The sequence below is a fragment of the Cotesia glomerata genome, linkage group LG8, assembly GCF_020080835.1.
Source record: "Cotesia glomerata isolate CgM1 linkage group LG8, MPM_Cglom_v2.3, whole genome shotgun sequence".
Classification (NCBI taxonomy): Eukaryota; Metazoa; Arthropoda; class Insecta; order Hymenoptera; family Braconidae; genus Cotesia; species Cotesia glomerata.
Window position 1 is genome coordinate 5,402,844 of NC_058165.1, and position 144,179 is coordinate 5,547,022.

The 144,179-nt window shown below is 26.8% G+C and overlaps 12 protein-coding genes and 1 long non-coding RNA gene across 22 annotated transcripts; 8 read left to right on the top strand and 5 right to left on the bottom strand.

The window, feature by feature from the left end:
* Window positions 1-787: 787 nt before the first annotated feature.
* Window positions 788-11,845, bottom strand: LOC123270880 (exocyst complex component 1). The gene is made up of 5 exons (XM_044737024.1): window positions 11,221-11,845; window positions 3,663-5,309; window positions 1,345-1,490; window positions 1,051-1,245; window positions 788-967 (listed from the first exon to the last, which is right to left on the bottom strand). Exons 1-5 carry the CDS (start codon window positions 11,666-11,668, stop codon window positions 815-817), a joined length of 2,589 nt encoding a protein of 862 aa, XP_044592959.1. The 5' UTR covers window positions 11,669-11,845; the 3' UTR covers window positions 788-814.
* Window positions 11,846-17,035: 5,190 nt separating this feature from the next.
* On the bottom strand, window positions 17,036-31,821 carry LOC123270881 (two pore calcium channel protein 1-like). Of its 3 annotated transcripts, none has more exons than XM_044737025.1 (13): window positions 31,692-31,821; window positions 31,348-31,616; window positions 30,316-30,527; window positions 28,741-28,905; window positions 28,431-28,556; window positions 28,051-28,358; window positions 26,825-27,105; window positions 26,523-26,741; window positions 20,367-20,486; window positions 19,920-20,259; window positions 19,276-19,577; window positions 19,100-19,206; window positions 17,036-17,321 (listed from the first exon to the last, which is right to left on the bottom strand). In XM_044737025.1, the coding sequence occupies exons 2-13, from the start codon at window positions 31,430-31,432 to the stop codon at window positions 17,076-17,078; spliced, it is 2,511 nt and encodes an 836-aa protein (XP_044592960.1). In that variant the 5' UTR covers window positions 31,433-31,616; window positions 31,692-31,821; the 3' UTR covers window positions 17,036-17,075. The 3 variants fall into 3 exon arrangements, with proteins under 3 accessions (XP_044592960.1, XP_044592963.1, XP_044592961.1); XM_044737028.1 differs by having other exon boundaries at window positions 30,316-30,494; window positions 31,692-31,820; XM_044737026.1 differs by having other exon boundaries at window positions 31,688-31,818.
* A 473-nt stretch (window positions 31,822-32,294) lies between these two features.
* LOC123270883 (ER degradation-enhancing alpha-mannosidase-like protein 2) lies at window positions 32,295-37,040 on the top strand. Of its 2 annotated transcripts, none has more exons than XM_044737033.1 (3): window positions 32,295-32,313; window positions 32,630-32,815; window positions 35,066-37,040. In XM_044737033.1, exons 2-3 carry the CDS (start codon window positions 32,813-32,815, stop codon window positions 36,968-36,970), a joined length of 1,908 nt encoding a protein of 635 aa, XP_044592968.1. In that variant the 5' UTR covers window positions 32,295-32,313; window positions 32,630-32,812; the 3' UTR covers window positions 36,971-37,040. The 2 variants fall into 2 exon arrangements, with proteins under 2 accessions (XP_044592968.1, XP_044592967.1); XM_044737032.1 differs by lacking the exon at window positions 32,295-32,313 and adding an exon at window positions 32,425-32,561.
* A 1,405-nt stretch (window positions 37,041-38,445) lies between these two features.
* Window positions 38,446-42,940, top strand: LOC123270886 (transmembrane protein 184C). Its single transcript, XM_044737038.1, has 5 exons — window positions 38,446-38,638; window positions 40,239-40,861; window positions 40,965-41,171; window positions 42,033-42,248; window positions 42,533-42,940. Exons 2-5 carry the CDS (start codon window positions 40,299-40,301, stop codon window positions 42,828-42,830), a joined length of 1,284 nt encoding a protein of 427 aa, XP_044592973.1. The 5' UTR covers window positions 38,446-38,638; window positions 40,239-40,298; the 3' UTR covers window positions 42,831-42,940.
* Window positions 42,941-47,306: 4,366 nt separating this feature from the next.
* On the top strand, window positions 47,307-51,233 carry LOC123270625 (ADP-ribose pyrophosphatase, mitochondrial). Of its 2 annotated transcripts, none has more exons than XM_044736760.1 (3): window positions 47,307-47,348; window positions 48,573-48,863; window positions 50,526-51,233. In XM_044736760.1, the coding sequence occupies exons 2-3, from the start codon at window positions 48,665-48,667 to the stop codon at window positions 51,155-51,157; spliced, it is 831 nt and encodes a 276-aa protein (XP_044592695.1). In that variant the 5' UTR covers window positions 47,307-47,348; window positions 48,573-48,664; the 3' UTR covers window positions 51,158-51,233. The 2 variants fall into 2 exon arrangements, with proteins under 2 accessions (XP_044592695.1, XP_044592694.1); XM_044736759.1 differs by having other exon boundaries at window positions 47,345-47,513.
* Window positions 51,234-52,155: 922 nt separating this feature from the next.
* LOC123270267 lies at window positions 52,156-61,708 on the top strand. The gene is made up of 3 exons (XM_044736251.1): window positions 52,156-52,551; window positions 53,559-53,741; window positions 55,645-61,708. Exons 1-3 carry the CDS (start codon window positions 52,498-52,500, stop codon window positions 61,621-61,623), a joined length of 6,216 nt encoding a protein of 2,071 aa, XP_044592186.1. The 5' UTR covers window positions 52,156-52,497; the 3' UTR covers window positions 61,624-61,708.
* Window positions 61,709-66,163: 4,455 nt separating this feature from the next.
* LOC123270285 lies at window positions 66,164-69,156 on the bottom strand. The gene is made up of 4 exons (XM_044736279.1): window positions 68,905-69,156; window positions 66,689-66,859; window positions 66,483-66,609; window positions 66,164-66,391 (listed from the first exon to the last, which is right to left on the bottom strand). Exons 1-4 carry the CDS (start codon window positions 68,977-68,979, stop codon window positions 66,282-66,284), a joined length of 483 nt encoding a protein of 160 aa, XP_044592214.1. The 5' UTR covers window positions 68,980-69,156; the 3' UTR covers window positions 66,164-66,281.
* Window positions 69,157-76,653: 7,497 nt separating this feature from the next.
* LOC123270551 (transmembrane emp24 domain-containing protein 7-like) lies at window positions 76,654-79,064 on the top strand. Its single transcript, XM_044736661.1, has 3 exons — window positions 76,654-77,002; window positions 78,336-78,581; window positions 78,664-79,064. Exons 1-3 carry the CDS (start codon window positions 76,847-76,849, stop codon window positions 78,889-78,891), a joined length of 630 nt encoding a protein of 209 aa, XP_044592596.1. The 5' UTR covers window positions 76,654-76,846; the 3' UTR covers window positions 78,892-79,064.
* A 77-nt stretch (window positions 79,065-79,141) lies between these two features.
* On the bottom strand, window positions 79,142-84,030 carry LOC123270550 (RING finger protein 121). The gene is made up of 7 exons (XM_044736660.1): window positions 83,874-84,030; window positions 83,568-83,602; window positions 83,321-83,462; window positions 83,102-83,256; window positions 81,343-81,571; window positions 81,046-81,281; window positions 79,142-79,309 (listed from the first exon to the last, which is right to left on the bottom strand). The coding sequence occupies exons 1-7, from the start codon at window positions 83,898-83,900 to the stop codon at window positions 79,189-79,191; spliced, it is 945 nt and encodes a 314-aa protein (XP_044592595.1). The 5' UTR covers window positions 83,901-84,030; the 3' UTR covers window positions 79,142-79,188.
* A 4,892-nt stretch (window positions 84,031-88,922) lies between these two features.
* Window positions 88,923-99,725, top strand: LOC123270585 (nucleoporin NSP1-like). Of its 5 annotated transcripts, none has more exons than XR_006510637.1 (21): window positions 88,923-89,383; window positions 89,679-89,789; window positions 89,875-89,932; window positions 90,026-90,096; window positions 91,478-91,654; window positions 91,975-92,073; window positions 93,057-93,155; window positions 93,242-93,340; window positions 93,474-93,572; window positions 93,756-93,854; window positions 93,970-94,068; window positions 94,142-94,240; window positions 94,323-94,421; window positions 94,656-94,754; window positions 94,823-94,921; window positions 97,188-97,286; window positions 97,368-97,466; window positions 97,701-97,799; window positions 97,871-97,969; window positions 98,041-98,177; window positions 99,266-99,317. XR_006510637.1 is itself a non-coding variant. In XM_044736709.1 (21 exons), the coding sequence occupies exons 2-21, from the start codon at window positions 89,681-89,683 to the stop codon at window positions 99,674-99,676; spliced, it is 2,145 nt and encodes a 714-aa protein (XP_044592644.1). In that variant the 5' UTR covers window positions 88,927-89,383; window positions 89,679-89,680; the 3' UTR covers window positions 99,677-99,725. The 5 variants fall into 5 exon arrangements, 4 of the variants coding, with proteins under 4 accessions (XP_044592645.1, XP_044592647.1, XP_044592648.1 ...); XM_044736709.1 differs by lacking the exon at window positions 98,041-98,177 and adding an exon at window positions 99,593-99,725 and having other exon boundaries at window positions 88,927-89,383; window positions 99,266-99,525; XM_044736710.1 differs by lacking the exons at window positions 97,871-97,969; window positions 98,041-98,177 and adding an exon at window positions 99,593-99,725 and having other exon boundaries at window positions 88,924-89,383; window positions 99,266-99,525.
* Window positions 99,726-100,510: 785 nt separating this feature from the next.
* LOC123270376 (N-acetylglucosamine-6-phosphate deacetylase) lies at window positions 100,511-104,138 on the bottom strand. The gene is made up of 7 exons (XM_044736391.1): window positions 103,854-104,138; window positions 102,669-102,943; window positions 102,481-102,610; window positions 101,722-101,810; window positions 101,509-101,653; window positions 101,249-101,425; window positions 100,511-100,714 (listed from the first exon to the last, which is right to left on the bottom strand). The coding sequence occupies exons 1-7, from the start codon at window positions 104,047-104,049 to the stop codon at window positions 100,539-100,541; spliced, it is 1,188 nt and encodes a 395-aa protein (XP_044592326.1). The 5' UTR covers window positions 104,050-104,138; the 3' UTR covers window positions 100,511-100,538.
* A 3,579-nt stretch (window positions 104,139-107,717) lies between these two features.
* On the top strand, window positions 107,718-117,056 carry LOC123270377 (gamma-tubulin complex component 2-like). 2 transcript variants are annotated; one of them, XM_044736392.1, is made up of 9 exons: window positions 107,718-108,749; window positions 109,361-109,537; window positions 111,314-111,893; window positions 111,973-112,141; window positions 114,020-114,194; window positions 114,676-114,819; window positions 116,103-116,180; window positions 116,579-116,733; window positions 116,826-117,056. In XM_044736392.1, exons 1-9 carry the CDS (start codon window positions 107,796-107,798, stop codon window positions 116,905-116,907), a joined length of 2,514 nt encoding a protein of 837 aa, XP_044592327.1. In that variant the 5' UTR covers window positions 107,718-107,795; the 3' UTR covers window positions 116,908-117,056. The 2 variants fall into 2 exon arrangements, with proteins under 2 accessions (XP_044592327.1, XP_044592328.1); XM_044736393.1 differs by lacking the exon at window positions 116,103-116,180 and having other exon boundaries at window positions 107,719-108,749.
* Window positions 117,057-124,093: 7,037 nt separating this feature from the next.
* LOC123270371 lies at window positions 124,094-143,070 on the top strand. The gene is made up of 3 exons (XR_006510585.1): window positions 124,094-124,296; window positions 139,402-139,406; window positions 143,051-143,070. It is a non-coding gene; the product is annotated as an uncharacterized LOC123270371 (long non-coding RNA).
* The last annotated feature ends 1,109 nt before the right edge of the window (window positions 143,071-144,179 follow it).

Sequence of the window (144,179 nt, forward strand, 5' to 3'; positions counted from 1 at the left end):
GTACCCGATCCAATTCTTGAAGTATGACTAATTTTTCATTATTATTCCTTCACCATAATATTTTATCGGTATGAGGTCTCATACCATCAGAGAAAATCTTAGATGAAAATACAACAATTAAAATTTATTTCGACAATTATTTTTTCCTTTACCGAAAAAGTTACTCTGAGTAAAAAATTATATGTTTACACTTTCTCAAACAAAAATTGTCGAAATAAATTTTAATTATTGTATTAATTTTCACCTAAGATTTTCTCTGATGGTATGAAACCTCATACCGATAAAATATTATGGTGAAGGAATAATAATTAATATTATTATTATTATTGATAAAAATAGATAGTTATTATTATTATTCTAAGCCGAATACTAGCGATCCGAATTCTTGAAGAATGACTAATTTTTGATTATTACTTCTTCACCATAATATTTTATCTGTATGAGGTCTCATACCATCAGAGAAAATTTAGGTGAAATTCACAATTAAAATTCGTTTTTCGACAATTATTGTTAGAGAAAGATGTAATTTTTACTCAGTGTAACTATATATATATATATTTGACTCGAAGATCGGTGTTTATTAATTGATAAAGATAGATAGTTATTATTATTATTCTATATATATTAAATACCGTAAATATTATTATTATTATTATTATTATTATTAATATTATTGTTTTATAGTCTGTTTTATTAAAAAAATTAAAGGTAAGAATTCTTAAAAAAAGTACTTTAAATAAAAATAATTTATTTTTGCATTAATTACAACGCAATTAGTAAAACGAAAAATAAACAACATTTTTACATTAAACTTCTAATGCGATCTCGCAATTTCTGAAAAAAATTCTAATATATTTTGAATAGTAAATTCAAGAGCTATTTGACTGTCCGGGTAACATCGTTGAATCAACTCTTCGATGTAAATATACTGAGCAATAAATTCACCCTGCATTTCACGCCAAACGACCTGTAATAACAGAGTATTATAATTTAAATTTGATAAATAATTATATAATAAATACTTAGTTTATAAATACTTATATGACTTACTTGTAATAAGTTTTCTTCTTCACATAAATGTTTTTCAACTTTTCGATACAAATTTTCTAATCCTTTTTTAACTTCTCGAGCTGGATATTCTTTAACAACTCGACGTAATTCCTGTTTACTAAATGCCATTTGGTAACTTATTTCAGATTCTTTAACTCCAGCACCAACTTTTGCTTGAACGCCTTCAAAGAACAGCTTTAAAAAAAAACAATATAAAATATTTATCTCTTCTTTGAAAAAAAAATTAAAAATTATTAATAAAAATCAATAAATAATTTTACTTAGTGTACATACATTGAGTTTTTCTAAAGGACGACCAAAATATCTAGTAACATATGCTTTCAATGCATCTTGGTATCTTTGCTTAGCACTTTTTCGCTCCTGATCCAAAACCGATATTTTTAATTGTGATAACAAATCATATAAATGATGGAAATTTTCTGTAAAATAAATAATTAATTATTATTCTATATTACTCATTAAGTATTTGGAAAAAACAGACAATTTTTCTCTTCTATAAAGACTTCTTATCACACTTTGATAACACAAAAAATCAGATAAAAAAATTAGCCTGTTTTTTCATAGTATTTGGGTGATTCTCTGTAAGGATGTTTTTTGCAGTCCCAGGCATTTTTTTATTAGAAAAATTGTTATTTTGTTACTAAAAAAAATTTATTACAAAAGTAAAAAAACATTTCTATTTGGAGCATTGAAAACTAAAATGAAATAAATTTTGGTTTTTTTGCTATAAATTCGTAAACCACCGAAATAACAATCCCCTGGGCTGTCCTTTTCCCAAAATTGAAACTTTAAGATTAAATTTTAAGTTATTCGTCCATAATATATAATTTTGTCCATAATGTTTGTAAACTTAATTAATTAACTAACATTCTTCTTCAATAAAAAGTACCGAAAATTAATTTGTTTCAATTTGTTTTCATTTGTTATTAAAAGATAGACAAATATCGAAAAAGCAAAAATTGAATCGGCTGTTTATTTATTATGATTAAGCTGATAGTTTTTTAGCCCTTGTTAATTTTTTTTCTAATAAAATCAAAAATAATTTGGTCGGACAATTTTGTACAGATTTAAGAGGGAACACCACTGTGACGATCGAAAAAATGAGGTGATATTCGGGAATTTTTTTGACAGAGAAAATAAAGGAATTTGGAGATCGGATTTTTTTTATTTTATTAAGGGTACATTAAAGATTATTACCCTAAATTTTTATTAAAAAATATTTAATTATTACAAACACGGAAAAAAGTAAACTGTAATATTCACTCGGATTCCGGTTAATTTTTATAGTTTCAAACAGTAAAGCGGACATCGGGGTGGCAAAAATATAAATATTACAGAACTTAATGTAGAACGTATAAAAGCCACAGTTTATAATTTAATATCCAAAATAAGTGATTAGTAGCTGTCATCATAGTAAATAACGACTCTTTCATCTTAAAAAATTACAGTTTCAAACAGTAAAAATTGCCATTTCAATATATAGTCCATATTATGAGAAGGGGAACTCAGATGAAAGAGAAGGGGGTCTCACTCTGGGAGAATTTAACATTTGAAACAGTAAAAATTATACTTTTAAAATATACATTTTACCAGTCCAAGCAAATCAATAATTACAGTTTGATTTTTAGCGTTGCGTTTAAAATTTACCATTTTACTTTATAAATATTGACGTTGCTTGTATTAGAAATTTACTAACTTTATTTTATACTTTTTACATATCATAAGATCATTTTTTAGGTACGAAATGATAAATATCAAAGTCTGAATTCTTAATTATTATACTTTAACATTTTAGACATTTACATAGCGAATATTACTGTTTGAAATAGTATTTTCTTCCATGTAAAGAGTAGATTGTAACGTTTAAATGGTAAATTTTATAAAGTGAATAGTAAAATCACGATTTTACTGTTTGAAATGGTAATTTTTAGCAGTTGATCATTACTTATTATAAATCGACTGTTATTTATTACAGTTTAATTTTTTCCGTGAAGTTATTAACAATCTCGTAGAGCACTATAAAAAATTTCCCCGTCCATGGTCGGTTCAATAGCTCAAAAACGGATTATCTAAAAATAAAAAACTAAATTGCTTTTTAATCAGTAAGGATGTAGTTATCGTCGCACGTACGGAATTAAAAAAATTTTTATTTTAAAGATTTTTTTTAGCCGGGTTAAAACAAAAAAAAAAACAGTAAGAATACTGAGAAAATTTTCAATCAGTCGCCATTTTTTTTTAAATTAAAATTTTCAAAATTCCCTAGGTGCGACGATAACTACATCTTTACTGATTAAAAAGCAATTTGGGTTTTTATTTTCAGATGATCCGTTTTTGAGTTATCAAACCGTGGAAGGGGGAATTTTTTCTAATGCTCTATAATTAATCTGTAATTAAATATTTTTTAATAAAAATTTAGGATAATAATCTTTAATGTACTCTTAATAAAATAAAAAAAATCCGATCCTCAAATTCCTTTATTTTCCCAGTCAAAAAAATTCCCGAAAATCACCTCTTTTTTTTATCGTCACAGTGGTATTCCCTTTAAGACGTCCTTACAGAGAATCACCCATTTATAAAATAAATAAAAATACCCATTTTAATAACTTCTTGCGGTGTTTTATGATGCTCAGTACTATGAATATTAATAGCTTCAAACATAGTCGCAACTAATTTAGTATAAGATTTTTCCAAGTCAACTTTTCGATCTGAATTTTTGAATATCTTATCAGTAATTCTAGCAAAGGACCCAAAATTAGCAACATAAGGCAATATCCCACACTTATTCCTCCGATTAACTTTAGTGTCTTTTAAAATAGACTGTTGCTGTAGTTGCATAAATTTATCAAAAGATCTTTTAACTTGCACCAAAGCCGATGCAAAAGTCATCGACAAAAATGATCCAGTGTCCTGTGCCGACATAACATGTTGAGACAATCTCACCAGTAGGTACATACACCAGAAGCTATCAATTTTATCCAAAAATGAAATGAAATTATTCAATTCTATTTCTAACGACGGAAAAATAGCACCCATTGTCGCGCGAACTTCTTCATTGACTTGTCGCTCCAATTTTTTGCTAACTGTTGAGGTAACCGATCCAGGACTTACTGCTTCATTGCTTGTATTATCACCCATACCAATGGTCTCTTCATTTTCAGGCTTGGATGGTGAAAGTACAGAATCTAATTGAAAAAAAGTCACACAAAATGCTTGCTCGGCCAAACTAATCGGTTGCAATTGAGACAATACACGATTTAATATCGAGTCTAAAATTACTCCGTCATTTTGTGATGTCCATACTTCATTGCTTAGCAAGCAAATAGGCGCGGGTGTAAATAAATCATCATCTTTTTTTTGTCCACTTTGTTTAGATGAACTTAAGCTAGGCCGTGAATTAATTAAGCATGTTTTAGCTTCTTCAAAAAATATCTTTAAATCCCTTTGATACAATTTGCTCATTGTGTTGGTGTAAACTTTTATCAATTGAGAAAATGTTTTATTGTCTAATGCACGAAGCAATTGCATCAATTCAGTGTAAGGCTCTAATTCACGATGCAATGATGAGTGAGTTGGCAAAACTAAATCTGACGTAGAAGAAATTTCACCGATGTCATTGCCTAAATGAATAAATAAATTATTGAGGTGTCGAGCAACTAAAAGAGAAAATTTAACTTTCAATTTATCTAATCGCCGCTTTTGTTCAGTCACTGCGCTTAATTTATCAAGACCAACGGGCAGTGATACTGAGATTGCCTTCAATACTGCTTGTCCTGCTAAAACTAACTCAGCTCTGCCACCTGGCAACTCTGATTCGTTTATTATTTTTTGATGCTCATTCGATATGTCTAACTGAGTTATTATTGTGTCCAAATGCTCTAATAGTAATCTAGCGTTACGATTTGCGGTGTGAATAGCTTGGTTCTTTTGGCCAACTCGAGCCATTACTTCACGAATTCGTCCCAGAGCTTCATCATACGCTGTAAGTCGGGCTTCGACTACAGAGGCTTCAACTATTGCCGCTTCAATGCCATTCATTAGTTGAATTACTTGAGGCTCTGATGCTAAAACTGATTGGACATTTTCACCGTCTAATATTGACAGATCTTTTGAAAGAGTTTGCATAAATAACTCGGCATTTGATATTGCATAACTGCAGTCTAACATCAATGTTTCGAGGTCTGTTGCTTCTTTATTAGTTATTGGCTGGTAGTCTGATGAGATTACTGGTGTTAATAAATCTAAAAAAATATAAATAATTAATTATACTGAAATTAAAAGTTGTGGGTAGATTTCTTGGATTTTTATGACAAATTATTATGAAAAAATTTTAATTTAAAAATTCTAATAGAAATTTAAAAAAATTACAAGTTAAAATTTTTTATGACATTAAAGTTAAAAGTCACTTGATTTTTTAAACAAAATTATTTTTATAATTTTTTGAAATTTTTACATGTCAAATTATTTTTCTATTTTTTTTTTTGCCATAATTTATTTGTTACAAAAATTCTTAATATTTTTTTTTATAGTTAATTTTTAATAAAAATCAATAAAATTGTCAGATGTCTCATAAATTCAGTATCATCTATATTATTAAGAGAATAAGCGAAATTTTGTCTCCAGGATAGTCATGATAAAATCGATTTTTTAGTGTCATTGTAAAAAGTCTAGACTTGAATTTGTGCCTTTTCAAGGTTTCATATTATTCTCACCGATAGTCGATTTATGATGATAAGTGTTTAGGCTGCATTCGAAAATGTTCTCTCTAGATACATAATTAAGAAATGTATCTTGTGAACTATTGACATTTTTAAAGATATAAGCTCATCCCGATGTTACACTCATCGAGACCTTTCATTTGAGTACCCACATCAATTTTTCATATACTTATATATATTATATACATGTATATATAAAAATATATCAAAATTGATGTGGGTACTCAAATGAAAGCTCTTGATGAGTGTAACATCAGGATGTGCTTACATCTTTAAAAATATCAATAATTAAGAAATGGCCTTGTATCTTGTGAACTATTGACATTTTTAAAGATATAAGCTCACCCCGACATCGACGGTGGCAAATCTCTCCCGGCTTATGCCAAATGTCGGGAGACCAAGGAGCAGCCGCAGACGAGCTCTCATGGGTGTTGCTAACTCGATCATGCTCTACGGAGTAGATATATGGGGAGAAGAGGCACTCAAAGTAGAGAAATATCGGAAGCAACTGGCATCGGTACAACGAAGAGGTGCGCTGAGGATAACCTGCGCCTATCGAACGGTCTCAGAGGCAGCTGTGTTGGTTATCTCGGGTGTAATTCCAATCGACCTGGCGAAGGACCTTTGAAAGACGTGAGAACCCGCGAACGGGAGGAGACCTTTGCGCTCTGGCAAGAGCGCTGGGAAACTGGGGAAACAGGGCGCTGGACGTATAGGTTAATTGGGCAGATCCGTGACTGGGTACTGAGGGACTGTGGGGAGGTAGACTACTATCTTACACAGTTCCTTGCTGGTCATGGACAGTTCAATGCCTACCTACATCGTATGGGGATCCGAAACGATCCCTACTGTGTGTACTGTCCGGAAGTTGCTGACTCTGCTGAGCACACCTTTTTTGACTGCCAACGTTGGTCTGAAATACGGCTGCGTTGGCAGGAAGAAAAAGAAGTACCTCAAAGGCCTGAAGACGTCGTCCCTTGAATGCTGTCGTCGATAAACAACTGGGCGGCAATGACGGGGTATATAAGAGAGGTCCTGCTGGAGAAGAGGAAAGAGGAGGAATAAGAAGAAGCGGAGAAATAAGAAGAAGCGGAGGAATAAGCTGCAGGAGCAGCGTGGAGGGGGCCTGGTACTGCGAAGTAATGCTAACGCGGTCCCGCAGTATCAGGTACAAGAGAAGGGAGGGTTTTAGTGAGTAAAAATCTCACACTACCGGCAACCAACATCACCAACATCTAGCCGGTGTCTTTTGAAGATTTCCCTCCTCTCGCCCCAAAAAAAAAAAAAAGCTCACCCCGACATTACACTTATCGAGACCTTTCATTTGAGTACCTACATTAATTTTTCATATATTTATATATATTATATACTGCCGACAGAAAGTTTCCGGACAAGGTGAAAATTTATTAAAACAATTATTAAAAGTAAATTAAATCAAGTTAAAACAATTTTTATTTTTAAAATATTAAAAGATAACATTCTACGATTAAAACCATCAACATTTTTTATCTCTTTCATTTTATACTGCTACACTTTCTTTTCATTAAAGAAACCACCTCTGACCACCACTAATTTTTTAACTACACGCGGCATTCTTTTTATCAGTTTTTCTAACACACTTTTTGGTATATTATTCCAAGGCGTTTGAAGAGCCTTCCAAAGATCATCCGAAGAAGTGGGATTCAATTTTCTAACTTTCCGATCCAGTTCATCCCACAATAATTCTATTGGATTTAGATCCGGAGACTGTGGGGGCCATTTCATTATTTCTAATTCTCCACTATTTTCTTTATTTTTTAAATAGGAGACAAAGCTTAGATGTGTGCTTTGGGTCATTATCTTGGTGAAACACATACCCACGGCCAATTAGATGCATCCCAGAAGGGTTAGCATGCGTTTTTAATATGTGATGGTAACCATTTCTGTCCAGGGTTCCTTTAATTCTGTAGAGATCCCCTACTCTGGCATATGAAAAACACCCCTACACCATCACAGAACCACCTCCATGTTTTAACAGTTGGAGTTATAGCATCGGGATGCATTTTTTCTGAAGATCCGCGACGAACATAAATTCTTTACTTTTGTCCAAACATTTCGGATTTGGACTCATCAGTCCACAGGACTTGTTTCCAGTTTTTTACTGTCCAATCTTTATGTGCAAGGGCCCATTCTAGTATTTTCTTTCTATTTCCGCGTCGCAAGAGTGGTTTCTTTGTAGAAATTCTCCCATTTAGGCCAGATTTTTGTAAGCGTTCCTTTACTACACTTGCTGATATCTGTTTACCATGACTTTTATTGAACCGCATTTGAATTTCCGGTGCTGTAAGCTTCCTATTCATTTTAGACATGATGATTAGGGACTTATCCTCTGCTTTAGAAGTTACACGGGGCCTCCCACTGCGGTTTCTGTCCTGATTTGAACCAGTCTTTTCAAAACGAGTGATGGCATCTCCGACAGTAGAACGCGGTATTTTTAATTTTTTCGCAATATAACGTATATTAAAACCTTCACTGTGAAGAGCAATAATAGATGCATGTTGTTCTATACTTGTATTAGGGTGCCTTCTCATTTTCTTAAATAAATTAATGAAAAAAAATTAATTATTTTGACTACAAGATTACTGGAAGTAATACCACAAAACAAGGAAATTTAATTACCTTAAAAGTAATATAATTATGTGGAAATAATAAAATCACTACTAAAAATCGAAAAATACAAAAAATAATCCAATTTTTATAAGAAATAGCAAAAAATAATTCACATACGTTCACTTTGTTGCATGCCAAATGCGTACTAAATGTTACGGATGACGATTTTATTTTGTTTTTCACAAACAGTGCGTGGGGGCAGGGAGGAAAGTCGAAGACACGATCGTACACACTTTGTAAACTAACATAGCGTTTTCGTTATATATAAAGTTAACGTGTTTAGGCATCGTTTTTCAATGAAAAAGTAAACAAGAAGCTTGTCCGGAAACTTTCCGTCGGTAGTGTATGTATATATGAAAAATATATCAAAATGCATGTGGGTACTCAAATGAAAACTCGTGATGAGTGTAACATCGGGATGAGCTTATATCTTTAAAAATGTCAATAGTTAAAAAAGTACAGTGCAATTTAACAAAAGTCATCTATATTATTATAAGAGATTCCTATCTATATAGTCATTCATCACGATATCTCGGGAGCTATCAGACCTGGAAACTTGAAGTTTGGTAGGAATATTACTTTTGCTATGTAGAGGTCAGCTAAGAACGGATTTTAAGAAATTCCTCCCCCAACGGGGTTTGCGGGAGCGTTAACAATAAAAAATTCCTGTTTTTAAAATATAGCTCCTATCGACTCCAAATTTAATAGGAATTTTCTATAAGTGATGCAAAAATCATTTATGAACAAATTTTACGATATTTCATTCCACAGGGGATTGCGAGGGTGGTTATTAACAATGAAAATTTTTAAGTTTCACACTGTAGTTCCTACAGACTCCAAATTTGGTAGTAATTTTCTATAGGTGTTCAAAGAGTTGACATAACTTTCAATGATAGATTCTTTTGAGTCCGTATTTGAGCGAATTAGGACGAATTAAAGTGAATTCGATTTTAAAACTCTCAAAGAGTTAATTTATAATTTTCAAAGTAAGATGCACTGATAGAAGGATTTGTTTATAGTTAAAAATATTTGTTAATATTTAACAAATCATTTATTAGAGACCACTTTTTAGTCCTTAACAAATATTTCTTAGTATTTAAAAAGATTTATTAATATTTAATAAATGAATATCTGATTTATTAAATACAAACAAATCATTTTAAATACTAAGAAATATTTGTTTGATACTAAAAAATGGCCTCTAATAAATGATTTGTTAACTATTAACAAATATTTTTTTAATACAAATAAATCCTTCTATCAGTGTGTTTCTGTGCCTAAATTTGAGGGAATTTGGGCAAATTTATGTGAATCAGGTTTTAAAACTCTCAAGGCGATCATTCATAATTTTCAATTTGTGCGAATTACGGCGAACTCCGATAAATTAGATCTTTGTGACTGTGTGTCTGAATTTGTGCGAATTACGGCGAATTCTGATGAATTAGATCTTTTTGTCTATGTGTCTGAATTTGAGCGAATTTGGGCAACTTTGTGTGAATCAGGTTTTAAAACTCTCAAAGCGATCATTTATAATTTTCAATTTGTGCGAATTGCGGCGAATTCCGGAGAATTAGATCTTTTTGTCTGTGTGTCTGAATTTGAGCGAATTACGGCGAATTAGTATGAATCAGGTTTTAAAACGTTCAAAGAGTTCATTTATAATTTTCAACGTTAGATCTCTCTGTGCCTGAATTTGAGCGAATTTGGGCGAATTAGCGGGAATCAGGTTTTAAAACTCTCAAAGAGAGTTCTTCTGTGTCCGTATTTTGAGCGAATTAGGATGTATTAGGCTTTAAAACATTCAAAGAATTCATTTGTCACGATTATTTTTTTACGGGTGTGCGAATAGTGTTCGAATCGAATAGCAAATTCGAATCGAATATTTAAATAGTTGGAATATTCACACACTCCTACTTTTTTTTCTAAGCCTAATATTTTCACCGTAATATCAAAACTTAAAACCATTAATTTTGAAATAAAAAAATTAAATTAAAAATAATCTATACTAATATCATAACGAGGAAAAATTTGATTGTTTGTTTGTTTACATTGAATAGTCTCCAAAACTACTAAACTGATTAAAAAATTTTTTTTGCCGTTGGGAAGCTACACTATCCCCGGGCGATATGGGCTATATTACATCATAATTAATTTAAACATTTCTGTTAAATACCCGTGCGAAACTGATTTTTATTTTGTTTCAGAAATTTTTTATGAAAATTATTTTTATTCTGAGTAATTTTTTTTTTCTGAAATTATAATTATAAATATTATTATTATTATTATTATTATTGTAGTAATAATTTTTATTATAATTATAATTATAATTATTATTTTTATAATTATAAATAACAGAAAATTTTTTACTAGAATCGTAAATTTACAAGCATGTATGACAAACACACATTACAAGCTTGTAAAGAAGGACCTTCTTATGGGGCGACCTGCTAGTTATTTAATAAAGCAAAATTTTATTTATTTATAGTCCACAAGTCACGGCAGTCACATAGTGACTGCAAGGCTGCTAGTAAATAATTATTATTTTTAATGAAAATTAAATTAGCCGAAATCGGAAAATTTTTATGATTTTTTTATTGAAAAAAATTTTTTTAAAAATTTGACATGAAGAAAATTTGAAAAACTTTAAGTGCAATTTTTAAAAAATATTTTTTTACTTATAATTTTTATTGATTTAAAAAAATCAAAAATTGTCAAATGTTTGCTAATTTTAATATTATTTATTTTTAATTACTTAAAATTTATAATAATAAAAAAAATATTTAACCTGGAGTCAATGTGATGCTGTCACTTTCAGTAAGATTCGTTGGATCAATCAACCATTCTTTAGATATATTTTTAAATTCTGGCCTTTGAGACAAGCTACATGAAAAAGTGTATAAATTACTAATAAAAGTCCGGCATTCTTGTGATGTAGCAACAGTCCACCGATAAATTTTATCAATATGTAACTCAATATCCATGGAATCTGTTTTTATTCCATCAACAACTTGGACGTCAGTGAGTAACCAGGACTGTTTTTTTTTAAATACATTTTTATCATTTTTTTTTATTTGATAAATCATTAATGTTTCTGGTACATCTATTGTTGTTACTAAACATAAAAAACTTGTCTTCTTTTTTTTATATGATTTACTAACAAAACAAACACTCAACAATTTTTCATCACTTGGAGTAAATATTTCACGTTGTAACGTATGACGTATTGCAGCCATTTTTTATTATTAATTTTTTAATAAATAGATATTTTAGATAAATGAAAAAACTTCTAAAATTTTTAACTTATTTACATATAAACATTTGAATAATAACTAATAATAAAAACTAGGGTGTTTATTATTTTATTATTTCGTCTGACATCATTTGACATTGCAGCCGTGACACCAACCAAAACACCGACGCACTGAACAGACAAATAGTACCCGTGTTGCGGGATATAATCTAGGTATCCTGTATGTCAGCTGATGATACAACAGAAAAAAATTCAAATTAAAAAAAATTAAGCTTAGTAAGGAATAATATAACAAACTAATTAAAATAATCAATTTAAGCTCACTCTAAACTTTCAACTGTATCATTGGGAGATTTGCGTAGCTTATCTTCTCAGCTGAAAATCAATATATGATGCAAATTTATATTTGCACAGAAAGAAAAATTTCTTGATTGGAGAACAAAATTCTTGGCTCAAGAAAATTTTCGGGTGCCTCAAGGAAGACCGAAGTTATGTTGGCCGATGTAAAAATTTTCCTTTAAATTCTATTTTTGGTGGGTCATTTTTTCTTAATTAAAATTATCATAAGTACTTGATACAATAAATTTTTATATTTGATCAAAATTTTTAGATACTTTAGGGAAGCAGCGCCACTTACTTCAGCTGAGAAAAAAATTTTCTCACCTTGAGAAAATTTTTCTCGAGAATATTTGATACCCATTTTATATTATTTTAGCGTGCAATTATACATATTGAATGAAAAAAAATGATTCGATATTATTTGATCTTTCCATTTTACATGCTAATCAATAAAAATATTAATGAAAATTTACTTATATCTTGATATTTAATTTTTTGGAGCAAAAGAGAAATTTTCTCAAGACAAGAAAATTTACTTCTATCAAGAACTAAATTTATTGGAGCTCGAGGCTGAATTTTCTCATAACAACAATATTATATTGACTTAAATAAATTTTCTTTGATCAATATACGTATTTCTTAAAGCAAGAGAATTAATTTTGTTGGAATAAGAGAAATTTCTTGTGTCAAAAAAAAATTTTTTTTGCTCAAAAAAATAATTAAGAAGAAAAATATTTTCTTGGCTCAAGTGAATCTTTTTTTCTGTGCACAGAAAGAAAAATTTCTTGATTGGAGAACAAAATTCTTGGCTCAAGAAAATTTTCGGGTGCCTCAAGGAAGACCGAAGTTATGTCGGCCGAAGTAAAAACTTATTTTTAAATTCTATTTTTGATGGAAGTCATTTTTTCTTAATTAAAATTATCACAAGTACTTGATACAATAAATTTTTATATTTGATCAAAATTTTTAGATACTTTAGGGAAGCAGCGCCACTTACTTCAGCTGAGAAAAAAATTTTCTCACCTTGAGAAAATTTTTCTCTTGAATATTTGATACTCATTTTATATTATTTTAGCGTGCAATTATACATATTGAATGAAAAAAAATGATTCGATATTATTCGATCTTTCCATTTGACATGTTAATCAATAAAAATATTAATGAAAATTTACTTCTATCTTTATATTTAATTTTTTGGAGCAAGAGAGAAATTTTCTCAAGACAAGAAAATTTACTTCTATCAAGAACTAAATTTATTGGAGCTCGAGGCTGAATTTTCTCATAACAACAATATTTTATTGACTTAAATAAATTTTCTTGGATCAATATACTTATCTCTTAAAGCAAGAGAATTAATTTTGTTGGAATAAGAGAAATTTCTTGTGTCAAAAAAAATTTTTTTCCGCTCAAAAAAATAATTAGGAAGAAAAATATTTTCTTGGCTCAGGTGAACCTTTTTTTTCTGTGTGAAATCAAAATAATTGCATTGGAGAATTTACATAGCGCAAATTTCCAGCCAATAAATTACTATACAATAATTTCTACATCTCTCAACCCTTGTCTTATTCAATTAACTACGCCTGGAAATTTGCGTAACGCAAATGCTCCAGCAAAATTATTTTAAACTCAAAACAAACTATTTACTCTAATTTATAAATAAATTGGGAAATTTGCGCTACGCAAATTCCCAGTCAAGAAAGTGTAGTGGAATGATTGCTAAGCTTCTCAACTCTATTCTTAGTCAATTAATTACTCCAGAAAATTTGCGCCGCGCGACTAAAAATTAGGAAGTTTTTTCCCATAGTATTAAGATTTATTGAATTTCTCATCCATGTACAGATAGTGTCCATTAATTCATAGTATTATTCTCTTATGATCAGGCAACTATTTTTTAATGTCATTAGGAATTTGACCACTTGATATTTTAAACTTATTGTAAACTTTTTTGGTAGCTCCTTCCATTGGAATGGCTTTCCGCTCTAATCTTAATTTATTTATTTATTTATTTCTTTATTGATAAAAACCTAACAGCCTTTTAAGGCCAATAATAAGGTTACAATAAGACACAGTAGGTTTAAACCTGAATGGCGCATGTAACCAAAGATACATAAGTATAAGATAATGTTTTACATTCTGTAAATATTATGTTATATAATAATATAATATTAAATATAAATGATATATTGTTATGGTAATATTAGCGTAAGTATCCCATGAACTATTTACAGGATATAAGGATGTTATAATCATATATACATATATACAGCTTACCAGTAATGTTCAATAAATGTATTACATTCTATAATTTATTATATTATATATGACTAAGTATGACTGAGGTAGATAATTATTAGACATATAGATTAATAAGAGTTTAACCGTTTAGGAACTAGGAAATTTGCTGACCTAAGTAAGAAATATTGTTAAGAAACATATATTGCAATATTATTAATAACACCGTTAATTTTTTGAACTTTGAATTTTTTTTCTTTTTAATTTTCTCCCGGCATCGCCAAATAAACCTACATGTGTATAGTTTTCGAGCCAAAATTTTCAGATTTAAAAAATTTATAATTAATATCTTATAATTTAAAGAATGTACTGATTGTTGTATAATGTCGATAGGCGTCAAATGAATAAATAAATAAATAAATATTCCCAGTTACTATAATGCGTAGCTAAAAAATCAAAAGCGCAACGTTTAAATGAATCATGACAGAATGCGCTCAAGAATGCATTTCTTAGTGAGTATTTATGCAGTAAACATGGGTCTTCCTGTTGAAAAACGGAAGATTTATGCATCCAATCAATTAAACATTTTCATAGGTTGCGAGTATGCCGGTACTCAGGCACTTTCATCCGTGGAGCGTGCCAAGAGACACTCCATTATTTTTTAAACTGCAAAAGATGATAGTTAAGTAGTGAACGGATTAATTTGTTTGAGATGTATTAATTTGTGTTGTTTATCAAAAAAGTAAATGAAAATTGAATTAGCCGACATCTGAAAATTTTTAGAATTTTTTTTTTATACTATAATATTTTTATGATGCTAAAGTTAGCTGACCATTGTCAATTTTTTTATAATTTTACAATAAATCAGTTACAATAAAAAAAAGTGATTCTAAAAATTTCCATTAATAATTAATTTTAATTTTCACAAGTGCAAATACATAGTGACTAATATACAAAATTTATATCGTACTAATGAGATTAGGCTTGACATTGCAAAATGTCTTTTATTTATGGTACAATAAAACATTGATATGTTTTCTGAAGAGTAAAATGCTAAGTTTATTCATTTAAATGGTTTTTTTTTATAATTGTTTTCATTACAAATATATTATTTTTTTCATTATGATCTATAAAATTTCAATAAATTAATTATTTATTAAATATATAAATGAGTGTCGAGTTCAATATTCCGATTTGGTAATTCGTGTTTTAACTTAGTTACTAATCATTTTTATACACATTCAACAATTTTAAATAAATATAAATATAACACAAAAAAAAACGAAAAACAAATAATAGTAATAAAAAATTTTTGGTAACAGTAAATTGCTTATTATTGTACTAAATAAATTCAATAAATTTTTACGTATGCAGTCAAACTAAAAAAAAAATTGATATAAAAAGTTGTTCCTTTTTCTTTAATTACTTATCAAAGGATCCCAATTGCTACCGATGACGAATAAAATAATCAGATAATACACTGAGAGAAAAAATGTATTTTTAAAAAAATGGGCATTTTTGTAATTAGAAATTAATTTATTATAAATTTTAAACAATTTCATTTCTTATCAGGAGAAAAATTTTCTCACAGTAACTTTCTTGTTGAAAAAAAGTTTTTTTTTTTGTTTTCAATTTTTATTTCTTCAGCTGAGAAATAAAATTGTTCAAAATTAAAAAAAAAAATTCATTTCTTATTACAACATCTTTTTCAAAAGATATTTTTTCTCTCAGCATACTTCAATTTATATTATCGATCGAAAAATTGAATGACCTTAATGTGAAATTTTTTGAGAATTTTTCTATTCAAAGTACGATAATTTCTTCAGTTTTATGGAATGTTAACATCTTAACATTTAAGAGTAATACTCATATTTTTTGACTAGATATAATTATAAAAATTTCACATAAAACAATAAGTCGATATCAAAGCACTCCTAAATTCATATTATTTCATTAAAATTATTATAAAATAAAAATTATAATAATAATAATTGTACATCACACTCACAATTTTCCTGAAAAACAAGCACCCCTAGAATGATCGCTTCATTTTTTGTTAAAAAAAAAAAATTTAATTATTATTATTATAATTTTTATTTTATAATAATTTAAATGAAATAATATGAATTTTTCATAACTTTAAAATTTTTTCAGGTCTATTTTTTCCAGGATTCATTCTTATCATACTAACCAAAAATAATTTTTCTAAAATATATATAGTACTTTTAATTTTGCACGCCTCATAGCGTAAAATATTTGAGGTAGTGCAATAATCTCAGCTTTTAAAGGTCAAACAATTTTACTTATATTGTAGTTATCTTAATTTTATGTCACTTATCGGCACAATCAGATCTCCCGAAGTATTAATTAATCTAAATAAAAATAAATTATTTGTTCTAATATGCCTACTTTAATAAAACATTAATATTAATTAACTAAAAATAATTTAATATAATCCCACAAGCAGCACTATATAAAATTATATTGAAATTAGCAATAATTTAATTAAAAACTAGCAAATTATATAGAAATAAAAAGAATATTATAGTTAAATATATTCATATATAAATATTAATTTCATAAAGCAAGACTATTAAAAAAATTTTTTTACCCATAATCTACGTTTAAAATATTTAAAATAAAAATATTTTGTCTTTAACAATTGAGTATGTTAATTATTCAAAAAAGATCCCTACTACTCTTAATCTATTGCTTTAGAAAAATTTTTAAATACTCAAAATGCAAAATATTATTCTTTCATATTTTAAACTTAGATTCCTTCTCTCAGACTTAAAATACTAAAAACTTGTATAAATAAATTACATTGGACTCGTAGTAAGTCCATTACGATGTTGTAAAGAATTATGTCTACTATCAATTATTTGTCCTACATCCATATTAGAATCTTCGACTCGGATTTCATCAAAGCTACTTGATAAAAGTGGTTCACTTGATTTTTCGTCGACTTTAGCTTCAGCAACCCATTCTTGAATTTCAAGAGTGTACATTCTTCGTTGAAGTACTTCACGCGTACGAGGCCGAGATCCAATATAGTTTGTGGTATTCTAGTTAAATAAATTATTAGTTTAAATTTAATTAATTAATTGACTAAAATTTAGTATAATAAGGTAAAAACCCCCATGATTGATACTATGAGTGATCATGAATATTCGGATTTTTTCATCGTGTTTCAAATCAATATTGTCAACTTTTTTTTATAGGACACTTTAATCATTGTTTTTACTTATATAATTTAATTAATTAACTTTAATAGCAATAAATTTAATAATTATTATATCAACTTAAAACCAACAGGTCGGACGTATGTATTATTGACAGCGCAAAAAATTCAAAAAGCCGATTATTGACATACCATTGACCTTATTATTGACAGGTCTTTTATTACAGTTAAATTTATATTAACAATAATAATCATTTTTTCTAACTAATTCAAAACTATCAACAATTTTATTATTTTAAAATTCGTTTATTAAGACCTAGCTTTTCTATATTTTTTACCAGGTTTTTTTTAGCAATTTTTTCTAGTCTCAAATACTTTGATTCTTATAAGAAGCGGCATGATGGCCGAGCGGACTAAGTCATTATCCCGTTAGTTCGTTCGTGCATCTTGTCGTCAGGCGAGGGTTCGAGCCCCGACGGTTGTTCGAATAGTTCCAACACCAACCGTCGAAGATCGCTCCGGTAGCCGACTGTACTGGCATGGGTTTTCTCTGTGGTTTCCCCATCGCCACTATTCCAACAGCCGATAGAAAGAGGTGAGGAATAGGGTAAATACAGAAAGCACAAGTCGGTCCACAGCCGCATTGAGAATAGAGTTATGTGCAAAATTTTATATGTCGATTATAAAAAAGCGAAGAACATGTTGATAATAAAAAGTGGATAATATGTTGATTATAAAAAGAGTTGAACGCAAAAGAAACAAGTGTTAGTTAAAGGGGCGAAAGCCAGGTATAACATTATGAATTTTATATGATAACAAAAGAGGCACTTGAATGGTATTACTGTGGTAATAGCAAAAATGTGGAGAATATGGGTTACAGTCTTGTAAAAACCAAAATAGGTATACAAGTAAAAACGATATAATAATAATAATACTTTGATTCTTATAAAATCACATGACAGTATGTAAGCATTAATACGATGATATGTATGTTGAGGGGGTAAGATTACTTTACATTATGGTCTATGTCGTTAGTTGACGCAAGTTAATTTTTGTGTCCCCATCATTGACATCCGCTATTTTAAAATTAATTTTAACTCGATAAAGTATAAATAAATGATTGTATGTTTATTTAGACTATAAATAATCTAACATAATTTTAAACAATGCAATTACATAAAAAAAAACATTGAGAAATCTGGATTTGAAAATAAGGTCTTTTTTAACAATATTGTTAAGAAATTACAAACGTATAAGCAGTTTTGGCTTACTTGAAAAAATGAAATTTTTTTGCAGTAAATAGTTTATACCTTGGAATAAAATTTTACTATTTTTTAATTTTAAAAATATGTAAAATTGCTATGAATTATCAACAATTATTATTATTAACAGATTTTAATAATGAAATAATAAAATTAAATAGGGTATCAATGATAGGGACTTTTACCTTATATAACATTTCTAAAATTTTTTAATAATTTTTGGAACAAAAAATTTGTTTTTTTTATTTAAATATTCTTATGAGAAAGATTTTTATATTAAAGAAGCAAATTTTGCCGTATCAGTTATTGTAATTATTTTTAGACCTTGATTTGAAAAAATAAAATTTTTTTTCTCTATGCAATAAATTCAGTGAAAAAAATATTAATTTTAAATACTTACATTTACTATAAGAGAAGATCTTAATTTTTCCAAAATGTGAAAGTCCTGAATAATTGTTTGTAATTCATCCCATTTCAATTCAACTTCTTCATGCAACATTTTCTCCTCTTTAAAAAGTAAAAATAATTATAAATAATTTTTTTTATATTTTAAATAATAATAAAGATTATACTAACCATCTCGTTTAGACGTTGATTTTTTATACTGTATTCGAAATCTAAATGCTTCCAAAAAACTTGAAACAACAATCGTTAATACTATCATTGTGACTAAATAAAAAGTCATAAAATAAAATCGAGTATAAAATCCAACTATTACTGCATAAGCATTCATTAAAATGAACCAATTATTGACGACTGTTAATTCAAATAACGTCATTTCACTTGCCATTAAATTATCGAATGTATTTAAATAATAATAACCTAAAGTAGTACTTCCATTTGCTGAGTATTTGTAAAAATCTTCAACTGTTGTATTTCTGAAGATAAATAATAATTATTCGCCATTAGTAATATATTAAATTGAGAAAAAAATTTTATTTTTAAAGAAATTAAAAATATTTTAATAAGGAGTTAATTTGTTAAAAATTTTAAACAATTTTATTTATTAGCTGAAGAAATAAAAATATTTTTTCACAGTAACTTTCTTGTTAAAAAAAAAAATTTTTTTTCCAATTTAGAAATTTTTTTTTTTTTCAAAAAAAAAATTTCTATTAATTAATAAGAAATTAATTTCTTATTACATTGCTAATTTTTTTCAAAATAAATTTTTTTTTTAAGTCTATCTTAGAAGAATAATTATTTTAAATATTAATACTTACATACAACAATTTCGCATATCATAACCAGCAAACATTTCCATTCCAATAATTGCAAAGAAGTAATACAAAATAAGCATTACAATTGCCGTAGAACACATCAGTGGTGAAAGTATAACTAATGTACCAAAAACATCACGATAACGTTTTTTTATTTTAAACAACCGTAGAAGACGAAGTGGTCGGAATATTACGAGGAACATTGCATTTGGAAATAATGATAAGCCACAAGCAGCTATTAATGGCATTACTGATGCTCCTAAATCGAAAAGATTCCACCCTGAACTGAGATATCGACGGATTCCCAATCCAAGAACTTTAGTCATTGCTTCAGTTACAAACACTGCATCAATTTTAATAATGTAAAAATTCATTAAAATTTAATTTTAAAACATGATTGCGTATTTTTTAGTAGTTATTTATTATATTACGTTATATAATAATACTTACAACCGGCAAAAGCAAGTGTGTCCCAATCAGCAGCAAATTTATGAGCCGCTACTACTTGGTTGGGCGATGATTCCAAAAGTCTACAACCCATGGCTACTCCATTTAAAATTATAGAAGCATCTGTAGTAAAATTTCCAAAATAAAATAATTAATATTTGAATAATTACTTAATAAAATATCGAAAGTCACTAACTTCAAACATTTTTTATAAAAATATGAATACCGCTCGTTTATGTTATTTTTGATAAAAAATATTTATGTCATCAATTAATGACTCTCAGTTTTTTAAAATAATCCTAAGAAAAGTACGATTGATATTTAATAAAACGTTCGCTTGAACGTCGGTCAGCATAGGGTTTGTATGTAAAATATACAAATTTTAAATGCTCATATTTCAAAATTTAGTGCCGCAAGGACTATTTAAAAAAAATTTCTGCGTATAGAAGATACTTATGAGGATAATTATTCGAAATTTCAAAAAAATTTTAAGAAAACGATTTTTTCTCGGAACGTCCTTAATATCCTTAATGGATTTTCAGCCAGATTAATTATGGGAATTTCCGTACTCATTTTTAAAGACCGAGTTAATATTTATGATAATTACTGTGAATTATCTAAAATGATAATTTGATTAGAGCGCATAAGAATTTATTTTGCAACCTACGTAATTATTGTCGGAAAGTATAATACTGGTAAAAAATATTTATTAAAAATTTTCAATTTTTCAAACTTAAATTTTTTTATTAAATTCCATTTTTGTTTCAAATTTTAATTTTTCTTCAAAATTTAACTTTCTTCTATAAATTTGATTAATTTTCTTATAATGAATATCTAAAAAATTCCTCCAAAAAAATTAATACACCAAACTCTAGTTAATTGATTAAAAATTACTTATATTTGTTCACTCCAGTACTCTGAGAGATAAAAATAAAAATTTTTTACCCAACCAAAAAATAGTATATTGTGTGACTAGGGATGAAACAAAACGATTTCAGAACAGAGTGAAGTTGCACACATTATATTTTTCATATAAGTTGCATTAAAAATGCTAGTTTCAATGTCTGGAGCCAACCAGAACTAGATAGTTTCAGACGAATAGCGAAAATACCATTTTATTATAAAACTTATAATAAAATAGAAAGTAATGGTTTATTTTTTATCAAACATTATTCGTAAATTGAATAGTTTTCTTTTGTCATTCTTATTTATGCTTAGTAACAGAATTATAATATGTCAGTACAGTTAACGGTTAAAATGATAATTATAAAGGTATAAAATAAACAAACAATTGATAGGATTGAAAATAAAGCTGCAACTTCATCTCGCGGGCAGAAAATCGTCATTTTTTAATGCAGGTTATATGAAAAAGATGTGAATTCTTGAAAAAAAAATTGGCCTTGATTGAAGTAGCTATAACTTTTTCAAAATTCAACTTAGAAAAAAAAAAAAAAAAAAAAAAAAAACAGTGAATGTCGACTTGGGGTGATTTTTTACCGTGAAACTTTTTTATGGAGGATAATTTTATCTTCAACAACTTGTTTTAAGATTGTTATAAAAAAACTAAAGTAACGTTCAATAGTAATTTTTAAAGAGGAGTTTAACTCATAGATAAAAAAAAATTTTTAAGATATTAATTAATAAATTATAAGAAATTTATCACATTCAAGTAGTAGGAGGGACACACTAATAACGATCTGGTAACAACGCTTTTTAATCACCCCCGAAATGAGTATGAAGATTGCATGCGCTAAAATTAAAAAAAATAAGTTATAAGGTAAAAGCCCCAATAGATGATCACGTACCAGTATATGATCACTCCATGTATTTGTATATCTATATTCACAAATATAGGTATACAAATACATGGAGTGATCATATATTGGGGCTTTTACCTTATACGTTTTTAATTATGAAATTAATTATTGTCATTCATTTTTTTATCAATGTGGGGGTCGTATCTCTCACCCACTTTGTTAGACTTAAACAATTAAATTATTTCATTTAATTTTAATTTTAGAATTATAATTATTATTGTTTCAGCATTAATTATTATTGTTATTATATAACTATTTTAATTATTTTTTGTTATAAGAAACTCAGCATTCAACATTATTATATGTATTAATGTTGCAATGTTTCAACAGAAAATGTTTGTTACACATCACCATAAATTATTTTAGACTATTACCTAAATAGTAATGAAATATTTCGGCAAATGATGAGATACACAATACAATATAACTCAAAGATTAAGAAATTTTTAAAAGCTTGACTGTCAGAAGCTTAAGAGTTTTTTCTAGAAGTAATTAAGGGATTAGGGGCCCTTGGCGCCTGGCTAATAACCCGGACCCATGACTAATTATTCTCTATCTCTATCTCTCACAATTTCCGCATCCAAAATACTCCGACCGATAATTTTTGCATACCTTCAGAGTCTATACCTATAAAATTTGAATTACTCAAACGAGACATTTTTATGATAGCGTGTGTATTTCTTCAGACTGACCCGCATCTTCCTGAAGGTCGACAAATCTCCATGAGTAGACAATTTTAAAACAGTGAGTGTCGTATTTATCACAGTTATTAGCTACTCATGGAGGTTTGTGAACTATTTTTTAAAGTGAATTATTTTTTCAATTTTGTTTAAAATGATGCTTATAAAGATTTTCCTTTTATTGATTTCTTTATTTGCAGATGTCAAAATTTTGATTTTTCTATTTTACCATAAAATTTTCAACCGTCACGAATCGATGACGCGCACTGTATATGTGAATAAAAAACTTAAAATATTTACAAACTCAATTTATGTTAATTAATACTTTAGCACTCTCGTTATGAGATTTTCTCTCACCCAACAACATCTAACTTCTGAAGCGACGTTGTAATGCAAGTGAGATACTAAAATTCTCAATAGTTCTGAATAGTAAGGGTCTGAGTAGGTTTAAATCGTCGGCGAGTGCTCGCTCGCTTTTCTAAAAAATGAAAATAACTGTTTCTTTTTAATTATTTTTAAATACATGCATAAAATTGAAAAATGTGGACGGGGGGAGGGGTTAAAAAGTCCTGAAATTCGTGTGACGTAATTTATGGATGGCCCCTAAGCTATATTCTCTTAATGTAAATAATCATTTATGAATATTTATGACACTATTAAACGGGATATTTTTTGGCATCATATATATAAGATAAAAATCAAAGTAAAATTTTCAGACTTTTTTTTCATACCTAGCTACTAAAATGTTATTATCATGTCACAAAAGATTATTATTATATTATTTTTGACAATGAATTCAAAGAGTCATTGTTTCCTTCTCGGATCTTAATAAATCCGGGTGTAGTAAACTCATCCTAAAAATCAAAAATTTCCGATCTTCTTTAAAACTATCTGTATTTTATTCTCTTCATGACAACGAGTAAGAAAACGATGTTAGAAACAGTCGTTTAATTTTAATATCTGATTTAAGATCAGTTATATTCAACTTCTTCGGTTTTCTTCACTTAAAATCTCATTAGGAGTTTCTGGAAACTTATTAAGAAAAAATAAATTAATCTTTAGGTGTCATTTAATGATTTAGCACAATTCTCTAAATATGACCTGGCTAAGGATTTTTCATACTATGGACTTCTCACTTCTATTTCCTCCAACCCTACAAAAGTAGAAGAACCAATGGCAAGCGCTGGTAGACTGAAAGAAGGGGAAAGACCCTTTAAAATTTTTCGAAGAAGGGAGCAAAAAAAGGTTACCTTCTGAATTACTTCAAGAACTCAAATCATTCTTACGGCAGAATTGGAAGTGCAAAAATCTTTAAATTCAAGACCAATCTTTCGTAAAGTACAATTGTGTATTATTCGATTTCTCAAGTACAAAAATGGCAGTGAACAGTTGTGATTTAGAAATGATCAAGAAGTCAGTGAAATCCGGAGATTTGAGTGTTAACTCAATATTTTCTTGGGGTCAGTACAACAAAGTAACTCTCCTTCAGTTCGCAATCTTTAATTCAGACGACGAACTCATTGACTTGTTATTGGAAAATCACGTTGATTTGAACATCAGCACTCTCTTTTTGGGGACGGCGCTCCACGTGGCGATAAACCAAAAGAAGCTTGACGTCGTGAAGAAATTAGTATCTTCCGGAGCTGACATCAACATAATGCCAAGCTGTGATGTAATTCTTCCACCACTTCACGAATCCATTCGAAATAATACCAATGACATCGCCGAGTTTCTTGTCAAGTCAGGAGCCGACGTAAACTTAGTGCCTTACAAATGCAAAATACAAGTGGGATTCTGCAGCTGGTCTCCTTTAAACTTGGCAATTATATTGATGAATATTCCTATGATAGAATTGCTATTGAAGCACCACGCCATCATCGATGAAGGATCCAACCAACTACGCTCTTCTCTACAATTGGCTGTATTAGACATCAGCGATATTAAGATTCTCCGAATTCTGGAGAAGTTTGGAGCGAAAATAGAGATAATCAAGGACGGGGAATACACTTTGGAGTTCAATGAAGTTGTGAAACAAGATGAAGTAGAAATTTTTAAGCTTTTTGTCAAAAAGTATCCCAATTTCTTGGACATTTCTAATTTGCACGGTGTTACCATAGCTTATCAAGTTGTTGTGTTAGGCGGTAAAAATATTTTACGATATTTACTCGACTGTGGGATAAGTGTTAATGTGGTTGACAAGAATAATTCCAGTTTGCTTGATGTCGCCATGGAAATAAATATTCTCCAGACTCTTAATCATGAAAGAGCAAATCAGAGTTTGGAAATAATAAAAATTATCGAGGGTCACATTATTAAGTTATCCGCAGCCGGTTTATATGTCAACAAGAGGAATTCAAAAGCTGTAAATAGTGAGCATTTTAAATCGTCCCGTGAAAAGTGCGAAGAGGAAATAAATGAATTGAAAACCAGAAAAATCAGCGACACAAATTTTAATTATTTCGATTTAGTAGTTAAAAATGTACACAGATTAGCTGTAGGATTAAGATATTCAGACTTTTGTTTTATCGAAGACGTAATATTAACTGAATTCGAAGTGTATGGTAGCATTATAATTGAAACAATGAAAAGAGCGGTTCAAAGAAAAGAGCTGCTGAAAAATGCAGCAGAATTGTACAATATTTTTTATATGCATTTACCAGATTTAGTTATTAGAAATATTTTTAATTATTTGAACGACGAAGATTTAAAATTATTGAGCCAATAATTGTATGCATGTATGAATTAATGTAAATAATATTTTTAATTTATAACCATAATCTAGATTAAATATTTTTAGTGTAAATAATAAAATATTTTAGTTATTTAAAGGTAATTGATTTGATTTTTTATTCGTATATTTATCCCTACAACTTAGAGAATTTTTGTCTATCATTAAAAAATTTTTGTATAGTATACAATGAAATTTTTTGTTCTGATTAAAAAAATTCAACTGTTAACATTTATCTTAAAGTCTGATATAAAATTTAACCATATTCAAAATTTTTTTTATAGTTATTTCTAATCACTTTTTGATCCCTTAATTTCTAAAATATTTAATCATTTGATTTATTGACTCATAAAATTTCCAAGCTATCAATTTAACTAAAACCTTTGATACTCTATTGTAAAAGAAAAAAAAATTTTTTTTCCTAAACAATATTTATTATTGTAAGAAGAAGACTGGAATACTATAGCACCTGCACATTGAAAGTTAAGAAGAATTATTACATATATGAAAGGTAAGTGCGAATTTTATTAAATTTTAAGTCTTTGTGCTAGTCAAAAAGTTAGTAAAATTTTAAGTCGAGATTTAAAAACGCAATTTTATGATACATCCAGCGATGCGGAGAAAAAATTTCAGGCCATTAAAACTAATTAATATTGAGCTAATTCTCTTCCATAAAAAATAATAAATAGAATCAAATTGAAATTTAATACACACACATACACCGCACAGACACCATCGCGAGAATAGTCAGGAAAGCTTTCTACGACCACAAAACGTCGAAATCTGATGAAAACTAAATTTTCGAAAAACGGGGTAAAACTGATAATTTCCCGATTTTCGAAAATTTTTAATTTTTTTAGTGGGAAGTTAAAACCAATCAATTTTTACTTTCTTAAAAAAAAAATTCTCATATTATTAATTAAAGAAAACTTACAGACAAAAGTTTCAAAATAAGGCCATCTGATTGCTATGTGAGCTCCATTGCAAAGCATTTGCAAAGGAGGCCAAGCCGTATGATACCAAGGTATTCCCGAGTATTGTGGTTCCCATTCTAATGTTGTTACATCATAAACCATAAGGAATTCTTCACAACTTAATGCACCACTATTAGAAGAATTCAAATGGCGAAACATCAAAATGATATCTAGCGTACCTAAAAATCAAACATGTATTAGAAAAATTTTTTCTCTTAGCGTGTAGTTAATTATCAAATTAATAATATCCTTTATAATATACTTTTTTTAGGAGCATAATAGCGCATTAATCCCTCAAATTGTTTAAATTTCATTTGATCAGGATTTTGTTTGGAAACAAGAAGTTTAAATGCATGTTGACATGCTCGTCGTTTGTGCAGAAATAATTTTTTAAATTTATCTCGCTCGGCAGACGTAAACGTTTCATTGACAACAGCTAACATGAGATTCATCATGACGTAGAGCATCATTGATAAATAAGATACAAAATATATCGCATACCACTTGCTTTTAGAAAATGAAGGCATCATTACATCTGGAAAACTGTAAAAAAGAAAAATTGTGTAGCAACACATATAATGTTTTGTTAAACCAAGACTACACTAAGAGAAAAAATGTCTTTTTAAAAAAATTGACATTGTTATGACAAGAAATTAATTTTTTAAAAATTTTAAACAATTTCTTGTTGAAAAAAAGTTTTATAGATTTGAGAAAAAATAATTTTGGATAAATATTCGCAAATTGTCTATCTAAAATTTTTTTTTCCAAATCAAAAAATTTTTCTTTAGTTATTTTCTTGTTAAAAAATAATTTTGGATGAAAATTCGCAAGTTGACTGTTTAAAATGTTTTTTCCAAAAATTGAAAAATTTTTTTTCAACAAGAAAGTTATTGTAAAAAAAATTTTTGGTAATTATTTACATTAACATTTTCAAGATTTTTTTTATTCTGCTTGTTTTTACGTCGCATTTATGATAAAAAATGTGAAAGAAGAAAATAAAGATTTCGATAGCTTTTTTGTCTTCAAAAGTTGAAAAAAATTTTAGCTCTTATGTTTTTGGATAAAATTTTTATTTTATCTTTTTTTGATGTTTTTGATATATATTTTCTTTTAAAGTATATAAAAAAAACGAATAATTAAAAAAAAAAATGAATATCACAATTTTCTAAAAATTTTATAAATTTTTTTGAAAATTTGTTAAAATTGTGATAATCAACTTTTTTTTTTTTTTAATTGTTCATTTTTTTATGTATTTAAAAAAAAAAATATTTATATATCAATAAAATCAAATAGAAATTTCGTTCAAAAAAATGAAAATTAAAATGGTTGACCCCACTTGTAAATATTTGCCAAATTTTTATTTCTTCAGCTAAGAAATAGAATTTTTAAAAATTTTTAACAAATTAATTTTTTATTACAGCTTTGTTAATTTTTTTCAAAAGAGTTTTTACTCTCAGTGTAATATTATGATATCAATATATCACTTACTTAGCCGTTGTCAACAGAACAAAAAGACTAACAAAACTGTCTTGTAATGTTGCAAAATTGCGATTTGTTTCAGAAAACATAAAGTAACCCAGTACCATATAAACAATGATAAAAAATAACAAAAGACCAAGCATATCTAAAATTGGCGGTAGGGTTTGCAAAATTTGTCGAATAAATCTTCGTACTCCACCACAATATTTGGTATCAACTAAGAAAATTGGTCTTAATGCTCTAGTCACTCTAAAATGGGATGATTGTCGAATAACAACAATTACCGCTTCCAAAAACATTATTGCTAATGTAACACACTGAAAATAAAAGTTATCAATTACTTTTTTGTGAGTAAGTCTAAATAAAAGTTTTTATAAAGTTTAAAAAACCTTCAGCATAGTTCGCTTGTGTTTTAAAATAGTGCCCCAACCAATCCATCTTAATTTCAATGCTAACTCCACGCCAATTGTTAATAATGCCAATAGTTCAATAGAACCGTGTAGCCAAACTGGCAACTGAAATAAATTATTTTATTATTATTAGTACATTTGAAATGTTAGAAAGAATTAATCTTTTGAACAATGAGAGTTTTTAAAGTTTTTCTGATAATTTATCGAATATTAGTAATAAATAAAAAAAGCTCATTTTTTCATAAGTTTTCATTATTTATAAAATTAATTGCTAATATAAATTAATTACTTGAAAAATTGATACCGCTGGTTCTTCAACAAAAGCAAGAGCTAGTAGTAGTAAAGAAGTAAAAAGATCAAGGCCATAATACCAATTGTTATGAACTAAAAGATATGCTGGTAAATCTTCTGGATGTCGAGGATGAGAATCAAATTTTTCATTATTTTGTCCTTCCTAAAAATATATAATTACAATTAAATCAATGCCAACATTTTCTTATCTATATTATTAAAAGAATAAGAAAAATTTTGTTTCCAGAATAGTCATATGATAAAATCGATACGATATTACACTCATCGAGATCTTTGAGTTGAGTACCCACATCAATTTTTCATATATTTATATATATTATATATATGTTTATATGAAAAATATATCGAAAATACATGTGGGTACTCAAATGAAAGCTCTTGATGAGTGTAACATCGGGATGAGCTTATATCTTTAAAAACGTCAATATTTAAGAAAGTACAGTGCAAGTTAACAAAAGTCATTGTTTAATAAAGCAAAATTTTGATTATTTATAGTTCACAAGTCACGGAAGTTACATAGTAACTGTAAGATTGCTAGTATTACATATCTCTGCTTATTGTTATTCAAAACTGCTTCAATAAATTAACGTGAAAAAATTTATTGTCACCAAAAAATATATAAAATCGAAGGCATAATTTCAAGACAAGACCTTTCTGATAATACCAAATCTAACTATAAAAATTAATTTTAAAATATACGCTCATCGCAATATGAAATAATATTTAACATATTTAAAGACATTTAAATTTAAAAAAACAAAACGAACAAACAGATTTTATCTAGTGTTAAATTCCAATCTATTTATATTTACTCTAGTAAATTTATTAGAATAAATTAACTACTTATCGCTTACGACCGTATGAAACCTTGAAAAGACAAAAATTTAGGTCAAAATTTTTTTTAAAAATACTAATTTAAATAAGGTAAAAGCCCCAATAGATAATCACGTACCAGTATATGATCACTCTATGTATTTGTATATCTATATTCATAAATATAGGTATACAAATACATGGAGTGATCATATACTGGTACATGATCAATATGATCATCTATTGGGGCTTTTACATTAAAACAAAAAAAAAACCTATTTTATTATAAGAGATAAAATTTTTCTTATACTCGTAATTACATAGAATTTGGTAAATATTTACAAGTGGGGTCAATCATTTTAATATTCATTTTTTTGAAAGAAATTTCGAAAAAAAGGTAGTTATCACAATTTTAACAAACTTTCAAAAAAATTTATAAATTTTTTAGAAAATTGTGATATTCAACTTTTTTTTTTTAATTGTTCATTTTTTTATGTACTTTTCAAAAAAAAATATATCAAAAAAAGATAAAGTAGAAATTATATCCAAAAACATGAAAGCCAAAATTTTTTCCAACTTTTGAAGGCAAAAAAGCTATCAAAAAAGCAGAATCAGAAAACAAATTTTGAAAATGTTAATTTTTCACCTAGTTATGGCCCAAAATGGGGTTGATCCCACTTTTAAATAATTACCTAAAATTTATATATTATTTACAATATAAATATAAATCTAAAACTACCTCTAAAAATATCGCAGCTTCATGATAATTCATTTCCCAATGTATGTCAGGATCATTGATGGTTTGCTTTGCAAAGACAGTACTTTCAGCGAGATCATCAATTTCAATATCTCTTGGAGTTGCTTGATATGAGTCCGGTATCGTGTCATTTTCGTGAGTGGAAGCTTTCGGTTGATAGTCTGAAGAAGTGCAAGACAATATAGATCCATACTCTAAAAAAATTAAAGAGGGCCGGAAGAGTTTTGAAATAATTAAGAAGAAATAGAGATAATGATGTGACTTTCTGCTGCTGTATCATAAATTTAATAAAATCTCATTTAAAATAAATTATACCGTCTATTTTTAAATATTTAAGGTATGCTAGAGAATTATTAGTAAATTAAATACAAAAAAATCCAAAATGTTTGTATGATACAAAAAATATATGACAATTTTTAAAAATTTAATTGTTATAAAAAACACTAAAAATTTTACAAAATAAATTAATGCCATTTTTTTGAAAATATCTTCTTAAATGATACTGAAGTTGACAGACATTAGAAATTTTTTAGCAATGAAAATATTATGAAAAAAAATTTAATAAAAAAATTCCACATTTGAAAATTAAAAAAAAAAATTCTGGGTGAAAATTTTTAGAAGCATTTTTTTATTGTTATTGATTTATTATAAAAATTAAAAAAATTGACAGCTGTCAGTTAACTTCAGTATCATCTTCTTCTCAATTATTTTTTAGATAAAGCTTAAGAACTGTCAAGCTAATTTCATTGTCATATTTTAAATTTAAAATAATTGACTGTCAATTATAATAATTGTTGACAAGTAAATAAAGTCTACAAAAGATTGAGAATCATGTTGACATTTATATATATTTATTATTACTCAGAAAATTTAAGATGATATAACTTTAAAATGATTGATAAATGAAACTAGAGTGTCTACTGTAGATTAATAAAAAAAAAAAGTAAATAAATAAAATTAATAGATTGAATGTATGAAAAAATGGATCTAAATAAGAACAAAAATATTACTTACTAGGACTAGTCCTAAAGTTTTCCTGTACATCATCATCAAATCGTTGATATTGACTAGAAAATCTGGAGTCGTCTGATGAATTCATTTGACAAAATCCTCTTGTAAATTAGCAATAAATAATACCGTTGAAGACATTCACGAGACAAGCATTGTTGACTATTCCTTTTATTTTTTGTCGGCACAGTTACTATCAGTTATAATGAATTTTATGTTGTTCGCATTTATATATTTATATTCTACATACATCACTATTCATATGTGTATGTTACCTATAAAATAACGTGGAATGTTTAATTATTAACTTTGTATCATGTACACACATAAATTTACTTATACGCACTTACTGTCTTACTGTTTATGTAAACAGGGATCGTCCACAAAAATACGGAGTTGTTTTCCTGTCAAAGTTCGTGCGCTTCAGTCTTGAAAATTTATTCATAAAAAAACTAATTGGTTACGTTCGCTGTTTTCTTCCATGAAAATTATATGATACTGAAGTCAGCTGACATGTGATTATTTATAGGATTTTTTTTCAATAGATAAATTATTATAAAAAGAATTTTGTAAGAAATGTGTCAAAAAATTATTGCTGTGTTTTTTTTAAATATTTTTTTAGCAGAAATTTATTTGTTCTAAAATTTTTAAAATGACAGATGTCAGCTGACTTCAGTTTTATAAAACTCTTTTCTTTTCAATTTAGTAGAGGCGCATGCGCACTGTAGTTTTTTAACAAAATGTTCTTGCGCGCACAAACACAACCATTTACCGTTTTCGCAAGTGTTTTTTTTATCAAACATTTATTTACAATTAAATTTTTTTAAGTAATTGACCATGGAAGAATTTAATATATTTATTTAAGCAATTAAAATCGTTTTTTTTTAATGTCAAGTGTAAAAGATCAAAATTTATACGCATGCGCTATTTTAATTCGATCATAAGCATGGCTGCGTTTGTTTTTTTTTGTAGGTATTGGAGCACCAAATTTTTATACTAGCTCTGCTAGAAAATAGTTTTTAAAATATTTAATTATTAAAAAAAAAAATTAGTAAATTCTAATAAGATGTAATTAAAAAAAAAAAAAAACAATACTGAAAATTAAAAATTGTATAATAGACATAAATTAGTCAAATCAAGTCTTAAGTTCTATTATTGTTTTTTTTTTTTTTTTTTTTTTTTTTTATATAAATAATATATATGTTTCACATTCACGTGGAGTAAGTTATTTTTTAATTTATTTATTAAATGTCATATATTATACTTAATATACTCATATTTTTTATAGGTTAAAATTAATGGATAATCTAAGGTTGTCTTGTTCATTAAATAAACTGTCATAGAAATTTTAATTATGACGTGGTACTTCCCGATAAAATACAAGTTGTAACGGCAAGGAAATGGAGTGATATTGAAATTTTTTATAAAATAAATATTTACACAAAACATGCTGTTGAATTAATATTACTAAATGGTAAGTAAAAAATTATTTCCATAATTATTGGTAGTAGGGTCCACAAAAGACATTTAAAAATTTGTTTTTTGAAAAATTATACATTTTTTATTTTTTCATAAAAGTAATTTAAAAAAAAAAATAATTTTTAAGAGGTCAATTATTTTTTTTACTTTTAGAAAACAAAAAAACGCTGTAAAATAAAATAATTGAAAAAAATTTTTAAATGTCAATTTTTGGATATCTTACTATCAAAAATAAATTGAATTTCACTTCTAAACATTTATAACACTGAAATTGAGAGACATTTGATAATTTTTAAAATTTTTTTAACGAATAAATTATCGCAAAAAAAATTTCTTTTTAAATTCAATTTTTAGAAGGGTGACCGTCTGTTTTTTCTCATGCAAAAAATTCTCAGCAATAATTTCTTGTTCAATATTTTCTTAAAGACTTTATTTGAATCGTTTATTTGAGAAACCCCATAAGTCAAAAATACTAAATTTTTCAAGAGAAGCAAATAACATTTTTTTTGGTTAAATTTGCATTAACATCATGAACCAATGACGAATAATAATAATGTTAGTATCCCTAAAAAATATTCGAGCATGACAAAATTTTATTGTTAATTACTACTATTCACAACAATGATATGAAGTTCATTGACTTATGGGGTTTCTCACCAAAACGAACAAAATAGTAATTAAATTACTATTAAATCATTAATTTGTCAATTTTTCTCCGTCAATCATTTATTATATTTATCAAATAGTACAAAATATGTATTGGAACTACAATTAACGAAAATTATAATAAATCATCTATTTTTAAATTCAAATTAGTGAACTGAGAGTCAACAATAAAACAACATTTTAATTTATCACAATCCAACTTTATAAAACTAAAATTGCAAAAATTATTGAAATCAAAGGATTTAACAGTAAATATAATGTATTTTTATTTGGTTATCATTAATTTCAGAATTTAAATCAGTTAGGGTAAGTGTGGGTATTACTGCAGTTTTTTTCGTAAGTCTCACTTCGAAAACATTTTTATAAAATTTTCTCAACATAATAATAACTTTTTTTTTTAAACAAAATTTTGACTCATTATTAACCCAAAATAAAATCAACAATGAGAGAAACAAATATTTTCGTTAAATAATAACCATTTAAAAAGAAGTCTAAATGCATGTATTACTGCAGGTCTTAAATACGTTCTAAAATTTTTTTTATAATTTTTAAATTTACAATAAAATTTTTTTTAATTTCCGAAAATCATAAACAATCATATCGGTTACTTGGATTTTTCAATTTTTTTATTTTGTATCTTTTTGTAAAGAAAAAAAAAAAATTTTTTTTCCTAATAGTCTTATGAACGTGGACTTGGCGCAATTTTTTTTACAGTGAAACTGTTTTTGTTCGGATTAAGTCTACTATCATTATCAACACATAAATTAGTAAATAAACAACGTGAATTTTTAAAAATTATTAATTTATCCAAACGCGTCGAATGGTTCAATTGACCCCCCGCTCGGGGGCAATTGAACCACTGCTTGGGGTCAATTGAACCAATAATATTTAAAACTCAAACCCGAACTTTTAATAAATAATATATTAATTGTTACTTGCTAATATTACTGTTGCACATTTTTAATGCACAGATATTATATTAAATAAATTAAAAATCAAATTAAAAATAATTTTCATCATAAATTCTGTTCATCAAATTGTTAGGTTATTTCCCTGAGTATTTTTCACGTACAGTCAAGATGCGCGCGTATGTCCCATGCTTCTCCGTATGGTTCAATCGTCCCCGGGACTGCTGGTTCAATTGACCCCATATAATTTTATAAAAATTAATAGTAAATAATAAATAAATAAATAAACTATTATATCACTATGAACAAAGTTGAGGATTATAAAGTATAAGTATATACAACTACTACAATTCAAATTTTATCAATTAATTCAAAAATTGAAATATTATTAAACAATTTGTCACCAGCCGAAAAAACAGTTTACATGCCTATAAATAAGAAAATCTCAATTTTTCAAAATTTATTAATCGCAATGATTTCAAATTTTGATCATATCCGAGTTTAACATATTAGAATCTAATTCTAAGAGTATGAAGCGTTTTTTCAATTTTTTCGATTTTTTAAGTCGAGTGGTTCAATTGACCCCCTTCTCCCCTATCTCTAATTTAAGTCTCATAAACACATACCATTTCTCTTCACACTACTAAAAAAAATTATTATTTATTTTCTAGAAAATGTTGTTTCCTCGAATTTTAATTCTCTTAACGAGTGTATCCTTAATCGAAAGCAAAAGAAAATACCAAAAAGAAGATTTAGCATCATTAAAAGAAGAAGTCCGCTCTATGTTTGACTACGCTTACTCAAGTTACCTAAACTACGCGTATCCTTATGACGAACTTCGATCCCTTAGCTGTGATGGTTACGACACTTGGGGAAGTTTCTCCCTGACTTTAATAGACGCCTTGGACACCCTAGCAGTAATAGGAAACTTCAGTGAGTTCCGTCGCATCGCCAACATCATCAGCACAAGAAACAATTTTGAAGCCAACATAAACGTTTCTGTCTTTGAAACAAACATAAGAGTAGTCGGTGGGCTCTTGAGTGCTCACTTACTGATAAAAAAGGCTGGAATGACCCTACCACCCGGTTGGCCGTGCAACGGGCCATTATTACGTCTCGCCGAAGACATGGCGAAGAGATTAATCGTAGCTTTTGACACGCCAACCGGGATGCCTTACGGTACAGTAAATTTAAAATACGGCGTTCCAAGTGGAGAAACTACCATAACATGTACTGCTGGAATCGGTACATTTTTACTTGAATTCAGTACACTGTCAAGACTAACTGGTGATCCTCTGTACGAAGAAGTGGCAATGAATGCCGTTAAAGCGCTGCGTTATTACAGGTCAAAAATAGGCCTTGTTGGTAATCACATTGACATTCTAACCGGTCAGTGGACAGCTCGAGACTCAGGTATAGGAGCAGGAGTTGATTCTTACTTTGAATATCTAGCCAAAGGGACACTTTTGCTCCAAAATCCTGTATTAGCAGAAATATTCCATGATTACAGAGCAGCGATTGAAAAATACATTCGCAGAGAAGATTGGCATCTTTGGGTATCAATGACTGAAGGGCATGTTACTCTTCCGGTTTTTCAATCTTTAGACGCTTATTGGCCCGGAGTATTAAGTCTCTTTGGAGAAACAAATGATGCTATGAAATCAATTCATAATTACCATCAAGTTTGGAAGCAGTTTGGTTTCACACCGGAGTTTTATAATATTGCTCAAGCTGAAGCTGGGACTAATCGAGAAAGCTATCCGCTACGTCCAGAACTTATTGAGTCAGTGATGTATCTTTATAGAGCTACCAAAGATCCTTACTTAATTCAGGTTGGCGTTGATATTCTTAAAAGTTTGCAACACAGTGCAAGAACCAAGTGTGGCTATGCAACTATTAATGATGTAAGAGATCATAAAAAGTCTGATCGGATGGAATCTTTTTTCTTGGCTGAAACTACCAAGTATTTGTATCTTCTATTTGATCCGGATAATTTTATACATGCGAATGGACAAACTGGGGAAATTGTTAAAACTCAGTGGACTGAGTGTGTTGTTGGAGCTGGTGGGTATATTTTTAATACCGAAGCTCATCCTATTGATCCTGGAGCGCTGGCTTGTTGCAAACCTTTTAAAAGTTTCTTCTCGAAAAAATCTAATTTGGAAAAACTTACTGATTATCGGGCTAAAGTTAAGAAGGTTAAAATTAAAAATGCGACGCGTGAAGAAAGTTTGAAGGGAATTTATAAAAATGAAAATTTTAATGAAAGTAATAATGACAAAGAAAAAAGTAAAAATTATTCTAGTTTTGGAAAAGCTGTTGTTACTAATATTAATATTGTTTCGGGGGATGGAAATGGTGAAAATAGTAAAATTCAGTCAGAAGATTCTAATTCGAAAATTAGTCCTGATGAAGACTCGAAAAAAAATGATTTTATTGCGCAGTCGTTACTTGAAAGAATTAGAAGTAATAATATGTACGCTGTTAATTCTACGTATGGAGAAGACTATCAGTTTTTGTCGTGTCAAGCTCAACCTTTTCTCCAGCGGATATCAATCATTGGGGAATTTTTTTAGAAGAATTTTAAATCTAAGAATTTTAGATATAAGAATGGAGAAATATAAAAATATATTATTTTTAAATAATTAAAATAAATTGTTTTTTTGGGTGAAAAATAATTTGTTTGATATTCTACTTAAACTTATTAAACATACCAAGATTTGTAAAATAATATTTAAAAAGCTAAAAAAGCATATTGTTAATTAATAAATATAACTTTTTTAAGGTACAAATTTAATGTGCAATAAAGTAAGATTTATGTAAAATACAGAGTGACTGATTTAGTGTAAGGTAAAAGACCCAATAGATGATCACGTACCAGTATATGATCACTCCATGTATTTGTATATCTATATTCATAAATATAGGTATACAAATACATGGAGTGATCATATACTGGTACATGATCATCTATTGGGGCTTTTACCTTATAATAAAATAAAATATGGTTGAATTAATTTAAATACTATTTTTTATGATACTGAAATTAGTAGACGTAAAATTTTTTTTTTTTATTTTTTTAATTAATTAAGTTAAAAATAAGAAAATATTCAAAAAAAAAATTTTTTTTCAAATTTTCTGCACGTAGATTTACAAAAAATTTTAACAATTGTGAGTTATTTTATTGTCATTTTTAAAAAATTACACCTTTTATTTATTTATTTATTGCAAAAGAATGCCGATCGACAATATACATTAATAGTAACAATAATATATTTTAATTAAGTGATGTTTGAATTTAATATAAATATAAATAATGAAAATGATTTATCATCTATTATTCTGAAAAAAATCAGTTTAGCTTACAAAAAAAAATTTTTTTTTTAAATTATGATATTAAAGTTAGCAGTTACTTGACCATTTTTTTATTTTTTTTTTTAACAAACAAATTTGTTCCAAAAAATTATTAAAAAAAATTGCATTTTTGTTTTTTTTTTTTTTTTTTTTTAATTTTTACATGTCAATTTTTTTTATAATTTTATGACATTAAAGTTAGCTGTCACTTGACCAATTTTTTATTTTATTTAACAATTAAATTAATTCTAAAGAATTATTTTTAAAAATTGCATTTTTAATTTTTTAAAATTTCTAAATGTCAATTTTTTTTCTTATTTTTTTTGCCATAATTTATTTGTTAACAAAAGTTCCAAAAATTATTAAATATCTGCTAGATTAATTTTCATTATAATTTTTTTTTGTCATAATTTATCTGTTAAAAAAATTCTTAAAATTATTAAAAATCTTCTAAATTAATTTTCATTAATTATTTTTATTTCTGAATTTTTTTGCATTTTGCGATAATATAATTTTTGATAAAATTTTTCAAATTTAAATTTTATTTCCGCAAAAATGGCGCCAAAATGACTGACATCACTAATTTGACTTTTCTTCGACAGATGTCATGATTCAGTTGGCTAGTTTCCAATGCCAATATAACCATTTTATTGTTATTGCTAAAACTTTGTGATACACTTGACACTCATAATTTTATTAATTGTATAATTGTATTAGTAATGAATGTTATGTTGATTTTTTAGTTACATTTAAATGTATTAATTTAATTCTTTGAATATTTATTTTTATTTAATTATTCATTTATCTGCTTGTTATAGTGTCGTGAAATGTTTTCTTTACGTGATAAATAAAGTAATGTCATCAGAGTAGTATTTTTTGTTTTTTGACAGGTAAATCGAATACTTTTTAATTATATAGCAAAAATATTCTAATTAATTTCATAACTTCTTGTAATTATCTTGTTTATGAGTTGTTGCTACATTTTTTGGAAGCAAGGTCCACAATTTTTTAACTTATCAAAATATTTAAAATTTTTTTGTGAACAACTTTTTTCTTTGTTGAGTTTATTAAAAAAAGTTTAATAAAAAAAAATTTTCTATTTTTCTATAAAAAATTAAATTAGAAAAATCAGAAAATAAAAATTTTTTATATCAAAACTTAAAACTAATTAAAAAATCAATTTTTGACACTTCTGACAATTTGTATTATAAATGCGTCGTACAATTATTGTGAAAAAATTTTATTAAAAAAATTACAATACTAAAGTTAGTCGACGTTTTTAATTTTTTTTTTCATTTATTAAATTGGAACAAAAAAATATTTTTTTTAAATTTCACTTTAAAGTTATTCAAGTTTTTTTTCTTATTTTTTTTAATCAAAAAAATTATAAAAATTTTTAGATGTCGGTTAACTTAATTTTCATAAAAAATTCCATATGTAGAATTTAAAAAAAATTACAAGTGAAAATATTTTAAGGAGGTTCGAGCGAATCTTATGTAAAAAATAATTTCCAACTTTGAGCTTTGAAATTAAGTATACGTATAAATAAATACGTCATTTATCTAATCCCAAAATTTAAAAAAGATTCACCGTTTAGTTACTTAGATATTAAATTTTAAAAATTACATATTTTATCTCCTTATACACGGGCTCTTATGGCGGACAAACTTTTGTCGAGACTTTAATTATTTATTTCAATATTAACCTCCCAACTTTAACGGATAAAAAACTATACACAAGAAACTTGGATTATTGCAAAATATAAAAACAATTTAATAATAATACATTACCGATATAATTTTTGAAATATTTAAAGTTAAATTTTATGTTTGTAACTCGTTTATCGTCAGCTGTTTATTCGAATAAAGATTTGACAACATCGCGTCAACAGCTGAGAAAAAAGGAAAGGATAGAAATATAGTTACAGAGAGAGAATTGTTTAACTCACACACTTATCCACGTCTCTGTTATAAGTATAATCAAGCGCGCAATTGCCAAATCTGTTTATTTATTCCGGCAAGTAATAAATACGAAAGTAATTTTATTACTTTACTTTATTAAATAAGTAAAAATCATTAATTATTAAATTTAAATTATTTTAAATTAAAATAAAGAATTTTGACGAATATTGGGAAGACTAAAATTAAAAAAAAATTTTAACATTATTTTGACTCATTAGTTACGCTCGAACTTCCTTAAAAATACTTTTTTTCAATTATTTATTTTTAATAAATTTAAAAAAATTTTTAGATGTCTGCTGATTTCAGTATCATATTTTTTGACATTTTATCACCGGAAAAAGAATGGACCTTACTTCCAAACAATTATCTTAAAAAATAAATATTTCAATTTTATTAATAAATTTGGAATGTAAAAAAAAATGCAGGCTCATTTTGCTTTTCATTGAAATTTTTTTAACTACAATAATAATAAAATATTGATTTATATATTGTATATTATTATCTAATAATTGACTTTTTATCATTCTAGGATAGTATGTCATTGAAGAAATGATATGACATTATACAAAAATACTTTTTCAACAATAAAATGGCGAATATTTGTAGAAAATGGCGAATATGGATATTGCCATTATTAACTAGTCTTTATGCCTTATTAATATGTATCCTAGTGCCAATATTATTGAGAAATTCAATAAGAAATGGGTTAAAAAAACAAGATCAAGGTGCTTTGGTCGGTGGCGGATTTGTGCTACTGTCATTACCAATAGCATTTTATGAGATAATACAACATATGATTCATTACACGCAACCGAAACTCCAAAAGTATATAATCCGAATATTATGGATGGTACCAATTTACGCAGTAAATGCTTGGCTGGGATTAATTTATCCCGAAGGCAGTATTTACGTAGATAGTTTACGTGAATGTTATGAAGCTTATGTTATTTATAATTTTATGATGTACTTGTTGGCTTATCTCGATTCTGACCATCAATTGGAACGTCGGTTAGAAATGTCTCCTCAAGTGAAGCACATGTTTCCCTTTTGCTGTCTATCCGATTGGCGAATGGGAAAAGAATTTGTACATATGTGCAAACATGGAATTCTTCAGTATACAGTAGTCAGACCCTTATCAACAGCTATTTCTTTGTAAGCCATTTAAATATTATTTATGATTAATTAAATATGATTTTTTATCATTATTATACTTTAATAATTAATATGTATTTTATAATTTTTTTTTTTTTTTCAGTATTTGTGCATTAAACAATGTCTACGGTGAGGGAGAATTTCGTGGAGATATTGCATTTCCTTATATGATTGCGCTAAATAATTTATCCCAATTTATAGCAATGTACTGTTTAGTTTTATTCTATCGGGCTAATTCAGAAAGCTTGAAGCCAATGGAACCTATTGGAAAATTTTTGTGTATCAAAGCTGTAGTATTTTTTTCATTTTTGTAAGTATATTTTGCTGTATACTATACTGATTGTTTAGTTTTACAATCTTCTTGTTTTTCGGTCAAATAATTTAAACTTTGAGCAATATTTTTTTTTTTTTAATTTTATCATAATTTTTTTTTTTTAACTTTATTAAAATTAAAATTAAAATTAGCAAACACGACATTTTTTTTTTATTTTCTTAAAAAATAAACTAAGTATAAAATATTATTTCTAAAAAATTACACTTATAATTTTTTAGATTCTAAATAGGAAATTAAAAAAAAAAATTTTCTTTCCTATAAATTATTTATTAAAAAATTTATCAAAATTACCGAAAAATTTTTAATTTCTAATTTTTTTTTTTAAGTTTTAAAATTAAAAAAAAATGTAGCCTAATTTTTCGTTGAGTTTTCAAGCATTGGTTTTTAGAAATAATGCTAGTTATTATTATATACTTCAATTTTTTTTTTTTTTAATAACAATAATTACACAGAATAAATAATTAATATTGTTTAAAACAGGAAATATTAGAAAGTTTTTGAATTAATGCTAAATTTTTTATAATTTATTTTGGTAAAAAAAATTTCTTTTTCATTCTGTTCTACGAAAATTATAATTCATAAATTTTTTATAAATTTATACCAAATCTTTTGATCATATACAATTTTTTTTAAGTTGTTCAGTTGGAAAATTTCAATAAAAAGCAAAACAAATATGAATTTTAAAAATTTTCAAACTAAAAAATATAAAAAACGTATCCATAAATTTTTCTAATTTATTAATTTATCCGTCATAATGAAGAACAAAATGATTAAAATTAAACACATAAAAAATATTCTAAATTTATTAATTTTCAAAATTTATTTTTCTTTTTACAGTCAAGGCGTGTTGATTGCAATGTTGGTATACTTCGATGTAATATCAACCATTTTTGATACTGATAATACCGATGATATTCGTCATATATCTTCAAAACTTCAAGACTTTCTTATATGTATTGAAATGTTTTTAGCAGCAGTTGCGCATCATTTTAGCTTTAGTCATAAACCATACGTTAATCTTGCACAAAGTCAAGCTTGGTGGGATGCATTCAGGTAATTGATTAATTTTATTTAATGATACTAAAATTAGCCGACGTTCAAAAATTTTTGATTTTTTTTATTAATTAAATTAGAATTTACAAAAATATTTAAACAAAATTGCAAGTATGGTTTTTAAAATTTTCTACATGTAAAATCTTTTCTTTTCATTTTTTTAAAATAATTTTTCAATAATATAAATTACAAAAATTTTTAGGTGTCAGCTAATTTAATTTTAATTTTTATTTAAATAATTATCGCAATATAATTACTAATAAGTTGTTATTTTTAAATAATAGAGCAATGTGGGATATATCAGATGTACATAATGACATTAAAGAACATTTAGGAGTTGTCGGATTATCATTAAGTCGGAGAATTCGTGGTCGTAATAACTATCAAGAAACTTGGGGAAGTGCTACTGAACGTACCTCACTTTTACCAGATCAAATTCAAGTTATACCAGGCTCTAAAAATTTGCCAAGTTGTTCAGTAACTGAATATGACCCAAGTTATTTGAATGAAAATTCAAATAAACCTAACGATGATATTACAGACGCTGGTCATGCAGGACATGTTAATTTTATCGATACGTAGCGATGTTTTTTATCGAATTTAATTTATATCATATGAAGCATTTTCCAACAAATACTTTCATCACAAAAATTTTATTTTTTTTTTCTAGCTAATAATTTTATTTTTTAAATCATTAATCAAAAGAAATAAATTTTATTTATTTTACTTTCAAACAAGTAGAAAAATTTATTAAAGACATTGAATTTAATTAAATAATTTTAAAGAATTCAAAAAAATATCAGATATTTAAAAATAAAATTTTTTTCTTTAACATCACTAATGTTAAAAAATTAAAAGCAATATTCTTATTATTTTATTTTATACTACTTCTCTTATTATAAGTACTGAAAGATAAATATTTAGTTGTTTAAATCCGGTAATTTGATATCTGTCCAAGATGCTTCATAAACATAATAATAATAATAATAATAATAATAATGTGTAAAACAATGATGGATTGACCTCAACTGGCTGATTGCGTGTATTATATATATCAGGATATAATAATTATATAAATATTTATCATTGTACTTTATTTTTTGATAACTTTAAATTTAATTTATCAATTTAAATAAGATAATATTGTAGGTTACGTGCGTTAATATCCCCGGACAAAACTCTTAAAAATTCTTAAAAATATAAAAATTCATGAATAATAATTTGAAAATTAATCTCAACATTATTTTTTTAGTGTGTTTATTCAAAATTAAACTAACAAAAACGCGGGGATATTCTGTCCGGGGATATTAACGCGTGTCAGAAATATTGTAATATATAAAATAAAACTTGATATACTAATAATAATTTACCAAAGTATGTATAAATAATAAAATTATTAATATAAACTATTTATATATAAAATAAAACAAAATTAATATTTAATTTGTCTTTTTTTTTCTATATTTTATGATTATAAGTATTCTTATAAGTTGATTTTACGATATTAATATTGTAATTACGATTAATTGCTTAGTTTTATTCAATATTGCTCTTTTGTTAAATAATCTATTTCTTCATTAAAAATTACTGAAATTGTAATACTCTTTTGATGCTTTAATTTGATAATAAAATTTCACAAGTTTTCAATTACTTGATAAATTTTTTGGGAAGATATTATTGGATGAGATTTATAGAAGAAATAATTAAAACATAAGGTATAATAAAAATTAATTTATTTAATTAAGTATCAAGATTACATTAACAATGTTACTTAAAAATCTGTTTGATTAAAAGTACGCTCATTAATGATACTAAAATTAGTAGATATTGAAAATTAAAATTTTTTTTTTTTAATTGAATTAATTAACGACAATCGTTTTTATACAGTGAAATTAAAATAGATATACGTACAAGAGAGAAGTAATAAGTTTGTAATAATGCAGATAATAATAATGGGAGAAATTACTGAGTTTATGATGATAAGTAAAAGTTGTAATAGAGATAACATGATATTCAGAAATTATTTAATTTATTTTGCGGCTTCGAGTTTAATGTTGGAAGGAGTCGGAGATCCATTGAAAAAGTCATCTTGGTGAAGTTTATTAACAGTTGTGGAAATTCTGTTGCAAGGACTATTGATAACGTAGTTTTTGTTAGTTGGTAGTTTTCAAGAGACGATTTTGTCTTAAATCACGCTTGTTCTCGATAAACTCATAACTACTGGTGATGTCTGGGGTGTCAATTAGTCCTGTGAAGAGTTTAAAAAAGATGCAGCCAGTAAATTGTCTTCGCTTCTCGTAGCTGCTAAAGTGGAATTGTTTTCTCGCTACATCAGGAGATGTATAATCTTCAGATTTTTTGGCGATTAAGTAGGCTAGGTTTTTTAACGAATTGATTTTTGTTTAAAAATTAAAAACAAAAATTCTACTTATCAAAATTATAAAATGAAAAAAAACTTCAAGTGCAATTTTTTATAAATATTATATTAATACTAATTTATTTTTTTAATAAAACCAAAAAATCGCTAATGTCTGCTAATTTTAGGATAATTGCTTATTTCCTTATTAAATATGATGATTTCATAAATAAAATAGAGAAAAAATTTATTTTGAAAAAAAAAAAATTAGAAAAACGGTTGACCCTGAAGGCCATCCCTGCAACTTCCCGCTAATTCCATACTTAGGCGCTTAAAATTGCACCAATGACGTTTTTGAGCTCTTCGAGCTCAAAAATACAATTTATGGGTTATTTTGAGCTCTCCGAGCTCAAAGAGATTGCTTTTCTATGCTTTAAAGCACTTCGAGCTCAAAAGTCTGATAGAGATTTGATAAGACACTATTTTTTGAATTTTTAAACCGCAATAACTTTTGAATGAATAAACCGATTTTTACGCAGTTAGAAGCATTCGACGCAGTTTTTCAAGCCTCACAAAGAATCTTAAATTTTGAATTGATCGCGCTAGAAATTTTGGAGTTATTCCGAAAAAACACTTTTTTCGGTTTTCTTTCGTTCACGATATCTCTCGAACTAATCAACCGATTTTGACCGGACTGGTAGCGATCGACGTGGTTTTTTGAGGTTAAGAGCTGATTAATTTTTGGAATTGAACCTTTAAGCCGTTTAAAAGTTATTCCAAAAAAACCACATTTGAAAAAAATTTTTTTATCAGTTTTTTTAAAATTTATCAAAATCTATTGATCTGAATCGGTCCAAATAGTTTTCAAAATCTAAGTTTGGTTAAGCCCTTTCGAATGGCACCAACCGCGATGAAATCGGTCAAGCCGTTCAAAAGTTATAAGCGGTTCACATACTTTCACACACACACACACACACACATACATACAGACACCGTGACAACTTCGCGGGGATAGTCAGAGAAGCTTCCTGTGACCTTCAAACGTCGAGATCTGATGAAAACTCGATTTTTGCAAAACGGGGTGAAAACAATAACTTCCCGATTTTTGAAAATCTTCGATTTTTTTAGCGGGAAGTTAAAAATGAGCATTGTAATGAAAAATTAATTAGTTAAAAATTTTTATAATTATATTTCTTAGCTGAAGAAATAAAAATTTTTCTTACACTTACTTTTTTATAAAAAAAAAGTTTTATAGATTTAAAAAAAAATTGTTCATTTCAGTTTATAAGAAATCATAAGTATATATATATAAAATAATTATCAATCAAGATATGTAGGAAGGTCTATCATAGACCATTCATATGCTGTCATCTCAGAATATTCTTCTTCATCATCAAATTTACATTCATCTTCACAATAATCTATTTTTGAATAGTATCCACCGCATTGATGACATAGGTAAGTACTTTCTGGTTGTGCTAATGAAAAATTACAAAGTTTACAATTGTACTCTCCCTGTGCGTTTTGATGTCCACAAAATTCACACAGCGGGTGTGTTGTAATATCCGGCAAGAGTTCAAAATCCATACCCAAAACTCGTTGCATATATTCTTCACTTTCATCACTAGGATAATTTTGATAGTATCTATCATCAAACAATTCCCACAACTGCTTGACCACTTTGAAAGGTAGCGGCATTTTCTCGTAGAATTTTCTTTGAGCTTCTTTTTTATGTATCCAATAGTAAATTTTACCAGGATGCAGTAAATTTTTAATTAAACAGTTGAACAAAGCATCAGCACACAGTGATGTTAATTTTAAAGGATTCTTCAGTCGTGGCTTCTCATACAGATGAAGGTCAAAATTTTCTTTGTCGTCAAAAACTATCGCCATTTTTTACCGGCACAGCTGATCTTTACTATCATATTCTAATTTAGCACATATTTATTTTTAATAATTTTTTTAACAAATAAATTATGGCAAAAAAATTATTGAAAAAAATTGATGTAGAAATTAAAAAAAAAAATAGAAAATGCAATTTTTTGAAAATAATTTCTTGTGTGGGAGTACTTTTCCACTCTCGAAAATTTTGCGTCAACCACCGTACTCTTTGGCCATAAAAATCCCCTCCCCGGCATTAAAGGGGCTTATGACGTCACGGGACCCCAAGAACAACGCTAAGTGTTAGCAAAGGCTAACACCCTCAAGAGTCAAGGGGCACAAGGCAGATTTTCCTCAGCCTCTGAGATACACGCGTCTACGGTTTAGGACACTTATCCTATTTTCCTTTACTTTACGTATCGCACTATTGTAATCGCGGAGTACTATCCTGACATTTATATTTATACACGAACTTAATCCATTGTATCGTTTTACTGATAACTATATTCTACGGGATTGATTAACTATTGTGAAACTTAATTAACTTCATTCGAATATTGTAAAGGGTATAGTTATAACCTGAATAAATTATTAAACTAAAGAAATAGACTACTACACTTGGAACTAACTTGTTTGTTAACAAAAAATTGAAAAATGGTCATTCACTCTTTCACGACCATTAAAATTAAAATAACTGCGGTCCCTGTTATTTACAAGAATATTTCCAAGAATGTCTCTCTCCCCCCTTCTTTTATTCCGACACTTTTTTAACTGCGCGCGTGATCGATTAAATATGCCTAGCGGCTGAAGAAATAACTAAAAAAGTTACTTGTCAGATTGTGTAGCTGAGTGAGATAAAGTGGGTATATATGTAAAAACCAGTATAGGACTTTGTTTGAAAATTTAATTTAGTATTACAAAAAAAGATTAAATAGTTTATTTTCAGTTTTTTAAATTAAAAAATAAACAATAATTAAATTATTGAATAAATTGCTATTTAATGTTGACAAGCAATTTAGCACATTTAGGTTAGTTATTGATTTCAATTGATATATGTTGATGTTAGGTTGGTGCAAAAAAATCGACTGATGATTTTTTATGATACTGAAATTGGCAGAAATCTGACAATTTTATTGATTTTTAATGACATTAAAGTCACTTGACCATTTTTTAATTTTTTTTTAGCAAACCAATTTGTTCAAAAAAATTGCATTTTTTAATTTTTTTAGATTTCTACATGTGAACTTTTTTATATAACTGAAGTTAGCCAACGTTTTTAATTTTTTTGTAATAATTAAATTAAAACAAAACAATATTTTTTTAAAATTGCACTTACAGTTTTTCAAGTTTTTTACAAATGAGATTTTTTTATAATATTTTTTTCAGTAAAAAAAAATTCTAAAAATTTTTAGATGTCGGCTAATTTAATTTTCATATTTTTTTTCTTAATTTTTTTGTAATAATTAAGTTGTCACCAAAATTCTTAAAATTATTAAATATCTGCTGAATCAATTTTCATTGATTTTTATTAATAATTAATTATACATTTTTTTTTAATTTCCACTTTTAATTTTTTTTTTATAATTTTTAGCTGTGGAATTTTTTAATATTAATTTAGTTGTCAAGAAAATCCAAAAAATTGACAGATGTCTGTTTATACTTCACAATCATTAAAAATTTCAATAAAAATTTTTTTATTGGTCACTCAAAATTTTTAAAGCTTTAAAAAATTGTAATAGATTAAATTTAGCTTTTAATAATTTTTTATTCGTCACTTAATTTTTTTTTTTAATTAAAAATTATTTAAATTATGTAAATTTTTGAAATTTCCAATCAAAATTCTTATTTTTACAAGTCAATCAAATTTTTTTTCACCTTTCAAAAATTTATTAATTAAAATACTGTAGTAATACATGTTTTTCTTAAATCTATTTCAAGCCCCCCTAAAATTTTTTTATTAAGTTGATTTTTGGAAAGGACTAAAAATTTTAATTGAAGACAAAAAAAAAAACTCTGTTTTTTTGCACCATTCTAATCCTTGTATTTAATAAAACATGTATTAGTTTTTATTATATTTTTTTTTTCAGTGGTTGATAAAGTCACAATAAATTAGCAATGATATATTTGATTGGCTAAAATTTCCAACTACCTAGTAACTTAAACCTAAATCTCACAAAAAATGATTCATTTTAAGTGCAGACAAGAATATTATCCATTTAGTAAAATAAAAAGATTCATTATTCCGGATGAAAAAGTACCATGGCATGTAAAATTTCCAGAGTACAATCCTCCTTATTACAATGATCCAAACAAAAGTTTTTTTGTGGATAAAAATATTGAAGATCAATCTTTTAAACCTGCCTGGAATGCAATGGATGGTACGTAAAATAATTAACATTAAATTAGCCGTCATCGATATTATTATTAGAATAAGAAAAATTTTGTCTCCAGGATAGTCATGTGATAAAATCGGTTTTTTTTAGTGAAATTTAGTGTCATTACAAAGGTCTTGACTTGAATTTGTGCTTTTTCAAGGTTTCATATCATTCTCACCGATAGTCAATTTATTATGATAAATATTTGAGTTGCATTCGAAAATGCTCTATCTCTAGATACATAATTAAGAAATGAGCTTGTATCTTGTGAACTATTGACATTTTTAAAGATATAAGCTCATCCCGATGTTACACTTATCAAGACCTTTCATTTAAGTACCCACATCAATTTTTCATATATTTATATATATTATATATGTATCCATGAAAAATATATCAAAATGCATGTGGGTACTCAAATGAAAGCTCTTGATGAGTGTAACATAGGGATGAGCTTATATCTTTAAAAACGTCAATAGTTAAGAAATTACCTACTATCTTGTGAACTATTGACATTTTTGAAGATATAAGCTCATCCCGACATTACACTCATCGAGACGTTTCATTAGAGTACCCACATCAATTTTTCATATATTTGTATATATTATTTGTATGTATATATGAAAAATATATCAAAATGCATGTGAGTGCTCAAATGAAAGCTCTTGATGAATGTGACATCGGGATGAGCTTATATCTTTAAAAACGTTAATATTTAAGAAGGGTTTACATTTTTTCTCTCTCTCGCCCTCTATTGGACAAACGAAAGTATCTCTGTCATACTTGTACAACTTATGGAATCTTAAAACGCATTTTATGCATAAATAAATGAAAATTTTCTAAAAAAGCGCTTCGCTCTTCGATAAATAATTAAATTATTTATCGAAGAGCGAAGCGTTTTTTTCAAAATTTTATCTCATTCATGAACAAAACTCGTTTGAAAATCAACTATCAACCGCTCTTAAAAAAATACAGTGCAATTTAACAAAAGTCATTTTTCAACAAAGCAAAATTTTATTTATTTATTTATAGTTTACAAGTCACGGCAGTCACATAATGACTGCAAGGTTGCTAGTAATTAATAAAAATAGTATATTGTGTGACTAGAGATGAAACAAAACGATTTCAGAACAGAGTGAAGTTGCACACATTATATTTTTCATATAAGTTGCATTAAAAATGTTAGTTTCAATGTCTGGAGCCAACCAGAACTAGATAGTTTCAGATGAATAGCGAAAATACCATTTTATTATAAAACATAATAAAATAGAAAGTAATAGTTTATTTTTTATTAAACATTATTCGTAAATTGAATAGTTTTCTTTTGTCATTCTTATTTATGCTTAGTAACAGAATTATAATATGTCAGTACAGTTAACGGTTAGAATGACAATTATAAAGGTATAAAATAAACAAACAATTAATAGGATTGAAAATAAAGCTGCCACTTCATCTCGCGGGCAGAAAATCGTCATTTTCTGTCCGCCGGGAAGAAATGATTGATTTCTGCCCGGCAACAGTCGCATTGGTCTGAAATTGTCTAGTTTCGGTTGGCTCAACAGGTATTGAAACTCGCATTTTCAATGCAGGTTATATGAATAAATAATTTTATAAAATATTCTTGTTTTAAATATAAATAAAATAATAATCACGCTTTCATTACAGGACATATCAACAGGAAAAGTTTTATGAAACCATACACAATTGAAGATGGCCATCCACTGAACCCAATCGGCCGTACTGGCATCAAAGGTAGAGGCTTATTACGGCACTGGGGACCTAATCATGCTGCGGATCCAATAATTACCCGCTGGAAGAGAGATAGCTTAGGAAATATTATAAAACATGAACTAAGCAAAAAGTCTATTTTGCAATTTGTCGGGATCGAAAGAAGAGATTCAGGACAATGGGCCATACCTGGAGGCATGGTAGATGCAAATGAACTTGTCTCGGCTACTTTGAAAAGAGAATTCATGGAAGAAGCCGTGAATGCATTGGAAAAAACTCCGGAAGAAATTAAAACATTCCAAAGTTCAATTGATAAATTATTTAGCAGTGGGTTTAAAATTTACGAAGGATATGTTGATGATCCACGAAACACTGATAACTCTTGGTTAGAAACTAGTGCTTGTAATTTTCATGATGAAGATAGTAGTATTGTTGGTAATATTCCGTTTGAAGCAGGTGATGATGCTGCTAATGTTAGGTGGATCGATATGGACAAAGATTTAGATTTATATGCTAGCCACTCACAATTTATTGAGTTAGTTTCTCAGAAGCATAATGCGCATTGGTAATTAATTAGTTTGTGTAGATGTTATTTTATATTGTCTTTTCTAAACATTAATAAAAAAATTAATTAATTAATATTAATTGTAGATTTTTTTCAAGAGTATTTTTAAATGTTGTAATTTTAAAGGATTTTTTTTTTTTGTATTTAAGAATAAAAAATTGATAAATCTCAGGGAATTTATGCAAACAACAGTATTAAAATTAATAAGGAATGAAAAAAATTTATCAAATTTTATTGTTCTTTTTTAGGTATTCAAAAGAAATTTGATGTTTTAATTAGCAAAATATGTCTCTACATTTGTTTGAAAGTTATTTTTTTTCGACATTTTTAGATAGCAATAATCAAAATAAAAATATTGAATTAAATTTAGGATAAAACAGAAATAAAAAAAAAAATTTCATAGAAAAAATTCAGTAAATAAAAATGGATGTGTCTATTCATCCGTCAACCGTATGAATAAATTTAATTTATTTTTCCAGTTGAATTTATTTTTCAATCTGAATTTAAGAGCTAATCGTCCAAACATATTTAATTTAAAAAAATATATATATCCGGAAGAATAATCATATATTATTCATCCGTATATCCGTATGAATAGTCACTGCGAATAAATTATGACAAAAAGAAATAGAAAAAAAAATTGTCATGAAGAAATTAAAAAAAATTAAAAATACATTTTTTCTGAAATAGTTTTTTAGAACAAATTTAAAAAAAAAAAAAAAGTTAAAAAATGGTCAAGTGACTGCTAACTTTCATGTCTTAAAATTTTTAAATATCGGCTAATTTAATTAAAATTTTTTTTTTAATAACAATTTATATAATTGTTATAAAATTATAAAAAAATTTTGGATACCTGCCAACTTCAGTGTGATATTTTTTATAGCTAAAAAATAATATAAATTTTTATCCCGACAAGGTAATGTGTAAGCATCGAGCAGTATAAAGTAATTGAGTGAAGAGTGAACTATATACGCGCTATGCGTCGGCGTGAAAGGTGGGTACGACAGTACGACGGACTTGAAAATACATAGATAACAGTCCCATACAAACTGAGCAAGGCGATACGAGATTTTAAGTAAAAGTCTCTTCATAGCGCACAGCAGGAGATCCGCCCCTGACTGAAGAGGAGCTCCCCTTCTTAAATCTTTATTTTCATAAAATCAACTAAACTAAAACTAACCAGACCCAGTGCTAGTGAATCACGTCAAGTCGTATTTGGTGTTGGTTGTATTTTGTCATACTTTGTCTCAACCGTATGTCATTCATTTGATTTCTTATCAAATATTTTTGACATTATGCAGTGAAAAAGATATCAAGTTTGTGCTAAGACTATTTAACAATGTCATGGAGTCAATAAAAAAATTAAATCAACAGAAATGCGGTGTACAAAGTTCTGAGGTAAGTCATTCTTTTTAATTACAAAAACGTACTCATGTAATTAAAGTTAATTCATGAGGTACATGCAGTAATTTTTATTCATTATAATTTACTTATTTTTAGTGAAATTTTAATCAAAAATAAGTAAATGTCCAAAAAAAAATTTTGCGTTTTTGCGCATAGCACTCAGAAACTAGTCGTATTACTGCCACACCAATCTCGTATAGATATTGATTTTCTCGGCTACAACTTTCTTTGCGCTCTATACCTAGCAAATTTAATATATATATTTATATAAAGATTTAAGAAAAAATAAGTAATACTGAAATTAATTACATTAAAATTATCAGTCATTTTTTTAATTTTATTTAATAAATAAATTTTTACCAGAAAATTATTTGTAAAAAATTGCATTTTTTATTTTTCAAAAATTTTTATGTCAATTTTTTTTTATATAATTTAGTAATACTAAAGTTAGCAAACTTTTGACAATTTTTAATTTTTTTTAATCAATAAAAATTGTAAGTAAAAAAATGTTTTTCAAAAATTGCACTTAAAATTTTCTACATGTCAAATTTTTTCTTGTAATTTTTTTAATAATAATTTTTTTTACATTAAAAAAATTTTTGAAATTTTTAAATATCTGGTTAATTAATTTTTATCTGAAGTTAGTGAATCTGATAATTTTTTTATGATACTGAAATTAACAGAAATCTGATAATTTTATTGATTTTTAATAATAATAATTATAAAAAAAAATATACACTTGTAATTTTTTTTTATAGATGTGGAATTTTTTTATAAAAAATTTTTTATCATAATTTAGTTGTTATAAAAATCTAAAAAACCGACAGATGTCTTTTAGTTTCAATAAATAAAATAAAAAAAAAATCACATGTAAAAATGAAAAAAATTCATAAATTTAATTTTTTAAAAATATTAGTTATTAGTTAAAATAAAATTTAAAAATAATAAATAATTAAATACATAAAACATAAAAAATTACATATATATTAATTTAATTTCAGCTTTACGCTAGAACAAATAAATGTTACGATGAAGACAGAAGCATTGAGGAAGATACTGAAGCTAATATATCCGCTGATGGTTATGGATTATCACCGCCATGTGAATGGCCTATCAAACGAAATACATGGATACATCAGCGAATAGGATTTTCTGACCAACATAGTATACCCAGAAGTCACAATGTAATCATTAAAAATTAATCATAATTATAATTATTTATTAATTCTGAAAAAAACAAAGGGATTAAAAATGATTTCTTGAATGTTTAACGCACTTAGAGATATTATTTAAAATGATTTGATTTGAATATTATATAAGTATTCATTTTGCATTGCAGTAATCATTTCAAGTCTCTTTTTTTTTATAAGAATCAATTCTTCAGTTTAATCAGAAAAAATGACGCAAAAAAACTAGACATTTTTTTTAATTTTATAAAAAAATTTAATCATTTTTTTTTCAGCATCCGATTTTTTTTTTATAAAACTTAAGTCAAAACAAAATTCTAAAAATTACACGATTATTTTTTATTTCAGTATCATGTTAATCTATTATGATTTATAAATCTTCTTGAAATATTAGCTCAATAAAATATTTTAAGAGTACTCACTTAAAAAGTTTTTCAACAAAAAGTAAATATTAAAAAAAAAAAAAAAAGTAATAGAATAACAAAAAAAAATTTTTCAAAGCAATTTTATAATTTTTTTAAAATCATAAAATTTTTTTTTTAAATTACAAACTTGCTTAAAAAAATTTATTTATAATATTTCTTTAATCCGGTCTAGATTCTTATATAATTAATTGAAATCATGATATTGTAGACCAAATAATGTTATGTTTTTTATTAAATTTATTTCAACATGCGACGTTACTTCAGTTTTATTCTAACATTATCAGACACCTATGTGTTTACAAACAAATAAAAATCATTAAAAGTTTTACATGATGAATTAAAATTACTCAATACTTATACCAAAAAATTAATAAATACCTTCAAATCTTACAATAGAAAAAACACATAGTACCTAATACAAAAATTGTTGCGCATGACATTTTCTATGTATAAAAATTAGAATCAATAATAAATAAACTAATCATCCATTTAAATATAATCAAAAACCCTCGTCGCACGTTGAAATAAATGTAATAAAAAACGATAATTATTTACAAGTGGGGTCAACCCCATTTTGGGCCATAACTAGGTGAAAAATTAACATTTTCAAATTTTTTTTTTTGATTCTGCTTGTTTTTACGGCGCATTTATGATAAAAAATGTCGTGACAGAAAAAAATAAAGATTTTGATAGCTTTTTTGCCTTCAAAAGTTGGAAAAAATTTTGGCTCATGTTTGGTGACACGACAAAATCTCTATAAAATCTAATTTTAAATTATAATATTATTATCCCTGATAATTGTGATGGTCTATTTCGTATAAATATACACAAAAACCATGATAAAAGGGAACAATGAGATTTTAAAGCGTATTTTGTCGGGGAGATTTTGTCGTGGAACCCTCATGTTTTTGAATAAAATTTATATTTAATCTTTTTTTGATGTTTTTGATATATTTTTTTTTCGAAAAGTATGACATGTCAATTTTTAAGTTAACAAAAATATAATTGTTTTGATTTATAATTGAAAAAACTTACAGAAACCAATTACTGTATTATTGAATAATTATAATATTCGCATGTTATTCATAATAAATTTACGGATTTTGTATTACAACGATTCGAAAAGACGGTTCAAATGGTCCCATTTTTATAAGTGTTCAAGTACTGGGTACTTTACCTTAATCAATTTTTTTTTTTTCAAATTGTTTATTTTTTTATGTATTTTTTGAAAAAAAATATATTAATAAAATAAAATAGAAATTTCGTTTAAAAAAATGAAAATTAAAATGGTTGACCCCACTTATAAATATTTACCTGAAAATCATAACATTATTTGGTCTACAATATTTCAATTAATTAAATTTAATTACAGTAAACTAGCATATTTTCATATTAATCTAAAAAAAAACCAGTTCTTTTGCGCCACCCATTATTGATTAATAAAATCCAATATTAACTTATCAATTAATCTCCAGGAAATGTCAAGTACAATAAACTCTCTTCGAAGTAGCAGCTCAAAAGACCTTCAAGGCCACAAGCGCCTAGGCGCAAAAGTCGACGTAGTCTACAGCCTTCTAGGAATGCTGGGCAGCACAGAAGGCCGTGATGACATGAGTTCAACTCTTCTCGCCATGAGCAATTCAATCGACAGCTGCCTCGTGATGCGTCAATCCGGATGCCTACCCCTTTTAATCCAACTGATCCACACTCCTGGCCAGGATCAAGAAATCCGTGAGCGAGCTTCTCGAGCCTTACACAACGTGGTCCTCGCTAGAAGCGACGAAAAAATAGGCAGACGTGAAATCCGAGTCCTGCGACTCCTTGAGCAAGTTCGCGATTACTGTCAAATGCTGAGAACTTGTCTCGAAACCGAGCGACCTCCAGACGACCTTGAAAGACACCCAGGTCCTACGATAGCAGCATTGATGAAGCTGTCCTTCGATGAAGCTCACCGCCACGCAATGTGCCAACTCGGTGGCTTGCATGCCGTCGCAGAGCTAATCGAGATGGACCACGCTGCCCATGGAACTGATTCGGATGATCAAAGCTGCATAACTCTCCGCAGATACGCTGGGATGGCTCTGACTAATTTAACTTTCGGCGACGGGAACAACAAAGCACTCTTGTGCTCTTTTAAAGAATTTATGAAAGCATTAGTGTCCCAGCTCTGCAGCTTAAGCGATGACTTAAGACAAGTTACAGCCAGTGTCTTAAGGAATTTATCATGGCGAGCTGATAGCAACAGCAAGCAAATCCTCAGAGAAGTCGGAGCTGTTACTGGACTGATGAAAGCTTCAATGGAAGGAAGAAAAGAGTCAACGTTAAAGTCAATCCTTTCAGCTCTCTGGAACTTGTCTGCCCACTGCAGCACCAACAAGGTCGATATTTGCGCTGTAGAAGGTGCTCTGGCATTCCTTGTGGACATGCTCAGCTACAAAGCACCTTCCAAGACTCTTTCGATTGTTGAAAACGCTGGAGGAATTTTAAGGAACGTATCAAGTCACATTGCTGTTAGAGATGACTACCGGGCTATTATAAGAGAACGCGGTTGCTTGCAAGTTCTGCTAAGGCAATTACGATCACCGAGCTTGACTGTGGTCAGCAATGCCTGTGGAGCACTCTGGAATCTCTCAGCAAGGTGTCCCTATGATCAAAGACTCCTCTGGGACCTTGGAGCTGTGCCAATGTTGAGAAGTCTTGTACACTCAAAGCACAAAATGATCTCCATGGGATCTTCTGCTGCGCTGAAAAATCTTCTCAGTGCCAGACCTTGTGGCAGCAATCTAGTGCATCTTGACTCTACAGCTCGAGGTCTGGGCTTGCCGTCTCTTCCTTCGTTAGTCGCGAGAAGACAACGAGCTCTAGAGCAAGAAATTGATCAGAATCTTTCAGAGACTTGCGATAATATTGAACCCAGCAGCTCTCCTACTAATAAAGATGAAAAATTTTCTTTTAAAGTTGAAAGTAATTTTATTGATGTCACTTGTTTGACTCGGACTTATCATAAAAATCATGCTGAAGTTTCTATTGGTAATCAAGTACCCAGAAGTGAAAGTAAAGAATCTGTTAGGTCAATTACTAGCACACATTCTGATACTGTTTTTGAAAAAGCTCACAGGCATATTGATTTACCGGATTTTAATAAAAAAAATCAATCATCTTCTTTACATTCTACGATAAATCCTCATAATCAAGATGTTTTTGAACTTAATAAAACTCTGTTGGAAAAAAAAAATAGTTTGAGGTTTAAAAATTCATTTGGTGAAAAATTTACTGAAGATAATTTAAATACTATTACATCTACTATATCATGGGCTACTGCAGCTAGTCAAGAATCTTCTTTGTTAAGATCACCTATTGAAAATAAATTATCTCCAACAGATTCTGTTAAATCTTCTATTTCTCCGACGGATACTTCTAAATTTAATGAAACTGGATTTATTAAACCGCTTTTATCACCAGTTTCTAATGATAAAAATCTTTTTGGTGATTATGCAGAGACTGATTTGGACGAGCCGACAAATTATAGCTTAAGATACGCTGAGCGTAATTCAGATGATGAAAAATTGGCCACTGAATATTTTGCAGGAAGCGAACAGGATGATACTGTAAAGACTTATTACACTGAAGGGACTCCTCGTGGTACTTCATTGAATTCATCACAGTCGGATTTGCAGTATGATAAAATGAAACTGCCTGACAGACTTCCGGTGAGTAAAAATAAAAATGAATATTTATTTCGGAGTTCTTTAAAAAAGCCCGAAGCAAGTATTTTTGCTGGTATTTCTTCCAGTGATAATTTTAATAAATTGGGTGAAGTTAAATCATACAAAGCTTCAAAACAAAGAATTTATCCTTATATAGAAAAGGTTAATTGTACCGAGCAGGTAAATGTTACTAAAAATTGCAATATAATTGACAATGAACCGAAAATAATTAATGATAGGCAATTAAAAGAACGTGAATTAAAAGTAACTAAACAAAATGTTGAATCAGAAAGCTTAACTGGTTCTATTGCAAGTGATGGAGATGATGATGATGATGATGATGATTTATTGGCGGCGTGTATTCATATTGGTATGCAAAATAACAGACATGGACAATCAATAAGAAGAAATAGCTTGGAGAAGACATTGCAGAGAGATAATAATTTAATTCGCTATCAGACAACTTCTGCTTTGGATCAAGTTGAAAGTTCTGATGATAAATCAGATAATTTTAGTAAAATAAGTTTTTCTAATACTGATGTTTGCAAAGAATCAAACACATGTTCATTGGAAGAAAATTTTTATCACTCTTTTAATAGTTCTAAATCAGATATTCTTCTTAATGATTCTAAGAAAAAAGAAGAAGACTCGGAAGAAATGATTAAAGATCAATCGGCAAATGAAGTTTCATCTACGTCTTACAAAACTTTAACTCAGATAGAAGTAAATACTCAAAAATTTAATAAATACTTCAAAGAAGAAAACAATCAGCACTTATTTAAAGATCAAGATGAAGAATATAGAAGACAACGTGATCCAGATGCAATGATAGCGTCTTTAGATCGTTTAACAGCGACTCTTGTTCAGCAAACAGAAGCTATAAGAGAAAAAGATTTAATTGTGATGAAACAAAGCAATCAAAGTGACACATGGAATGAAGAGTCACCCAATGAATTATCATTTCCTACTATAAGTATAAGTATTCCATTAGTTGGATCGTATGACAGTGATTGTGTCCAAGAAGATTGTCCAACTCAGCTTGAAACACTTGCTGAAAACACTGAAATTGAACAAAGCATGACAACGTCCAGGATAATTGAATTGGAAGCTTTTAAATTAGCTGAAGTGGTGAGTAATCAATTTAATGATAATGAACTGACTTACGATATTGATGATGTAAAACCTCCATCAGTAATGGACAGTTTTGTTTCTTTAACTTCGAGTTATTTAGCGACTGAAAGTCTTAATTGTAATTCAACGTCGCTTCCTCCAACATTGTTCAATTCACGAGTTCCGGATAGAAAAAAATCTCTTCCTATTGGAGTTGTTGCTAAACGCGCTCTAGGCCAAGAGTATAATCATACTGGAAGTTTGGAAAGTCTTTTGAATAATTGTAGCATTAAAAATGTTTCACAATTAGAGAATATTAAGCCTCCGTCTATAATGGACGAGTTGCTAGACAGCGGAGAGATGGACAATAGTATTATAAGCGTAGCTAGTATTATGTCCGAGGCAGTTGATGTTAAGAATCAAGACTCTAGTCTTATGAATAAATTTATTTTAGAAAAAAAATACTCGGGAAATAATGCAACTAATAGTCTCAGTGAGTTTCTTGATAATATAAATCCTCCTTCTTTGTTTAATGAAATTACTGATATTGATGACACGACTTTGGATGCTAATACTGACACTATGTGCAGTGATACTCTTTGCAATGAATATCAAATTATTCCGGATGAATTTGAATCGGAGCAGTTGAATAATAAATTAGAGGATGGTAATGATACTGATGAAGCTGCTACTCCTATTTCTACTGAGTACAGTTGCAGTAGCACTGAATCAACACCTAAAAGACAAGTTAAAAATATATTAACGCCAAAGCAAAAGAGACAATTAGCTAAAGAAAGGTATAAAACTTATACTATTGCTCCAGAGTCGATTAAAAAAGATCTAAGTAAGTCTAGACTTACTCCTAGACAACGACGACAAGATGATCCAACGAGATTTCAAACTCAAGTTGTCGGTAATTTACCGACAGAGATTCCCGCTTCTTGTTCTTCTGGGATTCCCATGTTTAAGAATATTGACGGTTCTAGAACTTATAAAAAAAATAAAGCAAGTAAAGAGTGTCAAGGGACGGAAAAAAATTCAAATATTCCTCAGTTATTAAATAAACCAAATAAAGTTGATAATTATCAAGCTACTGATGCTATTGAAGCTATTGAAAATTTTGATATTAAAGGAAGAAATATTGTGAGTAATTTAAATGGCAAACAAAATAACGAAGCTGTTGAAGAAGATGATGATTTGAATGAAGAATATACTGTGAATGATTTAGAAATAAATGAATTTGATCATAATAAAAATGAACTTTCTCCGACAGAAGAAATATTAAAAAAGCCAAGAATTGTTAAGCCGAGAGATAATAGTGGAAATTCAGAAGAAAAATCAGAACCGGTAAGTCCAAAAGGAATTAGAGGAAGAAGAAAGGCTTTGTATTCGAGTCCTAATACAAGGAAGACTACTCCGCAATCTTCGCCGGTAAAACAGATCAATATCAGTGGAATAGGTCGTAGTAATACTTCTCCGATAGTTAGAGCCACTAGAGCTACAACTCTTCGGAAGAATACATCCACGCCGGATAATAATCAATTGAAATTGGGCGCTTTGCAGAAAGTAACTAAAACAATTACGTTGAATAAAAAAAGTTCTATTCCTCAGAGAAAAAGTAGTGGGAGTTATAAGCGTCATAGCACGCCGTCAGAATCTACAGTCGGTAAGAAAGATCAAGAAGAAATTCCTAAAACTCTGGAGAGACAAGGAACGTTCACTAAAGATGAACCTGAAATGGAAAATGCACCGACTGTTGCGATTGCTTCGCCCTCTAAATCTAAAATTGCGAAGCCTACGAGAAATTTATCGTCTTCTAATATTAAGAGTAAAGCTGTTGGGAAGAATAGTCAGTACAAAGTAACTCAAGGTGTTACGGAGAAAATTGGATCTCCTAAAATTCCAATTAAGCGATTTTCAGGGACGGAATTTAAAAATCCAATTGAGAGTACTTATTCGAATGTACTAAACATTAAAAAGCCTGTTAATAGTGAGCAAAGGGTGAGTTATAATGCTAATATAGCTTCTCAAAATTCACCTGAAATTTCGGATAAAAAATTGGTTAAAGAAACGGCTAGTAAAATTGCTAATTTATGGAAGAAAGTTGAAAAGTCTCAAAATAAACAACAAAAACCTGACTCACGTCAATGGATTACAGCGTCTAATTCTACTGATACTGAAAAAATAATAAATAATTTATCTACTCAAAGATTGTTTAGAAGTTCTACTTTTGAAGGAATGCCAAAAGATAAACCAGATAATTTTAAAAGTAAAATAAGAAAACCTTCGATACATGCTAGTGAGACACAAGAGCCAATTTATAGAAATTCATTGGATTTAACTGGTGTTAATACTATTTCAGAAGTATCCAGTAAAATTCCGCTTAAATTTACGGATACTAAAATCAATGAAAAAATAACTCCAGTTGTTCTTAGAAAAAAAGATAATTCGGGAAATACTGATCCAGCTAAAAGATTATCGAGACTTGGCTCTTTTATAACTGTTGATTCAACAGAAACTCAAATTCCGGTTTATCTTGAGAAGACTATTCATACGTTACCTTCTTCAGTTGATTCACCGGTTGAGTCAACTCTAGGTTCGAATAGTAAAATTCAAGAACAAAAAACTACAACGTGAATGAAGATGTAAAGAATTATTTTAATTTGACTAGTCGTTTATATTTTTGCCTAAGATAATTTATAGTTTAAAAAAAAAATTATTATTTTTAAAAGAAGAAATTGGTTTTTCATTTTTTTTAAATTAATTGCTACTTTATATGTATATAATTATTATTATATGCTGCTTTTTGAAATAATTTTTATTTTAAATTATTTTTAAGAAGAAATATTGATATTATTATTTATTTTTCATTGTAAATAATTATCTTGGATACTAAAAATTTGGAAAAATTCTTTTTATATGTAATGGATGTTAAATATACATTTTAGCGCATATTAATAATGATATAAATATTTATTTGCGAAGAAAAAAAATTTTTGCCCATTTTTCATTTATTTCTATTACTTTTTTAAGACTGACAAGAGATTTTACGGAAATAGTGTAACCAGTATAAAATAATATGTAAACCATTATAGCGGAATGTTAGGTACATTTTCAATATTGCTTAATTGAAGAAATCGTAGAAATTAATTATTTCTAGTCTATTATTAAATTTAATTAAAGTTTTCTATTTTGACTCTGCTGGTATTTAAAATTACAGAAATTAGAAGAAGAAAATTAAAATTATAACTTCTTAAGTTATTTATACTAATACTAAATTTAATATTTATGTAACTCAGGTATATCAACAAATAAACCCAATTAAATAATTTTGTTTCTTCGAAATTCATTTTGTACCGATGTTTATAAAGTATTTATTTTTGTTACTATTGTTTATATATACGCTTACTTTTTTTAATCAGCAATTATTTTGCTCGTGGTCATCTTCCTTGATTTGCATTTATGTATAGTTTTTTTAATTTAGTCATGTAAATGATATTACCTTTTTTAGATGTATGATGGTGATTTTTGAAATAATAAAACTTTTGCTCATAAATTTTATAGACAAGTTTATTTTAATTATTTTTTTTTTCAAGTAATTAAATTATATAAAATTTAAGCTCGAATTATTTTTAATCATAAAAAATTTTTTATTTTACTTATCCACACGGAAAGAACAAGATGACACTAAATATCATCTCAGATTTTACTCAGTGATATCTGTGGTGAAAAAGAATTTCAGATAGTAGCTAAAAAAAACCCGTGTAAAAATCATTTATCATGATGAGGTTCATTATGAATCTCATATTTTAACACAAATATGAGATTATGAGATTCATATAAAAGCCATATTACTTAATATACATTTGATACCCGTAATAAGTAAAATATTTATGTGAACAAATTTTTTTTTTACTAGATTATAAAATTTTTATTTTTCTTGTTGGAGAAAGAAAATTTCTAGTAATTTGATTATGAAATCATTATGATATTAACATGAATTCATAATAAAGTGATGGTCATATCTGCATAAAATCATAATGATATCATAGTGATATTGCTAGCTTTTTTAAATAGTGATATAAAATTATTGAGTCAAAAATATATACAGGAAATAATGCAAATTAATTAAATTAAAGAAATTTTTAGGAGGATTTAAATTGTTTTTAAAATAAAAAATTATAAAATATAATATAACTACATTTTCTGACTCATGTCAGCTCGGTAAACTGAGTCAGAAAATAGCTAAATTTTTTAAAAGTTACACCATGAAAACGGCTGCAATAGTTAAATTTTTATGAAATCTACTAAAAAACGGATGAGCTTTACCCACATTATGGTAAAGTTTTTTGTTAAAATTGAATTTTTAGCCATATATCAAATTAATATAAGTTTAAAAATTTTACAAATTCATTGTACAAATTGTTACCCGTAAATTTTATTTTATTAATAACAAATTTACATTTGATAAATTATCCAATCTCAATAATATTAAAAATACTATATTGCATTATAAAACAAATGTAAAAATATTATTACAACTTGGAATTATTTGAATCCAGTGAAACTCATGAATATATTTTTGCTTGAACAGTAAAAAATTTGTATGCTAAATATTTTACACTTTTTTGTGTTGATTTAACAAAATAAATTTTATTTATTTATTTATTTATTTATTCAATTTAAATGCCAAGGCGAAAGCCAAATGGCAAAATTAATACATAGAGTAACATAAGTATTTGTAAATCTATAAACATTGTCGATATCAATATCAATATCAATATTCTGCATTATAGCTAATAAGTGATAGTATAAATATAAAATATAATAATAAAAGATGGAAAATCGTATAAAGGTGATATGAAAAAGATGATATTAAAATATGATAAGATAACATGTAAGATGACATGTAAAACACTCATTAATTAGAGTAATAAATTTTGTATATATATCTCAGTTTAAATTATAAATTAAGTAAACTATTTGCAGTCAATGGTTCTTAGGTTCTTTGGTCTCCCTGAGCTCAAGATCGTAGAAGAAATCGAACACTCCAGATTTAAATGCCTCAATGCTAAGTGAGTTTATGACTTCGAGTGGTATTTCACGCCAAAGATGTATTGATGAGATTAATAAATAATAGTTTAAAAAAACTAAAAACACGCTTTTTATAGAAAACCAAACTAAAAAATAGAAAATAAATTTAAATTAAGAATAGTGTTAAAAATTTCAATAAATATAAATTAATAATAGTGTAAATAAAAAAAATGTATTTTATTTTAAAAAGCGTGGGTGCATGGTGTCAATAGTTATAAATATTTTATTGACAGATATGAGTAGAGTGATTATCATTTTGATAATATCTTAAAAAGCACCCCACGCTTTTTTTAAAATAAAATACATTTTTTTTTTATTTACACTATTATTAATTTATATTTATTGAAATTTTTAACACTATTCTTAATTTAAATTTATTTTCTATTTTTTAGTTTGGTTTTCTATAAAAAGCGTGTTTTTAGTTTTTTTAAACTATTATTTATTTTTTTCTTTTTAGTTTGGTTTATTTATAAAAGCGTGATTTTTTAGTTTTTTTAAACTATTATTTGTTGATTATCAAAAATATTCAGGCGCGCAAATTACCCACGGAGAGTTACATACTGACATACTGACATACTGACATACAAGTGAAGCTAATAAAAAATAATTATTTATAAATATTATAAATACGGGGAATCAGAGTTCGATTTCGGAGAGCGAGCCTGAGAAACGGCTACCAGAACCAAGAAAGGCCGCAGGCGCGCAGATTACCCACGGAGAGTTACTGACATACTGACAAACTGACATACAAGTGAAGCTAATATAAAGCGTGTAAAAAAGAGTGTTCATATACTGTTGTTGAATACTTTGGAATACTGGGTTGCAGTCAACTAGTCAGACTAACAACATTCCGAATTAATAAATTACTAGAACTTAGAAAGTAAATATTAAATGTAATTTAAAATAATTAATTTTACAAATTTTAAAATTCCGAAAAATATAATCTTAAATAAAGAAAAATCTAAAGCTATATTAATAGAATCTTTCAAAGTTACAAAGTCTCAATAAATTAAAAAACATAACAACGAAAATTTATACGCCAAAAAGAATGAACAGACGATCACTCATTTAGCCGAAAAATGTAAATAATTTTATATTTAGATTAGAAATTTTTTTTAATTAATTTTAAATTAATTAATTTTTGAAAATTAATTTTATTTTAATTTACAAGCATGTATGGAAAACACTCAAATTTCATGATTGTAAAGGTGGACCATCTAAAAAAAATTTCCAATTTTTTGGATGAGTAATTTTCGGCCGAATCATTATTCGGATAGGTGAGTATTCGGATGAATATACGTCTGAACAACCCTTTTTCGAAATCAAATTAATTGTAACTCTTGAGGAATATAAGATTTATATTTACTTTTATTCGATAACCCGGTGTTTTATAATTTACAAAATTGTTTTTCGGCTGTTATTCTATTTAAGCTAATGTATTTTATAAACTTTGAATGTAGCGGAATTTTAAATTTTCTAGAGTCTTAATAATTTGGAATGTTGTCGATCTGACTAGTTGACCGCAACCCGGAATACTGAACAAAATATTGTTGTATTTTGAAGCCAACCTATCCGAACGTCTTATGTCTTGTGATTCCTCAATAAAAAGACTCCTTAGGAAATTTGGTTCACCAGAACTGAATAGTTTATAGAGAAAACAAGCTAAGAGATACAGTCTTTTCGATTTGATTGAGAGCCATTTTAGAGAGCGACGATGAGGAGTAATATGATCATCACGCTTCAGATTGAAAATGAACCTGATGCCGTTGTTCATCAAGCGCTGTAATTTATAGTCCAGTCTTTTAGAGTTATCTATCAAAACCAAAGAGCAATAGTCAATTATTGGCATAATTAAGGCCATTATTAGTAATTTGCGATTTGCAGTGGATAATATGTTCTTCCTATGTTTGAGGTTGTTAAGTGTACCATAGACCTTACGTGAGGTATGAGCCACATGAATATCCCATGAGAGATTGTTTGTTATATGCACCCCAAGATGCTTTGTTGAGTTAACATATGGAATTACATTTCCATAAATGTTATCAACTTAGCAATGTTATTTTGTATTTTTTATACCACGGTATTAAAAATTCTTATTTATCATCTGTTCTATTTTGAATAACATATACATTTTTTTAAATTTCCAAAAATTTGAATATTCTTCAAATGATATTGAGTCTCGTACATCTTTAGTAGTTAAGTTAATTAAAGGCCATTCTTTTGAAACCTTCTGGACATTGATATAACTCACTGTTTGCATTTATACAAGCCATAAGCTTTTTTACTGATTCTTTTGAGGTACGATGACTTTCTGCAAAAAAATATTTTATTATTTATAATATATCAATTACAAAACACGTGTAGAATTTTCTTCAATATTAATTTACAATAATAGTTTTTACTTATCGGAAAACAGCTGCCGAAATTTATTATAAATTCTAGTACTGGAGAATTTGCTGGCCATATTGCTATACCCGCTGGGTCGAAACCCAAAAGAGAAGGCAAGTCCATGGAATTATCAGATTTTATCTGATTAATTAAAAAAATATCTATTGCTAATTAAGATTTCAACCAATTTAAAGATTAGTTATTATTCTAAATAGCTTACCGCTCCAGTGAATTGATAAAGACATGTTTTATTGTGATAAAATTCTTCTTCCATTATTTTGCTCATGTTATTAAAATGAAAATTGCTTTCACCTTTTATCAAATTCAGCTCATTTTGCAATAGCTCCATTGGATCTGGACAATTTTCTTCCTTCATTTTAATAACTGGTGACTAGAATATAAAATAAAGAGTGGTGAATTAATAAGTTAAAGAATTCAAGTCTTGAATTAAATTTTTTACAGTAATTGGATAAAGTATTTAATTCTATACTTTTTTAATTAAAATTTACGGTAAATTTTCGGGAATGCAACTAAAAATTATAAAAAATTTTCTAACTCAAATTCTGTAATTAAAATTACCGAACATACCAATAGACTAGACCCTTCGTTTTTTGGTTTTTTTTTTTTTTGATAAATGAAAGGGGAGTCAAAATTACAAAACGAAAAATTTATATAAAAACATCACTATAATTTTTTGATAATGCGCCAGCTTGATTTTTTTCTCAAAAATAATTTTGATTCAAATGATAAAAAGGTTTATTAACAGTTAATAAATTTATTTCTTCAGAAAGAATTTATTTATTAATTAAATATGAAATATTTTTTGGAAATAAAAGTCCATTCACTATAACGATTAAATAATCTTTACAGTTAAAAAAAAAAAAATGGTGATTATTTAATGAAAAATTTATTGACTTTTAATAAAGATTTGTTAGATATTTAATGTTAAAAAATTATTTTTTTACAATTACAATAACGTTTCTTTGATGATACTAAATCCTTTTAGGATTGTTTTTCCCTTAAAATATTTTCAAGATATGAAGAGATATTCAATTTTGCTGAAAAATCTCTTGAAATAACTTTTTTGAATGTACTTTTACGTTTTTTTTTTGTTTTTTTTTCTATGATAAAACTTGAATGTTTAGTAAAAAAAAAAAAAATAAATTTTATAAGCTTCAATAAATGCGCGTTATTTTAATTAAAGTTTTATTTTTTAAATTTTACGCCAGAGGTAGACACAAGTGCTTTTAAATAACGAGTTCCTGTTTTATTTGAAGAGTTAACATCCCTCGCGGTTTTTGAAATGCCGTAAAGATTCGGTATTTATACGATATAAATGCTGGATTTTTACCGTAATACTTCAGTTATTTTAGCCAGTTTTTTTGTCGAATTATTACGAAAAAATTACGAAATAAATTCAAAATATTTACGGCATTACAATAGAAAAATTACGGTATATTAACAGCATTTAAACCGTAAATGTACCGCATATTTACTGTATATCTGCGGCACTATTGCAGCAAAAAACCGGAAAAGAAGATCCCTACTTTCTATTACCGGCAAAATACCAAAAATATGCTGCTTTACTACTATTTTTCAATAGCTTAAAATTTTTTTTTTATAGTATAAATTATCATGAATAATTTTTAAGAGGCTGATAAATTAATTTCTCTGTTATTACTATTATTATCATTTATTTTAGTCCAGACCAAAAAGCATTATATCTTTAATTATATCAGTATAAACGCGGTAAAATTACCGCGTTTAAAAAAATATATAAATATATATTAATAATGAATAATAAATATAAAAAATATATATATAAATACTATAGTATGAACATTTTATTATTCTGAGAATAATTTAGTAATAAATTATTATAGCTGCTTAAAAAATATACTTGAGATTCTAATCAAAAATAATATTAATAGTAATTATTATTAGTACTATTAAATTAATTAAAGCAATTGAAGGTCATTATTATATTGATTTATATTTTTTTCAAATAGCGTGATTTTCTTATCTTACAGTCATCGATAATTATTATTATTCGTTTAAATCGATCAGAGTATTATTGAATCCGAATAAAAACAGTTTCACTGTAAAAAATCGCGCCAAGTCCACGTTCATAAGACTATTAAGAAAAAAGAAATTTTTTTTTCTTTACAAAAAGATATAAAATCAAAATACTAAAAAATCCAAGTAACCGATATGATTGTATATGATTTTCGGAAATTAAAAAAAATTTTTTTGTAAATTTAAAAATTAAAGAAATGATTTTGGAACGTATTTAGTGTGCGTGGTTGCAAAATATTTTACTTGTTATGAAATTCGTAAAATCTATCTACTAAGACTGAAAAAAAATTTGACATACACAATGACGCACACAAAGTACGTTCCAAAATTATTATAATTGATTTAAAAAAAGATACTCACCGCGATAATAATAATAAAAATAGAAAAAAGAATATTCACAAAAAATAGTGAACACATGATTCCGTTTTTCGACATTGCAACTTTTTTACAGGCGTACTTAGATAAATTTTATAAATTTAAAAAATGATTTATTTTCGATTTCTCATCCAAGATCACTTGTAGTTTTTCAACACAAAAAATTCAACTGTGTTCATTGACGCATGTCCGTTTTATATAGACGTAGAAGCAACAATGTGTATCATTTTTGTACAAACTACATACTCGAAACAAGAAAGAAGGGGAAAATGATAGATATACAGCTATTCCAAGTAAAATATTACTTCAACTGATGCAATACATTTGAAAATATTAAGTTATAATTATTATAATTAAATAAAAAAATTTTTATGTTTAATTCTAATGAAAATCTGAGAAAAAATTCTTTAAAAAATTAAGATCTAATATCCCTAGCGGTATCGACGACTCAGAGTAAACTCGGAGTTTACGCGGAGTTACTATGGAGTATACTCCCTCTTGGAGTTTAATCGGGGTATAAGCGGAGTTTACGCGGAGTTTTAGAGGTGTGTGCAAGGAGTATTGTGTGCAGTTACGACACGGAGTCACAAAAGTGTATTATTGGAGTTTTCGAGAAGTTTTAGACGAGTTTTTTCGGAGTCGCTATGGAGTTTTCCTCGCGTTTTTGTCGAATATTTTCGGAGTTACAGTGGAGTTTTTTTTGGCGTTTTCGTCGAGTTTTTGTTGAGTATTTTCGGAGTTGCTAGGGAGTTTTTGTCGAGTTTTTTTCAATGTTTTGCGGAGCTTTATAAGAGTTTCGCTGGTGTTTTTTCGGAGTTTTGGTAGTGTTATTGTGGAGTTTACTCGCAATTAATAATACTTCACGGCATGAAAATTAATTTTAATTTCACAAAGATGACTATAAATAAATCATTTTTCAATTACGGTGTACTTTTTATTAATTAATTTTTGGGAGGTAATGGCTAGTGAGTGAGCGAATAGAAATATTAGTGGAAGATATGACCCCCACAAATTTATTTATTTACAAGTTGAAATATATTTATCTACATAGAATATGTTATTTAATAAATATTATGAAGTTTATAAGTAAAATATATGATATATAAAAAAAATGACATCATAATGAAATTGTCAAAAGTTTACAGTTGTTACACTGAATCAATATTATCATAACTAAAATTAGAATATTATCAATACATAAATCGATTCAAAACTTTTTCGGTTTCCGTAAGATAGACAGTGTTGTTTATTACTTGGTGAGTCTTATTATGTGACTAAATAGTTAATACTGATAATGTCTAAGATAGCTTGACCGATTGAGCCCTTGGCTAGAAATCAAATAGTCCGGGTTCGAGTCCCGGTCTGTACGAATTATTTTTTTCGGTTTTTCATTCATTATCCATGAAAAACTCCGATGAAACTCGCAAAATACTCTTGGAAAGCTCCACAATAGCTCGGTAAAGACGCTGACTAAACTCGACAGAAAACCCGTAAAAACACTGATAAAACTCGAGGAAAACTTCATGAGAACACCAGCAAAATTCCAACCAAACTCCGTAAAGATCTCAATTAAACACCTATTAACCACTATCGTCTTTATGTGTCACAACTGCACACAATACTCCGAGTTTACTCCCCATATGCGCTGACTATACTCCGTCGTTATGCTGAGTTTCGGACGAGTTTCTTCAGAGTTTTATCGGTGGCACCGAAACCGCTAGGGATAGCTTACCGATAAAAGAAGCAATTACATTATAAAATACTTGAGGAAAATTGAAAGAAGAAATTTTGTATCTATAACTTAGTTTTTTTTTAAATATTAATTAATACAATAGTATATTACACACCTAGGGAAGTAAAGTAAGAAATGTCTCAGATCACATGTAATTGTTGTCCGAGGCGAAGCCGAGGTCAACAAACATGTGATCTGAGACATTTCTTATTTACTTCCCGTGGAGTGTATACTATTTTTTTGTCCGACGAAGGCGGAAAGCGGCAACTTTGTTTAGCGCAGCGGGACGAAAGTTGTCACTTTCCGCCCGGAGGGCAAAAAATTTTATTTACATAATATTTTTATAAATGTGTATGGAAAATAAACAATGAATATTAAAGTGCATCATTATCATATATATTAGTTTTACGTTTCGGCAAATTTTAAATATATTTTGAATTTTATAAATTAAAATTTAAATTGATTAATTATTACTCGAGGCTCGAGGTATTTCGTAACGGAAATACCTCAAGATAAGAGATTTCTCAAACGTCAACGCAGCTCAGTAGACTAAAAAGTCTATGTTGTGGAATTTGGACTGCATTGATGTTCTCATGGGGCAACCTGAGATGCAACGTTGATAAAAATTTATTATTATAAACTTATTGCAATAATTACTTAACATGCATTCTATCTCCAGACTTCTTCTGGAGCAGTCAGTCCGAGGACTTAGCAGAGGAGCAATCTCGAGGCTTATTCATCTAATCCAAAATCAGTGGGTTAGAAAAGCCGATTGCCAGATTTCTGAACGACAATTTTAAGAGAACACTACAGAAAGTCAAAGGGAAGATCATGATGATGACAATGCAGACATTGATCTGCAGAAAGCCATGTCGAATCAAGACATCGAAGATCTATTTGATGAGCACTGATACAAAGATTTCTTAGCATTTAAGAAGATTTCTTTGTATTTAAGAAATCATTTTTTAAGGTATTACCCTCGCGACTTCCGTCGTCAAAAGTTTATGCCAGAGTGTACGGTACACATACCGGATAGCCATTATTGACAAGCCTAAAACTTTTTGCTGTTTATGAAGTTATTTCAGCCAATCACGAAGGAGATACTGATCGTTTGAAAAGTCTGGCAACACTGCGTGAGCGTTAAGATATTTTATAGTGGTTATACTGTAGTGTTTTGGACTGGCTGTAGACTTACCTCTGTTTTGATACATGCGTTTATTTATTTATTTACATACATTGAAAGATTAATATATATTATTATATTAAAATTGTTAACTTTTTGAATTTTTAATAAATATAAAAAAAATTAAAATTAATTCAGCCGACATTTAAAAATTTTTAGAATTTTTTTTTATTGAAAAAATGATTACAAAAAAATAAAAAAGAAATTTCACTTGAAAAAAACTTCAAAAACTGTAAATGCAATATAAAAAAATTTTTTTTTTCTAATTTAATTATTAAAAAAAAGTCAAAAAATTAAAAATGTTGGCTAACTTTAGTATCATAAAAAAATACTTATTTTCATAAAATAATCATAGTTTTTTTTTTCAAATAAATAAAATTAATAACTATAATATTACACCTAACGTAAATTAAACTTTTCAAATTTGTCAGCGCATGCGCGTCTCATACTTCTTTCGCGGCTAACAAAACTTGCGCTGTTGCCACAGCTTTATTAACGTATCCCCTCCTCAGTTAAAGTCTGGTAAATTTTTCATTACTTATTAATAAATATCTCTGAAACTGTGTGGTAATTATCAATGAATTTTTTTTTTTAAATTGTTTAGTTGTTAGTTAACGTTACTCTAGTTTTTTAAAAAGATCCTAAGAAAAGTTTCTAAGATATAAAAATGTTTGTAGGTAAATTTTTCGATATCCCGTATACCGTAATGTATAAGAGCGTTCAAAACTCAAACTTTAAAATTAAATATCTCGGAAACTAGATGGTAAAAAATTCTCAAATTACGCCAATCGACGCAGAATTATATGAAAATTAATCTACCAAAATTAAAAAAAAATCCTAAGAAAACGACTTTGGCGAGGGTACTACCTTAATTTAAACATCATTTCTTAGTATTTAACCGTCCGGTCAATGACCAAACTTTCACCATTCGTTCAATAACCGGGTACCCGGGTACCCGCATATAATGTGTCAGGTAGAAAAGTTATTAGTCAGCTAGCTACGTGGCATGTGAAATAACTATGGAGTCTATACACAGTTTATAGTCTCCATAGAAGGTTCTCAAACATTCAGATACTTGAGATTCATCGCCCTTTCGGCCCAAACAATAAAGAAAAGGGATCAGTGTTACGTCCTGGGACGACACAAACGTAATCGACTGCTTGTTTTTGCGGTCAGACAACTAAATGCCTTTACCCTGGGAGTGGCAGTCACACTTATTGACAGATCTCTTTGATTTAGAAACTTATTGACTAATTAACGCTAAAGGGATGACCATCAGAACCGGTTGGAAAAAGGAAAGGAGGAGAAAATGAAATATTAAAGAAAGAAATTAATAATTTACGTACGATTTAAGTAATATTAAATAGGTGTTTTTATTTATAACTGGTACACTCAGGATGTTGTTACAGAACACTTCTCTACTGGGCTGTTACGATTAGAATTGGTCAGTGAACAATTGCGTCAAGTTGGATTTTAGGTCGTCTTCGTTGTTGAAGGTGATGTCGCAGCGAACTTGGCGTTGATTCGTCTAGAGGGTGGAGATGTTGAAACTGGAGGGTCCTCCGAAGTTGAGTGCACGAAACACTAAGTTGATTGTCAACCTCAATGCTCGGGTTGATGAGTGATGGAGTTTAATTCGATATCAACACTGTTGTTTTTAATTTTGATTTTCGACATCGATGCTTGATTTCGGTGGAAATAAGTAGATGTTGATTAGAAATTGAAATTTGGTTGATTGGAATCTTATTCAAGACAAAAGAGTTCCCGAAATTGAATTTTTACTGTGTGTACTGTACTACACTCGCTGAGAGCTTCCTCGTAGTTTAAAAGTTCCCGACGCACTGACTGGTGGCAGTCCGATGCTTGCATTTTATAACACTGCAAAGGGATGGACTTGATGATAGTGTGTTCCCCAGGTTACATACTTTAGACTGGTGTAGAGGTACCACCCCTGCGAATTCTAAGAATTCTGTAGTTGTGTCCGTCTTGTTCGTGGAAGACCTTTAACACAATAGGTCTGTTCGACATTCTCACCGTTAATACACACTGAATGACGGAAATTGATTGGTCAGTCCTCATTAGGGTGGTAAACTCAACGTTTGCGCTCTTCTTTTTACTGGAGTTCTGATCTTATCTCGCGCATGTGAATACCTGGTGACATGTCGCACCCTTAACCTTAGAGTGAAGCTTCTTCCTTTGTTTTCTGTTCTCCTATACTTGACAGTTACACAAATGTCGTTTCGACCTATGTCCATTCCTTTTTCAGCACTCCTTTAATCAATACCAAGTCCTCTTCTTCTTTTACTTTCTTAAATCCTTCTAATCCAATTGTCTTGCAGTAGGAATATTTTTAATTACTTATTAAATTGAGCAAAATTTCTAACCGTAACAATGGATGTGTAGTAAAACACTAATTTTATTAATGTTTTCAAATGTTACTTTTTTAATAAAATATAATATTTTATAAATTTGCATTTTATTGTACCTTCTACCTTATTTTACTAGTTTTATTTCTTAAAATTAAAAAAATTTATAAAAGTTTAATTAAAAAAAAACAATTCATTTAGAATCGGCTATATAAAAGAATCGATTCTTGAAATTGAATAATTGATTCTGAAAATCAAAATTTCTGAAGAAAGAATTGGAATCGAGAATCGATACTTAAGCTTATGTTTCCATCCCTAAGCAACGCCAAAAGATGTTGATCTTCGAAATTCTTAAAATGGCAATCATAAATTGCCCACATCAGTAAGCGCAGATCTTGAAGATAGTCTCCCATAGGGGGCTGCATTCGCGCGAACCATGAAGAGTGGTCTTCCTTCTCCACTCGCTACAAAATCATAGCGCCAGAGCGGCTGGTATTACCTGGCAGTGTGGAGCCTTCGAACTCAGATCAATCCGTAACATTCGATACCTCCTCTACGCGACCGAAAATTCTTTTTTTGCTCGACGGGCAGAAAGCGTCAACTTTCGGCCCGCTGCGCTAAACGAAGTTGCCCCTTTCTGCCTTCGTCGAGCAAAAAAATAGTATACACTCCACGGGAAGTAAATAAGAAAGCCTCAGATCACATGTTTGTCAACCTCGGCTTCGCCTCGGCCGACAATTACATATGATCTGAGACATTTCTTACTTTACTTCCCTAGGTGTGTAATATACTATTTTTTGCTCGACGGGCAGAAAGCGTCAACTTTCGGCCCGCTGCGCTAAACTAAGTTGCCGCTTTCCGCCTTCGTCGGACAAAAAAATAGTATACACTCCACGGGAAGTAAATAAGAAAGCCTCAGATCACATGTTTGTTGACCTCGGCTTCGCCTCGGCCAACAATTACATGTGATCTGAGACATTTCTTACTTTACTTCCCTAGGTGTGTAATATACTATTTCAATTTATTTTTCTTTTTCAATTATTTTTTTTTGTTAATAATTTATTTAAAAAATCCAAAAATAAAAATTGAAAATATTTAATTATTATTTTTAATTTAATTGTTATTTTAAAAATATTCTATTAGAAATTTTTAAAAATTTCGAGTGCGAATTCTTGGAAAAATTTTTATTCATTATAAAATAAAAAATATCTTAGATAATTTTTATGAATAATATATTTGACGTAATAATAAAATTTCTTACTGTGAATCTTCGTTGTCTGGCGGGGTATCACTTTTCTTCTTTGGTCGACCCCAAGCACAACTCTAAATACTATCTTCATGTGCATTTTCGGTTTTTATAAGCTAGTGAATACTAGAATAAATATAAAATATTAAATTTCATCGTATTTCACGCAAATTGTAGACAATAGATAGAACTTTAAAAAGAAAAATTAATTCTTATGAGATAAAATAACATGAAGATAAAATTAGCAAACATTTGACAATTTTTCATAATTTTTTTTATTAAAAAAATAATTACAAAAAAAAATTCTATGTGAGGAAAATTTAAAAAACTATACGTGCAATTTTTTAAAAATATTTTTTTATTTCTTCTGCTCTCCATATCGTTAATCTAAATATACAAGCGCATATAAAGTATGACATTAAAGTTAGCAGCCACTTGAAAATTTTTCTTTAAATTTAAATTGAATTTAAATTCACTTTAAATTTAATTTAACAAAAAAAATTATTTAAAAAAAATTACATTTTGTATTATTCAAAATTTTTTCATCAATTTTTTTTGCCGTAATTGATTCATTCTAAAATTCTTAAAATTAATTAATTTTAAAAATTAATTTTAAAAAAAATTATTTCTGAAAAATTACATTTTTTATTTTTTAAAATTTCTTCGTCAATTTTTTTACCATAATTGACGCATTTTAAAATTCTTAAAATTAATTAATTTTAAAAATTAATTAAAAAAAAAAATTGTCTAAAAAATTACATTTTTTATTTTTTTAAATTTCTTCGTCAATTTTTTTTAGCCATAATTGATTCATTCCAAAATTCTTAAAATTAATTAATTTATGCTAAATTAATTTTCATATGGAAAAAATGACGTACATACATACGCTTGACGCTTGAGCTACTCCAAAAAATGAATGCGCCTTAAGTTGTAAGTAGTGGCTCTCCCTAGCGTTGAAAAAAAAATACAATAACAACAAAAATCATTTTTATTTATATAAATAAAATGAGAAATGAAAAAACTTTTATCCACTTCTTCTTAAATTAAATAATTTATATTTTTAATTTAAATAAAAAGAATCTTTAAATAAAAATTGTGATAGAAAATGACACCCAGTGTTTGGAACTACATCATTGGCTAATCGATCTGACATGTATTTTAAACGCAAAATATAGATTTATGTTTACGTATGTATTGTGATATCCGGCCACGTTAGAAGTATAGCTGATAATAATTCAATGTAAACGTTGACACTTTGGTGATAATTTTGAAAGGTGTAGCTAAGTCATTTTGTACATTAGCTAATAAGATTACAATTTAATTATCAAATAATAATTTATAGATTATTATTAATTATTAATGTGTTATTGATTTAAACTTTATCTCCACATTATGCAACAATGAATCTTTCTAAGAGGTTAATTTTTGTCACTTCATTTCTATCATTTATTTTATTTGCGGGCAGTGTAGAATTAACATTTGAATTGCCAGACAATGCCAAAGAATGTTTTTATCAGGAGATAGAAAAAAACACGTCAGCTACTCTTGAATTTCAAGTATGTATATTGTTTTATTTTTTTTTTATACTAACTGTTAATTTTTTGGAAATGGAGTCCACAATATTTTAATGTCCAAAAATTAGATTAATTATAAAAATTAAGTTAGCCAATATCTACAAATTTTTAGTTTTTTTTTTTTTAATGGAAAAATTGTAACAAACAATTAAAAAAAATTTTCATTTGTAAAAACTTTGAAAAATCTGTAAGCACAACTTTTAAAAAATATTTTTTAGTTCTAATTAATAAATAAAAAAAAATTAAAAACGTCGGCTAACTTTAGTATTATTAAATAATTATATGCAATTTTTTTTTTTATTAAAATATATCAAAATTAAAATTTAAAAAATTAAAACTGTCAATTTTTTATTTTTTATTTTTATGACACAAAAATTTTTAAGAAAATTAATTTAACAGATATTTCAAAATTTTTATAAATTTTTTTAAGAAATTAATTATGGCAAAAAAATTTACATTTAGAAATTGAAAAAAAATTAAAAATAATTTTTTGGAGCATATTTGTTAAATGAAATTAAAAAAATGATCAAGTGTTAATTTTAATGTCATAAATTTTTTTAATATTAAACAAAAGCTTTAAAATTAATTAAAAAATTTATATATGATTTTTTTAATAGTTGCGACCAATCGCAATAATAAAAAAATTATATTTAAAAAATTGCATTTTTTTACTTTTTTAAATTTTTACATATCAATTTTTTTTTTGCTATAATTGATTTGTTACAAAAATTCTAAAAAATTAATGACATTAAAGTTAGCAGTCACTAGAGAATTTTTAGATTTTTTTTTAACAAACAAATTTATTTAAAAAAAATTAATTTTAAAAATAGCATTTTTTATTTTTTAGAATTTCTACATTTCAATTTATTTTTTCTAATTTTTTTGCCATAATTTATTTAAAAAAAAATTCTAAAAATTATTAAATATCTGCTAAATTTATTTTTATAACAAATTAAAAAATCATGAAAATTAATTGAGAATATGTTTGATAATTTTAAGAATTTTATAACAAAGAAATTATGACAAAAAAAATTGACATGTAGAAATTTAAAAAAATAAAAAATGCAATTTTTTTAAAATTTGTTTTTGGGACAATTTTTTTTGTTCAGTAAAATTAAAAAATTGTTAAGTGACTGTTAACTTTAATTTCATAAAAAATCTGCTAAATAAATTTTCATCCATGAATGCGCCGTAAAAAAAAAAAAGATTTTTATTTTCTGATATTGAAAAAAAATAATGTCCTCTATTTTTCAATAATCAAAACTTAAAATTTTTTTACTTCTTTAAAATAATTATTTAAAAAATAATATTTCAGGTAGTAACTGGTGGTCAATATGACATCGATGTAACACTAGAAGCACCGAATAAAGAAATAATTTATCGTCAAGTAAAAACCCAATTTGACTCTCACACATTTACTGCTCAAATGACAGGAGAATATAAAACATGTTTCAGTAATGAATTTTCAACATTTTCTCATAAGTTAGTCTACATGGATTTCCAAGTTGGAGACGAGTTTGCTGTTCCTGGATTGGAAGAGCACGTTACAGTAATGACTCAGGTACAACCAAATCTACTTATGAAAAATAATATTAAAAATTCAATTAAAATTTCTTTTTACAATTATTGAATTGTAATTTCAGATGGAATCTTCGGCTCAAGAGGTACACAAAAACTTAGTCCGTATTGTCGACTTCCAAACTTCTCATAGATTAAGAGAAGCTCAAGGGCGTAAACGAGCTGAAGATTTAAACGAAAGAGTTTTGTGGTGGTCCATTATGGAAACAATTGCCATATTAGTTACAACTGTTGGACAAGTTTTAGTGCTTAAAAATTTCTTCACCGATCGAAAACCTTATCAACGATTGTAAAATTCTGTTCTAACAAATTCGAGTAAAAGAAATTAAATTTCTGAACATAGGTTTTTAAATTATCTTTTTTACATTATGTAATAGATAAATCCTTAATTTTCATTAATATTTACTAAAGTGACTTATCCAAATGTAATTATGTAAGTTCTTCAATAAATTTCTCATTTAAATTATTACCTCGATATTTTTAGCGAGAATTTTATATGATACGACAATATAAAAATTACTATGGTATGTTTTCATTTTTTTAAATTTATTTATTAGATTTGGTTTTATTCACAATTAGCTTTACACTGCCTATTCAAGGCCAAATGCCCAATTTATACCTTGAACTAGAAATAAAATTAATGGTTGCCAAGCTACTAACCATCTGATCCAATCCAATAATTGTCCGTAAAGTACATGTGGCCTTTCCCATCTGTATTATAGATTTATATTTTTAAGGTCAACAAAGTTTGTTTGTAAAATTTAAATAGTCAACTTTTTATGACAACTGAAAAAATTATTTTATGTTAAATTCTGTTAATATTGCACAGAGAGAAAAAAAATTTATTTTTAAAAAAATGTAATAAGAAATTTGTTAAAAATTTTATTTCTTAGTTGAAGAAAAATTTTTTTACAGTAACTTTCTTGGTGAAAAAAATTTTATTTGATTAAGAATAAAAAAAAATTTAGAAAACTTGTGAATTTTTATCAAAAAATTATTTTTTTTACTTTAATCTATAAAACTTTTTTTTTTTTAATAAAAAAACTAGCAACCTTGCAGTCACTATGTGGCTGCCATGACCTATGAACTATAAATAAATAAAATTTTGCTTTATTTAATAATGACTTGTGTTAAATTGTACTGTACTTTCTTAACTAATGACGTTTTTAAAGATATAAGCTCATCCCAATGTTACACTCATCAAGAGCTTTCATTTAAGTACTCACATGCATTTTGATATATTTTTCATATATACATATATATAATATATATAAATATATAAAATATATGAAAAATTGATGTGGGTACTCAAATGAAAGGTCTCGATGAGTGTAATGGCGGGGTGAGCTTATATCTTTGAAAATGTAAATAGTTCACAGGATATTTGTTAAATTGCACTGTACTTTTTTAACTATTGACGTTTTTAAAGATATAAGCTCATCTCAATGTTACACTCGTTAAGAGCTTTCATTTGAGTACCCACATGCATTTTCATATATTTTTCATATATACATATACATAATATATATAAATATATGAAAAATTAATGTGGGTACTCAAATGAAAGGTCTCGATGAGTGTAATGTCGAGGTGAGCTTATACCTTTAAAAATGTCAATAGTTCACAAGATACAAGGTCATTTCTTAATTATGTATCTACAGATAGAGCATTTTCGACTGCAGCTTAAATACTTATCATAAATTTACTATCGGTGAGAATGATATGAAACTTTGAAAAGGCACAAATTTAAATCAACACCTTTGCAATGATACTAAATTTGACTAAAAAAATCGATTTTATCATATGATTATCCTGGAGATAAAATTTTTCTTATTTTTTCTTATTCTTTTGATAATATAGATTACTGTAAAAAAATTTTTTTTCTTCAGCTAAGAAATAAAATTTTTAATAAATTAATTTCTTGTTACAATGCCAATTTTTTTTAAAATAAATTTTTTCACTCGGTGAATTTTTTTTTTCGCTTCTGAAAATTTTGTTAAAAATGTTAAAAAAATTCCTTGAAAATTTGACCCTTTAATATCATTAAATGAAATTTTTATGAAAATTAAATTTGCCGACATCTGAAAACTTTTATTGAAAAAAATTTGACGCAGAAAATTTTTAAAATTCTACTTGCAATGTTTTAAAAATTTTTCACTACTTATAATTTTTATTGATTCAGAAAATCAAAAATTTTCAAATGTCTGCTAATTTTAGTATCATAAATTTTTTCATACTACCAAAAAGTTAACGATCTATATCTCGAAAAATATCAATCTTAGTTATTTTGATTAAAGGGTTTCTTTTGTAAGAAATTAAATTTCTTACAAGTCTACAATTAATTTTTTTTTTCGGTAAATTCAATCACTTATGAAATAACGTCAAAAAAAAAAAAGAATTCATAAACTGATAGTAAAAAAATTTATATATATACAAAAAAAGGATACGGATTACAAAACATCTTCTTGAGATCAACTTTCTCCTTGCAGTAAGGACAGGTTTGTTTTTTTCCAATGATACACCATCCTCTAATGCAGAACTCATGAAAAATATGTTCACAACTTAACTTGTAACTGTTTTCGATAACTCCTTCCTCAAATTCAGGAACTAAAATTTTATTACCACAAACAGCACAGACATTAGGGTCTAATGTCCTTGTAGGCATGCTGCCTGGTACATAATACTGAAAATTAATATTATTATTATTTTTGTAAAAATATGAAAAAAAATATGAAAAAACTTACTCCTATATGAGCTGCCATTTTATCTGTACATATTTCAGCTATATCACGGCCTAATACTCCAAAATAAAGTCCATAAAATAAAAATAATAATCCACAGTCCATCCAAATTGATGGCTTAACATCAAAAACTAAATTTAATCCAAAAAATGTTGCTAGTGCAATTATGTAACCTATTATTCCAAGAACGTAACTCAGCCTGTATATAAAGTAGAACCATTTATAAACTAATCTGTAAAAAAAAAAAAAAATTGTATCATATATGGGTTTATTTTTTGAAGTATAATTGAAAAAAAATTCAATGTAATTAAAGAAAGGTACACTGAGAAAAAAAATTTATTTTGAAAAAAATAAGCAATATGTTTGAATAAAAAAATTAATTTGTTGAAAATTTTTATTTCTTAGTTGAAGAAATAAAAATTTTTCTCACAATAACTTTTTTATTGAAAAGTTTTCTAGATTTGGGAAAAAAAAAATTTTAGATTAAAATTCGCAAGTTGTCTATTTAATATAATTTAAAAAAAAAAAAAAATTTTTTTTCAACAAGAAAATTATTGCGAAAAAAATTTGGTAAATATTTACAAGTAGGATCAACCATTTTAATTTTCATTTTTTTGAACGAAATTTCTATTTAATTTTATTGACATATTTTTTTTGAAAAATATATACAAAAAATGAATAATTTAAAAAAAAAAAAAAGTTTATCACAATTTTAACAAATTTTCAAAAAAATTTATGAATTTTTTTCGAAAATTGTGATATTCAACTTTTTTTTTTAAATTGTTCGTATTTTATGAACTTTAAAAAAAAAATATCATAAAAAGATAAAATAGAAATTTTATTCAAAAACATGAGAGCCAAAATTTTTTCCAACTTTTGAAGGCAAAAAAGCTATCGAAATCTTAATTTTTTTCCTTTTACATTTTTTATTATAAATTCGCCGTAAAAATAAGCAGAATAAAGAAAAATGTTAATTTTTCATTTAGATATGGCAAAAAATAGCATGAACCCCACATGTACATACACGAAAAGAACAAGATGCCACTGGATATCATTCCAGATTATACTCAGTGATATCTGTAGTGATAAAAAAAATTTTAGATAGTAGTTAGAAAAATCTAGATTATACTGCATGATATCTGGATTATACTCATTGTAATCCTGGATTATACTAGCTATCTGAAATTTTTTTTTCACTCAGTATAATCTGGGATGATATCCAGTGTCATCTTGTTCTTTCCGTGTAATTACAAAAATTTTAGATTAAAATTCGCAAGTTGTTTATCTAAAATAATTTTTTTCAAAAAAAAAAATTTTTTTTCAACAAGAAAATTATTGTGAAAAAAATTTTCATTTGCTCAGCTAAGAAATAAAATTTTTAATGACATTAAAATTAGCAGTCACCTGTTCATTTTTTAACAAACAAATTTGTTCCAAAAAATTATTTAAAAAAAATTGGATTTTTATTTTTTTTTTAATTTCTCCATGTCAGTTTTATTTTTCTAATTTTTTTGCCATATTTTATTTATTAAAAAAATTATAAAATATCTGCTAAATTAATTTTCATAAATTTTTAACAAAGTAATTTCTTGTCCATTTTTAAAAATAAATTTTTTCTTTCAGTGTAGCCTCAGCGATTTAAAATTATTATAAACTTTTTAACCATAAAATTGTTAGAAATGAATTTCAATCTTTAATAAAAGCATTAAAAAATTAAAAATGACAAAAGCAGTATTAGATAAAAATAAAAACTGTACAATACCTAGGTGTCGTTCCTCGAATGGGTTTTTGTAAAGCTTTTCTAACTATTAATGCTGTTATGCATGAAAATAACAACCATGAAAATATAAATCTCCACCAATAGTTTCTCAAACACATTCCAAAAGGTATTAACCAAACCGCTATAAGTGTAACTAACTGTAAACATTGTTATTATTTAAATGAGTTGGTTATTATGATTATAAATTTAATTGACTATTACCTGATAAGATTTGAAGTATCTTTTTTTCCATTCTACTAACAGCACTTGGACTACTATCAATGTTATAAATAATATAAGTAACATTTCGGCGTGCATTGATTCATGTCCTTCATGTTTTTGATGCAATTTTATGTGATCGGCTCTAGAATTTAAAAATATTATTTTTGTCAGTTGTAAAAATTTATTAATTTGAAAAATATGTCATTTTTTGCTAAATGTCAAAAACTCATAAATTTTTTTTAATTACCTTCTCCGTTCTTCTGGAGTCATATCCACTTCACTCTGAAAAATTAAGAAAATTATAGCAAAAAAAAAATTGACAAAAATTTTAAAAAAATAAAAAATGCAATTTTTTAAAAATAATTTTTCGGAATAAATTTTTTTATTTGAGAAAAAATTTGTTTAAAAAAAGTTTAATGTCATAAAATTATTTTGACATATTTTAGATTATTTTATAAACAATTTTATAAATAATAAAAGGTTATGTAGCCGGACACTAAATTAAATGAAAATTATTACAATTAACTGAGAAAAATAAATATGTATTAATTACCTTATTTGGCATTATATGTAAATCCATTATTGCCTATTAATACTATAGTTTAAATGCTGATAAATTAATTATATGTTTTAACTTAAATTACCAAGTAATAAATAATTAAAACATCTGTCTCTTGGTTGAGACAAAGTTTGTAAATATTATGGTTCTTTTCTATACCGTACAGTAGAAACACTTGAACAGTTCGTCCCTATTCCAATAGCGCCCGGGACCCGCCATTTTCAAAATAGAATTTTACAACTTTTTAATATTTTTTAAAAAATTACACTTGGAATTTTTTTATAATTTTAGATGATGAAAATTAATTTAATAATTTTTAGAATTATTTTAACAAATAAATTATGGCAAAAATAATTGACATGTAGAAATTTTTATAAATAAAAAATGCAATTTTTCAAAAATTGTTTTTTTGGAAGAATTTTTTTTATTGACTAAAATTAAAAGATATTTAAGTGAGTGCTACCTTTAATGTCATTAAAAATTAAGTTAGCCGAAATTTAAAAATTTTTAGTTTTTTTATTAAAACAATTATAAAAAAAATTTTTTAAAAATTTCATTTGTAAAAAACTTGAAAAACTATAAGTGCAATTTAAAAAAAAAATATTTTTTAGTTCTAATTTAATAAATTAAAAAAATCATAAACGTTGAAGAACTTTAGTATTATTAAAATTAGTCAAATTTTTTGTGAAATAATTTGTCAGAAAAATCTCTAAAAAAAATTTTTGATTATTTTTATTAATTAAACTAGAATTAAAAAAATATTTTTAAAAAATTGCACGCATAGTTTTTAAAATTTTCTACATTTGAAATTTTTCCTTTTAATTTTGTTTTAATAATGTTTCAATAATATAAATTACAAAAATTTTCATATGTCGGCTAATTTAATTTTCATAATTATAATTTATGAAGAAGGAAAATTTCCAAGCAATAACAATCTTTCTTACAGTTTTCTTCTTAATTAAACAATATACTTAGTCCAATAAACAAAGCTAAGTACTGTATCTAATAATATGACTTGAAGTTTATTACCGTCAAAAATACTAGTCTTCAAGTAATGAATAATTAAAAGATACAGGCCATTGCCTTAGAAATCAATAATTTAATAATCATTTAAAGCTAAGTTCTAATTTAATTATTAAAAAAAAAAAATCAAAAAATTAATAATGTCGACTAACTTTAGTGTCATTTTTAGATGTAGAATTTTTTTATTAAAATTTATTCATAATAATAGCAACTAAAAAAATTTTTTCAAATTGTTTATTTTTAAAACATATTTTAAAATTAGTAAAATTAAAGCGCGTTATAAATTTTGCTCTTTATAAAACCATACATGGAAGTTTTTCATATAATACCCCGTGTAAAAAAAAATTGTCCCAAAAATTTCCCAAGCGTGGGACATCCAAACGTGACACAATTTGGGACACTTTTGGGACAATTTTGGGACATCTCAAAAAAAAATTAAAAATTTTAAAATAGTGCGTTTAAGTAATTTTTCGTCGATTTTAGGTATTTTTTTGAAGATTTTCAGAAGACTTCACAATTTCATGACAATTTTACTACAATTTTAAACGGTTTTTAAATGATTTTGAAGAAGATAATTTATTTTTGCACAGCTGTAGATTTGTCTAGAAATTAATGGATGAAACATTTATTGAACATTTTTGGGACAATTTTAGGACATTTTGGAACATTTTTAAATATTTTTAGGACAATTTTGAACGTTTTTCAAATAATTAAAAAAAACAATTTATTTTTTGCACGGTTGTAGATTTGTCCTAAAATTAATAGATGAAAAATTTTAGGACATTTTGGGACAACTTGAGGACATTTTGGGACAACTTTTAGGACATTTTTGGGACAATTTTAGGACATTTTGGGACAATTCTGTAATGTTTCTACAACAAACTTTGAACATTTTTAGAACTATTTCACGACACTTTTGACCGATTTCAAGAAAGATAATTTATTTTTGCACGCTTGTAGATTTGTACTAAAATTAATAGATGAAAAATTTTAGGACATTTTTGGGACAACTTTAGGACATTTTTGGGACAATTTTAGGACATTTTTGGGACAATTTAAAAATAATTTTGTAGAAACATTACAGAATTGTCCCAAAAATGTCCTAAAAATGTCCCAAAAATGTCCTAAAATTTTTCATCTATTAATTTTAGGACAAATCTACAAGCGTGCAAAAATAAATTGTTTTTTTTTAATTATTTGAAAAACGTTCAAAATTGTCCTAAAAATACTTAAAAAATGTTCCGAAAATGTCCTAAAATTGTCCCGAAAATGTCCTAAAAATGTCCTAAATTTGTCCCAAAAATGTCCTAAAATTTTTCATCTATTAATTTTAGTATAAATCTACAAGCGTGCAAAAATAAATTATCTTTCTTGAAATCGGTCAAAAGTGTCGTGAAATAGTTCTAAAAATGTTCAAAGTTTGTTGTAGAAACATTACAGAACTGTCCCAAAAATGTCCTAAAATTTTCCCAAAAATGTCCTAAAGTTGTCCCAAAAATGTCCTCAAGTTGTCCCAAAAATGTCCTAAAATTTTTCATCTATTAATTTTAGGACAAATCTACAACCGTGCAAAAATAAATTGTTTTTTTTTTTTTAATTATTTGAAAAACGTTCAAAATTGTCCTAAAAATATTAAAAAAATGTTCCAAAAATGTTCAATAATTGTTTCATCCATTAATTTCTAGACAAATCTACAGCTGTGCAAAAATAAATTATCTTCTTCAAAATCATTTAAAAACCGTTTAAAATTGTAGTAAAATTGTCATGAAATTGTGAAGTCTTCTGAAAATCTTCAAAAAAATACCTGAAATCGACGAAAAATTACTTAAACACACTATTTAAAAATTTTTAATTTTTTTTAAGATGTCCCAAAATTGTCCCAAATTGTGTCACGTTTGGATGTCCCACGCTTGGGACAATTTTTTTTTACATGGGACACCCTTCGCACTTTTCTTTCTCCCCTCTCTATTATAATCAGACTAATAACGAGATTCGAGTAAGAAAAAATAAAATTTTATTCTTCCATTTCTTCTTTTCTGACCGCGTCGATGAAATAGATTTTGGTAAAAACGGCCATCCATAATTCAGAAACAATCCTGAAAAATAATTTACTAATCAACAAAAATAGTTATATTACAGCATTTATTTTTTGATTCTGGTTAAAAAAATTTTTATTATTAAAATCAAAAAAGACTTATCGATTACCTCACTTTTTGACCGAACTTAGTCATTGTTTTTACGCCTTGAGAATATAATTAAATAAAATGACGGTAAGTCTGGTATACCAAAATAGGTGTTTAAAAAAAGTCAGATCATGTGTGGGTAGTTAATCCTACGTTTAAGAACACGACAATTATGTCATCTCGATAACAATCACGGTCAAACCAGTTTCCTATTATGGTTTATTCTTCGATCAATTTTAAATCACAATTATTTATATTATATTATTAACTGTAATATACGCAATTACGATGAAAATTAAGTTAATCGACATCTAAAAATTTTTATATTTTTTTTTAATGGAAAAAAATTATTACAAAAAAATAAAGAAAAATTTTCATTTGTAAAAAAACTTAAAAAGCTATGTGCAATTTTTTAAAAATATTTTTTAGTTTTAGTTTAATAAATTAAAAAATTAAAATGAAATGAATATTTTTTGCCAATTTATTTAAAACTTTGCAAACTTTTTCGGAAGTAGTATTTTCAAGTAAACCTACCTAGGTAGATGAAAAAAAGATGATTGAGAAACGCTAACCTTGCCTTGAAACTATGTTTCAAGACTCAATGTCAGCTTTAGTGGAGCCTTGATATTACTTTGCTTTATCTGATTATTAAATTATTAATCTTTAAGGCAATGGCCTGTATCGTTTAATTATTCATTACTTGAAGACGAATATTTTTGACGGTAATAAATGTCAATGTCATGTCTTTAGATACAGTACTTAGCTTGTTTATTGAACCATTTTTTAAGTAAGAAGAAAACTATAAAAAAGATTGTTGTTGCTTGGAAATTTTTCTACTTCATAAATGATAATTTCAATAACCCTTTTTTAGAGATCGTTCCGAAAAATTATTTCCCAAAAAATTTGATAAATTTTAATATATTACTAAAATTAATGGAAATTAAATTAGCTGACATTTGAAAATTTTTGTAATTTATTCTATTTAAAAATAAAAAGAAAAAATTTCACAAATAGAAAAGTTTAAAAATTGCACGCATGATTTTTAAAATTTTCTACCTGTGAAATTTTTTTAGAATAATTTTTCAATAAAATAAATTAAAAAAATTTTCCGAAGTTGGTTAATTTAATTTTCATATTTCAATTATATTAAAGTTAGCCGAAGATTTTTTTTTGATTTTTTTAATTTATTAAATTAGAACTAAAAAAATTTTTTTAAAAATTCCACTTATAGTTTGTTAAGTTTTTTACAAATGTAATTTTTTATTGATAATTTTTTCAATAAAAAAAGTTCTAAAAATTTTAGATGTCGACTAACTTAATATTCACTAAATGTTAAGTTAAAAGTTTTTTACAACGTTAAAATAAAATTTAAAAAAACTTTTATATCTAATAACAATATTTAGAACGCGGTGGCATGCCAGCAAAATTCATTGTAATGTGCGTATATATATTTAAATACATACTAATCTACATTAATCATCAAGGAAAATTGTAAATTTAATTTAGACGTAAATCGCTCATTAGTATATTGAGTGGCAACCGATCGAGTAATATGATGTCGGACGAGAACGATACAAATTAAGAAATGAATGTTCAAATAAAGGAAGAAAAGTGTTAAATTATGTGAAAATTCGTCGTTTTAAAATTTACACCTCAAAAATTTCGGAAATTTCTTTCATAAGCATAAAATAATGTTCTTCTCACAACGCACATGAGTAAAAATAAATTTAAAACAAGAAAATAATTCTAATAACTTTATTTTCTTGATTTGAGTAGAAAAATTCTTAAAATAAGAAATTCTTCTTGGTTTAAATAAATTTTACTTAATTCAAGAATTTTTCGTCTTGATTTAAGTTAATTTTTTTTTATAGCGCATAAATACATATTTTTGGTGGGGACACCCACAATTCCTAAAAAAACTGTGAAAAAAAAAATATATTTATCATCCGTAATTTAAAATCTTAAATTTTGTCGCGGTACTGCGCATGTATTTCTCAAATATCATCCCATAGGTAGAGGAAAAAGCGCGCATGCGGATAAAATTGACTTGTCTAAAGTAAGGCTCGCCAGATTTAAGAACATTTGTTGGATTTGTTGCAAGACTATTCAATCCAAGGATTGTGTTTCCTGTGAGTGTTATTTTCACATCAAAAAATTATCTTCGAAGTTTTTTGTGAGTTTAATTAAAATTTACATAGATTTCTTTTATTTATAAATAAATTATAAATAATATTGAAATCTTGTGGTATAACTAATAATTATAAAAAGTATTGTTAATCTTCATCAGATAATTAAAAGGTAAGTTTAAGTTTCACTTAAATTTTATTTAATTCAAATTAAAAAAAATATTTTTAATAAAAAACAATTTTTTTAATTAAAATTTCATTAATTTAATTTCAATAAATTTTAATTTTAAAAATTAATGCTAAAATTTTGGACAAAAAAAAATTTTTTATGAGTACTAAGTTAATTATTGCAACTTTTTTTTTTAATTGCATTTTTGTATGATTATTTTTATTAATTAATTGAAGTAATTCATTTTTTAATTCATTGAAGTCAATAATTTTAAAAATAATTAAGATTATTTATCTAGAAATGGGTGGCTTAGTACAACGACAATGGTCTCCAACAAAAAGACGAGGGCCGATCAGTGCTGAATTTCGAAGTCCCGGACCGGCATGTGTTTCTCTTCCCACACTCATAGGTTGTTTAAATAATAAAAATAATTCGCGATAAATTCCAAGATTGGAATAAAAATTTATTTATCAATATTTTTTTTTTTTTTCCAGGTAAAACTGTCCCCGATTCGAAACGAGGTCGAGCTCCAGCGTTTTCATTTGGTAGCCGGTAATTTGCTGCAAGCTATATTAAAGATGACATTTTAGTGTTTTTTTTTTTTTTATTTAGTAACAAGTGATTTATTTATTTTTATTTTTTCAGACATTCACTAAAAAATGAAAGTCCAGGCCCCGGACCAGGACAATATAATGTATCTGGCTTGAGCGCAAAAGGTAAATTTTTTTTTACAAAAATTTCGGATAAAAATTTAGACACTCAATCTAACAAATATTAGGAATTTTTTTAATAATTTTATAGCAATTAAATTATTATGAAAAAAAAATAAATAAAAAATTTCAAATATGAAAAATTAAAAAAAAAAATTTAGAAGCATTTTTTTTTTTTTTTTTATAAAGATTGAAAAATTAACAATTGACAGCTAAATTTAGTATCATTGAAAATAATTCAATTATTATTTATAAAGATATTGTTCTTTGACATTGAGATTCGAGTATATCGATCAAACTAACTAGAACGCGGTATAATAATGTATATTTATTATCTATATAGATAAAAAAAAAGTTTATTTTTTATGAATATATATTGAGTGTTATTGGGCTTTAGTATCAGTAAAATTTAATAATTTAATAATTTATTATATTATTTATTTAAATGCTTTGATTAGTTGATATTTATAATCATTAAAAGCTATAAAAAAATAAGCGAGTCATCAGTAGTTGTCTATATATGACACCATCTGACCTTGGTAATGAGAAAAACGGTCATGAAAATGTTAATCGGATTTTAATTGAAATCTTAAGTCATTTTACATACGTATTGTTTTATTTATCATTTGTTATTGAAATGTTTCATTGAATTTTAATTTATTACAGGTATAATATCATTTTTTTTGAAGTAAATTACTGAGAATTTTATACTGCAATTGTTTTAATTTAAAACTTAAAAATTATTGGAGTACTTAATAATAATAACATATTAGTTACAAAAATTTAAATTAAAAAAAATCTTTTGTAGTTTTAAAAATCTAATTTTTAAATTTACGCTTAAAAATTTAATTAAATATCCAATTTTAGTGTAATTATAAAAAAAATTCCGAATTTTGACTATAAAACTCTTAGATAATTCAGTTTGATTTAATTTGATACAATTGCGAGTTCTGTACGATGATTTTACGTAGAATTGTTGTCGGTCAAAGCAAAAAAGTCCTTTTTAACTTATTAGGGATAAAATTTTATTCAATTTTGAAATATATCTATATATTTTATACATATACTGAATAATAAAAATTTTATTTTTAACTCAGATTAAAAAACTAGCGCTTAAAAAATAAATGATTAAAATCTAACAAATATTCTCTAAAATTTTTTTAAAAATGAAATCCTAAAAATTTTAAAGCTCTGCAAACATTAAATAATCGATTAAAATAATGATTTTTATGATAAAATATTTTTTTAAACTAAAAATTAGATGCATATTTTTTTTTTTATTAAAAAAATTAATTCAATTTTTGTTTCTATTCTAAAGAAAATTTGTTATTTTCCCAATTGTAACTGATTAAAATAATTTTATAATTTTTTGATTAATTATTTTCAGGAAAAAATACTGCTCCAGCATTGTCGCTACATGGCCGTAATAAAGTAGACAAAATAGAATCCACCCCAGCTCCAGGAGACTACGACCCTCAAAAAGCAGAAAGTATAATCCTAGATAGTTCTCCAAAATATTCTTTTGGAGTAAAAGTACAAGTTGATAAAGTTAACTCGACGCCTGGTGAGTTATTAATTATCTTATTTAAATATTACTGAAAAAATCAAGCTTCAATTGCATTATTTCTTCTTTAATGCTGCCACAATCTCATCTGCAATTAGCGAATAGAAATAAATTTTTATTTCCAAAAAGTTATTTTGGCTCAAGAAAAGTGCGCGCATTTCACAATTCCCAACAAAAAAAAAATTACGGATCATATTTTTGATATTTCGCTTCATATTTTAAATCAGGGGTAAAATTCAGGATACTTTTTAAGTTTTACAATATTATAATTTCTTCTTGTTTATTTACACTAAGCTTATTGCTTTTTTTTTTTTACACAGCACCTGGAACATACTACCCCGAAAAAGTAAATTTCGATAAAGCACCTGAATATAGTTTCGGCTCAAAAACATCTATTGAAAGTCGAAATGATACACCAGGTATTGTAGTAAAATTCGTTATCTTATAAAAAATATTTATTGCACGCCTCATAAGCGAAGCGTTGAGGTAGTGCTCTACTCCCGACATGTAAAAAAGGAGTTTTCTAGAAACTAAAATTGATTTTTTTTTTACTTATATCGCACTTACAGGATAATATGAGTGCACTTATATCAAGTCAAATAATCTGTCAGGCACATAAAATATATTTCAATAACAATTATTTTTTTTAACATAGTAAGTAATAACATTAAAAATAATCTTTCCTGGACGTCCGTGTATCTGTGTTTATGGATCCGTGTATGTGCCAGGGAAATTGCTCGAAAAAATAATCCTACCGGAATAATTTTTTTTTTTATCATCTAAAGTAACACACTAAGGACTTTCTTAATTAATATGACCGTTCATTTCACTGTCGTTTAATTATTATTTATAAAAAACTAAGATACGACTGTGTATTTGTATATCTATAAATACATTTTATTATAGTATTTTTTTTCTTCACCTTAGAATTATTGCGCCACTAAACCATAGCAGAGTTTTCTGTTTTTTTATTATTTTGTTTTTTGTATTTTATTTCAATCAATTTTATTGTGGAAAATGAAATTATGAGGTGTGCATTTTTGGATTTTCCAAAATTTTTGATATTTCGCTTCAAATTTGACTTCGATTTTAAATTAGGGGAAAATTCTGGGTATTTATTAAAATTTACACACAATATTATAATTTATTATTTTATTTACAAGAATATTAAGTTAACCGACATCTACAAATTTTTATAAATTTTTTTATTAAAAAAATTATTACATAAAAATATGAAAAAAAATTTCATCTGTACAAAATTTGAAAAATTACACGTGCTATTTTTAAACAATATTTTTTAGTTCTAATTAAATGATTAAAAAAAATCAAAAAATTAAAAACGTCTGCTAACTTCTGTATTATTTTATTTACACTAAGTTTATTACTTTTTTTTTTTACACAGCACCTGGAACATACTACCCCGAAAAAGTAAATTTCGATAAAGCACCTGAATATAGTTTCGGCTCAAAAACATCCATTGAAAGTCGAAATGATACACCAGGTACTGTAGTACTTCTTTATCTCATTAAAAATACTTATAATTTATTTTCTATTACTATAAATTTTAAATTCTCTATTTTTCTTCAGCACCTGGGACGTATTACCCTGAAAACGTGAATTTAAGTAAAACATCAGAATTTAGCTTTGGCACTAAAACAATTGTTAGAAATCGAAATGATACACCGGGTAATTTATTAAAATATCTTAATATCTTAATTATAAATTATAAATCTAATTAATCTTAATTAATCAAAAATTATAATTTTTTGTTCTTTATTTTCTTTGTTAAATTATTATCTAAATTTGCTCATTTATACAGCGCCTGGAACGTATTATCCTGAGAATGTTAATTTAGATAAAACACCAGCGTATACTTTTGGGTCAAAAACACCCATTGAAAATCGTAATGATACACCAGGTATTTTTTTTTGTTTTTTCGGGTGATCATATATAATCCACAGTAAAAAATTTTGTGTTAAAAATTTTTATGTTAAATATTTAATACTTTTTTTGCGTAAATTTTAACAAAAGTGTTAAATATTTAAGAAATTTTTTTTGTATAAATTTATTATTATTTTTCACGATTTTTTTTTATATGTAGCTCCAGGATTTTACTCTCCAGAAAAAGTAAATTTAGATAAATCATCAGAATTCAGTTTTGGATTAAAAACACATATTGTAAATCGAAATGATACACCAGGTATTTTATTATTTTTTTTTTTAAGGAAAAATTTCTTCGCTGATTGAAGAAATAATTTTAAAATATAAAATTGTGTTGTTTTTTATTTCTCATTATCAAATTTTTAATTATACAGCACCTGGGACGTACTACCCTGAAAAAGTAAATTTAGATAAAACACCAGCGTATACTTTTGGGTCAAAAACACCCATTGAAAATCATAACGACACACCAGGTATTTTTTTTTATTTTTTCTGTAATTAAATGAGATTAATTTATTTATTTTTTTTTTACGTTTTTTTGTAAAGCACCTGGAACATATTATCCGGAAAACGTTAATTTAGATAAATCCTCAGAATTTAGCTTTGGTTTAAGAACAGCTATTAAAAATCAAAATGATACACCGGGTAATTTATGAAAATATCATATACAAAAATACATTTTTTAAAATTTTTTATTAATATAGAAATAAAATTTTTATTTATACAGCACCTGGGACGTACTTTCCTGAGAAAGTAATTCTAGACAGCACACCGGCATATTCATTCGGCGCAAAAACTTCTATTGAAAAGTGTAACGATACTCCGGGTAATTTATTATGAAAATATAATTCTGAATTAAAAATATTTTTTTAATTTTTAACAATTAAATTACACTAAAGAAAATTTAGCAAAAAAATTTCCCATGTAGAAAAAAAAAATTTTAAAACCAAATTTTTTAAAATATTTTTTTTTTTAAATATTTGATTCGTTAAAAAAATTTTAAGAATTAAGTTAGATGTCTGGTAATTTTTTTTCCAAAATTAAATTTTTTTTAATGTAGCACCTGGAGCGTACTTTCCTGAGAAAGTAAATCTAGATAAAACACCAGCGTATGCATTTGGCGTTAAAACATTTATTGAAAATCGTAACGATACGCCAGGTATTTTTTTTTATTTTTTCTGTAATTAAATGAGATTAATTTATTTTTTTTTACGTTTTTTTGTAAAGCACCTGGGACATATTACCCGGAAAATGTGAATTTAGATAAATCATCAGAATTTAGTTTTGGTTTAAGGACAACAATTAAAAATCAAAATGATACACCGGGTAATCTATCAAAATATTTTATGCATGGGGCATTCCATAGTGACTGGTGGGACATTTGACTCTGGAATTCCATCAATTATAAGCTATAATTATGGGACTGAAACTTATACTATAGTAAAATTTATCTTATAATACAGAAGAATAACTAATTAACAACATCCCTTTGTCAAAAACCTAAACCTCGATTACTTTTTAAGTTTCTCGTAATTATCATTTGACTGAGTGTGACTGGTGGGACTAAGAAAAATCCTTCTCTCTCTCCGCGGTATACTTAAAGTCCAATTTCAGTTCGACCATTAAACTTTTAAAAAATACTTCCCTCTCAATACAAAATTTATCTTACAAACATTCAATATTATGAAGAATTAGACTGATTACCTATATAGAAACAATTAAAAAAATTTGTTTTTATTGTGACTGGTGGGACAGGCATTTGCGACTGGTGGGACAAGTACAAAATGTCTACATCAAGTTGTTTATTAAAAAGACTTTTATACTATTTCAACCTTAGAAACATTATTTTTTATATATTTAACTACAAATTATTTAGGATAATTAAAAAAAAACTAATTAAAAAACACAAATAAAGGATTTAGCATGCTGACAACACGATCTTGATAAATTTAGGTGTTAATTAATAACGAACATTAAAAAATTTGTTCTTAAAACTATTAAAACAACATTTGACTCGGATACAAGTTAGTACGGCTGAAAAGTTATATACTAGGTGTAACGTCCACGTTTTCAAAAATTATAAAAATAAATAATTTATTTGTCCCCGGCTCGAAATTTGCTCGCCGGAGTCCAGGGTCATAAACGGGGATTACATTATCAATAACAAAATATAAACAAAACACTTCATTTTAAATAAATCAAAGAAAAAGGAAAACCTCTTTATTGGCCTGATCATGTTAATAAACGATATAAACAAATTAAACAATATAAACAATATATTAGAACACTCTTTTCACACATATTCGCGGTTCAAAATCACGAACTAACTTTCAAGAGCTGGTTCCCCGCTTCCCCAGGAGACTAGCCGTCACTCCTGGGCCCAAACCTCTACCCCGAGAGCGAATGGAGAGTGTCCTCTTCGCCCCCACCTACACGGCTTATGATCACCTACCGTACCTCAGCTGAAGGCTTCGGCACGGGGAGAAGCACTTTCATCCGGTCGGTTCATGATACTTACCTGGGCCTTGGTCAGACTCCAGGTAGAGTATCATCCTCTGGAATTACTTGGTGAAGAGTATTCGCCCGAGTAATTCTCCCGAGAAAGAATTGCTTGCTTTATCGAGCCAAATTTTGGCGTTTATCATTTTTCCTCCAACTCTCTTGTAACGAACCGGAAGGGTCGTTTTAGACACCTGTCCGGTGCCCTCGAACTAGCATTCAAAAATAATTATTTATTATTTTAGTCGTAATTTCTTTCATTTTTTATCCATTCGTTTCGCCAAATTCTAAGTTTTTATTTTCGAAACTCAATTCTTTATTATTTTAATTGTAATTTCCTTCATTCTCTATCCATTCGTTTCGTCAAATTCACAATTCTTTATTATTTTAATTGTAATTTCCTTCATTCTCTATCCATTCGTTTCGTCAAATTCACAATTCTTTATTATTTTAATCGCAATTTCTTTCATTATATATCCATTCGTTGATTTTCCATACTAAATTGTCCTCGGGACTTATAAAATCTTCGCTTACCTAAATTATTTCTTACAAAATAATAATCGTCATTTCTTTCATTTTATATCCATTCATCGCTTTCCCATACTAAATCTTGTTCGGAACTTAGAATAATTTTCCCAGTCTTTTAATTTCTTTTACAATTAATTCGCTCGGCTTCGTAATAATTTCTCACACGCTTAATTTCTTAATTTTAATCATACCTTCAGTAACAATAATATAAAATTATTAACTAAATAAATACAATAATTAAATAATAATCGCCGCACTAATAACAATAATTGTTTCTATTAATTTTTAAGTAATTAATAAAAAATAAACTAAAATACTTAAATACAAAAAGTAAAATTTGGGTCATATAGGAGAGAAAAATCGATTTTCTTATTGATTAAAAAAATTTTTCTTTACAAATCCGTAAAATATAAACTTTTAATAATATATTAGGACTAAATTAGAATGAGTTAGAGAAATTTAAAAATTTTAATCATTTTCCCGTTTCGCATGGAATGCCCCTCATACAAAAATACAATTTTTTTCTTTTTTTGTTAATATATAAATAAAATTTTCATTTATACAGCACCAGGTGCGTACTTTCCTGAGAAAGTAAATCTAGATAAAACACCAGCGTATACATTTGGCGCTAAAACATTTATTGAAAATCGTAATGATACACCAGGTATTTTTTTTTATTTATTTTTAAGCAATTATGTGAAATTTTATTAATCACTTTTTTACGTTTTTTTTTTTTTTTCTGTAGCACCTGGAACATATTACCCAGAAAAAGTAAATTTAGATAAAACATCTGAATTCAGTTTTGGCTTAAAAACAATTGTTAGGAATCATAACGACACACCGGGTAATTTATCAAAATTTCACATAAAAATTATCTGTTTTTTTTTATGATACAAAATATAACAAAAAAAATTTTTTTGACTTTCATAACAATTAAATTTATTATTAAAAAAATCCACATTTAAAAATTAAATTGAAAAATTCTGCGAATTTTTTAAAATATTTTTTTTATCATAATTTGTTATAAAAATTGAAAAAAATTTTCAGATTTTAATATCAGAAATTTGTATTTATACAGCACCTGGAACATACTCTCCTGAGAAAGTGAATTTAGATAAAACACCAGCGTATACTTTTGGCTCAAAAACACCCATTGAAAATCATAATGATACACCAGGTATTTTTTTTATTTTTATTTTGTACATTTTTTACATCCGATCTATTTTTTAAAATTATTTCTTCGCACAGCTCCTGGATTTTACTCCCCGGAAAACGTGAATTTGGAAAAGTCACTAAAATTTAGCTTCGGCTTAAAATTATCACCCGAAAATGGAAATAATTTTCCAGGTATTTTATTTTAATGCTAAAATTAAAAAAAAAAAATTTGGATTTTTTTAAAATTTGAAAATAACTTTTAGGAATTTTAATGACTTGATATCATACACTATCAAGATTGTTGAAGAAATCGTCTTTAATGACTAATGCTTTTCATCTTTGAAACATAATAATATTTATCATGAAAAAGCACAAGCAACATCTGTGACTAACTATGATTGTAATTATTAATTATAGTAATAATATTGCTTTACTAACAAATGATCAATAATATAAAAATATATAATTTTTAAATAATAAGATGATATAAAAAAAATTTATGATTTTTTTTAGAGTAATTTTCTTTGCATGCAATTAAAGAAAAATTTTAATTAATCAATTTTAAGCACCGTGCTTTATAATAAAGATAAAAAATACAAAGAAGATATATTTCTACTTTGTATTTTTTTTTACGCATGACTGTAAGTGTCTCTTATCTTCACTTACATAATTTCATAGTAATTCATGCTTGGCTAATAATTTTAACTTGCATTTTCTTCTTTCATAGTGATCTTCAGTAAATAAAATTTAAAAAAATTTTGAAATTAAAGTTAGCAGTCTTGGTCATTTTTTAATTTTTTTTGAACAATTAAATTTATTTTTAAAAAAATTGCATTTTTAGTTTTTTTTTTTAATTTCGACGTCGATTTTTTGCCATAATTTATTTATTAACAAAACTCTAAAAATTATGAAATATCTGCTAAATTAATTTTCATAAAATTTTGACATTAAAGATCGCAGTCTTAGCCATTTTTTAATTTTTTTTAACAAATAAATTTGTTTTGAAAAATTATTTAAAAAAAATTGCATTTTTAATTTTTTAAAATTTCTTCATGTCAATTTTTTTTGCCATAATTTATTTGTTAAAAAAATTATTAAATATCTGCTAAATTTTTATTTTTTTTTTTTTAATTTGTTTAAAGTCGCATAAACTCGTTTTATTTTTTGGGCTGAGCAAAATATAATACATTTAAATATTGAAAATATTCATTGGTGTACGCCGGACTCGAACCCGGTCCAATGCTTTGGTAAGCAAGGGTCGGATCCGATAGGGCTACTGCGTGCTATATTCTGCTAAATTAATTTTTATTAAAAAATTCGATTTTTTTTTAATTTGTTTATGTAACGTCGCTTTAACCATTTGGTCAAAAATGAGATTGTGGAAGCTTAACAAAGTAAATTAGCTTTTTTTTATTGAGCAAAAATTTTTTTGTAATTTAATATAATAAATATTCAATACTGAAGATGATTGATATTTTTTATGAGCAGCTCCGAATGTTTACACCATACCTTCAGCATTCGGCGCTACTAAAGAAGGCAATAAAAAAACTGCACCAGCATACTCGATTGCTAGCCGGCAAAAGACATTCACCGATGACCGTATTTTAGTCCCTGGGCCTGGAACTTATGAATCTATTGATACCGATATTGTGAGAAATAAAAGTGCAGCTTATAGTATAAGCAGCCGATATTCGCTACCTACCGATCAGATGAAAGTTCCAGCTCCTGGAGTTTATTGTCCTGAAAAAGTATGAGTTAAATATAGTAAAATACATTTTTTAAAATTTTTTCTAAATTTTTTTCTTGCCTTTTCAGGTTCTATTGAATTTGCCACCGGCTCATACTTTCGGTATAAAACATTCTCCGTATATTTGTAATCTCAAAGATGCAGTTTATTGAGAGATTCTTCCTTTGAATATTTTTAACTGTTAATGTTAAGTACACTGAGGAAAAATTTATTTAAAAAAAATATAAGCAATTTTGTGATAAAAAAATGAATTTGTTTTAAAATTTAATTTTTTAATTTATTTGATTTTGAAAAAAATAATTTTAGATAAACAACTTGCAAATTTTCATCCAATTTTTTTTTTTATTTTTTTAAATCTATAAAACTTTTTTTCAATAAGAAAGTATAAGAAAAATTTTTATTTCTTTAGCTAATAAATATAATTATAAAAAATTTTATTCTTGTAGTAACTTTTTTGGTTGAAAAAAATTTTTCTAGATTTGGGAAAAAAAAACTTTTTTTAATTCGCAAGTTATGTAATTAAAAAAACTTTTTTTTTTCTTAAATTTACTGTGGAAAAAATTTTTATTTCTTCAACTAAAAAATGAAATTGTTTTAAATTTACAAAAAAATTAATTTTTATCATATTTTTTTTTTAAATAAATTTTTTTTTCTTAGTGTATTAATATTTAATACTTAAATTACCATTTTAAAAAACTAATTACAATATTGTTGTATTCCATTTCATTATTAAATAATTCTTCGATTTATAACATATTAATTTTTGTTAAAAACATGTTCATTGTTTAAAATAAAGTTATTTTATATGTTTAGTTCGTTGAAATTATTTAAAAATTATACATTTTTAATATATATAAAATATTTATTTTTTAAAATCGAAACACATTTGTAATTCTAAAAAGTTTATACTAAAATTAAAAATAGGTTTTAAATTTGATTATAAGAAAATATAAATTCTTAAAAAACATATAAATGCACCCATTTGATTTCATTTAATTAAAAATATTAAATATTTTATTTTGTGTAAACACATTCACCAGCAATCCAAGTAGAAACGAGATCTAAATTATCGTTTAGCAATAAAAAATCTGCATCAGCTCCAAAGTTGAGTGTCCCTTTTTGTGAATGGATTTCAAGCGCTCGTGCTGGGTGTAAAGTTGCAGCCTCCAGAGCATTTACTATTGAGCAACCTATGAGAAAATTACTATTACTTAAATATGTAAAATTTTTCATAAAGAAGCTATCGATCGATAAAATAGTCAAGTATTTAAAATTTTATTTAAATCTGAAAATTTTTATTAAAAAAAAATATTTTATTAGTCAATTTCTGAAAGTATGACTATTTAAAATAAAGAATTTTTTTTTTAACTTATAAATTTTTTTCGGTTATAAAAAATTAATTTATTGAAAATTTTAAACAATTTTATTTTTTAGCTGAAGAAACAAAAATTTTTTTCACGATAATTTTTCTTGCTAAAAAAAATTCTTCTAGATTTGAAAAAATAATTTTAGATATACAATTTGCGAATTTTTGTCTAAAAAAATTTTTTTCCAAATCTAAAAAAATTTTTTTCAACAAGAAAGTTACTGTAAAAAAAAATTCGTAATTCTTCATTTAAGAAATAAAATTGTTTAAAATTTTAAATAAAGTAATTTTTTATAACATTTTATTAAATATATTTTTTTTTCCGCGCATGAGTAATGTAAAATTATGAAAAAATTACCTGTAGCTTCTTTGAAAAATTTAACACATTCCGTCATAGGTGCAATACTTCCACACAAAGTATTCGTATTGGCTATATAAGCTTGATTAGATTTTATTTCTATTTCAAGTTGACCAAGTTGATGCAAGCCTTCTTGCAATCCAAGAGCAGAAATAGCGTCAGTGACAAGTATAAGACCTGCCAAGAGTAATTAATTATAAATTTATCTTCTATAAAAAAAAAATACTTGAGCTTCAAAAAAATTTCAATGAAGATAATACCTTCTGGATGGGTTCTATGAGCAATACGAAGTGCCGCCGGATGAGTATGAACTCCGTCGGCAATAATACCAAAGTAAACCTTTTTCGACGGTGGAATTTGGTCAGATGTTAAAAGACCTACCAGGCCTGGATCTCTATGATGGAACTATTAAATAATAATAATTACCACTTGTGACTGATAGTAAGAAAAAAAAAATTAGATAATAAAATTACCGGCAGCATTGCATTGAAAAGGTGTGTTATTAATGACGCTCCATTTTTTACTGCGTTTTCTCCTTGATTTAGGTTCGCCACCGAATGACCTAAAAATAAATAATAATAAAATAAATAATTAAATTACACATTCAATAATGATGAAAATTAAATGAGCCAACATTTAAAAATTTTTAGAATTTTTTTTATTGAAAAAATTATTATAAAAAAATTTCATTTGTAAAAAACTATCAGCGCAATTTTATAAAAAAATATTTTTTAGTTCTAATTTAATAAATTAAAAATAATCAAAAATTTTGGCTTTAGTATTATTAAAATTGCGTAATTTATTATAAATTTTTATAATTTATTTTATTGAAAATTATTTTTAAAAAATTAAAAGAAAAAATTTCACATGTAAAAAATTTTAAAAATTATACGGGCAATTTTTTAAAATCATTTTTTTAGTTCTAATTTAATTAATAAAAGAAAAATAAAAAATTTATAAACGTCGGCTAATTTTAGTATCATCAAATAATGACATTGAAATTTGCAGACACTTTACAGAAAATTTTTTAATTTTTTTTTTCCAATAATAAATTAGATCTAAAAAATTATTAAAAAAAAAATTGCATTTATAATTTTTTAGGGTCTAAAAATGGAATTTTTTAAATAAATTTTTATGGCTATAATTTTATTAGTTAGAAAATTTCTTAAAATTATTAGAAGTCTCTCAATTTCAGTATCATATTAAATATTATTTTTTGATTTTTTTTTTACCTAAAGACACCTTTATATTTCTGTCGCATAATGCTTTGATAATTTCCGAAGAATTCTCGAGTTCAGGTGCTAGTGTTAGGTAACAAACATTCTCAAGACTTCCATAAACGTCGACAATTGATTGGAATCCCTGAAAAGAAATTAAAAATTAATTTACAAAGTTCATTTAATTTATTAAAGCTACCTACTTTATTCAATTGTTTTATGTATATTTCTTGGTGTGCACCTTTTTTTGTCGGACTAATAAATGGACCTTCAACATGTACACCCAGAACAGTAGCACCATGTGCACCACCAGGAGATTTTTTTATCTTCGGCAATATTTTGTGGTAAGTTTCAGGAGAAGATGTAACTAAAGTCGGACAGAATGATGTCACACCATGGGCTAATAATTGTTTAGCGACTTTAGTGATCCCATCTTCGACATTGTCAACGTTGTATGAAAAGTCAATGCCAAAGCCTCCTGTACAGTAATAGAAGGCAATTAGTTAATTATTGTAACAAATTAGATATGAAGAAAAAAAATAGACGTTTTTAATAAAAATTAATTTAGCAGATATTTTATAATTTTAAGAATTTTTTAACAGTAAATTATGGCAAAAAAATAAAAAAAGAATTGACATCTTAAAATTTTAAATAATTAAAAATTCAATTTTTTAAAAATAATTTTTTGGAATAAATTTGTTTGTTAAAAAAATTAAAAAATAGTCGAGTGATTGCTAACTGTAATGTCATACACTTTTTATGATACTGACATTAACAGAGATCTATCAATTTTTTGGATTTTTATAACTAAATTAAAAAATTTTTTAGCAATTAAATTACATTAAAAAACTATTTACAAAAATTTTCACTAATAATAATTATTTTTTCAATTTTTGCATGTGGAGTTTTTATAAACTTTTTTTTTTATAATATTTTATTGCTATAAAATTATGAAAAAATTTCTAATAAATTATTATAAAAAATCTGAATTAAAAAATTCGACATCTAGATATTGAAAAAAATTACGAATGCAAATTTTAAAAAAATATTTTTTTTTTGTAATTAATTAAAAAAAAAAAATGTCATCTGATTCAGAAAGATGATTTGAAATGTTTTTCTTTATGTTAATAGTATATCTATATAGTATTCAAATCAGATACTTTTAAATTATTTCAAATCATCCTAAATCGTTTCAAATTAGATTTCTTAATCAAGGATGTCTACATAATTTTTGATTTTGCTTGATATATTAAATTAGAATTAAAAAATATTTTTTTTTTAAATTACTCAGTTTTTAAAAAATTTTTACAATTAAAAATTTTTATTAATAAAAATAATTATAAAAATTTTCAAATGTCAGCTAACTTAATTTTCAAGATTAATTTTACCATTTATTTGGATTTCAATATATCCTGGAGAAATAATAGCATTATGACAGTCGATACTTTTATCAGCTTTAACTTTTTCATCGAAGAACAATCTTTCTGGATCAACAATTATTCCGTTGCGCACCCACAAATTATCATTTATTAACTTTCCATTTCTTAGTAATCGACAATTAAAGAATTGTTGTAAGTTATACATTTTAAAAACTAAAAAAATATATTTTAATGGAGCTAAATTTTGTTTTCTGCATCTGCAATAATAGTAGATGTAATTTATAACAATGTAAGTATTGTCAATAAATAAAATAAAAATTATCATTAAAATATAATGAACAACTTTATTGACAGTTTTGAGATAAATATTTATTTGTAAATGTACATGCATACATGTATATATTATCTATGTATATCTCTATATATATATATATATATATATATATATATGTACATGTAGTGTAAGTATGTTTTTTTCGTGATTAAAATGAATTATATGTATCTGGGGCATTAATTTTCAATTGTTTTAGATAACGTGAATTTTAAAAAAAGTGTAAATAAACACTGTATAAAACAATACTTATAAATAATTAAAAAAATTCCATAATAAAATTGAGATTAAATGTATGTGAAACCAATCTATTCGTGATGTGATTGGTTGAAAATATTTATTCTCATTCTGATTGGTTGAAAGTGAATATAATATACATAAACTACACATAAATATATCATGACCATAAATATGAGGCGCGCGCTTGCGCGCGCAAATTTGAATTCTAGTTAAAAAAAATGGAGCATAATAAAAAAATTATAGAAAAAGAATGTTTGTAAAAATAAACAAAATAAACATCTGTCAAATTAATAAACACACTCCATCTAGTGTAAAAAATTGGGGTCATCTGAGTGATCCGAACGGAAATGTAGCCAATGTAAGAATTGTAAAGGAATTAAAAAAATAAGTAGTTATTTAATTTGAAATTATTTATTTTTCTTTGTAAAATAATTTTATTTTTTTATTATATAAAATAGTAAAATCAGACTGTTTGGAAGATTACAGGATATAGTTTATTTTCATTTAAGGTAGTTAGGTCCAAAAAGTAAAAATTCAAGAAATCTCCCAGACTCCGTATAGAAGTAGTTAAATACATAATACATACGCTGTTAAAATTTAGAGATGATTTACCACGTCAAACCGAAGATAATTGCAATTGAAAATGACATTTTTACACAGGCGGTATGGGACAAGAGAGAGAAAACCGCGAAGTTTTATTATTTTTGTATTGAAGAAATTTTAAGAATTTCACGAAAAACTAATATTACTTAGATTAATACATGTATAATTACCCTACAAAATTCTGGAATTCTCTACCACATAGTTTTTGAGAAATCATTGATAAACTAGTAAAGTAAACGAATAAAGTCATGCGTGGAAGTAAGTGAGCAATAGCCCGTAAGAGAGGCAATTTTAATAATTTTTCTTATTTAAAAAATTATTTTAATAAAATTCCACCTATAAGTAAAAACTTTGAAAAATTCTGAAAAAAATTTTTTTAAATTTTCATTTGAAAAAAAAATTAAAAACTGTTAAAAGTTTGCTGATTTTATTATTAGAAAATAAATTAAAGAAAGAAAAAATTTTATTCTAAGGTAAAAGCCCCAATTATTGACGGGGGTCTAAATATTGACACCCTAAATTATTTTTAAATATATTAAATTATCTGTAATAAGAATAACGATCAAATAAATTTTTATTAAATTCTAATTAATTAAAAAATTGAAAAAAATCACATTCAGTTCAAAATATTAAATATTAATTATTAAAAAAAAATGAAGTTAGCATCAGTTCATCAAATCAGCTTACGAGCGTCTATTTTCTTAACAACTTTGGTTAGAAAAGCATTTTTTTTAACTGCCGAGTTTAAATTAATTTTTTCATGTAATTTTATGATCTATTTTTTTTTTAATTAACAATATATGAAATATTTATAAAATTAAATAATCGAAATTAATTGTATGCTTTATGATATTTAAATAATGGGAGTCAATAACTAGTTCATAATTTTTATGGTGAATCCCATATTGACAGCCAGTCAACAGCGCTATGACGCCTTTTTTTTTAAGTATAAAATACGTTATATACGCGATTATATTCAAGCCCTCGCGGTTTTTAAAATACCGTAAATTTTCGGTATTAATGCGTTTACCATAAATTAACCGTTATAATTCTGAAATAATACGGTATTTCTGTGGTTATTTTGGCCAGTTTTTTTACTATAGTTATACAGCATTTCTACCGTACTTTTGCTGCAAAGTTCAGAAATAATACCATAAAATTACCGTAAAACTATAGAACTTTTACCGTAAACAATTTATGTATTAACTATAATATTACTATAATTTTACAATAATAAAATGGTATTTCTACGGTAAAAATACCAAAGATATACTGCAATTTTACCGCGTTTATACTGATATAACTAACGATATAATGCTTTCTACCATAAGATGGACGGTTGTGTTCATACTCGGTGAGTCTTATTAGGTGACTGAGTAAAAAGATACGGATAGTGTTTCTGATAGCTCAACTGGTAGAGCCTTCGAGGCGTAACTAGATGATCCGGGTTCGAATCCCGGTTTGGACTAAAAAAAATGATAATAATAATAAAATCAGAGAAATTAATTTATCAACCTCTTAAAAATCAATCATGATAATTTATAATATTATAAAAAAAAATTTTAAGCTATTGAAAAATAGTAGTAAAGCAGCATATTTTTGGTATTTTGCCGGTAATAGAAAGTAGGGATCTTCTTTTCCGGTTTTTTGCTGCAATAGTGCCGCAGATATACAGTAAATATGCGGTACATTTACGGTTTAAATGCTGTAAATATACCGTAATTTTTCTATTTTATTGCCGTAAATATTCTGAATTTATTTCGTAGTTTTTTCGTAATAACTCGACAAAAAAACTGGCTAAAATAACTGAAGTATTACGGTAAAAATACAGCATTTATATCGTATAAATACCGAATCTTTACGGTATTTCCAAAACCGTGAGGGAGGCTTTTAACTGTCAAATAACTCGGCGTGTTTTAGTGTTAAATAAGTTTTTAAATAAATTGTTATATTTTTCATAATAATTATTCATTCATAGAAATTATTATTAATTAACTTTAATAATATTGATTACTTTATATCAAGTTTTGATAAATAACAATATAACCAAATGATTCGACGCATGTGCAGTAGGGGCGTCAATAATTGGGGTTACGGTACGTCAATAATTAGATCAATCAGTTTTTTAACCCGTCAATAATTGGTGTATCCAGATCATATATTTAATTATTTAAAATTAATTAGTAAATATCACTGATTATCATTTTAAAAAAAGAAATTGATTAGTTAAAACATTACTGAAGAAATTACCACAAACAAAATTCATCGATATATATTTATATTTGATTGTTTAAAAAAAATAAAATCATAACTTTGTCTCTTATAGCGTCAATAATTGGGGCTTTTACCTTACCTCATTACTGAAATTATTTTTTAATAAAATAAAAAATAATTTTTTTAATTATACTAATTAAGGGCCAGTTTTTCAACCCCGGGTTTAAGTATTTTATCATTGTGAATATATCTATATATAATATAGATATATAGATATAATCACAATGATAAAATACTTAAACCCGGGGTTGAAAAACTGGCCTTAAAGAAATTTTAAATATTTAAAATTAACGCTTAAAAACCAGTAGTGTCACCTGGATGCGAATAAAAATATCACAATAGTTTGCTTGTCAAAAGAGTAAAAAAGGTGCTTCAAGGCGAACGCATATGCGAAAAATACGTTTCAAGAATGTTTACAAAAATTTAAGGTTAATAAAATGATAAAACTTGATTTATATACATAAATTTTAATTAAGAAATAATTTAAATGTTATAAATATAAAATGAGTGAATTCAAGCTACATACTTTGATAAGTGATTTAATTACAACATTAGACTCTTCGCATCTTCCAGAGAAATTTATTGAAAAAATTCAAACAAATGTCATCACAGAAAACATACCGTCTAAAAATTCGGTATGTCATTTAGAAAAAAACTCAACTGACAGCGAGTTGTTTAGAAAAAAATACAATGAATTAAAAGCTAAAAAAATTGACGGGCTAGGACCGTTCATTCAAGTATTGCACCACATATCAACAGACAAGTCAGTAAAAGATTATCTAGGGAAAAAAAAGGTAAAAAGTAATTTAAAAGCTCCAACTTCATCCACAATCACCAATGATGATTTATCAACAATCCACAAAAATATATTAAGAGCAGCGAGTGAGCGTGACAAACAATCATCAAAAAAACTCCACGGACTAAATCGAGGTGCTGAAGGATCGGTGGTTAAATATAATCACTGGTGTTTCGAACGACCTAAAATAACATGGGATTATTACTCGGATACTAAATTAACTCCATATCAAAAGGTAGTACCTGTTGTCTCTCAAGAATCTATTTTAATTTGGGATTTATTGAGCTGTCTCAAGGGAATTGACGGTAATTATATTGTATCAGAATCGTTAAACGATTCTAATGATAAGCGCACATTTATTATTTCAACTGATGTCAGTATTCCGTACAAACAATTGGTATTGCAAATTTTACCTCTTGCTTCTTATTATTCGACTGCTATAAGATTTGTAGAAGATAAAATTTTGCCCAACGATGGTCAAGTTAATCATGCTCTCAGAAGTGCGATTAATTATTTACTCAAGGATTACTTGCTGTTTGTTGTTCAGTTGGAAATGGAACATTTGAGGAGTAAATTAAATTTACAAAATTTGTGGTTTTATATTCAACCGATTATGGCTACTATGTCTATACTTGCACAAATAACAACAATTATTTCTAAGGTATTTTATTTTATTTTTAATTTTTATTTTATGATACTAAAATTAACAGACATCTAAAAATTTTTGCAATTTTTACAACCCTTTATTATGAAAAAAAATAATTAAAAAAATTCGCACATACAATTTTTATGAAAATTAAATTAGCCATTTGAAAATTTTTAGAATTTTTTTATTGAAAAAAATTAATAAGAAAAGAAATTAACATGTAAAAAAATTTAAGTGCAATTTTTTAAAAATATTTTTTTTCTTATAATTTTTATTCAATTAATCTAAAATTGTCAAATGTCTGCTTAATTTTAGTATCAAATAATTTTTTTAAATTTCTACATGTGAATTTTTTTATTAAAATTTTTCTATAATAATTTAATTAGATTAATTTATTTAACATTGTACAACAGTAAGAACTGATTTTTACAATTTTTTCATTACAGTATTTTATATTAATCTATATCTTAATAAATACTTAAAGCTCTGGTTCTAACACCACTTTTACTTAAATATTTCATATTGTCGTTAATATCACTTTTCATAATAATTTAATTATTATAAAAATTTTAAAAATTATTAGATGTCTGGTCTTAATTTTTATATTTATATTTTTTTTTTAACAGGCACGAGCTAAAGGTGGAAAAGTACTAAGCTTGCTTTATGAGAAAATTAGTAATATGAGTGGAGAAGCTAAATGTAAAGAGCTTTGCGTATTTTTAATTGAATCAGCAAGTATTCCTTACATGCGGATGTTGGAAAAATGGGTCTACAAAGGCGTCATATGTGATCCATACCAAGAGGTAAATTTTTTAAAATAGTAATTATCAACCTGTTACTGTGTTACTGCCGAGATTTACGGATTATGAATAAGAAAATTTTGGCTCAATGATTTTTTGATATTTATAATCACACTAATAGTTTGGGTACTTTTTAAATAAATTTTAAAAATAATAGTGCTATCACAGGATCAATTACAAATAATTTAATGGACAAATGTGACGCAATAAATTTGAAGAACCAACAAACTATTAAAAACTCTTCCAAAAACTTAACATAAAAAATTGATTACTAAAAAATATATAAAACCAAAAGGCACTAATTCTTATCAAGATCTTTCTGATGATACCAAATTAAACTATAAAAATTCCTTTAAAAATAACAATATGCTCGTCACAAAATTTTCCTTACTCTCTCAATTATTTAAATCATAAATGACTATCGCTGAAAAAATATCAAACCCAATTTACGATAAAGATATACCCGTTAAAAAATTTTTCTTAGTCTCTTAATTCTATAAATTAATTTTTTACATACAATCACATTGAGATGTACTAAACGAAATAAATAAATAAACAAATTTTGTGTATCGCGAAATTCTAATCTATTTATAACTACTTTTAAAACTTATCATAATAAATGAACTATTTTAGACAAGCATATGAAACATTGAAAAAGCATTAATTCAAGTCTCGACCTTTCCAATGATACTAAATTTAATTTAAATAATTCATTTTATCATATAAATACGCAGAAGACAAAATTTTCTTCATTCTCTTACTTATATAGATAATAATTTATTTTACTTATTAAGGTAGATGTCGTGGTTAAGGCATACCGTCAGAAAATTATAAATTTTTATATACTCATTAAAAACATGATGATGTAATTACCCTTAAAATTTGAAGTCAGTTGACCACCTATAACTCGAGATAAATTCTCTTTATATCTTTGAAAATATCTATAATTAAGAAATTACACTGTATCTCGTCACCTAATGATATTTTTAAAGATATAAGCTCATCCTGATGTTACCCTTATCGAGACCTTTCATTTGAATACCCACATAAATTTTTTATATATTTTATATATTTCACAAATATCAGAAGTATCATGTATATAAAATATATAAAAAATGCATGTGAGTACTCAAATAAAAGGTCTTGATGAGGGTAACATCAGGATGAGATTATATCTTTAAAAATATTAATAATTGAAGGACATTTCGATACAATCATAATTATATATATACTATTAATAATTATTAAGGACATGATGATACAATCACCCTAAAAATTTGAAATCGATTGACCATCTATAACCCGAGATGAATTCAATTAAAAATTGGATATTTAACATTGATTGCATACGCTCTCTGCAGTTCTGTACCAGTTTCTTAGTTATAAAAAAAAACTAACTGTCAGAAACTTTAAAAAAGCTGACAGTCTTTTAATGTATTTATTGTGAATTTAAAAAAAAATAAAAAAAAATTTTTGACTGTCTAATTATTTATAAATCACGGATTAAAGTTCAACAATCTATGATAAATTATATATCTACGAAGTCGGACAGAAACAATTGTATGGGTTGCGTCTCCACGGGTACAGTTTTACGTAAAAATGATGGATTACTTAGCGACAAGCTCATATACTTTTGCATTGCGGATAATCTCTAATTTTTTGACAATATTATACCATGACAACTATCTTAAAAAAATTTTTTTCTTAATCTTATTAGCACTTTAGAAACATAGTCAAATTTTTATAATAAATTACTAAAATTTAATTATTGTTTTTCAGTTTTTTGTCGAAGACAATGAATTAATCCAACGCGAAGAGTTACCTATGGATTATTCAGCTGATTATTGGGAAAAACGATACACCATGAAATCAGAAAGAATCCCTAATTTTCTAAACCAACATGCTCATACAATTTTACGAACTGGAAAGTATTTCAATGTTATCCGTCAATGTGGGAAAATGATCAAGTGGATAAAACAAGAACCACTTATTTATCATTACAGAGATCAAAAGTTGATATTTACTATCGACCAAGCCTACAACGAAGCAGCACGTACTTTATTAGAAGTATTGATTCACGAAAATGATTTGATGGGCCGATTAAAAAGCGTTAAAAATTATTTCTTACTCTCGCAAGGAGATTTTGTTGTACAGTTTTTGAATTTATGTGAAAATGAATTAAGTAAAAATATGTATGATATTGTCATCCATCGTTTGGCTTCGTTGCTAGAGGTTGCATTGAGAACATCGACTGCTGATCTAGATCCTTATAAAGATGATCTTAAGCCAGAACTGTTACCTTATGATTTACAGTTTCAAATGTTTCGGATTTTATCAATTCAAACGAGTGATGAAAAAGGTATTGAGGAAAAAAATTAATTTTTTTTTCTATTTTAAAAAACTTATTTAATTTTTTTTTTTTTTTTTTTTTTTTTTAGAGTTTGCATTCCAGGCAGGAAAAAAATTAGATGGTATTGAAGCATTCGCATTCAATTATGAGGTAAAATGGCCAGTGTCTTTGGTGATTAATAGAAAAGCTATAGCATGCTATCAAATGTTGTTTCGTCATTTATTTAATTGTAAACATATTGAAAGACTTTTATGCAGGTAATTGTTTATATTTATTTGATAATAAGATAAAAGTTGATATGATATTTATTAATTTTAATTTTGAATTTAATTTTAATTTTAATTTCAATTTCAGCTTTAATATTAATTTTAAGATTAATTTTAAGGGGGAACACCACTGTGACGATCGAAAAAAAGAGGTGATTTTCGGGAATTTTTTTGACAAGGAAAATAAAGAAATTTGGGGATCGGATTTGTTTATTTTATTAAGGGTACATTAAAGATTATTACCCTAAATTTCTATTAAAAAATATTCAATTATTACAAAGTTATTAACAATCTCGTAGAGCACTAGAAAAAATTTCCCCCTCCACGGTCGGTTAGATAACTCAAAAACGGATCATCTGAAAATATAAACCCAAATTGCTTTTTAATCAGTAATGATGTAGTTATCGTCGCATGTACGGAATTTTGAAAATTTTAATTTAAAAAAAAATGGCGACCGATTGAAAATTTTTTCACTATTCTTACTGTTTTATTTTTGTTTTAACCCGGCTAAAAAAATCTTTAAAATAAAAATTTTTCAAATTCCGTACGTGCGACGATAACTACATCCTTACTGATTAAAAAGCAATTTAGGTTTTTATTTTTAGATGATCTGTTTTTGAGTTATCGAACCGACCGTGGAGGGGGAAATTTTCTTCAGTGCTCGACGAGATTGTTAATAACTTTGTAATAATTAAATATTTTTTAATAAAAATTTAGGGTAATAATTTTTAATGTACCCTTGATAAAATAAAAAAAACCCGATTCCCAAATTCTTTTATTTTCCCTGTCAAAAAAATTCCCGAAAATCACCTCTTTTTTTCGATCTTTACAGTGGTGTTCCCCCTTAATTAAGGTAAAAGCCCCTATTATTGACAGGGTCCCCACTATTGACATCCTATTTAATTTTATTATTTCATTATTAAAATCTATTAATAATCACAATGTTGATATTTCATGACAATTTTACATATTTTTAAAATTAAAAAATAGTAAAATTTAATTCCAAGGTATAAACTATTTACCGCAAAAAAATTTCATTTTTTCAAGTAGGCTAAAACTGCTTATACGTCTGTAATTTCTTAACAATATTGTTAAAAAAGACCTTATTTTCAAATCCAGATTTCTCAATGTTTTTTTTTATGTAATTGCATTATTTAAAATTATTTTAGATTATTTATAGTCTAAATAACCGTATAATCATTTACTTATACTTTATCGAGTTAAAGTTAATTTTAAAATAGCTGATGTCAATGATGGGGACACAAAAATTAACTTGCGTCTACTAACGACGTAGGCCATAATGTAAGGTAACTTAACTCCCTCAACATACATATCAACGTATTAATGTTTACATATTGTCATGTGATTTTATAAGAATCAAAGTATTTGAGATAAGAAAAAATTGCTAAAAAAAAACCTGGTAAAAAATATAGAAAAGCTAGGTCTTCAACGAATTTTAAAATAATAAAAATTATTGATAGTTTTGCATTAGTTAGTAAAAATAATTACTGTTAATATAAATTTAACTGTAATAAAAGACCTGTCAATAATAAGGTCAATGGTATGTCAATAATCGGCTGTTTGAATTTTTTGCGCTGTCAATAATACATAAATTCGACCTATTGGTTATAAGTTGATATAATAATTAATAAATTTATTGCTATTAAAGTTAATTAAGTAAATTATATAAGTAAAAACAATGATTAAGGTGTCCTATAAAAAAAAAGTTGACAATATTGATTTGAAACACGATAAAAAAATTCAAATATTCATGATCACTCTTATAGTGTCATTAATGGGGGTTTTTACCTTATATTGTAAAATTGCCGAGTGGCGTTTAAATAAATAAGTAAAAATTTTAATTTTCAGAGTGTGGATTAGTAATAAAATAGCTAAAACATTTACTCACACTGCAGCGATGGCTTATCGTCAAGCATTTTCATTAAGGCACCGTATGTTGGATTGTATTCAACATTTAGAATACTATATGATGGTCGAAGTTATTGAACCAAATTGGCAAACATTTATCAATAAAATGAGTAAAGTAAGTATAAAATATTTAACTAACTTTAACACTTATTCCTTGCTGAAATAAATTGATGACTAGGTCACAAAAAATTATGTTCAAGGATAAAAAATTATTCTTGAGAGATTAAATTTTTTTTTTTTTAAATTATAAATAATACTTGATTTAAAATACTTATATTGTCATATTTTAATAAATCGATAGTAAAAAATCGTGACTAAAATGACATAAATACTCTGTACAACTCTGATGTAAATTTTTTATGTTAAAGTCAGGTTGTACACTGATGACTTTTATTTAATGTGATATCAATAATACTGTAATTTATATATTATGTCGATTGCATGTAAAGATGAATTTTTATATCATAAGATCATAAGCAAGATCAATTTTACCTCAAACTTATATAAAATGTCGTGACAGTCTTATGACTTATGTATGACTTCATATTAAGGTCATGTGTATACAAAGTAATTTTATTTGTAAATGAAATTTTCAGGTGACCAATATTGATGATGTTTTGACCGTTCATCAAGATTTACAAGATAGTTATTTGAAGGAATGTATGTTAACTGATCCTGAGTTGTTGTCATCTATCACAGGAATATGTAACATTTGCCTCCAATTTTGCAACTTTATTGAGGTAGTTAATTAATTTTTGGAATACTTTTTAAGTAATATTTATTTATTACGGTGGATTAAAAAATATGATTTTTTCATATTGATGATAAAAAATAGGTTGCGAAGCATTTAAAAATATTTACATCGAAATATAAATAAATGAATAAATATGAGTACATAAATATTTCACAAATATCATATATATAAAATATATGAAAAATTCATGTGGGTGCTCAAATGAAAAGTCTCGATGAGAGTAAAATTAGAATGCGCTAATATCTTTAAAAATATCAATAATTAAGAAATTACCTCGTATCTTGTCACCTAATGATAATATTGAAGATTTAAGCTCGTCCTGATGTTACACTCATCGAGACCTTTCGTTTGAATGCCCACATTAATTTTTTTACATATTTTATATATTTCACAAATATCAGAAACATCATATAATATATATTAAATATATAAAAAAAGCATGTGGGTACTCAAATTAAAGGTCTCGATAAGAGTAACATCAGGGCGAGCTTAAATCTTTAAAATTATCATTAGGTGACGAGATACAGTGTAATTTCTTAATTATTGATACTTTTAAAGATATAAACTCATTCTTATGTAACCCTCATCAAGACCTTTCATTTGAGTAACAACTTGAATTTTTTATATATTTTATATATTTCACAAATATCAGAAATATCATGTATATAAAATATATAAAAAATTCATGTGAGTACTCAAATTAGAGGTCTCGATGAGAGTAACATCAGGATGAACTTATATCTTTAGAAACATCAATAATTAAGAAATTACACTGTATCTCGTCACCTAATGATAATATTAAAGATTTAAGTTCATTCTGATGTTACACTCATCGAGACCTTTCATTTGAATACCCACATGAATTTTTTATATATTTTATATATTTCACAAATATCAGAAATATAATATATATAAAATATACAAAAAATTGATGTGGGTACTCAAATGAAAGGTCTTGATGAGGATGACATCAGGATGAGCTTATATCTTTAAAAATATCAATAATTAAAAAATTACAATTTATTTCATCACCTAATGATATTTTTAAAGATCTAAGCTCATCTTCATGTTACACTCATCAAGACCTTTTATTCGAATACTGACATGAATTTTTTTATATATTTTACCAATATTATATGTATAAAAAATATAAAAAATTTTAACGCCTAAAATCGCATTCGTTAAAAGTTGCATTGAAATTAAAAATAATATCAACAATGATAATTAAGTCATTGAAGATGATTTAATAAAAACCAACTTTGTATTAAGAGTATGAGCTGTTACTACATTGACGCTGAATTATCATCAATGATTCAAGAAAATCATCTCGATCGTTCCGAGTATGAGGTATTTTATCGTTAATAATTAAAAGTAGTACAAAGTATTAGGTTGCATAAAAAGTTTAGAATTTCACAAAAACTCAAAATTAGTTTGCGGTAATGATTATTTTTGTATGAAGCATTAAATATCATTTTTAATATATGTCAGTCATGTTTACAAGCACATTTAGTTAAAAGTTACAATCTACATTTTTTATTTTGAACGCATGAAAATATGTCGCTTGATAGAACTTATTTTGCTTGAAATTTAGAGTTCAGTATTAAAAAAATTTAATTCCAACATTTAGTAATTCATTCACAAAAAAATAATTTAAAAACAATAAAATTTTAATTGATCAACCATATTTTTATTAATATTTATTGATAAAATAATTAATCATTTATTTAATTTTCTTTTCATTTTAGGAAAGCAAAACAAAGTCAATCGTTAGTGGGAGTTTTGAAGAAACCATTAGCTCATTAGACGTTCAATTTACTGGTGCCTTACATAGGTTATTAAATCGAATTATTGCGTTAGGATGTAATAATGATTTTGAAAAATTACTCAACGTATTATGCAGGTATGATATTTAATATTTAAAAAATAATTGTTAAAAATAATAATCCCAGTATTTAAGAGCCAAGGTTAATATTAAGTTTAATATTATTACAGATTGGATTTCAACCTTTTCTACACTGATTCGATGACCGATAAAAATTTTGAAGTTAAAAAAGAATTCGAAGCATCGGGTTAATGAAAAAATATTATAATTATTTGCCATAATTTCCAGCGATAAGATTGTAAAAATTGAGAGATTAATACTCGTAATATGCTTTATTGTAATTTTATTTTTTTATTGCAATGTTCTTTAATAACAATAGAATAAAAATAAATTTAAAGAAACCTTTAGACCAAATTTTTAAAACATTATTATACTCTGTAATAAAAAAGAATAGCGTAAGAGTTAATATTATTTTTTTTATGTCTTATAGGTATAGGATTCGAGCCGTAATGAAAAAATTTTAATAAAAAATTTTAAACCTAGAAATTGAAAAAACAACTACAAAGTAAAATATCATTGGATGAAGAGATACAGTGTAATTTCTTAATTATTGATATTTTTTAAGATATAAGCTCATCCTGATGTTACCCTCATCGAGACCTTTCATTTGAGTACCAACATGAATTTTTTATATATTTTATATATATGTCACAAATATCAGAAATATCATATATATATATATATATATATATATATATATATATATATATATATATATATATATATATATATATATGTAAAATATATAAAAAATTCATGTGGGTACTCAAATAAAAGGTCTTGATAAGGGTAACATCAGGATGAGCTTATATCTTTAAAAATATCATTAGGTAACAAGATACAGTGTCATTTCTTAATTATTGATACTTTTAGAAATATAAGCTCGTCCTGATGTTACACTCATCGAGACCTTTCATTTAAGTACCCACATGAATTTTTTATATATTTTATATATTTCACAAATATCAGAAATATCATATATCGACGATCTAATTAGCAATTTGTCTAACTCCTTATTTTTTAGAGGGTGATTTTTTAACATTTTGATGTAGTAATAATCCAATTATGAATTATTTGAATGATTCAAACCTAAATATTTTATCTCTATTAGACATTAATGATATTAAATGACTTTTTAAAGTGATAATAAATTTTAAACTAATAGTTTTTTTCGTACAAATAAAAGATGTTCTAAAATGGAGTTCGACAATTTGCTAATTAGAACGTCGATATATAAAATATATAAAAAATTCATGTGGGTACTCAAATGAAAGGTCTCGATGAGTGTAACATCATGATGAGCTTATATTTTTAAAAATATTAATAATTAAGAAATTACACAGTATCTCGTCACCTAATGATATTTTTAAAGATATAAGTTCATTCTGATGTTACATTCATCGAGATCTTTCATTTGAGTACCCACATCAATTTTTTATATATTTTATATATTTCACAAATATCAGAAATATTATATATATAAAATATATAAAAAATGCATGTGGGTACTCAAATGAAAGGTCTCGATGAGTGTAACGTCAGGATGAGCTTATATTTTTAAAAATATCAATTACTAAGAAATTACATTATATCTTGTCACCTAATGATATATTACAAGGAATAATTAATTAATTTTACAAGAATAATTACAAGGATAAAAAAAAATACTTCTTACATAATTAATTTGTAAAAAAAAAAATATCTGATGATTTCAGCATCGTTAATATTGTTGTACATAAAATTATTAGTAATTGCAAGAGCGCAAATTTTGTTTTCTTATTTTTAAAAAATTCACATTGAGAGTGGGAAATTAATTATCAATAACTCAGTAACCAAAAATTCATCTTAGACAACAATACATTTTTTTTAATTCTAGACATCTGTGTGACAAGTTGACATAGCAAGCAATTAAAAAAATATTTTTCCAAGCCCTTAGACAGGAGAAGGGTAAAAATTGGGAAATTTTTTTTTCGCATAAAAATTGTAACTTTGAAAATTTTTTGCTCTAAAGTTAAAAAAATTAAAGAATTTAAATTTTTATTTCCTTAATTTTTTTTAGTCGTGTACAAAATTTTATATCCGACAAAATATTATTAAATAATTACTATAAATTATATAAATAACTATTATTTATTTTTCGTGCATATTATTTCATAATAAATCGTCAGCATATATTGTCAATAATAAACTTTTTACAATTAGGTAATTATTAGATTTTTTCAGAAACATTTACGCTTTGAATAATCCTGTAGTGAGGATAGTAGCAAAGAAAGGTGACGCAGTAGCAGGATGTAGTTTGTAGAAGAAGCATCGACAAAAAGGATTTCGCTTATCCCTTTACAGTGGTAATGCGACCCTTGAGATATCACAGATCACCAAGTGATATACGATGTTTCACTGGTATTCACAATGTACTTATTTTGACCCGGCTTGGATAGGTGTGCTAAGTAAAAAAATTCCCGGTAAAAACTCTTCGTTTAAGACTAGTCAATTAAACTGCGAAATTCAAATTGTCGGTGGTCAAAATCTGGATCACGATCGCTTTTATTAGCTTTGTAAAAATATAAATCTCAAATTTAATTTAAAATGTAAAAATTAATTTTTGGTAGTAATAAAAGAAGATATGCGTAGAAAAAAACACAACATGAGTGAAATTTATGTAATCAGAGTAATTCTGACATGCTAGTCCTAAGAGACTCCTCCATTCAATTAGTAACTCAGTTACTCGCATCACATCATATTTACCTCAGGTCGTCTCCCCGTGACAAACGTTCCTCTCGCGATTTACATTATGAACCTGTCACTCTAACTTTCTGAAAATATATTTAATTTAGATTTCTCAACACTCCAATCACTTGGATTAATAAGCTGTCTACTAAAGTGAAGACATACATTTGAGATTAATAGATCGAGGTTTATCTAAGAGTGATAAAATTTATGTAAATTTCATTTAATTACTGGAGATTTATATTTTTTTATTTATTTAATAATCCTTACAGAAAAAGAAGGTTACTCTTACAGCATAGAGTGAAGGAGTATTGCTTAATACAAATTAAATAGAAATAAAATTTTAAATCTATATTAAGAGAGTAAGAAAAATTTTGTTTCCAGGATAGTCATATGATAAAATCGGTTTTTTTTAGTGAAATTCAGTATCATTGCAAAGGTCTTGACTTGAATTTGTACCTTTTCAAGGTTTCATATCAGTCTCATCGATAGTCAATTTATGATCATAAGTATTTAGGCTACATTCGAAAATGCTCTATCTCTGGATACATAATTAAGAAATGACCTTGTATCTTGTGAACTATTGACATTTTTAAAGATATAAGCTCATCCTGATGTTACACTCATCGAGACCTTTCATTTGAGTACCCACATCAATTTTTCATATATTTATATGGGTGATTCTCTGTAAAGACGTCTTAAATCTGTACAAAATTATCCGACCAAATTATTTTTGATTTTATTAGAAAAAATTAGGAAAACGGTTGACCCTGAAGGCCATCCCTGCAACTTCCCGCTAATTCTATACTTAGGCGCTTAAAATTGCACCAATGACGTTTTTGAGCTCTTAAGTATTGAGAATAAAGTAGTCAGTACTTGTCTCGGATAGCTTAACTGGTAGAGCCCTTGGCGCGTAACCGAGAGATCTGGGTTCGATTCCCAGTCTGGGCTGTCTGATTATTTTTTCAATTACGAAAAATTCCCACTGAGTAGGTCCCCCCCCCTTTCTCCTATCCGTTCTTTCCCAACTCCCTTAAAAATTTGCTTTAATATGGCTTGAGAGCTCAAAAATACAATTTATGGGTTATTTTGAGCTCTCCAAGCTCAAAGAGATAGTTTTCCTATGCTTTTGAGCTCTTCGAGCTCAAAAGTCTGATAGGGATTTGATGACACTATTTTTTGAATTTTTAAACCGCAATAACTTTTGAATAAATAAACCGATTTCACGCAGTTGGTAGCATTCGACGTAGTTTTTCAAGCCTCACGAAGAATTTTAAATTTTGAATTGATCGCGCTAGAAATTTTGGAGTTATTCCGAAAAAACACTTTTTTCGGTTTTCTTTCATTCACGATATTTCTCGAACGAATCAACCGATTTTGACCGGACTGGTGGCGATCGACGTGGTTTTTTGAGGTTAAAAGCTGATTAGTTTTTGGAATTGAACCATCAAGCCGTTTAAAAGTTATTCCAAAAAAACCACATTTGAAAAAAAATTTTTTTTCAGTTTTTTTAAGATTTATCAAAATCTATTGATCTGAATCGGTCCAAATAGTATTAAAAATCTAAGTTTGGTCAAGCCCTTTCGAATGGCACCAACCACGATGAAATCGGTCAAGCCGTTCAAAAGTTATAAGCGGTTCACATACTTTCACACACACACACACACACACACACACACACACACACACACACACACACACACACACACACACACACACACACACACACACACACCGTGACAACCTCGCAGAGATAGTCAGGGAAACTTCCTGTGACCTTCAAACGTCGAGATCTGATGAAAACTCGGTTTTTGCAAAACGGGGTGAAAACAATAACTTCCCGATTTTTGAAAATCTTCGATTTTCGTAGCGGGAAGTTAAAAAAATTAACAAGGGCTACAAAACTATCAGCTTAATTATAATAAATAAACAGCCGAATTAATTTTTGCTTTTTCGATATTTGTGTATCTTTTGCCATATAACATGACAGGGGACTGACTGCCAGGGGATTGATTTTTTTTTATCAAATTGAGAAAAATCAAGCAAACTGTTTCAATGCATTCAACTTTATAAGTTCTCAATGAATGTTTACATTAATTAGAATAATATTAAGACTTATGGATCCAATTTTATAAATAAATTATAAACAAAAATAGCTGCCAGGGGACTGAGTTTTGAAGTGGCCCAGACACATATTTCCAGAACAAACGGTGCTTTGATACTAAATAAAGTGGCGATAAAACGTTAACAGTCCTATGGTTATTAACTTACGGCTAGTTAGATCCTTATAAACCTTACAAAATTTAAAATAACACGCTAGATTTTTTTTTTTGGCTTTGAACTTCTGGCAGGAGACTGATCTTAAAATGCCTGGGACAAACTTTGGTTTAATGAATTTAATGAAACAAATTAACTTTCGGTACTTTTTATTGAAGAAGATTGTTAGTTAACTAATTAAATTTATAAACAATATGGACCAAATTATATATTATTGACGAATAGCTTAAAATTTAATCTTAAAGTTTCAATTTTGGGACTGGGACAGCCCAGGGGACTGACATTTCGGTGGTTTGCGAATTTATAGCAAAAAAACCAAAATTTATACCATTTTAGTTTTCAATGCTCCAAATAGAAATGTTTTTTTACTTTCGTAATAAATTTTTTTTAGTAACAAAATAACAATTTTTCTAATAAAAAAATGCCTGGGACAGCAAAAAACATCCTTACAGAGAATCACCCATATATATTATTTATACGTATATATGAAAAATATATCAAAATGCATGTGGGTACTCAAATGAAAGCTCTTGATGAGAGTAACATCGGGCTGAGCTTACATCTTTAAAAACGTCAACAGTTAAGAAAGTACAGTGCAACTTAATAAATATCTTGTGAACTATTGACGGTTTTAAAGATATAAGCTCACCCCGACATTAGACTCGTCAAGACCTTTCATTTGAGTACCCACATCAATTTTTCATATATTTATATATATTTTATATATGTATATGTATATATGAAAAATATATCAAAATGCATGTGGATACTCAAATGAAAGCTCTTGATGAGTGTAACATCGGGATGAGCTTATATCTTTATAAAAACGTCAATAGTTAAGAAAGTACAGTGCAATTTAACAAATATGTTGTGAACTATATTGACATTTTTAAAGATATAAGCTCACCCCGACATTAGACTCGTCAAGACCTTTCATTTGAGTACCCACATCAATTTTTCATATATTTATATATATTATATATATGTATGTATATATGAAAAATATATCAAAATGCATGTGGGTACTCAAATGAAAGCTCTTAATGAGAGTTACATCGGGCTGAGCTTATATCTTTAAAAACGTCAACAGTTAAGAAAGTACAGTGCAACTTAATAAATATCTTGTGAACTATTGACAGTTTTAAAGATATAAGCTCACCCCGACATTAGACTCGTCAAGACCTTTCATTTGAGTACCCACATCAATTTTTTATATATTTATATATATTTTATATATGTATATGTATATATGAAAAATATATCAAAATGCATGTGGGTACTCAAATGAAAGCTCTTGATGAGTGTAACATCGGGATGAGCTTATATCTTTATAAAAACGTCAATAGTTAAGAATGTACAGTGCAATTTAACAAAAGTCATTATTTAATAAAGCAAAATTTTATTTTTTTTCTAGATGGCAAATATTTATAAATAGAAACAATTAGTATTTTGTTGAGTTCTACGTACAAAAAATGAATCTTAGTTTAAAACCAGGCGCCTAACCATTATCTTTATAAGACAGCTGTTTTATCTTTTTTTTTTTCACATTTTTTATTTCATTATTACTTCATATTTAAATGAGCATTATGAGTCGTGTATTTTTGGATTTTCAAAAATTTTTCCTCAAAAGAATTTCCTTAAATAAAAAATAATTTTCTTGAATCAAATACTTTTTTTATCAAAGAAGATATAAAAGTGAAATTTTATTAATAAAAATATTTTCAAAATATTAATATTTAATTATATCCAACAACAGAAATTTGTTTTGCTATAAAAAATAATTTTTTTAGATTAAAATAACTAACATTATGATTGATATGGACAGTATTAAAGCAGTAGTTTGAATAACATCTGAGTAATATCACGGAGATTTGGTCATCTTAATACAGTCAAGCCAGTCGATCTCGAGTGCGAATACTGGAAAGTAGAAGCATGCATCAGTGACTTTAATGAGATTTACGAATCTCGAAGTAGCAAAATATATCACATACATATAGAATATTTCAGAAATTCTATTATTATTTGAGTTATTTATCGACAGGAGTTGTTTTAAAGAAAATTCTGGTAATAATTACATTTTTAATGATAAATTTATTATTCTTGACATGGATGTTATGGCCAAAAATCGAAGAATATAAATATAACCAGCTCAGAATAATTTTAATTATTATCTAGGAAAGTAATTATGTATTTTATCAATATAAAAAAAAAATTCAATTATCGTAAAAAATTTTTTTGGTCATGAAATTTTGAAAAAAGATTTTTTGTCAGCATAAAAAAATTTCAATTTTTTTAAATATTTTTTTAGTGAGTATTGAAAATATAGATGATTAATATATTGTGTTCGATCAACCATAATACGCTTACATTAAGGTAGTTGTCATGGTACAATATTGTCAAAAAATTAGAGATTATACACGCCGCAAAAGTATATGAGCTTGTAGCTAAGTAATCCATAATTTTTACGCAAGACTGTACCCGTGGAGATGCAACCCATATAATTGTTTCTGTCCGACTCCGTAGATATATACTTTTTCATAAATTGTTAAACTTTAATCTGTTATTTATAAATAACTAGTAGTCTGCCCCGGCTTTGCACGGGTATTCAACGAAAGTTTCAAAATTAATTATAATATAATATAGCCTATGTCACCAGGAGATAGTGTAGCTTTCCCACAATGAAAGAATTTTTTAAATCGGTTCAGTAGTTTCGGATCCTATTCAATGCAAACAAACAAACAAACAAACAAACAAACAATCAAATCTTTTCTCTTTATAATATTAGTATAGATTATACGGTCAAAAATTTTTTTTTATTTTTTTTAAACTTACAACCAATACATTAAAAGATTGTCAGTTTTTTGAAAGTTTCTTACAGTTAGTTTTTTTTTATAACTAAGAAACTGGTACAGAACTGCACACTGATAGAAGGATTTGTTTATAGTTAAAAATATTTGTTAATATTTAACAAATCATTTATTAGAGACCACTTTTTAGTCCTTAACAAATATTTCTTAGTATTTAAAAAGATTTATTAATATTTAATAAATGAATATCTGATTTATTAAATACAAACAAATCATTTTAAATACTAAGAAATATTTGTTTGATACTAAAAAATGGTCTCTAATAAATGATTTGTTAACTATTAACAAATATTTTTTTAATACAAATAAATCCTTCTATCAGTGCAGAGAGCGTATGCAATCAATGTTAAATATTCAATTTTTAATTGAATTCATCTCGGGTTATAGGTGGTCAATCGACTTCAAATTTTCAGGGTGATTGTATCATCATGTCCTTAATAAGTATACAAAAATTTAGAATTTTCTGACGGTATGCCTTAAGGGGTTATACGCAGTTGTAAAGCTAAAAAAACAACGTTTTTTTATGAATTTTTTCTAGACACAGTTTTTAATTATCAATTACAAGTGATGGTTATTTAAATAGAGCCTACTTTCAAGAATACAATAGCGCGTCAATCATGTAAAAATATAAATGTGCACCGCTCCTGTAGAAGATGTTCTGAACGACCTCTAAAAAAAAGGCGCTTGGCGGTGATCTCCATTTCGGTGGTTTGGATTATCTGAAATCAAAAAATATGGTGAATTCTTTTACAGGATAGATTAATGCTGGTATTGGACGAAGGAATAAGAAAAATTTTGATTTTTGACAAAATGGTGTCTATTTGTAAAAAATTTTCGTTTTGTTGAAAACAATTTTCCAAATTGTTAAAAAAAAAATAGTAATAATTTTTTTGAATCTTATTCCTTCGTCCAATACCTGCATTAATCTATCCTGTAAAAGAATTCACCATATTTTTTGATTTCAGATAATCCAAACCCCCGAAATGGAGATCACCGCCAAGCGCCTTTTTTTTAGAGGTCGTTCAGAACATCTTCTACAGGAGCGGTGCACATTTATATTTTTACATGATTGACGCGCTATTGTATTCTTGAAAGTAGGCTTTATTTAAATAACCATCACTTGTTATTGATAATTAAAAACTGTGTCTAGAAAAAATTCATAAAAAAATGTTGTTTTTTTAGCTTTGCAACTGCGTATAACCCCTTAACCGCGACACAACTATCTTAAATCTTTAATATTTTATTTTATTTTATTTTATTTTATTTCAATAAACAAACCCAACAGCCTAGGCCATTAACAGGGTTAATAATACAATCGTTCGTACATAAGAAAAATAAATTTTTGATGTATAACAAGATGACTTATAGCTAGCATAGTGATTTCATTCATTTATACTCATAAAAATTGCTGAGTAATTATTGCTTATTACTTATTAATTATTACCTATTAAAAATTACTTATTAACTATTAATTCATAATTGCACATCTTTAACGCCACTTAGTTGCTAATTTGCCAAGTAACGCAGTTACATAGCCATTAGGACAATTCAACATATCAAGTGCAGTTTCCCATTGATAAAAGCGATTCACTGTATTAGAGATGCGATATATTGGCGCTGCCTGAGATAAGTTAGATTTAGCAATAGGTATGTACATTGGAGTTTGATTTCTCATACCTAAGACTGGTATCTTAAATTTAAACAGTGATAGCAATTGAGGACAATCCACCAAGTTGTTAAATAATTTAGTATTTAATATTATCATTAAGTGACAAGATACAATGTAATTGTTCAACTATTATTATTTTTAAAGATATAAGCTCATCCTGATGTTACCTTCATCGAGACCTTTTATTTGAGTACTTACATGCATTTTTTATATATTTAATATATATGATATTTCTGATATTTGTGAAATATATAAAATAGATAAAAAATTCATGTGGGTATTCAAATAAAAGGTCTTGATAAGGGTAACATCAGGATGAGCTTATATCTTTAAAAATATCATTAGGTAAAAAGATACAGTGTCATTTCTTAATTATTGATACTTTTAGAGATATAAGCTCGTCCTGATGTTACATTCATCGAGACCTTTCATTTGAATACCCACATGAATTTTTCATATATTTTATATATTTCACAAATATAAGAAATATCATATATATAAAATATACAAAAAATTCATGTGGGTACTCAAATGAAAGGTCTTGATAAGGGTAAAATCGGAATGAGCTTATATCTTTAAAAATATCATTAGGTGACGAGATACAGTGTAATTTCTTAATTATAGATATTTTTAAAAATATAAAGAGAATTTATCTCGGGTTATATAGGTGGTCTCTCGATAACTACCACAACAACCACGACAACTACCTTAATCTTGAATGTCAAATATTCGGACGGATATAAAACTGTAAAGAATATTTCTAATAAAAATTACTTTCATGATAACTTTATCGCTAAAAGTAATAGCTTTTCTATTCCTATAAAAATTATAAAACAAAAAAATTTTAAATAGATCGTCAAGAGCAACTTGGTATCGTAGAAGATTTCGCGACGACAAGAACTCTGTAAGCAAACCAACAGGGTCGAAACTGCTAGTTTTGCGGAATTACTCGACGGGTCGTCTCCCGGGACTGAACTTGTCCGCGACAATTTCGAACTTATTTTAACATTCATGTAAGCCTCCCATACTTCTGCCCTTTAGTTTTCCCCTCTCTTTTCCTTGTCTTCTCTATGTATATCCCCTATAACGTCATCATTTATTACAAAGAATTTGAAAGTATTCAAAACAAACACTCGGGTTATCAAAATGAGAGATATTGGGAAGAAAAGTTCAAAATAAATAAGATAATTTGAAGTCAGACCTAAAAGCACAAGATATGTCTCTTTCTTTTTAATTTGATCTATTTTGGATTCTGAAATAATTATTTTATTTGACGATCAATTATTTCGAAAGTTATCTTCGGATAGACAGCTTAAGCATACAGCGAGGCACGATTTAATTACTTATAAGATAAATCGTCTATAAAATTCCATAGAGTATGCTGTGAAGGGTATTTTCCTCTGACAAACAACTTTAATTAACCACCATATAATGGGTTTCTTCCATTAACATTACCAAGGAGTAAAGTGTACTAATCTATCACATTAATGTATACTTAATATTGAAAGCATACAATTATTGATTTAAATTGTCGACAAGTGTGTATACACTGTAAAAAATCCGGAGTGAATCGGGAGTGATTTTCACTCCCATTACTCGGAGTTCCGGAGTGAAGTAATTAATCACTCCGCGTAGGGAGTTAATCCAGAGTTTTTATTTGCGGAGTAATTTTAGAGTGATTTCGGAGTGATTTCGAATTTCACACCGAAAAACATCCGCGTTCGGAGTTTTTAAAATAAATAACATAAGGATGAATTTTCGTTCTACAAAAAAAATCTCAAAATTAATTTTTATATATATATTTCTTCTGTGCGTGTGTTTGTCACTGAACTCTTCCTAAACGGCTGGACCGATTTTAATGAAATTTTTTGTGTGTCTTCCGGTGGATTCCAGAATGGTTTTAGATTCACAATTCTGTCCACGAGAAAATGTTTATTTAATAGATTTTTTATTTATAAATTGTTGTTGACCTTGACTACCCACATGCACTTTTCATGTATTTTATAAATATCATATATATATAAGATATATGAAAAAATTCATGTGGGTACTCAAATGAAAGGTCTCGATGAGTATAAAATCATAATGGACTTATATTTATGAAAATGATAATAATTAACGGTTGATAATGTATTTTTTTAACGATATAAGCTCATTCCGATGTTACACTCATCAAGAGCTTTCATTTGAGTACCCACATGCATTTTTGATATATTTTTCATCTATACATATATATAATATATATAAATATATAAAATATATGAAAAATTGATGTGGGTACTCAAATGAAAGGTCTTGATGAGTATAACATTGGGATGAGCTTATATCTTTAAAAATATCATTATAGTTGACAAGATACAATGTCATTTCTTAATTATTGAAATTTTGAAAGATATAAGCTCATTCCGATGTTACACTCATCGAGTTCTTTCATTTGAGTACCCACATAACATTTTTTATATATTTTATATATATGGTATTTGTGAAATATATAAATATATAAAATATATCAAAAATGCATGTGGGTACTCAAATGAAAGCTCTTGATGAGTATAAAATCAGAATGGGCTTATATTTACGAAAATGTTAATTATTGAAAAATGCCCATTGCATATTGTTAACTAATGATGTTTTTAACTATACAAGCTCATTTCTAAAATTTCTAAATTTAAGACGTGTTTACAAGACAACGTCTGTCGGCTCCGCTAGTATATATATATATATATATATATATATATATATATATAGCATATATATATATATATATATATATACAGGGTGTCCCAAAAGTCACGGACGCCATTGTAGCATCTGATGAAAAAAATAATTCTGAGACGAAAAGTCCTTAGCCATTTTTCAATTAACCGCATAGATAATTAATTATTAATTAAAAATAACGTCTCTTTATTTGTTAGAGAGAGAGCGCCAGTGTCCAGTAAAGTATGTGCCAAACAAAAACACAACTAACTGTATGACTAACTAGTTTCTATAGCTAACGTAGTCACACATATTTACTTACACATTCACACGTGCAAGCGTCTTCGTTGGAATGCACTTGACTTGACACTAGCGCTCCCTCTCTAACGCATAAAAGGATGTTATTTTAATTAATAATTAATTATCTATGCGTCTGATTAAAAAATGGCTAAGCAGTTTTCGTCTCAGAATTATTTTGTTTATCAGATGCTACAATGACGTCCGTTACTTCTGGGACACTCGGTATATATATATATATATATATATATATATATATATATCTACATATTTTTTTGACAATTTTTAATTATAATTAATTTATAAAAAAAAATAAATAAAAACATTACAATAATAATTAAAATGAAATATCATTAAAAATAATAAATTAAATTTTTAATAATTAAATATAAAAAGGATTTATAAAAATATTTTCTTTACAAAAATTTATTTATTTCTAAATTCATTTATTTTGGGAGTGAATGCGGAGTGAATTTTATTATTAATAAAAATTAACTCCTTCTCGGAGTAAATATCACTCCCGCCGGGAGTGAATCAATTAAAAACCATTCACTCTTCATTCACTCCGCGTTCACTCCACAAATTTTTGATAGTGTACAGAAAAAAAAATTAACGAATCAAGTAAATAATTTTTAAGAACTTGATCTTCATGAATTGAATAGAAAAATATTCAAACTAATCAATTTTTCTTGGTTTAAGTAAATTTTACTTGATTAAAGAATTTTTTGTCTTGATTCAAGACAATTAAACTTTTCAAAATTGTTTTTTTTTTGGTTCAAAAATTTTTCTTTTCATTCAATTTAATTTTTTTTTTTTTTTGTATACAGAAAGAAAAATTAACTTGAATCTATACAGTAAAAAATTTTGTGTCAATGCGTCAAAAAATTTTGTGTTTAATATTTAACACTGTTTTGTGTTGATTTAACAGAACACAGAAAAAAGAAAAATGGAAAAATTGTATTATATAATGTAACGGGCGCTTCATATAAAAAACTGGAAAAATTACAGTTTCAGATTGTAATTATTACAGATTTTATAAGAATTACATTGAAAAATGTAAATATTACATTGAAAGCTCTGAAAATTAACATTCAAAGTTTGAATTTATAAAAATGTTATTTCAAACTGCAATTATTCTAGTTTTTTATACGAAGCGACGTTTGTTACTATTTATAATGTAATTTTTACAATTTTCTTTTTTGCGTGAATAAATGCTAAATTTATACATTAAAGTGTTAAATATTTAACACAAAATTTTTTGACGAAATGACGCAAAATTTTTTCCAGTGAAATAAATAATTTTTAAGAACTTTATCTTTTTATTTTGAATAGAAAAATTTTTAAACTTATAAATTTTTCTTGGTTTAAGTAAATTTTACTTGATTCAATAATTTTCCGTTTTGATTCAAGTTAATTTCATTTCTTTTTATAAGCTTAGACATAGGTTGTCTAATAATTGTTTAAAAATGACTATTTCCGTGTTCAGACACAAAAAATAGACATAATTTCCATTAAAGTTTCTTGTATAAAAAAATATGTTAGTTTGTCATGTTTTAGAGGTACTTTCTAAGGACCGACTCGATAAAAAATTTTTTTTAAATTATTAAAAATTATTACTTACTTTTTCACACACTAGTGATGCTTTTGTAATTCAGTTCCTTCAACTTGCTAAGCTTATCGACCAGATTTAACCATAGATGAAAATATTAAGTCAAACAGACTTATAAAGTCAATATCACACTGATAGAAGGATTTATTTGTATTAAAAAAATATTTGTTAATAGTTAACAAATCATTTATTAGAGACCATTTTTTAGTATCAAACAAATATTTCTTAGTATTTAAAATGATTTGTTTGTATTTAATAAATCTGATATTCATTTATTAAATATTAATAAATCTTTTTAAATACTAAGAAATATTTGTTAAGGACTAAAAAGTGGTCTCTAATAAATGATTTGTTAAATATTAACAAATATTTTTAACTATAAACAAATCCTTTTATCAGTGCAGTTAATTAGTCAAAGTACAAAATTCAAATTGTTAACAAATCGAGTCTCTTATTAAAATTTTTAATGTAAATAATCCATCAAAATTAATTGTACAGTAGTCGCTGAAGACCTTGGTAGTCATATAGCGACTTATAAATAAATAAATAAAACGAAATGATAAATAAATAGTGCTGCTTTTCTTAAAAAATCTTTTTTAAAAAAATAAATTTTTGGGTATCATATAAATTGTCTTATTAGAAAATCGAAGAGAGCTTTGTTTTAAATTAAATAAGTAAAATTTTTGGATAAAAAATATTTTTTTGTATCTTCAAATTTTGACTTTTTAAGAAAACTAAATATAAAAAAATAAGAGTGAATTTTGAAAAATAATTTTCTTTAATCGTTTTTTTTTTTCAGTACTCAAGCATAAAAATCTAAAAGTGATTTCAAAGCAATAATTTTTCAATGCACATGTTTTCTATAATCTTTTAATCTTGATAGTCTACCTCAAACTAAAAAAAGATTCGAGGGCACTTTAAATTGGCTATTATACTATTTAACTTGAGAAACCGAGATCGTAACTAAGTCTATAGTGCTAGACTCCCTTTTTTAAAACGAATGTAGGGAAAGACAAGAGAAAATGTTATCGCGAAGGAGCTTCCTCTGCTTTCGACGTAACGTGCATGTACATACGTGTATCTCTGACTTCACTATCCCAACGAAGGTAAATACTGTTAACTGTACTCTGGTATTTGCCTTCGTCTTCACTGATCTGACGTCCGAAATTCTTGGACCGTAATAAATTCCGGTAGGTTAAACTCACCTTTAAAAATATCAAAGATAAGAAATTGAGAATTTTCGATTGATATTAGTCACCTTAAATGATTAAGATAACGTGATTGTTTAAAACGACCTTACTTTTTTCCGCAAGTGTATAACAAGTACATACTTGTGATCTAAAATACGAAATTTGACTTTTATTGACTTTTGATTCTCTTGAGATTTAGTCTCCAGTGCTATCATGCAGTAACGTAAAAGAGAATACATGATCATAGAGATTTTCGATGGTTTGATATTAATGTTCTTGCTCACATGAACTTTCATTCTCTTTCTGAACAATGCACATGTTTGCATTTCTTTAAATTTAAATATTTATTTTTTTATGGAGAAGTATTTTAATTTTATGGATTTATTTATGTTGTTGTGGAGTTCTTAGCCAGTATCGAGATGCGCTTATATCTTTAAAAATAACATCAGTTGAAAAAATACAATGTCATTTCTTTATTATTGACATTGTTAAAGATATGAGCTCATCCTGATGTTACACTCATCGAGACCTTTCGTTTAAGTACCCACATGAATTTTTTATATATTGTAAATATATGATATTTCTGATATTTGTGAAATTTATAAAATATATGAAAAATTAATCTGGGTACTCAAATGAAAGGTCTCAATGAGTATAATATCGGGGTGAGCTTATATCTTTAAAAATGTCAATATAGTTCACAACATATTTGTTAAATTGCACTGTACTTTCTTAACTAATTGACCTTTTAGGTCTCGATGAGTGTAACATTAGGATGAGCTTAAATTTTGAAAAAGATGATTAGGTGACGAGATTCAGTATTATTTCTTAATTATTGACATTTTTAAAAATGTAAGCTCATCCTGATGTTACACTCATCGAGACCTTTCATTGGAGTACCCACATGTATTTTTTATATATTTTATGTGTATGATATTTCTGATATTTGTGAAATATATAAAATATATAAAAAATTCATGTGGGTACTCAAATGAAAGGTCTCAATGAGTGTAACATCAGGATGAGCTTAAATTTTGGAAAATACCATTAGGTGACGCGATTCAGGGTCATTTCTTAATTATTGACATTGTTAAAGATATAAGCTGATTCTGATGTTACACTTATCGAGACCTTTCGTTTGAGTACCCACATGAATTTTTTATACATTTGAAATATATGATATTTCTGATATTCTTGAAATATATAAAATATATAAAAAAAATCATGTAGGTACTCAAATGAAAGGTCTCGATGAGCGTAACATTAGGGCGAGCTTGAATCTTTAATATTATCATTAGGTGACAAGATAAAATGTAATTTCTTAATTATTGATGATTCTAAACATACATGCTCATCCTGATGTTACACTCATTGAGATCTTTCATTTGAGTATCCCCATCAATTTTCTATATATTTTATATATATGATATTTCTGATATTTATGAAACATAAAAAATATACAAAAAATTCATGTGGGTACTCAAATGAAAGGTCTCAATGAGTGTAACATCAGGATGAGCTTAAATTTTGGAAAATACCATTAGGTGACGAGATTCAGGGTCATTTCTTAATTATTGACATTGTTAAAGATATAAGCTGATTCTGATGTTACGCTTATCGAGACCTTTCGTTTGAGTACCGACATGAATTTTTTATATATTTGAAATATATGATATTTCTGATATTCTTGAAATATATAAAATATATAAAAAAAATCATGTAGGTACTCAAATGAAAGGTCTCGATGAGCGTAACATTAGGGCGAGCTTAAATCTTTAATATTATCATTAGGTGACAAGATACAATGTAATTTCTTAATTATTGATGATTCTAAACATACATGCTCATCCTGATGTTACACTCATTGAGATCTTTCATTTGAGTATCCCCATCAATTTTCTATATACTTTATATATATGATATTTCTGATATTTGTGAAACATATAAAATATACAAAAAATTCATGTGGGTACTCAAATGAAAGGTCTCAATGAGTGCAACATCAAGATGAGCTTAGATCTTTAGAAATATTATTAGCTGAGAAGATACATTGTAATTTCTTTATAATTAAAATTTTTAAAAAATAAGCTCATTTTGATACCATACTAATTGAGACCTTTTATTTAAATACCCACATGAATTTTCTATATATTTTATACATATCGATGGTCTAATTAGCAATTTGTCTAACTCCTTATTTTTTTAGAGGGTGATTTTTTAACATTTTGATGTAGCCATAATCGAATTATAAATTATTTGAATGATTCAAACCTAAATATTATATCTCTATTAGATAATAATGATATTAAATGGTTTTTTAAAGTGATAATAAATTTTGAACGAATTGTTTTTTTCGTATAAGTAGAAGATTCTCTAAAATGGAGTTAGACAATTTGCTAATTAGAACGACGATATATGATATTTCTGATATTTGTTAAATATATGAAATATATAAAAAATTCATGTGGGTACTCAAATGAAAGGCCTTGATAAGTATAATATCAAGGTGAGCTTATATCTTTAAAAATATCATTAGTTTACAAGATATAGTGTAAAGTTTTAATTATTGACGTTTTTCAAAAAATTGACGTTGTATATTGTCAACTAATGATATTTTCAAAGATATACGAACCCTGATGCAAGTGGAAATGTTTTTACTTACATCAAATTCCGATAAAAAGTAAACTTCATCCTAGTGTTGATAGATCATTGATCGATGGCTAATGATCATCCTCTGCAGCGGTCTTTTTTCTTCTATTCTGCATGCATGGAGAATATTAGCTACGTCCAGTCTGTCGCATTGTGCCTACACATACAATTTCTATCTGCAGCTTAATTTGTTTATCTACAGCAACACAGGTACCTGGGGTGCCTGAGGATATGGATGCCGCGGAGTAGATGGAAAAAGAGGGGGTAAGAGTAAATTGCAATGCGATCCAATGTTTTATTTAAATACGTCCCTACAACCCTACACTCAAACCCCATGGGTGTCCTGAATGGTAGCAGCCTGCACTTAATATGGGAAGTGACAGGACGTTTTTTTTTTTTTACTTGTGACGCTGAAGCCTTAAGAGACTTACTTTTTCAGGCATTCTATTTTTTATTTTTTTTTTTTTTAAATAAAAATGTTTTTATCTAGGAAAATTAATAAACTTGTAGCTTTTGTTTGAAGTAAGTGCCACCTTGTTGAGGTTAATTTGAATGGCAATCATAAATAAAACTATCCATAGAATATTTTTTGAAAATAAAAAAAAAATTCTACCAAGAAATTGAAAAAATAAGTTTTGTTACGAACAAAATTCTTGGCCCAAGAAATTTTCGGGTGCCTGAAGGAAGACCGAAGTTGTATTGGTTGAAGTAAAAATTTTTCTTGAAATTATATTCTTGGTGGAAGTAATTTTTTCTTAATCCACAGATTCGGTAGAATCTGGCGCCAAGTTCCGTTCAAATCCGTTGTCAACGGAGCGCCAGACTACCGACTATGTTTACTGTAAGCAGAACGGTATTTTGAGGTTGCAAAATTTTATTTAATTCTACGATACTTTTTTTCCTAAATTGTATATTATAACAGTAATTCATACTTTATTTTACTGTTATTAATTAATTATATTCACTTATAACAATTAATCTACTTGAAATTATTAAATTTAATCAGCACAAACTATAGCAACGCAAAAATTTCGATCCTGACTTTTTATCGATGGGCAAAGTGATCTGCCACAGACTAAATAATTCGAGAATGCATAGTAATCCTTCATTAGATGGGAAACTACAGTTAAAAAAAGATATTTCACAGCTTGCATCTACACCCGCCAGGGTGCGCTGGAATTATTTTTACATAAACTAGCTTCAAGAGGATAGTTTGCTATAAAAAATACAGCCAACGCGAGATTTAAGTTAGTACCAATTGTAAATTTTTATTATAATTACAAAAAATACTAAAATCTGAACAAAAACAGTTTCACTGTAAAAAAATCGCGCCAAGTTCACGTTCATAAAACTATTAAGAAAAAAAAATTTGTTTTTTTCTTTACAAAAAGATATAAAATAAAAAAATTAAAAATCAAGTAACCGATATGATTGTTTATGATTTTCGGAAATTAAAAAAATTTTGTTGTAAATTTAAAAATTTTAAAAATTTTTGGAACGTACTTGGTGTGCGTCATTGTGTATTTCAATTTTTTTAAAGTCTAGTAAATAGATTTTACGAATTTCATTAAAAGTATTAAAATATTTTACAACCGCGCACACTAAATACGTTACAAAATTTTTTTTTTAATTTTTAAATTTACAACAAAATTTTTTTTAATTTCCGAAAATCATAAACAATCATATCGGTTACTTGGATTTTTTAATTTTTTTATTTTATATCTTTTTGTAAAGAAAAAAACAAATTTTTTTTTCTTAATAGTTTTATGAACGTGGACTTGGCGCGATTTTTTTACAGTGAAACTGTTTTTGTTCAGATTCAAATTATCATAAATACTTGATACAATAAATTTTTAAATTTGATCAAGATTTTTAGATACTTTAGGGAAGCAGCGCCACCCACTTCAGCTGAGAAAAAATTTTCTCATCTTGAGAAAATTTTTCTCTTGATTATTTGATACCCATTTTATATTATTTTAGCGTGTAATTATACATATTGAATGGAAAACAAATGATTCAATATTATTTGATCTTCCCATTTGACATGTTAATCAATAAAATATTAATCAAAATTTACTTCTATCGAGATATTTAATTTTTGGGAGCAAGAGAGAAATTTTCTCAATACAAGAAAATCTACTTCTATCAAGAACTAAATTTTTTGGAGCAAGAGGCTGAATTTTCTCAAAAGATTTTCTTGATTTAAATAAATTTTCTTGGATCAAGATACGTATTTCTTAAAGCAAGAGAATTAATTTTGTTGGTATAAGTGAAATTTCTTGTGTCAAAAAAAAAAAAATTCTTTTCGCTCAAGAAAATAATTAAAAAGAAAAATATTTTCTTGGCTCAAGTGAACCTTTTTTTCTGTGTAGAACAGTCTGGTTTCGATAATTCAGTCTGGACCAGTGACAACAAATGCCAATTGAATATATCGGTTTGTTTATTTGAAACATATTTAAAATGCATTGAAGGAGGTTATCAGACTAACTGAAAATACTCTAAACACTGCTTAAAAAAATTAAACTACAGATAATTTATTTTTGGCACTCTCTTGCGGCCTACATAACAGTATAGTGAATTAAATTTTTTGTTCATAATTAGTTTTCTATCCTAACTTAGCTGCATTTTAATAATTCTGTCTAATAAGTAATCTAAACTAAAATAAAGAATAACCAAAAAATTAAATCAATCTCAAAGATTATTTTGGTTACACGTTTATTAGTAATTTTTTTATAGTAAAGATTATTTACTTGATTATGTAATGGGTCCTGAGATAAGGTTGTTTTACGCGTGAACACTACCTATTTATTTATCATTTCGTTATTTTTTTTCAATTATTAAATTTAAAAATAAAAGAATTAATTTACGAAGGACTATACCCGTATAAAAAAGTTGTGGAATTCCTCCAGTGATTCCGCAGAGAAATTCTGAGGAATGTATATTTTGACACAAATATGAATTCCAGAGGAATTCCCAGGATAAAATTATAGAAAATGGTCATAGATAGAAAATTAATAAAACAGTAATACAGATTTGTGAAATCATGATATGTCATTGATTAATTTATTACATTTTTTAAGGTTTCTCGAGATAATCCGGAGGGATCCTGGAAAAAATTCTGTGGAACTCTGCCAGTCTAGCTTCTAGTCTCAATTCCGCAAGGATTCTAGAAAAATTTCGCAGAGTTTCTGTCGAGATTCCTCCGGAAGTTTCTGATAAATCTTGAGAAGTCTGCAATGAATTAATCAACATATCATGATTTCGTGAATCTATGTATTATTACTTTATTAATTACCTACCGATGATCATTTTTCATGACTCTATCCTGAATTCTTCAGGATTTCCTTACGAAATCACTTTTTTACATAGGTTATTTACATATTCCTGCAAAGTTTAATGATTTTTGCTTTCATAATTATTGAATAAAAAATCATTAAATTTGGCATAAATAATTATAATTACTTTATCAAAAAGCGTTCCAGTATCTTATGCAAAATTTAAATATTTATCCTGTCCTATATGTTCTTAAGGTGAAAAATAGTCTTAAATACATATTTGAGCTCGTTAAACTTACATACTCACAGTATACATGTATATAATAATGAAATGAAATCAAGTTAAAATTTCACAAGTTGGTAATTTCAAATTGTATTTAAAATTATATTAAAATTACGGAAATTGACTGAAAAATTTGTCGAGGCTATGAAAGACGTTAATGAGGCAAAAATTGAGACAGGTTTATTAAGTCGAGGGAAGTTATCCTGATTAAGTTAGTGTCGAGACCCCTCGCTTGATCTCGCTTGCGCTATTCTGTAGTCACCCTTCATACAAATTTTATTTATTACCCAATTTGAAAATCAATATCAACGTGATCGCGATACACTCAGATAAGTAATCGACTTAGTACAAAACCTATACAGTTGTCGTTTTCTTTTTCGAAATGATAAATACATTTACAAAAAAAAAAAAAAGATTATATCACACTTGAGATTGAGTAATACTCACAGTAATTTTTTTTGTTTGGAAAAAAAAAATCTTTAAACAAGAAAGTTACTGTGAAAAAAATTTGGTAATTATTTACAAGTCGGGTCAACTCCATTTTGGGCCATAACTAGGTGAAAAATTAACATTTTCTAATTTTTTTTTATTCTGCTTGTATTCACCGCGCATTTATGATAAAAAATGTCGTGAAATGAAAAAATAAAGATTTCGATAGCTTTTTTGCTTTTAAAAGTTGGAAAAAATTTTGGCTCTCATGTTTTTGGATAAAATGTTTATTTTATCTTTATTTGATGTTTTTGATATATTTTTTTTTGAAAAATACATAAAATCCTTTGTGGTGACAGGATCAAACTTTGGGAAGAATTACCTGCTGAAATTGTTATTTCTTCTAGCTTACAAGTTTTTAAAGATCAAGTCTATAATTATCTATTGAATCTTGATAAATGAAAAGTAGAATTCTCAGATTTATAAATCTGAGATAGTGATTAGTCATTGAGATAAATTGAACTATTAGCTCCAAATTAATCATTATCTGATAAATTGGTATCTTCTACTATTGTTAATCAAATGTTTATTATTTTATGTACTCTCGATTGTATTTATCTCCTCTTGATCTTATTTACTATGTATTGAAATTGCCATTTGGCTTGAGCCTTGTCATTAATTAATAAACCAAACTCTAAATTCTATAAAAACGGCTAGCATGGGTTGACTTGTAAATAATTACCAAAAATTTTTATTTCTTCAATTAATAAATAAAATAATTATAAATTTTCAACAAATTAATTTACTGTCACATTAATGTTCATTTTTTTCAAAAATAAATTTTTATTTTTGTATTTTACTGCTTTATCATTTCAACACGTTAACCGCGACACCTACGCCGTTGACAAAGATATATTTTGACAGATTATATTATGCTCGAAAATAAAGATTGATTGAAATTTTTATTTGCGACTAACGAAATTTAAATTCTTCTTTAAATCAAAGTACAAGTGTTTTTATTTCTACTTTTTATCAATTATCGACAAGATCAAGTGTCAGATATATTTATTTCAATTTTTTTCATAGTGAAAAATGTGTGCATGTAAATAAAAAAATTAGGAAAACGGTTGACCCTGAAGGCCATCCCTGCAACTTCCCGCTAATTCCATACTTAGGCGCTTAAAATTGCACCAATGACGTTTTTGAGCTCTTCGAGCTCAAAAATACAATTTATGGGTTATTTTGAGCTCTCCGAGCTCAAAGAGATTGCTTTCCTATCTTTTAAAGCTCTTCGAGCTCAAAAGTCTGATAGAGATTTGATAAGACACTATTTTTTGAATTTTTAAACCACAATAACTTTTGAATGAATAAACCGATTTTTACGCGGTTAGAAGCATTCGACGCAGTTTTTCAAGCCTCACAAAGAATCTCAAATTTTGAATTGATCGCGCTAGGAATTTTGGAGTTATTTCGAAAAAACCCTTTTTTCGGTTTTCTTTCGTTCACGATATCTCTCGAATGAATCAACCGATTTCGACCGGACTGGTGGCAATCGACGTGGTTTTTTGAGGTTAAGAGCTGATTAGTTTTTGGAATTGAACCTTTAAGCCGTTTAAAAGTTATTCCAAAAAAACCACATTTGAAAAAAAAATTTTTTTCAGTTTTTTGAAGATTTCTCAAAATCTATTGATCTGAATCGGTCCAAATAGTTTTCAAAATCTAAGTTTGGTCAAGCTATTTCGAATGGCACCAACCGCGATGAAATCGGTCAAGCCGTTCAAAAGTTATAAGCGGTTCACATACTTTCACACACACACACACACACACACACACACACACACACACACACACACACACACACACACACACACACACACACACACACACACACACACACACACACACACATACAGACACCGTGACAACCTCGTGGGGATAGTCAGGGAAGCTTCCTATGACCTTCAAACGTCGAGATCTGATGAAAACTCGATTTTTGCAAAACGGGGTGAAAACAATAACTTCCCGATTTTTGAAAATCTTCGATTTTCTTAGCAGGAAGTTAAAAATTTTTGATGTCTTCCAAAGAAATTAAAAAAATTTGTATATACTTTTTGGAATAAAAATAATTAAAAAAGTAAATAACTAATTGTGTGACGTGGGTAAATAGCATGCAAGTATTAAGTACGTGAAGCGTAGTATCATGGACAAATACAGTTGTAAAGTTACTTATCACCAACTATACCAAGTAGAATAGTTTTGGTAACAAGCATAGGAGGGTAAGATGTAATTTTCAATACCCAGCACAGTCTCTGGAGGCACGAGGTAGCAACAATTCCAGGGGTTTACCGTATGCTGTCGACGTAAACTCCCTCAGTCGCACGCCCCCGTCGACCGAAGCCCGCCACGAAGTGCACCACTTATTTGAACCTGTTTCTATCACTAGCATATAATACCGGATGTGACTGCTGCAGTCAATACTGCTACACGGTATCTTTCATTACTAATAAGTTAGCTTTCTCTTACCCTGCTACATTTTTCATTCCAAACATGAAATAATTCTCATTCTTAACACACTTCCATTACCTTGACCCTTATTTATTTCTTCACGTCCCTGAAAGTTATTCGATATTACTATTGCAATCAGAAATTCTTGTGTATTCTTTAGCTTTTTAGGTTGGAAAAATCTGCCGATTATTTTGAAAATTTTTAAATTTCATATACTGAAGAGAAAAAATTTACTTGAATTAAAAAAAAAAATTTATTATTCAAGAAAATAATTTTGAAAAGTTTAATTTTCTTGTATCAAGGCGAAAAAATTTTGAATCAAGTCAAATTAACTTAAATCAAGAAAAATTTATTATTTTAAGAATTTTTCTACTCAAATCGAGAAGATTAAATTCTTACAAATTATTTTCTTGATTCAAATTATTTTTTTTTTCTGTGTAGTAAAGTCGAATTCAAAAAATTGATCTAACATAAATTTTGGAAGTTATTTTTTAATTTTTTAACGATATTTATAAATATATTATTTGAGTTTACTGATTTTTCTAATTAAATTTTGATATTGATCAATAAAATAGCTTCAAATTTATCAGGTCAAATTATTAAAAAATTAAAAAAAAATAAAATTATTCAGAATGTTGAAAACTTTATATTATGTGCTAAATTTAATTTTACTTGATTATTTCCCTCGCGGTTTTGAGAATGCCGTAAAAATACCGTAATTTTTCGGCATTTATGCTCATGCCGTATATTTACCGTTATAATTCGGTAACAATACGGCTAAACTATAGTTGTTTTGGCCAGTTTTATACTGTAGTTATCCAGTATATATACTGCACTTATGCTGTACAGTTACCAAAAATATACTATACAATTACCGCATTAATGCCCAAATTTTACCCAAAAAATTCCAAATAATTACCGTAATAATACAGTAATTTTGCCGAATATTTTCTGACATAATGGACAATTATTAAAGATTTAGTTTTATTTTTAGTTCACTTCTATGTTAGAAATGAATAAAATGAAAAATTTCAAATTTTGCTCTTTATTCTCCATCGCTACTTTGTAAAAACAAATACTGTTTTTGAATAAAAAATATGTAGAACATTATTTTTTAATTAGGTATTTAGCAGTAATTAATATAAAATAATACATATGTTAAGTAAATATATTTTAATTTTAATTTCAATTTTTAATTTCTCATTTAGAAAATTGCAAATTTTCTAAAATCGAAAAGTTATATTAATTCACATATATAATTATATTATTTAATTTTAAATATGCTTATCGTAAGATGGACGGTGTGGCTTATTGTATATAGAATAAGCAAAAAAAACAATATGGTATAGACCGGGTAGCTCAAATGGTAGAGTAGCCGACATGTCCCCAGGAGGTTCTGGGTTCGAATCCCAGTCCGAGCGTTATTTAATTTTACACCATTTTTTAAATATGGTTTTAATACAATCATTTTACCGCCTTATTACCGTAAATATGCCGCATTTTCAGCGTAAATATTCTAAATTTTTAGCGTAAATGTATCGCATTCTTACGGTAAATGTTCCGTAATTTTTCGATAAAAAAACTGACCAAAACAACCGAAAAAATGCTGAAAAAATACCGCATTAATACTGTATAATTGCGACATTTTTTGGCATAACTAGGCACTGGCCAGGTTCCTTCTTCCAATCATTAGATTTATTAATTAATGATCGAATTTATTTAATAACCAAATTTATAAAATCGAGGTTAAGAATAATCTAATTAAAATTTAAGATTGAGATAATTTTCCGAAATATAAAACAATTTAAAATTAAAATCAAAGGAGGTTAAAATTATAAATTAACATATTAAATAATTTAAGTCAAAATTAAAATAAAATTTATAAAATTAAAATTAATTTAAAATCAAATTAATGATTAAAAGCAAAAGTAAAATCCGCTAAATAAATTTTAAAATAAATTATAATTAAATTAAAATCAACGCAAAATATTATTTAAGCCAAAATTAAATTAATAAATGAAATTTATCTCTAAAGATTAAAATAATTCTAAAAGTTAAAAGTGAAAATTAAATTAAAATTGTTCAAGACTTCGATAAATAAATTTTTCTAAGTTCCAGTAAATAATTATTGAGAAAAACTACAGTAAAATTTTGACCTTGGAAAATTTAGCCAAGCTAATATTCCTATCTCAAATCTATTCTGGAATTCAAGATGGACGCTAAGCCGAGTAATCAGGCAGATTAAATTGGATTTAAATAAATCTAAAATTTTTGGTTTTAAGAAAGTTTCTGTGATAAATTAATAATAACAATAATATGAAATCAGAATTAAATTTAATTATTTATCGAAGTCAAGATTAGGAACCGGGAGAATTTGAATTTGAGTCCCAGGAAGATATTGTGAAACGCGAGTATTGAGGAATATTGTTAATTAAAATTAAGTGAGTTATTTTAAATATTGTTATTAGAAATAGTGTGATAATTGGGTAAATTGTTTTATTAAATAGTGTGTGTGGAAATATTTTACATTATATACTACTCGTTCACGGGCTGTCGAGGAGGTTAGTATTAGCGGGTTATCGACTAGTTTCATGGTATCTTCCTCTGTCCTAGTCGACTTCAGGTTCCTTAGTCCCGTAGTGAGGGTCCGGGCGACAGCGAAAGGGCTAAGGACGGTTTGAACCTTGGGCAGGGGTCCGGGCGACCACCCAAGGTCAGATCTAGAGTCTTAGAGCGTGAGGGTCCGGTGGACAGCGCGATTTAGTTAAAAACTGCAGTATAGACGCTTCATAAGAGGGTACCGTCAGGAATAAGGCACTATGATAGAAACTGCAGTATAGACGCTCCATATGAGGGTACTGTCAGGATTAAGACTTTTGATATCTTATAAGAGTGTGTGTGTGCGAGATAATACTCAAGGCTATTGTAAAAGTCAGTTGAATAAATTTGGAGCTAAATTAAAAAATAATTGTTATTATTTTTGTCAACCT

What these genes read in the sequence shown, in the direction of transcription:
- LOC123270585 (XM_044736709.1), top strand. Translation starts at nt 89,681, where the DNA reads ATGGGTGGCTTAGTACAACGACAATGGTCTCCAACAAAAAGACGAGGG. An exon ending in AAGTCGAAATGATACACCAG is followed by an intron (nt 92,074 to 93,056) that starts GTATTGTAGTAA and finishes TTTTTTACACAG; the next exon opens with CACCTGGAACATACTACCCC. An exon ending in GAATCATAACGACACACCGG is followed by an intron (nt 97,467 to 97,700) that starts GTAATTTATCAA and finishes GTATTTATACAG; the next exon opens with CACCTGGAACATACTCTCCT.
- LOC123270881 (XM_044737025.1), bottom strand. Translation starts at nt 31,432, where the DNA reads ATGAATTCATCAGACGACTCCAGATTTTCTAGTCAATATCAACGATTT. An exon ending in AAGCTGCGATATTTTTAGAG is followed by an intron (nt 28,906 to 30,315) that starts GTAGTTTTAGAT and finishes ATATATTTTTAG; the next exon opens with GAAGGACAAAATAATGAAAA. An exon ending in ACAAGCGAACTATGCTGAAG is followed by an intron (nt 28,359 to 28,430) that starts GTTTTTTAAACT and finishes TTTTATTTTCAG; the next exon opens with TGTGTTACATTAGCAATAAT.
- LOC123270886 (XM_044737038.1), top strand. Translation starts at nt 40,299, where the DNA reads ATGGCGAATATTTGTAGAAAATGGCGAATATGGATATTGCCATTATTA. An exon ending in GTAGTATTTTTTTCATTTTT is followed by an intron (nt 41,172 to 42,032) that starts GTAAGTATATTT and finishes TTCTTTTTACAG; the next exon opens with TCAAGGCGTGTTGATTGCAA. An exon ending in GCTTGGTGGGATGCATTCAG is followed by an intron (nt 42,249 to 42,532) that starts GTAATTGATTAA and finishes TTTAAATAATAG; the next exon opens with AGCAATGTGGGATATATCAG.
- LOC123270267 (XM_044736251.1), top strand. Translation starts at nt 52,498, where the DNA reads ATGGAGTCAATAAAAAAATTAAATCAACAGAAATGCGGTGTACAAAGT. An exon ending in GCGGTGTACAAAGTTCTGAG is followed by an intron (nt 52,552 to 53,558) that starts GTAAGTCATTCT and finishes ATTTAATTTCAG; the next exon opens with CTTTACGCTAGAACAAATAA. An exon ending in GTATACCCAGAAGTCACAAT is followed by an intron (nt 53,742 to 55,644) that starts GTAATCATTAAA and finishes ATTAATCTCCAG; the next exon opens with GAAATGTCAAGTACAATAAA.
- LOC123270377 (XM_044736392.1), top strand. Translation starts at nt 107,796, where the DNA reads ATGAGTGAATTCAAGCTACATACTTTGATAAGTGATTTAATTACAACA. An exon ending in TTATCAATAAAATGAGTAAA is followed by an intron (nt 114,195 to 114,675) that starts GTAAGTATAAAA and finishes TGAAATTTTCAG; the next exon opens with GTGACCAATATTGATGATGT. An exon ending in AATTTTGCAACTTTATTGAG is followed by an intron (nt 114,820 to 116,102) that starts GTAGTTAATTAA and finishes CTTTGTATTAAG; the next exon opens with AGTATGAGCTGTTACTACAT.
- LOC123270625 (XM_044736760.1), top strand. Translation starts at nt 48,665, where the DNA reads ATGATTCATTTTAAGTGCAGACAAGAATATTATCCATTTAGTAAAATA. An exon ending in TGCCTGGAATGCAATGGATG is followed by an intron (nt 48,864 to 50,525) that starts GTACGTAAAATA and finishes CTTTCATTACAG; the next exon opens with GACATATCAACAGGAAAAGT.
- LOC123270551 (XM_044736661.1), top strand. Translation starts at nt 76,847, where the DNA reads ATGAATCTTTCTAAGAGGTTAATTTTTGTCACTTCATTTCTATCATTT. An exon ending in CAGCTACTCTTGAATTTCAA is followed by an intron (nt 77,003 to 78,335) that starts GTATGTATATTG and finishes ATAATATTTCAG; the next exon opens with GTAGTAACTGGTGGTCAATA. An exon ending in ACGTTACAGTAATGACTCAG is followed by an intron (nt 78,582 to 78,663) that starts GTACAACCAAAT and finishes TTGTAATTTCAG; the next exon opens with ATGGAATCTTCGGCTCAAGA.
- LOC123270880 (XM_044737024.1), bottom strand. Translation starts at nt 11,668, where the DNA reads ATGGCTGCAATACGTCATACGTTACAACGTGAAATATTTACTCCAAGT. An exon ending in GCAAGAAGTTATTAAAATGG is followed by an intron (nt 1,491 to 3,662) that starts GTATTTTTATTT and finishes TTTATTTTACAG; the next exon opens with AAAATTTCCATCATTTATAT. An exon ending in GTCCTTTAGAAAAACTCAAT is followed by an intron (nt 1,246 to 1,344) that starts GTATGTACACTA and finishes TTTTTTTTAAAG; the next exon opens with CTGTTCTTTGAAGGCGTTCA.
- LOC123270285 (XM_044736279.1), bottom strand. Translation starts at nt 68,979, where the DNA reads ATGTCGAAAAACGGAATCATGTGTTCACTATTTTTTGTGAATATTCTT. An exon ending in TTTTTATTATTATTATCGCG is followed by an intron (nt 66,860 to 68,904) that starts GTGAGTATCTTT and finishes TTTATATTCTAG; the next exon opens with TCACCAGTTATTAAAATGAA. An exon ending in TTTATCAATTCACTGGAGCG is followed by an intron (nt 66,610 to 66,688) that starts GTAAGCTATTTA and finishes TTAATTAATCAG; the next exon opens with ATAAAATCTGATAATTCCAT.
- LOC123270550 (XM_044736660.1), bottom strand. Translation starts at nt 83,900, where the DNA reads ATGGATTTACATATAATGCCAAATAAG. An exon ending in TACATATAATGCCAAATAAG is followed by an intron (nt 83,603 to 83,873) that starts GTAATTAATACA and finishes TTAATTTTTCAG; the next exon opens with AGTGAAGTGGATATGACTCC. An exon ending in AAGAAGATGTTTTGTAATCC is followed by an intron (nt 79,310 to 81,045) that starts GTATCCTTTTTT and finishes TCTATAATACAG; the next exon opens with ATGGGAAAGGCCACATGTAC.
- LOC123270376 (XM_044736391.1), bottom strand. Translation starts at nt 104,049, where the DNA reads ATGTATAACTTACAACAATTCTTTAATTGTCGATTACTAAGAAATGGA. An exon ending in AAATATAAAGGTGTCTTTAG is followed by an intron (nt 101,811 to 102,480) that starts GTAAAAAAAAAA and finishes ATTTATTTTTAG; the next exon opens with GTCATTCGGTGGCGAACCTA. An exon ending in ATTTTTCAAAGAAGCTACAG is followed by an intron (nt 100,715 to 101,248) that starts GTAATTTTTTCA and finishes ATTTTCTCATAG; the next exon opens with GTTGCTCAATAGTAAATGCT.